The following is a 144,179-nucleotide window of genomic DNA, read 5'->3' on the forward strand; positions in this document are numbered from 1 at the left end:
CTTTAAAATACTTTCCTAAAGATGAAAGTAATAAATCATCAATGAAATTAAGAAAAATGGAACCTTGCCCCACAAAAGGCACTTATCTGCTCAAGAAAGGAAAGTACTTGCCAACCAGCAATCCTCAAAGGCCTAAGAGGATCATACTCTTTGGCAGCAATAAAGCTCTGGAGAGCTTTGTGCCCAAATTTGTCTTCTAGTCAGCTCAGCTCAAGCTGCCTGAAAGTTTGAGAGGGTGCCCTGAATCTGTGGAAGCTGACCAGCTGTCATATCCTTGGTGAGATATAACCCATATAGCTAAGGCTAATGTAGCAGTGATCAGTTTGATGAACGTCACATCGTTGATACAGTGGCTCAGTGAGTAGTATTGCCATCTCAGAGTTTGTCTCCTGGTTTGCTTTATTGGATGTGGCTCCATCTGTGTGAAGTCTGCATGTCCTCCACATCTCTGTATGGCTTTTATTCATGTGCTCTGGTTTAATCTAACATCCTAAAGACATGCTGTAAGCAAATTGATGTTTCCCCAGTTTACCTATAGAAAGCATGCTCTGGGTGTGTATATGAAAAAAATAATATACTGGTGGGCTTGTACATAAATCTCATTGGTAGTAAAAAAAAAAAAAAAATAAGGCATGAATGCATCTTAGAAAAGTACAACTCTCAGAACTTCTGGGGGGGCTTTCATTCTTGGTTGTATAAGTGGGTTAGTAAGGCCCTTCTCCTAGGACCCCACTTAGTATAAAACTAAACCCAATCAGCAGTGGGTACAGAGATTGTTATACTTTGTATGGGGACGTAGGGTACTATTGTCATGATTTATTTTATTATCCTCAGTGAAGCTTAAAAGGTGTACACAAAAGGCACTATATCCTGTGTCTTGGCTGGGAACAGTGTGCTCATTATTTCTTTAACTTGATCTGAAATGATGTGTGCACAGAAGATCACTATAGCTTGTCTAGGGCCAGTGTACTATGCAGGCACTATAAGCTGAAATGAATTATTGAGAGTGTTATTTTTTTCACTTTCTTTGCAATTGAATTCAGTTGTATGTATAAGTCGCTATCTTTTGGGGATAGATGAAAGGATGCATGCTGCATATGTGCAGCTCACCATAGCAATATGTTAAAATATGTTAGTGCTCTATTTGATCTTTCACTTTCATTCAAAAGGGAACACATAAGGTATCTATCTTTTGGAATTAGGGCTAAGGAGGCATGCTGTGTAGATGTACTGTAGCAGCAACTTGAAATATACGATTATGGCCATTTGACTTTTCATTTTCATCCCTATTTAACACAAGACAGGTGCACAAAGTGACATTTTCTTTGTGGAGTAGGAGGAAGGCTGTCATCCCACATACGATTTATGTGCCCTAACAAGCATTTACTTCTCAGTTAAAGGGTAACCACTACTCAGTCTGCTAATGAATGTGCCTATCTATTTCTTCCTTGAAATAAAAAAAATTGTTTCTTTCCTTAGCCATGTTTTTTTGATCAGGCATTGACTGGACCAAAGGTTGTCGAAAAAAACTCCTCAGAGCCTTTAGAATCTCATAGCCCAGTGGCTCTCGCATCCCCAGCTTTATTTATTTCCTACACAGTTAATACAGTACAGTCTTGAACAGTTAGGATGTGTTAAAATGATGTAGGAAAAAAACTGACAAAGGAAATGTGCTCTAGATAATATGAGGAGGCAAGGATGGGAGGAAAACAGAAGGGCCCTGTGGTGTGTGCTAGGGTGACAGCAGACAGTCAGGTGGGAAGTGCCATGGAGAACATTTCCTAGGACTTGATATCATGTAAGGCTGTATATACACTCCCTCCATTATGGTATTTAGGTGTTTCTGGGTGTGGCTTGATGAAAGGGGTGTGCCCACTGTCAGACAATGGGTCTGTTTTCATTATGCAGGAGATGTGGCTTATTTGTCAAGAACTGGAAGAATGCAAAGATGGCAACCCTAAAATCAAGGTCTAAATCAAAAGTGGGTAGTACTATGGCTAATTGGTAAGAGTTCTTCCTCATGGCAGCAGGGTCCAGAATTATTTCTGAACTCCAGTCCTTGTCTGTGTGATATTTTGCTTATTCTTTAGTTACTCCAGTTTCCTCCCACTCCAGAAAGATCTGATGTATTGGCTACACTAAATTGTATACATTATGTTGTCTTCACCTTTGTCCTGATAACCACAGTCATTGCAAAAATTATCTGAAAAAGCAAAATTTTCTTGCCCCCATTAGCAAATAAGTAACAATAAAACTGTAATATGAGGGTCTTGGATCATGCCTTTTACCTTATTCTGTTTTACTCAGCAAGCCTGCTGTGTCCAGTTCTAGAATTGTACCCTTGTACCTTTCTCCACAGCCAGGAGCTTGCTATTCTCAGCCAGACACTGTATTTGATCTCTTTCTGCTGTGGGGTTCTTATGCAATTTGTCTGTGTGAATACCAGATTGAGAACTGAATAGGTCACGAGAGCAGTATCACAAAGATGACACATTGATTTGTTTTATTTGTTAACCAGGCTAGGTAAAAGTGCCCCTTTACACAGGTACCCCAAGAACACTGTCTAAGGTCATTAGCAGCTCAGAGCATTAACATTCTGTGTTGTTACCAGCAAACTGGATGCTGTTAAGAGTTTTCTTTTTTAATTAATATAGGGCAAATTTAAAGATTATCCTATGATATAAGAATTGGGAGAGAACTAAAATTCATAACTTAGAGTCACTAACAAACTGTAATAAAATCTGTGTGTGTCTATCTAAAATGGCATTTTAGATATAAATGTTTATGATATAAATATTGTAAAAATGATATACCTGTAAGTATTTTGGCTTTACAACACTGGTCCCTTGATTAATGTAAATATTATGAAAATAATGCTATTTCCTTAACAGCAGTAAGGTAAAGCCACACATTACTTAGAGAAGCCATTCCATGTTTGGTTAATTAGTTATTATAAGACCATTTATGTGATTTTTTTTCTAACATATGGCAGATTAGCTTGAGTCTCAAGGAAGGCTCATAGTCTTGTGTAATAGAGGATTAGAGTTTGACTGGAAACTATATATTATACCTTATTCTTCGATGGGCCTTCGTGCCTGTAGAAGGATTCTCAGGAAGTAAGGATGTCTCCAATTGCCTACACTGCTAGAAAAACTGTAAAATCTTTGGCCTGGAATGGGATGCTCTTTGGGAAACAGACTTATTCATAGCTTGCAATGCATTTATTTTAGCTGGACCAAAGATTTCCTCTATATATGGACTTTTTGCACAGGTTCTGTTGGCTAAGTTGTGCTAAAGTTATTGTGCTCTGGAGTAGTTATCAAAATAGTTGCTTAACTGTAATATTTCTAAACTCATGCATATCATCCAGATACTCTCTTATCTTTTTAGCACACATTATTTACTCCTCCTCTTGTTCTGTGAGATTCCTCTTGTTCTGCAGTGCTTTATCCTTTGTCAGCCCTTCTAACTGATTTCTACTACTTCTTAACCATATATCTTTCACTTTTATTTCATCCCTATTTTTAAACTTCATTTTCATTTTATCCCAGTCACTCACCATAACGTATGAAGATATTTCTATCTGCCCTAATAACTCTTGAATAATTTCTACTACCCATTCCTTAAATTCCGCCCTTTTAACAGGGAGGTGGGAAAGCTCAAGTGTCTTATTTCTACTTCATTACCCTACATTTTTATCTTAGTTTTTATTGCTGCATGATCAAAAACAGTTATTGGATGTGTGTCAAAGATTTCGATTTAAATACACATGTTCCTGTGAAATATAATTTCTTTCTAGTCTAGCCCAGTTACTGTACCTTGGTAAATAACATGTAAATTCTGTCAGAGTTCCTACTACTACATTCACAATTTACATACAAACTATTTTACATTTTTCTTTGGTTTTAATGAAAATCCACAAACTAAAACTAAATACAAAACACCCCTGCCATTAACTTGGAACAAACACACAAAACTATGTATGCTTTCAAAACAGAAGGGAACAATTGTGTTTGTCTCAAATTGATGGTTGGGCCTTGAGGCATTATCTAACCTAAAATTAAGGTTACCCATGGTAAAGTGCATGCTGCAACCTGTGCTCCAATTTATAGTGATTGCTGTATGTTGTTTTCTTATCTCTCTTCTCCATTCAGATATCAAAAATAGCTTGTATGCTTTCAGAAAACATTAACTTTTAGCCCTAAGCAAAAGCGTGCTCATTATCTTTAAATAAAACTAAATTGTTAAATTAACTGTATTAAAGTATTAAGGCTGCTAGGCAGGTTGTTACCCCTATTCACTTTCCATAATTTCAAATTTATTTTTTTTCACTGAACTTCTTGCCATTGTGTACCCTCTGTGGAGGGGTGGACATCAAGCTAGCACCCCAATCCCGTAAAACCTGTACCTGCTATGGAAACAACGAGTGTTGAAGGGTGCTCGTTGCCCAATGTGCTGAATGCACTTGAGCAAATCCAGGATCCAGGCTTGCCATTGTACCTTTAAATTTTGAATTTCCCTCCGCAAAGTATACCCAGAATTGCACCTGCAGACAGCTTGTCTCCATGGAAATGTACCTAACAATGAGTCTTTGAAAATTTCACTCAAAAAAATGCATCACTCAGAAATGAATGCACAGCTGCCTTCAGCTGAAGACATCTCAAACTCCATTGAACATTTGCCAGTGGAAAACTAACAAGGTAATATATTTGCAGTTGTACGAAGCTTACAATTCGTTATGGCTTTCATCATTTTGTCTTATTTTTAAAGCCTACATGCTTACAAAAACACCTGTTTATAGCTTAAGCCATAAGTAGTAATCTAGACATTCACCTCTGTAAAATAAAAAAAAGAAAATATCATTTCTGCTACCCATCTATGTCAAGCAAAGTTCTTCATTAGCACTCTTCAAGAAAAATCTTGATGAGTGGATGGGAAATAGGAAATACACCCCAGGGATCACTTCTTTGTCTCTGCTTGACAGTGGCACAGGAAAATAGCTTTCTTGGGTGGTGTAAGCCAGGGAACCTTGCTGGCTAGGCTTACGTAGGCCCTTGGGCCGATAGCCTAGTACCTATCTATGAACCTATAAAATAATCAGCGTACTTTTAAACCCCACCCCAGCAGCTCAAGATTAAGCATATGAATATTAAACTTCAGCCTTTTTTCTCTTATACTGTAAAACCTATATTTCGTACAACTAAAAAAGTGCTTGTTTACATTAATATAGTCACTGAAATGACTCTCCCATTTAAAATACCCCTGAAAACACAAGACTATTTTACTGTATCTAACATGTAGTTTATATCATGAAATATTTTATGCAAATATTAACAAGAACAAACTTGTTTTACTAACAGTTAGTTTCCCCTTGTTAATGTCCCTCTAAACATTAATGATATAAAGCAGGTTATATACTTTACAATCTACCCGCAAGTTTAACAAAGTCAACAAAACTCCAGTGTTTTACAGCCACATTTTCTTGCAAAACCATATTTCACAAATGTGATTAAGATGCTTTATAGTCTTCCATTTATTCACTAATTTCAGAGTTGCTGGTCTTCTTCCTATTCATCTTCCATCTCCCAAATCAGACCCTGGTTCATGTCTGAGGTACTACCAATTCTTCTATTCAATTCCTGTGCTTTGTTCTGTCTCTTCCTTTGAAACACTGGAAAAGGTTTCACTAGCAGAGTCTCTCTATGAACCTTACCATCAGAAGAACAAGAAGCAGATCCCTTTCTGCTTGCTGACTCACTTTTTGTTAAACTTTTTCATTTCCTCCTTAGCCTGTTTTATGTCAAATTACTGATCCTCCAGAAAAACACTCGGAAGACAGCTGGATGCAGCCGCTTGAATTTCACACCTGCCTCTTGACACTCCCTGACTGCTACGATAAATCTCCTTCTCTTATGCCTGGTGTAGAGTGAATAATCATTTTCTACAAATAGTCTTCTGTCTCCAATGTGCAATACTTTTCCTTTCTTCCACAATTTTGTCAGGATCAAATCCTTCTTGTGTGATTGCATCTTTACTAATATAGGTCTTGTCTGCTTTCTTGTGACCAGGTTTGGAGCATACAATCAATGTACCCTTTCAATTAACTAATTCTGCTGTGGAACACCAGTCCAGTTGCATATTTGTGCTTTCATTAAATTAATAGTCTGTTCGTTCCAGTTTCTCTGGTACAGAAGAAAATCTCATATTTTCTCTGTGTGCACTGTCTTCTAACTCTGCTGTTTTTTTTAAACAGTTCTTCTTGAGAAACCTCATATCTGGACAGCTTTTCCTTCATGGCAACCTCTGACTTTTTGTAGTTTTATCAGTCAATCTGAATGGCTAGTTAAAGCTTCTTCTTTTTTCCAGCCATTTGTTGTTTGAACTGATATATTCCTTCAATGTTACATTTATTTTAATCATCTCTAAGTACATTTGATTTATTTTTCCTCTAAATTACTAGAAAACATTTCTTGAACCAAAGCTGAAGCTTGAACTGCTTTTTGCTGAACGTCTGCAGAATCCCTCAGACAGTGTTTTCTCTTCAGCTTTTCTGGGTGATTTTCCTTGAAGTTTTCTAAACGTCATCTTTGCTGGCATCCAGACAGCATATTTACTAGCCAGTAATTGAATTTTTCAAAAAATGTTTTCAATGGCATTCCTTTTTCTCACTTTCTGTTTCCACACTGAGAGTTGAAGTTATGCTGCTGATCAGTGTGCAGCCATCTTAGGAAAAAGCAGACACCCTGTAAAGGCTTGTGGAAGTTAAGGGAAGAAGGAAAGAAGAATTTAAATAATCTGCATCAGAAAGATAGTTTTAACACTGAATAAACTAACCAATCAACTGTAGTATTACCTGAAAATGAAAACTGAAGGCTGGGACTGAACCATGTTTTTTATCATACACTTTGAATTATCAGATCAAGAACAAAGGAAAAGAAGTTAGCTTAGAAACCATTAAGGGAACTGCGGTATGGGTGTGGCTAATGATAAAAATAACATAAGCTATACAAATACTTAAATAATAACATAGCAGAATATTTCATGTATTAAGCCAAGTCAAATATGTCAGTTTTAGTACTGTAAAGAACATGGTGAAGGTACAGAGATAAGCACAAATTAGAGATCACCACATAAATATAGAAACAATGCTAGTACAGATCTGAAAGAGGAAACATCAGATAGTGAAGCAGAGTTAAGCAGAAAAGCAGAATTGCAGGAGGACAAGGTAACTGAGTTATGGCAGAGCAGGCTGCTTGAACAGTGCAAGTAGTAGTAAGAGTGTTGCGCAGAAAAATACTGTAGCCTGAAAGTGTTGTAAAATGGGGAACACAATGGCCTAAACAGACAAGAGAAGGAATCTCTTCCTAAAAAGTGGAATCCAAAGAAATGAAATTAGGTTTTTAAAAATGTACAGCCTGAGCAAAATTCTAAACTTTCTGACAAAATGAAACAAACAGCCCTGTAAGTGGGGAATTCTAAGCAGCCAGTATGTACAGAAAAGGGGAACACTGGCAATAATAATATACTAGTGCACTAAATGGTGAAGTGCAATCTTGTCAAAGTATTAAACCCATTTCTGACAGCTTCAAACAGAAAACTCAAGGAAAAAGGGACGGGTATGTGTGAGTTAAGAAAAAAGTAAAACTGAAGACAACTGTGTTTGGTGCTACAATTCACCAATGAAAACTTAGACCGGGAAGAACCTATACCGATGTATGTTGGAAAGGAAGGTGAACCTTCCATTTTGATAAAAGTAAGTGAAAAGATTTATCCAAATTTGGCAGACTTAGAAGTGAGGCATGTTGTTGTGTCTTTCGGCTTTTCCGGTTAGGGGTTGCCACAGCAGAATTCCGGTCTGCTAAGGATTGGCAGTAGATTTTTGCATGCCGAGTTGCTGGCCCTGATGCACAACCTTCAACGAAGGCACACCCATTCACGCATGTCTCCACACAGAAGACGTTCTAGCTGAGAATAACAAAGTTCAGTGAAGCTCAGTGGAAGGAAGATACCTTAGTGAGATCAAGGGGGACTATAAAAGTGGTAGTGGGAGATCAAGAACAAATTTAACTAACTTTTACCATTAATTTGAACTAAACAATGACCTCTAGAACATGTTCAACTGAAGTAATGAGTTTACTGAAACTTTTGGAATCACTTTGATATGCCCAATTTCTTATATTAGTAGGCAGTGCTTTTTTTACATCTGTCAGCAATAAGTCATTCTATACGTTCTACTATTACCACATTTTAACAATATATTTAAGATCATGCATTTGCGTGCTCTTACTGTCTTACTGGTATTAAAAGTTCACTTGTGAAATATAGTAGTGTGCATTTCAAAAGTACCACCTACTGTATTCAAAACTTCTTTTTTTTTCAGTTTATCATGGTCCAAATAATTTGGAACTTCCATTTTTATGTATATCTTTAAACTGTTGCAGTTAATTGTCAAAGAATATGTTTGTAATATTCACGTTCTTTGCTCTATTATACCATACTAAATACTGCTAAATTGTATTCTGCTTGTTGCTCTGCATTCTTATGTACTCGATACTGCTACATTGCATTCTATTTACTCCCAGGCTGAGCCTGAGAATTGTTCCTGTGGATTACTGCTCTACCCCAGATAGCAAATAGCAAATAAAAATAAATAAATCTCTTATGTATGGTATGTAAGAATAAAGAAGAAACTGAACACCGGTTTCTAGTACCAAATCCTCACAAAACATTAGTTAAGAAACTTGCACATAGACATGTACTTTGGGATCACTAGGGAATGGATAAAGCTAAGGCTCAAGTATTAGCCAGATTTTGTTAGCAAATAATTATAAAAGAAATAGAAACATTCTACTTATCCTAATACTTCATAAAACAACACAACCTGGATTCATGAATCATTTTATTCCAGTGCCTAATATAAATGTGCCATCTGAATGTGCTGCTATGGACAGTGATGGGCCACTGGTAAAACCTAGCAGTGGGTATCAATATATTTTGGCTGTATGTCACAAAATTTCCTGAAACTGCATCATTATACAGGGCTAACACTAAGACTATTGCCAGGGAATTTTCCCTATGAAAGTCTAAAGTGCATTCACTAAGAGATACCAACTAGGGTATACCAATTATGTCAAGAGTAATGCTTTCACATTAAACAAATAACAATATAATTTTACCATAAAGTAGAGGGGTTCAATAAAACACTGACATTCAAGTTAATAAAAGTAATTGAAACAGACAGTAAAAACTGGGATCTGCTGTTACTCAACCTGATGTCTGCAAAAAGAGAGGGGTTACGAGCGTCAAGATGGTTTACTCCCTTTAAATTCTTCTAAGGTAGGCATCCAAGCAGTCTACTTGATGCTGCTAACGATACCAGGCAGAAAAGAAAATGACATTCAAAAGTGTTACACAGCACTACACTAACTTACAAGAAATACCCAAACAGGGTGATGTCCATAGTGAAACAGAGCATGTCAAAAGCTCAGGAAATGCAGGAAGAATTATGCAATAGTAATGCTAAAAGGGGAGAATTCCAGCTAAGAAGACAAACTCTTGGTACTTGTGTCATCAGCCGAAAATACATCTTTAGGTACATTGCAAAGTCCAGTTGAAATCAGGGAAAGTTAAATGCGGTAGACTGTGAGGTCAGAGAGACTGATAAAAACAAGCCAGAACAAGTATATCCAATGAATGCAATGAAGGAAGGAACAGAAAAAAGCTAAATATTCTGTAGTGAGTTGTAATACTGTGGTAGGAAAAATGCAGTTGTGAAAGGAACCCATGCTAATGTTCATTTAGGTGGGCTTGTTTCTAAGACGCAAAAAAACAAGAGGTGCTAGAATTTATAGGCAGAAATAAGAAAGTCTTTCCAGCACTAACTGGGAGGACAAATCTGACATAGTATAGAAACCCCCTCTAGGAAAAAAGATGTACTCAAATCTTTATACAGTGCCTGAAGAAAAGCAATGCAACAAGATACTGAAAGCAGGCATATAGAGAAGGAAGTATCAGGGTGCAAGGATTCTAACAGGGCAGTTTTTGTACATACTTTACATTGTATCTCTTCTAAAGAACAAATTATTGTTCTCTGCCTTGGTCTTAGTGCTGGTTATGCTTGAAAAAAATATATATCTTCCCTTTTTCTCCTTTTCGTGCTTGAAATGTTTGTAATAAATGAATCATACTATGCTTGTTATAATTGAAACATTTGCTACAGTTTGCTAAAATGACAGTTTGCTGCAACTGAAACATTGTTATTACTACTTTTAATGCAACCCAGACAGACTGCAAATGGTCAACCTTTGACCAGTTTTCTACCTGGATAACTAAAATAAAAATAAATAAAGCTAATGATACCTTTAAAAGCACAGTAAAGAATTGTTACCTGATCAGAATAACCATTTACATTACCTGGACTTTCAGAAGCAGGAACACTCCAAAAAAGGCAAACAGAAGCTACTAAAATATTTGGTTCTACATAAGGCATTGTGAAAGGAAATGAGAAAGACAATGCCATATGGAGCAGTAAAAGCAAGGATATATTTACAGAACACAGTATTATGGTAGACGGGGGTCAGTCAAACTAGGTATATAGTTTCAGAAGGAACTACTATTTGCAGTACTCCTATAATCTCTGTCCCAACTAACAGTACTTTGGGCTACCAAGAAGAGGCTTCACTGCCAGAATGTGGGAAAGCAGACACAGTGACTACCTCTAGAATAGTAAATAAGAAAAATGATTAGTTTTCAGGACATAGTGATGCTCTGCTCTCAAAATTTCCTGAAACTGCAACATTATACAGGGCTAACACTAAGACTACTGCCAGGAAATTTTCCCTATTATAGTCCAAAGTGTGTTCTCTAAAAGAGATACCAACTAGGGTATACCAATTATGTTAAGAGTTATGTTTTCACATTAAACAAATAACACAATTTCACCATAAAGTAGAGGGGTTCAGTAAAACACTAAAATTCAAGTTAAGAAAAGTAACTGAAACACAGAGTAAAAACTAAAGTACACCTTCTCTGCGTAAAATATACATATCAGGAAGAAGATATGACATTTAAAGGTCATGCTGCTAAACGCTAGGAGTCTTAGCACAAAGTGGAAGACCTATTCTAGCCCAAACATGAATGCCCAGAGATTCCTCGACTTTGTCAATGCCAGTGTGTTGGATCAGCTGGTCAACACCCCTACAAGAGGTGAAAATATCCTGGACCTGGTCGTAACCATCATGACTAGCCACTATAACACCCCTACAGTGTCATCCTCTTTGGTAAGATCCGACCATAAAGCTATCATTTTTGAAGTCACCATTTCCCCTGACCCCCCCCCCCCTTGTCAGGGTCAAACTAAAAAAAACTTTTCCAAAGCTAACTACAATCTCCTTCAGTTGGAACTAGCACTAATGTCCAAGCCTATACCAAAAAAGTATATGAGCATCTACACAGCTGTATGGACTTAGCAATACCTAACAGGACCAAATCATCTTCCTTAAGGAACAATAAACTTGTCTGGTGGACAGCAGCAATAAAGAAATTCTACAATAAAAGGAAAAAAATAATGGTGCCCCCAGGACCAAGAAGGAGCAGGTGCCAAGTTGGAAGCAATCTCTCCTTTGTCTGAACAAGCAAATAAGGTCACTGATGAAAACCTTGTAAGGCTAACTTCAAGTCCAAATTGGCCACATCCACTAAGGACAATCACAAGGCCTTCTTCACATATGTTTGCAATCTCAGAGGTAACACCCAAATCTGCTCTGAACTGGTGGTCAATAACACCACATACACAAATGCCATCGATATAGCCAATCTGCTGGCAGACAGGTTCAGTGAAAACTTCACCCCCGTCGCCCCCATCAGTAAACCAGGACATCCCCAGTACCTGCCCCCTCCCCTCATCACCAGGGAGCAGGTCCTTAATGCCCTCTCAGAGCAAAAATTACAGTCTCCATGGGACCCGATAACATCCCTGTCTGTATCCTACATGAACTCAGGCATGAGCTGTCAGCTCCATTAGACACCCTATTCAACCAAAGCCTGAGCACTGGCTTCGTCCCAGCTGAATGGAAGACAGTCACTGTCATCTCTCTACAGAAAGGTGGAGCATCCACTGACCAGACAGTTATAGGCCCATCAGCCTAACTAGCTTGATCTGCAAAGCCATGGAATGCATTATTATGGACCTTATAAACAAGGTCATTGGCAACCTCCAAATGCTTGATCCCACACAGTTTGGTTTTGTCAAAGGGAGATCATGCCTATAAACTTGGACGACTTCTTTGAAACAGTCACCAAAGCCATGGACGAGGGAAAGACAGTGCACACCAATTACCTTGACCTAGCCAAAGCCTTTGACATTATTCCCCATGCAGACATAATAGATAAACTCTCCCAGCTAGGCATCAACCCGTATGTTACCAGATGGGTAGATAACCGGCTCACTGTTAGAACCCACTCAGTCAAAGTAGGGGAAGCCACCTCTAGTAGTAGTACACCCATAATGAGCGGTGTACCCCAAGGATCGGTCTTGGGGTCTCTACTGTTTGGGATATACTTTTCTGAGGTGCAAGCCAAAACCAGTGGTCTGTGGCTGACCCAGTTTGCAGATGACTGCAAGCTGGGTGCTGCCTTAAATTCCTCTAGTGATGTGAACATCCTCCAAGAGGGCCTTACCCAAACTAATGACTGGTGCCAGAAGCATGGCCTCAAATTGAATGCCAAAAAATGCATTATTATTCCCTTTGGGGAAAATGGCATCCTCACTGATTGCGCACTATTTCATCCAGGAACAAGGAGGTCATAACATCTCTGTACTCCTCCCTTATCAGACCCATTATCGTGTACAATGCTCCCTTCAGCATGTTCCTTGCCAAGTACATGCAGCAACTGGAGAGACCACAGAGGTTCCTGACCAGGAAAATCCAGAGTCTCAAACACCTATCCTATACAGGTAGGCTAAGAACCCTGTCCCTCTAGTCAGTCTCATACAGACTGCTCAGAGGTGACCTGTGTCTGGCATGCAAGGCCATCGACACAGCCTTGATGGAATTGCTGCATATCCTGTCTTTTTTTCTCTGCTTATATTCCCCTAACGCGGTAGTGTGTACAAGCTGACCAGGTCCCTGGTACCATAACTAAGGTTTTAAATAACCTACACCACATAAGAGGAATACCCACTCCCCCTGACTACTGACGTCCGCGGAATCCTCTCCAGCAACTGTGCTATTAAAACAGAAGCAAAGTCCCTGGTACCATAATTAAGGTTTTAAATAACCTACACCACATAAGAGGAATACCCACTCCCCTTGACTACTGACGTCCGAGGAATCCTCTCCAGCCACTGTGCTATTAAAACAGAAGCAAAGTCCCTGGTACCATAATTAAGGTTTTAAATAACCTACACCACATAAAAGAGGAATACCCACTCCCCTTGTCTACTGATGTCCATGGAATCCTCTCCAGCAACTGTGCTATTGAAACAGAAGCAAAGTATGTGTTAAGTATATAAACTTTAACCAGTCCTCCTAGCCTATTAGTGTGAATTAATATTGTAAGGTACCTGGTCAGCTATAACACATCTCTGCACACCCCACCTTTCATCCCCCCCCCCTCACTACCTGCCCAGCCTCGTTCTTTGTTACCTCATAATCTACCCACTCAGCTATTACTTGCTTAGCACTGACCACTGTCAGCTCCTTAGCTCCCCTCTAAAGCTACTACTAGTTTAATCCTTACATCTTACCACTTTCTGTTCTCTCTCCTTACTCTGTCTTCTGCCACATAGCCTCTCTCTACCTTATACCTCTCTGTTCACTCCCTCATTCTGTTTTCTAGCCACACAGACTCTCACATACCTAACCCTAACCCTGTAAACCCCTTCTCCATTCCAAATCCCCCACTCAGCTCTCCACCCTAACTCATAGCTCCGTGACCATACCCCCCAAGTCTTGTGTTTAGCTTTGTTCTTGCTAAAGTTTCCTTCAGAGCTTTGTGCATAAAATGAGAAATCAAAACCACTATTCCTAGACACTAAATAGCTCTGCCCTGCTGAAAAGCCTTTCTCTGATTGTTTTATTCTCTCACCGTGCCTCTTCCACGGTGGTGCTAGAAACCTGGTTTATTAAAATACAACTTCTCAATCCCAAGAAAACTAAACTAATCCTATTCACCCTTGGCAGATCATCCAATTCAAACTATAGCCTCATCATAAACTCCAAAAACAATATTAAAATCACACCCATCAACCACACAACTACTAGGAGTACAGATTGATAATCACCTAAAATTTGATATCCATATAGCACAAGCCATCAAAAAGGGAAACAGAAAACTAGGTCTCCTCTATAGAAACAAAAAGTTCATGCCTAAACAGACCAAAGCCACTATTGCAAGAAGCCACCTCCTCTCTATCCTTCTTTATGCTTCCTCTATCTTAACTAACTTTCACCAGACTGAACTTCACAAAATGGAATCCTGCTACAACAAAATTGCCAAATTCGCAACAGACTCCACAAATAGGTCCCATCACTGTCTTTCCCTAATGCAACTCAAGTGGCTGGAACTTCCTCAGCTGCTAAGACTTAATCAAGCCACAGTTGCACATAAACTCTACTACTACCCTGAGAAAACACCTGCTCTCCAACAGCTAATTCAGCCCTACACCACCACTAGAGCCCTAAGATCTATTAACCAAAATCTCATTCAAGTAATAAGACATAAAAATGAAGCAGGTAAATCTCTCTTTGCCTGCATAACAGCCCAAACCTGGAACTCACTCTCAAACATTATAACTAGCACTACTTCTAGTACCAAATTCAAACACCTCCTGAAATCCCATTATTCTAATAATTGGCTCTGCTCTTGCTACACCCCAGGGTAACAATAACTATGCTCAGTTGCAAGGATTCTGCTACACTATAACTTTTCCCTTACTTATTCCTGTTGATATCCTTGCATATTCATTCAAACATATCATCAGTCCATTAGCAGAAAACATACTAACACTTGTACTGTTCTGTACTACAACCCATACCTGATAATGGCTATAATCTGTATCTGAAAATAGTATAAAACCTAACATAACTCCTCTTACTCTCATCTTACCTATACCTATACTTTAATTTTGCCAGTATGGGCATTTATCTACTTCTCAGTTATACAAATGCATAAATGTATTGTGAATGTAAAATTATTAATGTTTTTGTGAATGTGAAAGAAAAAAAAAAAAACCTGTTTCGTAATTGTTCATTCTACTAGATGTATCACTTGTCATGTAAATGTTCCCTGTACTACTTTAAATTTCTTTAATTGCTTAGAAATTGTATTAACCTAATATTGTAACATGGAGCTTTTCTCCCCGGGCCTCCGGTGAAAATGGACCTGTGTCTAGTTGGACCCTCCCGGTTAACAAAAACAAAATAAATAAATAAAATATCCGTAAGAAACTCCACTTGAGCAACCCGCATTCAAGGCCTTAACCTGGTCTGTGACATTAATAGAACTTGGTGGGATAGATTTGTGTCCAAAAGACTCCACCATTTGTGGAATAGACTCCCTCTCAATGTCAAGCAGAGTATCTCTCTAGCCCTCTTTAAGAGGAACCTGGGTGACTGGATGGGAAACGGAAAATACACCCCTGGGATTCCACCCTATCCCTGCTGGACAGGGGAAACAGGGGCTGACTTTGAGAGAACATGGGCAAAATTCTTGGCTAGGCTTATAAGGGCCTCTGGGCCAATAGCCTAGTATCATCCTATGAACCTACAATTTTGCTCAGTTTAAGTTTCAGAGCCACAAATTTACAGATACCTGCATCAACATTGTGTGAATGTTCACAGTATTTCCAAATCATTAGAGCCAGAGGCTGGTGGAACCATGGATGGAGCATGGGACATTTGGGTCACATTACACATCAGAGATACAGCAGTACACCATTTACCTGGGATATCCTTTATAGCTAGACAATGGAGAATACTGTGATACGCTGGAAAGCCCTGCTATTGCTTTTTCTGCCGTGATTTCTGTCATTTAGTAACAGATTGTCCAGCTAATCAATGTACCCGATGAAGGTCCTCTAGCCATTTCACCAGGTCTTTCCCACCCAGATGTCAACATTTCTCAGGTCCTCACTTGTGGTCAAGACTGTCCAACTGTTTTTCCAGACATCATTCTTGATCTGTCTGAAGATTCACCTTTGTTCAGTCATGATACCGTGGAAACGTAAGCTCTTCCATCAATTCCATCACCTGTGGGACCTTCTGAAGCTGTTCAAAGAACACAGTTGCCTGTTGTCGTCCATTCTCCAGTGTTCATTATGGCTACATCAGTTGTGACCATGGAGCCTCCAGTTTCAACTGTCTTCCACAGACATCTCTGCTCCAGTGGATTCTCATCTTTCCACTCCTAATGAGTATATTCTACCTTCAATTTTCTTGCACCTGAGGACTCAATCCCCAATATTTTAGAACTTCACTCTATGGATCTTACCACACTTTCTCCTGGGGAAGGCCCCAGTTCAATGATAGCACCAACAGATGGATTATCCCCCCAAACTGATGACTCTATGGACATGAACCACTCCATTCCATTCATAAATCTAAACAGAAAAAAGGTGGACAAAAACGAACAACAAACAAAAAAAGTTCAATTATCTCCAGCTACTCTAGATGATTTGAAGTTTTTTGTTTTTTTTCTCCCATATTAGTCTTCCTATAATGTTTTCTAACCCATTAACCTTTTAATGTAATATTCTTTAGGGTTTAGACTTTTCTTTAACATAGTTAAATCAGTATCTTACAAGTTTAGCATCAACATCCCATTATAGTTGATAGTTTTCTGATTTTTCCCTTCATTTTAGGTGTTCAAAATGATTATTACCAGTTATTGTGTTCTTAGGGTTTAGGTTCTCTTTTCGTATATATGAGTTAAATAAGTACTTTACAGATTTTGCTTTAACTTTGCATTATAGTTAAAAGTTTTTACCGACTTTTCTTTGTGTGTTTAAATTGAAGTACTACATTAGCTCTCAACCAATCAGGGACAAATCTCAACAGAATCAGGGACAAATCCAGAAAAAATCAGGGACACTTTTAAAATATTAGTTCTATTAACTTGAAGCATTAACATTATTGGAGAATATGAATTCATATACATTTCCTGAAGTAAAATAAGTGTTTAGTTCTTAATTATTGTCATTATTTATTAAGTATAACTCACCACCTTTTGTCCAAAGAGTACCAGTGTTAAGAGGGATTAAGTGGGACTGAGCTAAAATTTAACTCAAAATCAGGGACAGTTGAAATATTTTCCTTATGTCAATTTGAAAAAATCAGGGACACTTAGATATTAGTTCTATTAATTTGAGGCATTAACATTATTAGAGATTATGAATTAATATACATTTCCTGAAATAAAATAAATGTTTAGTTCTTAATTATTGTCATTATTTATTAAGTATAACTCACCACCTTTTGTCCAAAGGGTACCAGTGTTAAGAGGGATTAAGAGGGACAGAGCTAAAATTTAACTCAAAATCAGGGACAGTTGATATATTTTCCTTATGTCAGCTTGTTTAATATTTGCGTTTTCTTAATTATTTAGATTACTCCACCGTTTTATCATATAAATGAATTAATTCGTTCTTCGATCTTCACTGTATCTTATATGAAGACTTGATTAATAAACGTTACCTCCTGAGTCTCTGCTCTCTTATACTTACAAAAAGAGTACCGTAATTTTCACACGTCCCTCACTGTTGCGAGGCAACATAAATGATAGAGCTTGGGGAGGAGGGTTTCATGCACCGATGTGTTATGGGATTACTGTGCTTAAGGATCCCATTCCCTTTCCAACAAAGTCGTATCCCTGAAGCGTTGTTGTGAATATTAAGTAGTTGATTTGAATGGGTGCGGGACAGATTTCAGTGTTGGACAGGAAACAGATGCTATTGTTTGAGAGCGGCTTAGTGGGTGGGCTGGTGAAGGAGGAGGAGGTACTTGCTTTTGGTGAATAACGGTCGTTCTTTTTCTAGTTTATTCCTTCGAAGAACCGCAGCTGACTGTCGTATTAAATGTAATAACTGTGATTTGTACAGAAGTGGCGTTGCATTTTTGAATGTGAAGATTGTAAAGTTGTAGGTAAGGATAACTGAACCATGTTTGAATAAAAAAGCGCACAAACTCTGCAAGCTTGTTCTTGAAGCTTTTATGATCATCACTATTTATAACCACTAATTATTCAAAGCAAAGATAGAAACACAATCTTAGAAATTATAGATAAGCTCTTTGTATATATTTCAGCAATTATGCATATTCTTTACATTGTCGCTTATTTAAACTGATAAATTATTAGGATTGTAGTGATAAACAAAAGCTTCTTTGTAAGTGTACTTTTGAATAACAAGATTGTAGCTAAACATATTCTTTGTACTCAAATGAGTGTATTCTTGTAAGCATTTCCCAGAAAATGATGCAAAGAGCACAGTATGTTTAGAATAGTCTAGTCTAAACCGGTGACTGCTGTATACAGCTACATAAGACAGGCTTAAATGCTAGGAATGCAACAGTTGGTGTCCCAGTGTATTGGGGCTGCAGTTTGTTTTTAATGGTTTGTGGGGGGAATAAGCAACGACATGATTGAGTGCATAATATAGATTTCTGGTTACAGCTCTGCTTTAAAAACAACTTTTAAGTGTACCTAAGCAGGAGTTAAGGTAAACCTTAAGTGCTGTTGGCAGTGGGGGTGCTGGTGCTCCCTTCTAAAGGTAGCAGTAGGTTTAGGTGGGTAGTAATATCTCATATAAGATTAATTGCAAATGTGTTTATAGTGACTGTTAACATGAATGCTTAACTCCTTTCCTTTTGCATCAGGACCAGCCACCCCTATTATGTCAACATTGGTTCTAGGTAGTTTGGTCATTGATGTAATGGCGATTTGGAGAACAAGGGACTACACCAGTGTTTTGTTTAGCTCCCAGAACGTTACAGCAGTTCTGTAACATCTAAGAGCTGCTGCATATCATTTGGTCCACAGCTCTCAACTTTTTTGCTTAAACGGGGATAAAGCTAAAAGTAAGTGGTAGAAAACCCATTATTGTTGCTCATACCTCTCGAGTGAAATCCCTATGAGGAATGTTCATTTTCAGTTTTAAAAAGTCCTGCTCCACATTCGAAGGGCATGTTATGCATTCAGTGTTAAGAATTTTTCTAATTTAATGTCATGGACAGTCAAGAGATCTGCTTAGCAATAATAACTTTACTTTTATATTTAGTAGCCGTAACAGTTTCAGGTGATAAGGGAGAACACTGGACTTTACGTAACCATACCAGGTCACTTCTGGATTTGCAGTTTTGCGTGTTCCATTGTTTTTCATTACTACCAGTGTGACGGTCTATGGCAAAAAGAGGGTGATGCCATTGTCTGCTTCAGGGCCAAGTGTAGTAAAATTGACTTCTGCATGACAGAAGCTTTTACTTTGTAAAACGCTGAGTTTCAGAGAGCTAATGTGTAACTTCATTACGATTTGCTTGCTTTCCGTGTAATTTTGCGAAGTCATTCAAACGGCCACATTTGTTGCTCACCCGTTAATGCGGGAAGGTTTTGGAGAAGTCTCGAATGTAAGCTTGTAGTCTGGGTGCACGTGAATAGCTTTTATTTATATATAGCTGTGTATTGGGTAACTCAGTCACATGAACAGGTCTGATTTTGGACAATCTTTTTTTGATACATCTACAGTCAACTTTATCTGCAAGCTCAGTTTTCTGTTACTGCATTTAGTAAGGGGAGGACTGGCTCTGTACTTAACCTCTGTTTAGTTAGTTGGTTCTAAAGGCGAGTTGTGTTGGTGCCAGCTGTTACAAAACTATTAAAAGGAAGTACTGTTTGCAGATATTGTTGGGGGGAACTATATGGACTATGTTGTTTTGGACTGTTTTATTTGCCTTTTATATTTTTTTAAGCAATAATTAGACTTTGCTAGGCTGTCCGGGGCTGTGCAAGTTTAAAAGTACTGTAGTTTCCAAACAAACTGAACTAACTTTGAACTAATGATGAAAGAGATGGTAGAAATGAAGACAGTGGTGGAGGAGGCTCTTGAGATATGACAACTTTCCTCTGTGCCAACAGTGGAATGATCTGGTTAGAAAAAGCAGGAAACTGAGGGAGAGATTACTGAAGGAGCATCTTTTTCTCAATTGTAAACTGAAACACTCTAAATGCAACTATATATCGCAGTGGTGCACAACCTTTTTGTGGGGAGGGCCACTACATGAATTCTGAATGCATCTGCGAGCCACCTCACAACATAGTAAGTGGGTATGAGTTAACAATAGGTACAGGTGACTCTGGCATTTTTAAGACAGCAGTCATGACATTGCCTGTTTTCTACATCAACTTTGAGTTTAATTTTTCTTCTGGCTTACAGCCATGCTTTATTACAATCTCTTGCAAATAGTTACCGTTTACAGACTAAAAGTTATCAACAACAAAGAATAGTTAGTTACACAGCGCAACTGCAGTCAGTTGGGTAAGTAAGCACGTGCTGGAAAGTTTGCATGACTGGAGTAAGGCATAGCATTTTTTTTTTCACTTACTCTGTGGGCCAGATAGTGTTGTTGAGAGCTGGACATTGTATACCACTGATATACAGGAGGTGTACTTCAGACAGCAAATTCTGAAGTTTATTTGGAAATCTGCAGCTGTACACAGCTTCTGAAAAAAAGAATCAAAACAGGGTTACAGATTTGGAAGTGTAAACCTTGCGGATGAGAGAACACTTAGATCTTTGAAGTTTATCTGGTTTGTTAGCTGAACCTTTAAATATTCTTGGGATTTGTGAGCTGCTCTGCAAACCAGCATCTGTGCTTTGAGCCTTCTGTGGTGGATGGTAAATGTAAAATAATGCTGTTGCTCCCTGTTCAGTTTCTTTCTGTAGTTTGAGTTCCTTTAACTGCCTTTTCTATGAGGTGCCTCTGCCATTGTGAGCTTTACATTCCAAGCTGTAGTAGCTGATCTTTGTACATTAGTCACTTGTTGCTCTTTGGTTATGTGTTTCTTGGCAGTTTAGTGTCTTGGGGTAGCATGTCCATGATTTTGGCTCGCATACTACCTCAGCTTGGTTGAAACTTTCTGTGGCTACCATCTGTCTTTTACACATTTTTTGTTTTAGTAATCAAACATTGCAGCTGTAGTAACTGGGTGCAGCTAAATCTGGTTCACAACAAATGCTGCAAAGATGTACTGTAGAGCAGGTGCTGAACTTTGCAAAGGTATGGCTGTGTGGAGCATGGTTGTACATTTTATTTGCATAGAAAAGTAGCAAATAAATGGGAGCATTTTATGTGCATTTGTTAACTGGCAAGGTCAGTTGGCTTGAAGGCCCTTCACGGTCATGAGATGGGTAGAAAGACCAAAGACAAAACAAAATTCAAAACAGAATGTAAAAGAAATGCCCTTGCATGAGTTGTGTGTATGAAAGAATGGAAGGTGGAAACCAGTGTGCTGTCCAAAGAGTATCGAGCAATTAGGGGAGAAAATGGTGGTGGCTGTGGTAGTATTCAAGAAGCAGAGTAGAAGTTCTGAGAACATTAAGGAGGAAGAAGTTAGAATAGCAAACTGCTAATCAGATGAAAAGATTGCAGACTCGTGTAAGAAAGGATGAGCGACATGTTGCCCTATTTGGGTCTGGTGAAAAGGGGCGAGAGAGAAAATTAAAAGTACCCACCTACATTTGGTGTAAATCTGCGAATACTGGTTCTTAAGTGATTAATGTGGTCGATAATGCAAATATGTTTTCAGAAGTTAGATTTTAAATTTGGATATGTGCATGGGAAAGGAACACTTTCTTATGATTTGGTAATGTGGGTGGGAAATACCAGAATATAGGGGGTTACTGGAAGCTGCTTATTGCAAGACGAGAAGTACCTTGTTAAGTGGTGGCCCTGTTATTTCGCTAAGAAGTCTTGATAGATAACCGTACTGGTGAGTGGAATATGAGGACTGATAGAGGCCTTATGAAAGCAGAAATGGCAAACGGTAAATGCTTTGAATAGGAGTAGACTGTGTTTAGAAGGAATTAGTGTTCTGTTGACAAGGTGCTAAATAGTGGAGCATAAGTATGATAAAAGGCAGTGTGACAATATTTCTACCTTTTCTTGTTCTAACATGCTATTATTTTGGTGATTTTAATCTGAAGAAAATAATAAAAGGGTTATTGTTGCCACTTAATACTGATTTTGTTGCCACTTAATACTGATTTTCTTCCATGGGGAGGAGATGTAGAAAAATGGCTTCCATGCTAAAGGAGGGGAGCGAAGAGTTTGGATTTCTTCAGTGCGTGAAATCTAATGGCCAGATAAACAATGGTAGTAATAATGCCTCTTTGTTTTTTAATGTTTTGGTTAATGCAAACCGGGTTTATGTAGCCTCAGTTTGCAAACATCCTTATTGAGAAGCCTCTAAGTTGACTGTTAGTTGGTCAGATGAAGTCTAAGGCATCCTTTAATTCTGTAAATTGCTCCTGTGTGTGAAGGACTTCAAGTAATTTGATGGCCAACCTGTCTTCTCTTTCTAGTGCGTAGTTTATAGTCAGTTTCACATGCTTCTACATGTTTAGACTTGATCCTTCTGCAATTCTCATCTGTCTCACTTTACCATCCCTTTGCTGTTGTCTGTATTTCACCTGCTTACTACCCCCCCCCCTTCTTTAGCCTTTTTTGTTCTTTCTTTTCCCTCTCCTCCTCCAAATTATTTTAAAATGTAAAGGTATACGACTAATAGTTATTCTTGGGGTAACACACCTGAACTAGTTATTTTATGTAATGTGAGATCAGAGAGTAGGAGAAACATCCCCCTATGTAAAGGAGTATGAAGTGGGGCAGGATCAGAAACTAGTGGATGAGCTCTGTCCTTTTAAGTTAGAGGAAAGTGGGTGCTAGTGCATCAGTACTATGTCAAGCTCCAGATATGGTAGAAGAGGATGAAAGACTGGGAGGGAGAACAAAGTAGCTTGGTAGGTGAAACTAATTCATATTTGTAGCAGGAGCAGAACCTGTCAAAAGCAGACTGAGAAATTGAGTTCCATGATAGAGAAGTTATCTGATCTATAATAGAACAGAGTTCCAGATTTAGTATTAACCAAGGTATAACGAGTTGTGGCTGTCCAGGTGAAGGTGTCATTAGCAAGCATTGATCATGCAGGCCACTTGTGGCTTTAAAATGGGATAGAAGGCAGTGATACAAGGACAGTGATTACAGTTTAAGGTGGGTTACAGATTTTATTTGTAGCCCTCCGATTCAACTAAAAGGGAACTGGCTATAAGTTAAATGAGTAGAAGTAGTATATTAATGTGTCGGGAATGTGTACTCATTTGAGAATAAGGAATTTTATTAAGGGGCCCAAAAAATAAAAGCAAAACAGTATGGTTACATGGGAATGTGAAGGTATCCGAACAAAAGATGGGGCATCCAGGAGGTGGAGTTGCAGAATAAGAAGGCAGCAGCAGGACGACACAATTTGGTGAGGACAACAGCAGAGTGGTCTGAAAGTGAGTTGGTGGTAGGGGTCGGGAGGGGGATGGTCCAAAAACGAGGAACAGCTGACCAAAGATGGAATGGAGATTACAGGTTTGGGGTGGGGGGGAAGTACAGATGTTTTGTTATGGTGTTTACAGAGGAATGCTAGAGGAAGAGTATGCCTTTCCAGGGGTGAGGAAGTAGGTCACATCACCATGGTAGAGGAAATGGAGGGAGGGAATTGGCTGCCCTTGGGGGTGATAAAACAAAAGATCGGCAAGACCTTGTGCCTTCTGAGGTCCTCTGTAATCTAATCAAGGTGTAGGCCTGTGCACTTAGTATTTCAGCCGATCACTGGCCAGTGCAGAAAAGTCTGAAGAGTGGAAAATAAGAATTATAGTATGTTTTGCATGGGGTGAGCAGGAAAAAGCTGAGGGCTGTATGCCTATTAGTATGATAGCAGTGGGAAGCAAAGCCATGGAGTTCTTTAGAAAAATTAAGTCTTCTGACCAAGAACATAAATCTGTAGGACAATGGCCAGTGGATGCTTGTTGCCAGTAGGAGTTGGCAATCAAACATGATAAAGTTTTATGACAAGGTTACATAAGTTTAACACAGTGGTCCCCAAACTTTTTCGATTCTCTGCTCTTGCTGAATCCAGGTTTTCCCAAGGTGCCCCCCCCCCCCCTCCGCCATGGCACACAGTGCACATTTCATTCCATTTATTTGATATTTGTTTAACGAGGCTGCCCAACTGGACTAGAAGACTAGGGGAGAAAAGCCCAAAAGTACAATAAAGACAATTGCCAAAAAAAGTGTACGTTCTGCTTAACAGCATAACACTGATCTACTATGGTTGAGAGGTAAGCAAACTTAATGGCAACCTTAACTTTTAAGTTTATAAGAGCAATATTTCAAATATGTCCCTATTATACCTCAACTGTATAGACTTTTAGACTTTTGCAGACTGTCCAGATTTTTACCTCCTATTTTTGGTCTTTTTCTCATAAAATTGTTTTCTGGCAGATCATTGAGGCTGAAGTCAGAAAATGATGAGAGAGTTCAGTTTCATACTTCATACCTTTCAGAAAATCCATGCTAATGCAAAACCTGCATTTCTATCAACTTTCTAAGTTTTGTGAGAGCAGTACTTAAGTGTCCATAATTTGTGCCTTTTACCCCCACTATTTTTGGCTTTGTCCAGATTTCTTGATCTAAGAGGGTGACTGGTATGTGTCCAGTGGTATGGTCCAGATTTGCACAGACCTCATTGCTGCCTCTGCCAGGGATCACTGACTCTTCACTCTGCCCCCCCCCCATCACAAATACACACACACACACACACACACACACACACACACACACACACACACACACACACACACACACACACACACACACACACACAGTCTCTCTTGGATTCATGCATGCATTCACTCACAAACACTGCTCTCACTCTCTTCGATCTCTCACACAGTCCCTCATTCGTATCTCCATTCACTCACGCATCACTCTTACTCTCCCAATCTCACACAGTCACTTCCTTATTCATACTTGCATTCACTCGCACATCACTGTCTGTCACACCCACACGCCACACACCCACTTACGCATTCATTCATACATCCCTCACTCTTCGATCTCACACGGCCACTTCCTCATTCATACCTGCGTTCACTCGCACATCGTTCTCTCCCGAACACACACACTTCATTCACACACCGTTCTCCCTGTCCTGATCTCACACCCAGACTCTCTTGCTTTCATACACACACACACACACACACACACACTCATATACAGGCATTAACATACCTGATGGCTTGGTTCCAAGTGCTCCACAGCCCAGTACTGGTCCGTGGCCTGGTGGTTGGGGACCGCTGCTATACTTGATGCTTTTTCTGCTAAAAAGCTGCAGTGTTCTAGACTTGCTTTGCTGCAAAATAAACCGCAAACTGTTTGCGGTTTATTTTGCAGCTAAGCATATTATTTTGTGGCACCTCTGTGAGGAAGATGCGGCGGACACTTTGGGAACCCCTGATTTTAACAAGTTTGAGTTAACATGGTCTGCCTTGGACTTCTGTTAGTCTTTTTATGCAGTCCTGCCATACCTCTCGAGACTCTAGATTTTTGCCTTGTTTTTGGTCTGTTCCTCAAAGTTTGTGATTTTTCTGTCCCATTTTGTCACATCCTTGAATGAAGTCACTGTATAAAGCTGCAGGTCTTGAGTTTCAGCTTTATTTTGTGTTGGAATGCATTATTTTAGACTTTGTCCAGATTTCCCCTGCTAATAGGTTGAGAGCTATGAGCCCTGAAGAAATGGAGTACTGTAGTTAAATGTGTAATTTAAGAGCAGTTGTAGTGGGAGGAATAAAATCAATTTTGGGGATATGCATTTGGGGAGGGGTGAGGAAACTTTCACACTCGCAGCAAACTTGCCTAATGAGTGTTTCAAAAAGCACGGTTTATCCAAATGATCTACTTTTGCACATTTTTCTGCTGTGTACCACTGTGCTTTTGCATGCTTTTTTGTTTTCTTTTATGAAGCAAACCTATGGTGTCTGTTCTCTTCCTCCAACTTTCAAAGCTTTAATAAAGAAAAAATTTCAGAGTATGCATACTATAATTTTTAAACCATTAAAAATGAGTGTCATGGTAGGATCCATATTTGATACAGTTCAAGAAACAAACTTGCTCTCTAAGAACAGCAAAATGTTTATGTACTAAAGCTTTTAATCTTGCCAAATATCAAAGTATTTCATGCACTACACATATGATTTGTGTAGTTTTCATGCTCTATACCGTTCTAATCATAAGGGTATTCTCTTGCGCCCTCCCCAAACTAAATTTAGTAGCATATTTGTTTTATTTTGTTAATCCTGATTAGAACACTAGTCTCATTGGACAATTTATATCGTAGTGTATAACATCAGGTACACAGTTTGACCAGACCGTTTAGCAAAGCATACTGTAAATTAAAATAAAATTCTGAAAGTGCAATCTTTTTGAGGAAATGGATATAGTGAGGTGGTAGACAAATGGAGAAAGTCATTGAACAGCTTATGTATTTTGCAATATCCAAAAGAGGTAGGTGAGATTGTAGTATGCAAGGTTTATTAACATCTTCATGCATGCATGTAACTTGATAATATAATAGATGGTTGCTTTGTACCAGTGTCACACTTTGTGTCTTTTCTCAATATAGGTTCATAGGTTGGTACTAGGCTATCAGCCCTAGGGCCTATACAAGCCAAGCCATAAAAATTCCCTGGCTATTTCTTCCCACACTATTTCCCTGGACCCCTGTCTAGCAGGGCGACTGACGTGATCCCCGGGGTGAATTTCCTTTCTCCCATCCAATCGTCAAGGTTCCTTTTGAAGAGGGCCAAAGAGGCCCTCTGACATGTATGGGCAATCTATTCCGGAGTCTGGAAAGTCTCTGGGTCAGGAACCTATCCCTCCAGCATGTTGTGTGTTTTTTTTTTTTTTTTTTTTGTGATGACAAGGTTTAGATCCCTGTAGTGTGTGGCTGAGGGACTGGGATTTCTTTGTGTAGCATGTCCAACAGCTCTGGGTTTGACATGGCCTTGTATGTTAAGCAGAGAGCCTCTGAGCAGACTATATGCGACAAGAGTATAGCTGGAGTTTTTTTAAGGTGGTCAGCGTAGGGCATCTGCTTTAGGCCTGTGATTCTTTTAGTGAGGTATATGTATGAAGAATTTACTCTTGTAATTTTAACTTTTCATGTATCCAGTTGTCATACATAACCAATTATAAATTTGGACAATTTTGCACCTCCATTACATATATTTTCTAGGTTCCAGCTACATTAAAAATTTGTTCTACATTTGCAGTCTTGTATAGTACATTACCATGCCGCAACTAATGTTCAGTTCTCCAACCGCAACTAATGTTTAGTTCTCAAAGTGTACTGCATTGCTTTTTCTGCCCATCTTCTGCTTCCACTTAATTCTTATTGCCCCCCCCCCCCCCCCCCCGTTAGGTGGACATTAATCCATTGCAGCTTCCATGTAAGCAATTTAGACCTCACTTTTCTGCATTTGTAAATATTAACACTGCATCAGTGCACCTCCTTACACTCCTTTCAGTATTGCAGAAGTCGGTCAATTTTTTTTTTTTTTTTTTTTACATCTAATTTCATTTCCAAGTGACCTCCACACATTGTATTCATTAGGTTAGTTAGATTCATAGGTAGTGGCTAGTTTTGTGGTACTGGAGGCCAAAGAGGAGCCTAGCCTAATTTCCCCAGTGTCCCTAAGCACTGGCTAGTTAAATGGCTTGCTCGGTACTCCACTTTAGGCAAGTGGAGACTCTGGTGTCAAACCCTGAACTACAGGAAGCTGTATAGCCTTAATCCTGTGCTCCAGCTGGCATTGTAAAAATGAATCCTCTGCTCCAGCCGCCACTACTGAAATATTGCCTCTATAATCATGCTGGAAGGAAACTGCAAATTGCCTTTCCTGCAGCTGTAGTTGCTACACACAATGCTCCTTTTAATGTGACACCTAATGAACCAAAATATACTTGGACTTCCCATGTTTCATCCATTGGTATTTGTGCACCTTATTTATCCCTGTTGAGGTTATTTGCAAAGCCCGGCCCCTGCTCTCTCTCTCCCATGTAGTCATTTTAAATCTGTACCTTTTTCTCATTATCTTTCGTTGCACCTAACATATTCTACCTACCATAACATTGTTGGTGTCATAGGTTCATAGGTTTATACTAGGCTATCTGCCCTAAGGCATTTATAAGCCTAGCCCAAAGTTTTGTGGCTTACGCCACCCCTTATGTTAAATATTGTGCCCATTAGTTTGTTTTGCCTCTGTCCAGCAGTGACACCGAGATGATTCCCGGGGTAAACCTACGATCTCCCATCCACCGGTCAAGATTTCTCTTGAACAGAGCCAGCAAGGTGCTCTGCCTCACATGGACCAGGATTTTATTCCACAGCATAGGGAGTCTGAGTGACAAATCTATCCCTCCAGCGTGTCTTATTTATATCCGTGCTAAGGTTTAAGTCGCTTGCTCTAGTGGATCTGGTAGATTTGGATTTTTTGAGGTGGAGCATGTCCATTAATTCCGGGTTGGACATGGCCTTGTATGTCAGGCACAGGTCACCTCTGAGCAGACTGTATGTGACTGAATAGAGCTGGAGTTTCTTCAGTCTGGCAGCATATGACAGATTTTGGAATCCCTTTATCCTTTTGGTGAGGAACTTTTGGGGTCTCTCCAATTGCTGCAGGTGTCGGGTGAGATACATCCCGAATGGGGCATTGTACTCTTATCATTGGTCTGATTGAAGAGTACAGGGGAACAATGACCTCACTTGATCTGGATGTGAATCCCTTCATGATCAGGTGGGCAATGTAGAAGGTCTTTCTAACCACTTTAGCAATGTGAGTGTCAAAAGAAAGGCCACTGTCAACCTGGGTCCCCAGGTCCCTGATAACCTCTTCTGTGCTTAGTGGATTGCCATCTATATGGTAGCTTGGGGTTACCTTGTTTTTCCCGAAGGGTATGACTATACATTTTTTGGCATTTAACTTCAGGCCATGGCTCTGGCACCAGCTATCAGTTTCTGTGAGAACCCTCTGAAGGATATCTGTGTCCAATGTACTTTCCACTATGGCGCCCAGTTTGCAGTCATCTGCAAACTTTGTCAGCCATAGTCCTCCTATGTTTGCCTGTACTTCTGAGAAGTAGATGCTGAACAACAGGGAGCCAAGGACTGAGCCCTGTGGGACACCACTTGTGACCGGCTTGGAGTCTGACATGGTGCCAGCAACTCTGACCCTGTGGGTTCTGTCCTTTAGCCAGTTTGCAACCCATCTTGTGACATATGGGTTTACATTTAAGCTGGTAAGTTTCTCTATAATACCTGAGTGGGGTATTGTGTCGAAAGCTTTTGCAAGGTCAAGGTAGGCTGTATGGACTGCCTTTCCCTCATCAATGGCCTTGGTGACACTTTTGAAGAAGTCGACCAAGTTCAAAAGGCATGATCTGCCCTTGACAAAGCCAAACTGGGTCGGGTCCAATGTCTGCAAGTCCCCTATGTCTTTGTTTATGAGTTCCATTATGATCCTCTCCATAGCTTTGTAGACCAGGCTTGTTAAGCTTATGGGGTGGTAATTACCAGGGTCCGTAGAGGCACCGCCTTTGTGGAGTGGGACCACAGTTGCCGTACGCCACTCCTTGGGCACGTATCCTGTGGTAAGGCTAAGATTAAACAGCTGCCTTATGTGCGGGTTTAGTTCCTCATTGAGTTCGTGTAGCACACAGCCGGGGACACCATCCGGTCCCATTGATGCTGTGTTTTTAGCTTGAGAGAGAGCAGCTTTTACCTGCGCATTTGAGATGTCTGGGAGGCTACACTCTGCTGGGATAGTTATCTCTCCTTTTGGGGGGGAGGGGGGTGAAGTTTGCACTGAACCTGTCCGCCAGTATGTTGGCAATGTCTGTGGGTTCAGTGATTTTTTTTTTTGTATCATTTTGGACTAATTCTGAGCATATCTGGGAGATTCCACCCAGGTTTCTAACATAGCTGAAGAAGGCCTTATGATTGTCTTTTGAATCTATGGCAATTTCTCTCAAAGTTGGCCTTGGATGATTTTGAGTGCTCGTATTTTTTTACTAATAATGATCAAGGGTGTCTTCTCTTTTATGGATTTTGCTCTATCATGTAACAGCTTTCTCCTCTTATTGTAAAGTTTGTTTATGGCTGGGGTCCACCAGACTGGAGGTTTGCCCTTGGTGGAAAGAGTCTTGGTTTTATTAGGGATTGCCTGATCCATGCAGTCCTAGAGGTGTTCATAGAAGGCATTTGTAAGGGCTTCCACAGCTTGGGTTGTGGTTTCCACAGGCTCGGGGGCCTTGAAGGATACCACACCAGTCTTGTAGTGTGAAGTTTGCTTTAGAGAAGTTCTTCACTGTGGTCTTTTTTCTTTGGGGTGGGGGCGGGATGTGAATTTCCAGTGAGATTAGTTTATGATCTGATCTCACCAATGAGGGATATACTTCCGGTGTGGAGCATTTTGTCCCCATGTTTGTGATGATGAGATCTAGTATATTTTCTCCTCTTGTGGGAACGGTGACTAGTTGTTCCATGGCATTTGAATTTATGAACTCCAGGAACCTTTGGGCTAAAAAGTTGGGGCTTGAGTAATGTTCCCAGTCTATATTCGGGTAGTTGAAGTCACCCAATATAATGGTATTTGGAGATACATTTATACCCTCCATTGTCTTCAGGAAGGCTGTGTGGGGTTCCTGAGTTTGAGAGGGTGGCCTGTAGCATGCTACAAATTGTAGAGCAGTTTTGCCTATGGTTAATTGCACCTGGATGGTTTCCCATGCTTCGTGCGTTGCCACCAACCTGGAGGTGTGAGTATCCTTGATGAATATGGATACACCCCCTCCTTTTGTGGTGTGGTCCGGGTTTTTGGGCCGGAACGCATGATATGAGGTAAAACCTGATAGTGCCGGGGTGCTTTCAGGAGCCTTGAACCAGGTTTCAGTTATCTATGTTCTCCATACTGAGAAGGGCCTCGAGTGCGTGCATTTTGAGATTTAGACTTCTGGTATTGAGCAGCATTACCCTTAGTTTCTTCCCATTTTTGTTTTCTAGGGTGGTAGGTTTAGAATTTGAGCCGTGTCCTAGAGTCCTAGAGTCCTTTGTAAATGTAATACCTGTTTTGTGCATTAGTTATAATGCCACCTTTTATGTTACGTGTCAATACTTTGTCTGTTTGCACTTTTGGAGGAGACTTGTATTTTGCAATGAATACTTTGAAAATGGACAGATTTGGGTCCTTGCCTCAACTTTGCTAAAATGTTTTTGTGTTGCTTTCTTAGCTTAGCATTTTCCCCAAAATGTACTGTATAGCCGTTTCTTCAGACCTGCTCCTGAACTTGTGCTGTGCTAACTTTTTCTGCTGGCTAAAGAAAGCACTTTCTCACGAAGTGAGACTGCCTTCCTCTCTAATCCTAAAGTAATTCAGTTTTGACCAAGCTGTAAGACCGTATTAGAGAGTAAAATCAGTGTTTTTCGGGTGTGGTAATTTTTTTAATGCATTCATTCAAGAAAAAGGTAAGGGGGGGGAGGTTTGAGCACACTGTTTGTGGTGCTTGCAAACAAATCACGCATAAGCATTTTTTCACAGAGGGGAAACTGTATTTATGCTGGACCCTGGGCATACACGTGTGTTGGATAGCAGTGTAAATACTGCTGCTGAGAAACACATGGTGTGAAACTGCATTCAGTCACAGCTGTTAGACTGGCCCCTTCCACAGAGTACTGCACTCTGAGGTTACTGCAGCTTGGGGGTGGGGGAGTAGATTTCCCCAGAGCAGTGTGACATTTGTTTAGAACAGGTGGAATGTTTTCACAGTTGTCTGATTTTATGATCCATCAAAGCACTACCATGCTGTCCGCTTGTAAGCATGCATTTATTTTTAGTGGTGTAATTCCACCACTGAAAACAAATCTACACTGTAGTTGTGGTTTCCTAGCACCAAAGGATTGCATCTTGATTTTGTGTACGTGATAGCAAATGAGCTGGATTCCCAAAGGCTGGCACTGCAGTACACTTTTAGAAATGCCTTCTTTGTGTTCTGCAGCCTAATAATTGACAGCCTCCAGTATAAATATTTAGCAGCACTTGGAATACAGTGGAATAATTTTTCTTCCACTTTTTCTGTGCCTCATTGTTGACCATACACCTTTTAACCACTGCTGCTGTAGGAGCCCTAACAGATGTAAATTGAGACTGCGCATTGGTACAGTACTGTAATGGCAACAACTTTTGTCATTCCTGTGGCATTGGTACAGTGCTGTGGTGTGACGCTCTCATTCCTGGACCATTGGTGCTGTGGTGTGGCAGAGATGCTATCATGCAAGTGATATAACCCTCAAGGTTACTTCCTTCCCCTCCGATCCAGTAATTCTGGTGAGCTCTAAGTGAGGATTCTGCTCAGAAATGAACACCTAATCTCCCATCACCACCAGAAGAGAGAGTTGTCAATAAAGTAACATCTGTCTTCCCAACAGGAGCCCGAGACAATGTTTGTTTGAACTTGGGGCATTTAAGTCCTAGTTGGGGCTTTATCCCTCTGCCCCATCAGTAGTGACACAAGAGAATAAGCTAAATTCATTGTGAATCCTTTTAATTAAAATTCAAAACAAAAGGATGAGTGTGTTGAGGCAGTCTGTGATTGTGTTTTTTTTTTTAATAAAATCTTGCATTTGGCAAATTTACCTTGTTAGTCAGATAATCTGGTCGTCTAACCCTTTTTGACCACAACCTGTACAACAGTCGAATGCAATTAACAAAGATAAGGAATATTGGCCTAGTGTAATAGTACTTCCCACTGCAGTTCTCTGATGGCATTTCCAGAGAGAGAGAGAGAACTGCAGTGGGAAGCATTTGTATATTGTACTGTAATGACAGGTGCAAGTAATTGTGCTAGTTACAGCAGATATAGTTCATGCATTTACAGTATGTACGTAGGTGGGAAATTAAGGCATTTACAAGCAAGTAATACAGATATTTCTCTAACGTATAGAGGACATCTTCATTTTGTACGTTTAGCATATTGCATCCATGGACTATGTTTTGTCATCTGTTTGCAATTCATTGAGTAAGAGTTGTCCCTCATCCTACCAACATTTAATGTAGTCTGTTGTGAATTTTGTGTAGTTTTGGTTTTGCTGTAGAAGAGACTGGCTTCTTTAAAGTGAGATGCTGAGTTCCTATGGCAGAGTTGGGTGCAGATGACCTCAGGTAAAAGGCAGAGTTTAGATTTGGTACTTTTTGTTTTTTTTTTCTTTTACATATGCATGTCTCTGGAAAGGAGGGAAAATCTAATTTCTGCAGAGCTGAACTTGTGCATTTTTAAATGGTTCGGGTCTTCAGAAACATGGGAGGGCAGGAGAGGTGTGCCTTGAAATGCGCTGCTTTTTTTTTTTTTTTTTTTTTTTTTTTTTTTAAACCAGGGCTTGCACAGTGAAATCAGTATTGTACCCAGTTGTTTTGGGGTCCAGAGTTCCTCCAGGAGGAGGCCCATCTTAGGAGAGCCTAGTGTTGGAGTTTGTTATGCATGCAGTTCAGATTTTGACATTGTTAGCATCTAATGCTTTGAAATGTTTTTCAATATCCTGCCACAACTTTCACTGCCCATTGGCAGTGAAATAAACTGTTTTCCACAGAACTGAGGCTGGACATACAGTTTTCTAGCATGAACGTCAAAATTCCAGCCAATATATCCTTTGTTGGTCAGTGTTAATACTGGAGAATACGTACTAGTCAGAGATTTGTATCGTATTTAAAAACATTTTGTTCCTTTTCAGTTCTTTGTGTAGTTTAGGCACTCTTGGCAGTTTAAATATAGCATGTGCACATTTTAAAGGTAGTGTTTTTATTGTATTTAATCTTGTAACAGCTTCATCTGTTGCACTGTGTGCAGTATTTTTCAGTTCTGCAGTATGACTTTGTAGTACCTATAAACTTAATGTTATTGCATGTGTTCTTAACTGTTATTTTGAACTCTCCTCTGTTAGCCTTTTGTTAAAATATGCAGACGAATGTGAAAGTCTGCAAGTACCTTGGTGATGGTAATGGAAGCTTTATTAAGCTAAGTTATGAGGTTCTGACAGTCTGGAAATGCAGTGCCAAAGGAGAGAGAGTAAGGGAAGAGTATGTAGATAAGAATGTAATAGAAAGTCTGTAATAAAGTTTCAGGTTTGCTGTGCTGTAGGTGAATTTGGGGAACCCAAGAAGCTGGAATGCTGAAGTTCTAGTTATTTGCTTGGCAGACCTGTTAAAAATTGTTGAGACCCTGTCACAAACTGGTATGAGCAAGGTGAAAGGTTTTGGAAGGATGTGTGAAAATGAAGTGACTGTGTGCAAGTTGGTTCATAGAACAAATGCGGCTTAACTGAAAGTGTCTTTCGGCTTTTCCCGGTTAGGGGTCGCCAGAGCGGAACTCCGGTCCGCTAATGATTGACAGTAGATTTTCACAAACACCAAGGTGCTAGCTTGACGTTCAACCTTCAGTGAAGGCACGCCCATTTACGCATGCCTTTCGAACACCCACCCAGCCCCGGGGAGGACATGCAGACTTTCCACGCAGACTCCACACACAAGGCACTCTCCACACTCCAGCCGAGAATCAAATGGGAGAACCTCTTGCTGTGAGGCAACAACACTACCGCTGCACCACCGCAGAAGTGTTGACTATTCAAAAAAAATACTTAAGATTATTAGTTTTTGCTCTTTAATTTTAGCCACACACTGAGCCATGAATTATAAATAAATTTAATTGTTTACCTTGGTTTTACCCATTTTTAAGGACAGATGGGCTTCATCTCAGTTTGATGCAGCGGACAGGACTGCTAATTACTATGCTATACCATTGTGCATTTCTGTATCTGTTCTATGAGACTGTAAACAGTTTGTTTTCTAATTACATCTGCTCCACACACAAGGACCTGTGAGCATTCCTTTTGGTAGGGGTGCATAAATATCCGCAAATTTTTAGATGCCTGCCTTGGTAAAAAAGGTGGTCTTCCCATCTCTCTCTCTCTCTCTTTTTTTTTTTTTCCAATTTTAAACTGAATTCTTTAAACGTATTAAGTTTACCATAACACTGTCTAGCATCTGAGTTAATGAAGTCTGTTCTCTTCAGCAGTCTCTACTTCTACTCTGATCCTGATCAAATCAGCCCAGGATAACACACTGCACAGGCTGCATAATGGTTCATTGTCCAGCAGTTGACACCCAAGCCTCAAGTCAATCCTTGAAAGGACCAAGAGTGTGCAGTCAAAGCAGAAAACATATATCCAGTAAAGGGAACATATGTTAAGATCTACAGCTTGTAGAATCAAAGTATAGGGGCAGCCAGGTGTCCATGTATACTCTGTATTGGTGCATGCTCTGTACTAGAGGACATGGTTCCATAGAACACCCAACAAGCACCTGTACCAGTGGTATATACTGCAGCCCCTAATGAACAGTCTGGTAACAGGTTTTTGTGTCCAGAAAAACATCTAATGTATAGCTTGTTACTCTCCCACCGAGACATGACAAATGTGCCTTATTTAATTTTTCATTTTCTGACTACACCCTCATCCATTTCTTCCTTTTTATTAGAGTATCTTGCAGCTAATGCACTAAGTACTTGACCACACCTCTAAATCTCTGCTTGTACTTCTGGGCTTGTGTACAGTTCCCTGGACCCCCCCCCCCCAAGGTTCTCTTTAATCTCATACAGACTGACTACCTCTGGAAACCTTGCTGATCTTTTTCTTCTCAACACTTAGTGGTTGGGCTGTGCACGGGTTCACTATGCTCCCTTACTCCCAATTCCCCCCCCCACACACACACACACACACACACACACTGTGCATTTAAACTATCCCAACCTCTCTCTGCATCAAAACAATCCGAACATAACCCAGAACCCAGTCGCGATTGCCTTACAATTAGCATCTCTGACTCGTTTACTTAAGTGCTGTTACCCAACTTATCCTTTTAGAAGTTGTACTGCTGTGACTATAACTACTTTTGCCCAGTAACATTTTACAGCACAAACCTAGCATCTTCAGCAAAATCCATTTTACATGTCCTACAAAATGACTGACTCAAACCCTGCTAATGTGCCTTCTCAGCCTGTTAGCACTCTTAATTTGTGAGGTATGGTAGTTGATAAATACTCCTACAAACCCATACTCTAGACCAATGGTTATAAAGTCTGTCCATCACAGCACCCACACTCCGCCAGTAAACCTTGGACTTTTAATCAGAGGCATGTTACCATACAAATTCCTGAAAAAAATAAAGCACAAATGCATTTGGCAGCAATACTTTCCTTCATTTCCACCTCCAAAAAAGTGGAGACCTTCACCCAAGCCCTGGCTCCACACAAGAGCAAAAAAAAAAAACACCACTGCACAGTACCAGTTCCAGCTGCATCCCGATTACCAGTCGTAGATTTTTATGCAATAAAATCTAGCAGTTGTGTTGCTGCATATTTCCTAGATGTAGTCATAAGTACAGAAACATGGTTGAAAAGACATGAAGTGAATGTGCCCCATCTGGTTTCAGTATATTTAGACTTGACAGGACAAATAAGCAAGTAGATGGAAGTTCCATGAGCTAGAATTCCCTAAACATAACCACATAGGCACAGGAGATGCCGCAGTTTAATGCAGAACTACTTGTATCACACCCCAAAATTAGTAATAGGCAAATGCTTTTAGCAGCTATATATATTCCACAAGGTAAAAACGTTACACTGTGGAAAATATCCCACCATGTGTACTGTATGAAACAACAATGCTAATCTTCAATATAGATTGACAGCTTATCAATAGCAACACCCACTCTGACTCCATAAACCTATACAGCTTTGCACAGTTAAGTACATCCGTTACTAAAGTGCACAAAAGCACTGGTAGGCAATCCAACCTTGGACTGAAGTCTTACTAATAGACCCAGCAAAGGTAGGGCAGCCGGTAGCCTTCCAGGCAGCCTAAGTGACCATCGACCAACTAAGTTAACAGTATCCAAGGTAAAAACATAATTTGTTACCAAGTTTGTAACTTGAAAACTTTGGCAAACACTTATCAAATCCTTAACAGAATATAACTGGAAAATACTAAAACCTGTGCCCTTAGACACTGCAGTTTCTCATTTCAGTGAGATTCCTGTAAATTCTTTACTAACACCATAAGCCATAATCGCAACAATAATTATATATCCTCAGCCCTCTTTTTGGATCTTTCCAAGGCATTCGATATGGTTGATCACCAACTTTTAATCCACACCCTGCAAACATCCAGTCTAGATACTGGAGCCCTCCAGTGGTTTCAGTCCTACCTGAATGGTCGACAGCAGGCTGTCCTCTGGCAGAACAAACTCTCTAACCTTCTACCTAACACCCTCTGAGTACCACAAGGCTCTATACTAGGGCCCTTGCTGTTCTCCATCTTCATTAACGACCTTTATACTGTCATCCCAAAAGTCGGCTGTATCCAATATGCTGATGACTCTACTCCGATTTGCTCAGCCACATCTTCAGTAGAGTTATGGTCAGCTACCCAGACCACCTTTAATAAAATAGAAAACTGGCTTTCTGAACATAGTCTGATCCCAAATCCCAAAAAAACTATAAAATGCTGTTATTTTCACCAACACGTAGGTCTACCGCTTTCACCTTTACCATAAAATCAAATGATGGCACAATAATCTCCCCTGACCCATCTACAGAACTATTGGGTGTCATCATAGACAATCTCAAATTTGACCTTCATGTTAACCAAACTATCAAAACCATCAATAAAAAACTAGGGTCACTTTACAGAATAAAAGCCTTCCTAACTCCTCCAGCTAAAATTGCCATAGCTCGCTCTCACCTTCTTTCAACCCTTCTGTATGCATCCCCTCTACTCTCGAATTTGAACAAGACAGTCCTTAAACTTTCAATTTGCTACAACCACATTGCCAGGTTTGCCACTGGGCTGCCTTTTAGGACACATCATTGCATCAATCTAAATAAGCTTGGTTGGCTTGAACTACCTAGCCTAATCCAGTATAACCAACTGATTATGGCCTATAAAATCCTCTATAATCCGGACAATACTCCTGCACTTAAAAATATTATCACCCCCCATAACAATCCTAGACCGCTTCGATCCACTAACAAACTACTAATTCAGACTAGCAAAATTAATAACACAGCCGGTGATTCTCTCTTTGCAAACTAAGTAGATCCTGGAACTCTCTTCCAGCTGATATTACCTTACTTTCCACCTTGGGTCAATTTAAAACTAGACTCAAACAACATTTGTCACGTAACTGGCTATGTCAGTGTATCAAGCCAGGCTAACTCGAGTGTGTAAAAATCTGTTAACCAGTTTACTGTGTAATTTAATCCTGACTTGTGCTCAAGACTAACTGTAACCTGTGGAACTTGTTTAACTTGCTTACTTAGGTAATCTCTGTAAATAGTCTGTAATATGTAATGTTGGTATTATGTAATGCTGTATCTGCTTACCCTTGGAGCTTTTCTTCCCGGGCCTCCGCTGAAAATGGACATGCATCCAGTCGGACTATCCCGGTCAACAAATGTAAAATAAAATAAATAAATTCTCAGTAACCTTTCCACTGGACCCTTTTAGTATGTACTATCCTGTACTATGGCAAACAAAGGAAACTAAAACTAATGCTAGTCTGGAAAGTGGTTCAAAAATGGAACAAAATAAATGTCAACTTTTTTAAGACCACTAAGGAATAGGACAAAATTTGTCCCCCTCAAATATTACTTCCAGTACCCTCTTAGTACCTGCAGCCGGTTAAATATTCTTGGCTATTTGACTTCAGCCCAGTACCTGCCTCCACCATTAAGTAGCTGTTGATCTCCCCTCAGACTTATTTAGAAATGGCTACTGCTGCTTTTCCATTGTCTGTGTCCTTCACCTGGAAAAAAAATTATACCTTTTACACAGTGGCCCATGTGCAGAGTTTAATAACTACAGGCCCATTACAAGCCGCCCCCCCCCCCCCCAATCAAAACGCATTCATATTCCTCTCCCACATAATCTACTCTTGGAAATGCATCATACTATCAGGCACCCAATGCAGCACAACTTCCACCCTCCATTTCATCAACACTATAAACAGACATGCAGACAATGGTAACCTAGTGTCAAACTGTTCTAGACTTATCCAAAGCTTTCAGCACTGTATCGCATCAATATTTACTTAACCTACTTCTATAGATCACTGTCAAGCCTCCCTGAAATGGTTCCTTTAGTTATATATCTGGAAAGCACCAGGCCTTCTAATGGCAACAGGACCTCTCTTCAGTTACCATAGGTGGCCTTTGGGGCTCTAAGAGGACCCATTCCCTTAATTTTCTGAACAAGCTTCACACTGCCATAGACTAAGAAAATGTAGTGTAATATGCAGACTGTTCAACTTTAAATATGTATAACCCCACAATAGACTGGAAGAAATCACTCCATGTCTTTCTCTCTCCAATCAAAACCTGTCTGAAAAAATTCAAACCTACTCCTTAATCCTACTGAAGCAAAAGGGATGCTCTTCACCCCAAAACATTATCTCCATCAAAAACTACCTTTCTTAACATTGGCGCACACACTCAATTATTGGGCATTGTAATGGATGATAGCCATAAGTTTGAACAAACAAAAGGCCCACCAGAAACATGGCACCCCCATTTTTTTTTTTTTTTTATTATACAGGACAAAACTGTACCTTGCAGCAAGGAAAATCTGAGCCTTTCTTGTTTGCTTCCAGTCCTTTTTTTATATATGCTTCACCTCAAACCTACACTAAAATCCAAACTAGCGTTCTGTTACAACAAAGTGGCTAAATTTGCTACTAGTGCTGCACACTGAGCTCACCACTACCAAGCCCCAAGACTGCTAAGCTGGCTAGAACTTTGCTACATAACGTACATCAGCTTGTACATTTTATAAGTAGCTGAATGTATTTTGAACAATGCCCTGATTTAAAAATACTTTTATTACCCTACACCCTCACGAGGGATCTCCTGGTGATTTAAATTTTAATTTGGGGACTCTGTACTCCTGTTAAATCTCCAAAATCTAACACCATCCCTACACAAGATAAAATGATTGACAAACTCCCAATCTAGACAGTTCAAACAATTCCTTACCCAGTACTGTTCATGCTCATTTTCATCACCAGGTTAAGACCTCTAGTAAAGGCGCAGCCTTCTTATTGCTGATCACTTAACTTTTTGCCACCCCATCCCCTGCACTTCTCATTTTTCTGTCTAATTGCCCCATCCAGTGTTCTGTCCCCCTTGGTCATACTCTATAAAGTTGTAAACCTTCTAGATACACCAGTTTGGAACAGGCAGGCCTAAATACAACTCATCCTATACTATGCTCTGTGTTATGCTGTTGCCACTGTCGTACAAGTTTCTCTCCTTTATTTTATAATTTCATTGCATCTCTAACTCTTTACCAAACCTATAAAATACTAAAATCTTTCTACATAATTTTATAACTTCATTGTGTTTTGCACTCCTTCCAAACCTTTCATTACTGAAATGTAGAATACACTACACTTTACAACTGTTTTCCATTCTGCAGTATTCCTTTACTTCTGCTAGATTTTTGAGTTAGAGCTGTGTAGACTTGATTGTTAATGTAAATACTTTACTGCATATACCTGTCTTGTAACTTTTTTTCCTTTGTCTGAAATTTGTTTGTATAAATGTGCCACTGTGAGGCAGAGCACCTCGCTGGCCTTGTTCAAGAGAAATCTTGACCAGTGGATGGGAGATCGCAGATATACCCCAGGGATTACCTCAGTGTCACTGCTAGACAGAGGCACAGCAAAATAATGGGTATAGTTCCCCATACTAAAGGGGTGGCGTAAGCCACAAAACTATGGGCTAGGCTTGTAAATGCCCTCTGGCAGATAACCTAGTATGAACCTATGATGGAGCTCTTCTCCCCATTCCTCTGCTGAAAATAGACTGCTTTGTAAAAGAGAAGCAAAGGTTAAGGAATTGGAGGGAGTTCTGTAGGGAACACAGGATGTGGGAACAGGTGATGAGGGACCAGGTATTTGAAGTTGATTTGTTTCTGGAGTGCACAAGTGTCAGGTTTGATGGAAATGGGAATCAAAAGGGAATAAGAATTGAGTGAGGACTATTTTTACTGGGAATCTGAAAATCCTTTTGAAGAGTGTTGAAGTAGATAGGAGAGGGTGATAGGTGAGCTGTTGGAGCCAGGGATGAGTTGGTTTTATTAGAGAAGGAGCCAGGGATGAGGAGTTTTATTAGAGAACTAATCTGTGGGCGATGGGAGAAGAGTATGACCGTATCAAATTGGTGTGCTTTCTGAGTAAAAAGAGGGAAAAAATTGATTATGCAGAGCAGTGACAAAACTGTAAGATGTTTGTTGGTGGTAGGTGAAATGAATAATTCTGTGAAGTGAGGTTAGGAACAAGGCCATGTATGCCCTCTGTTTATCATCCTGTTTTATGTTGATGATGCAAGCACTTGTCATGAGTATGAGGGTAAAGCTAAAGATTACATTGCACCAGAAATTACAGATGCATTCCATTGGTTTGAGAAGACAGGCTGGCATTTCTTAATTCAATAAAGGTGTTTAAAAAATAATACTACTATGGTAGGGTTGCAAATATTAATTCATATGTGCCTTTATTACTATTTTAAAGCTGGATGCATTGTCAAATGTTGCAAAAATGTTGTAAAATTGTGTTTTGTGGCTTTAAGTTTAAAGCTTTGTGAACATTTAATGATTGAGTAATTGAATTATTGACAATTGTTTAGAGATGTGTTTTAGTATTTATATGGTTTTAAATGTTTTGTGCACTATGACTCTGAAGAAGCCAGTATAACTGGTGAAAGCGCTTAGTCGTAGTGTCGTTTGGTGGAATAAATCTTCTATTTATTCAGAAAACTACAGTGCTTTTGGTATTTTGTTCCAATTTTCATCGCTCTTGGTTTATCTCATTGCCTTTGCTGGGCATTTTGGTCGACATTTCAGTGTTTAAAAAATAATTACTGGTCACATAGGCACATTTACATTACTTAATCAAACTGTATTAAGTTAAAATTAAACATGGTTCACGTATATCGCTATATACAGTATTACATTACTTAATCAAACTGTATTAAGTTAAAATTAAACATGGTTCACGTATATCGCTATATACAGTATCGTATAACCTAAGCAACATTACATTATTCAATTACTGCCCATTTTTTAAACAAAACATCTTTGCTTATGTATGTTTAATAAACCTACCTCTTATATAAATGAAAAACCACAGCAACGCAATCCTAGTTGCAAGCATTTTACATGAACCATACTAAGGCTGTCCCAATTGCAAACATGTATGTTATCTACCCAATCATTTTCAGTCAAACATTATGCAACTCATTCTTTTAAACCTGATTCCTCCCCTGTATGTATTGTTCCCACAATTCCCATTTTTTGCTGTGCAGTTTGCTCCTTTTTTTCTAATTATCTCAATTTGTTTAATATCTTACTATATTCACTATTGCTTTTTTGGCAGCCACCATAATTAGAGAGCCAGGCCTTACCATGTCTGGGCAATTCAAATTCTATATTGTATAGCTCAGAAGAATCCCCTCCCTTGTCACATCTGTTTGCCCATCCAACAGAGAATCCTTAAAGTCCGCCAACTCACTGTACTCCAGAAAGTGTTCCAGTTACCTCTTTCTTCCCTGTCACACCTCTATTTGCTATCTACCTGAGGAAAAATTCTCGAGTCTACTTGGTATAAAAATATGTATGTAAAAGCAAAACTCCTAAATCTTCTACATTTTGTTGCATATTTGGGAGACGCACCTATATCCTCCCATTGTTTGTGGATTGCATGTCAAATCTCTCTTCCCAGTCCTTTATAACCTTCTCTGATTTTTTTTTTTTTATATATAGTTGTGCAATATTTTGTGCTCTAATTGCTCCTTTTTAAATGGCAGCTTCTGTTCTAGACCCCACTAAACACTCTACCTATGCTAGTCTTTTGTTTAGGACACCCCTATTTTTCTCTCTGCCTATACAAGATGGGTTGGCATTTCATGCAGAGTACCTTTTTGTAGAGAAGGGAGGGGACTTTGGCTCACCAAGTTTGCAGAGGACTGTAAATTGGTAGCACTTGGACACCTCCCCGCCAACACACCAGTATCTTGCAAGAGGGTTTAACAGACAATGACTGGTGCCAAAGCTATAGCCTAAAACTCTGCCAAAAAGGCCCTTTGGGGAACTGTCTATCGAAGTCGATTTACTTCATTGATAAAACGGCAGTAAGCAATCTATGGAGATGGCAGACTGCAATCTAGCCTAGCTAAGGTAGTAAGATCATTCTGTTGCCCAACTTGTAGGCAAGGGTATGGCACTCAGGTAAGGGAAATTGCAGTACTACCCTTATCAGACCTATCACTGGATACATTGCCCTTTAGCATGTACCTAACCAGACACTTGCCAACAGTTGGAACAACCACAAAGGAGAGTTCAGGGCATGAACACAGTCTCTGCAGTGGTTGCCTGAAGGTCCTGTAACTGTATTCAGTTTCATACAAGCTGCTGATATGGGCTCTATGCCTGACTTAATGGGCTTCCTCAGACCCAACCCTGATGGATCTGTTGCATGTGCACAAAAACAAACTGCATGAAAAACACTTCGCTTGCGACATACATCTGTGTCTCCAGCATATTCTGTTTATCTCAAAGGATCCCCATCATGTAAAACAGTTAATCCTTTTCCCTATTCCAAGGGATCCTTGACAGTTGGATGGGAAATCGGAAATTTAAGACTGTACTGTATTATATGGTGAACTGTTTGGTCCTGAGTAATGTTTAACTTGGAACAGTGCATTTGTCTTGGTTTCTTCAACTGTTTGTCTTGGTTTCTGTAATTGTCTGTCATGTTTAGAAAAAGTTGACTATTTACACTGCATGTGGTCGGTCCCTTTTTTTTTTTTTTTTTTTATTGCTCATGCCGCACATTTATTTGAAGAGACCACTTAATCTGTATACAACTGTCGTCCGTCAGTTTTCAGTTTCCATTTTCACACAGTAGAATGTACTCCAGCAATGCAAGGCTACATAGCCTTCCACACATTCTGACCAACGGCACAGACTGGGGCTAAAGGTGGAGGTGTCTGTCTACATTAGCAACATACATACCTCCAGGTAGGTTAAACAGGAGGATACCATGGAGTTGATCCATCTGCAATTCACCATAGACAAAGGTCCCTGGTTAGTTATAGGTCACCATTTATGCCTCCAAAGACTGTTACCTAAACCTAATAGAGGCACTCGCCAACCCTATTCATGGGTGACTGACTGACTTCTATTATAGGCTGGGAAACTTGCAGTCTTAAAATTCACAGGCGCAATGCTTCCTAGACTTAAACATTAAAACTAGAAACAGTGACACTAATTGCAACATTGGAGTGTGCAGCAACGTACTGGTACTCTCCAACATGGATGAGCATTGTATCCTGGCCTCCCAACACCCCCACCCACCATATAATGTCCTTGCTAGTGAGGCCAAATCACAGAGCTCTCATTTTGAAGTAAAAAATCAACCCAAAAAATCCAGGGAAACCAGTGACAGGATGTAGTTTGCCTTTGATATCAGTTGAGTTTGCCAAAATTCAAGGCTCCTCCCAACCCAAAGACCACAGCTACCTATGCAGAATTAGTCTGAGTCCCTATAGAAAATATGTGAATGGCTGCTTGGAGGCTGCAGTACTTAACAGAAGTAAACTAAAAACAAACACAGTTGGTGGAATCCTTACCTAAATGGGGTATATATAATAAAAGAAAACTCGCAGCCAAAATCGGGAAGAACAACTTCCTTAAGAACAAATGCTTTGCCCAAGGCCAACAAGTTCACAAAAGACTATAAATTGGGAACCATTATAGATCACCCCAAGACACAAACCTCTTGCAAGAGGGTTTTAACACCAACACAACTGCTGCAAAAGCCACTGCCTAAAACTCTATGCCAAAAAATAATGTCCTTTGGGGAAGCTATCAACCCAAGTTAATTACTCTACTGATAAACCCCCCCAGACACGACCCAGTATATCTAGACAGCAGTCTGGCCTTTGACCAGCACATTGGGAAGAAAATCCATTCTATGTTCGACTTGTAGCCAAGTCTATGGCATCCAGGTCCAGTGAAGTTACAGTACCACTCTACTCCACCTTTATCAGACTTGTAGAATACAGTGACCTCTCTGGCATGTATATAACCAGACGCTTACAGTTTTCAACACCCACAGAGGTTTCTCACAAGAAGAATTCAGGGTATGAATACCCTGCCCTACACGGATCACCTAAAGGCTCTGTCTCTGTATTAATTTCCCTACATGCTGTAGAGGGGATCTTTGCCTAGCTTACAGTGCTTCCTCAGACCCAGCCCTGAAGGATCTTTTGCCCATGCACTAAACAAACAGTACCAGAAACGCTAGTTTCAGGGATTTGAACTTTGGTTGTAACAGCGCTGGAGAGACAGATGTGTCCCAAGGGAGCCCCGTACTATAAAGTAGGCTCCTCATCCATGTAAAATTTGGGAAATCATAAATTTGCCCCCGGTCTGGCCCCAATGTCCCCTAATGCCCTCCCTTCAAACCCAAGTGTAAGATCAGTCTAGAATTGGTCTCGGAGCACGTTCTTTGGCACTAGAAGAATCCTTTAATCAAAAAACTTTCCTCACTTGGGAAAGAAGAACTCACAACCTGGAGTACCATGTAATGAAGGGTAACTTCCAGTGTTTAACTTAAGCTTGGCTCTGGTTTTCTTTTATTAACCTCAATTCTAATTTCGTACCAAAGAAATATTTTGTTCCAGACCATACATAGTGAATTTACTATCTCTGTGGGCGGGTAAGGGATTATTTCCGTCCTTGTAGGTGGATTTTGGTTTAGCTAAAAGTTTTTTTTTGTTTTTCCTTATTACTTGTGTGAATGAAAATGAGTTGTTCAATAGGCCAAAGTCTTATCCTGAAGCAAGCTCATTAGGTGGGTGGAAAAGTCATGATAGGTTGACAGGACAGATGAGGCTTCAGTCAGGAGGGAGTAGTGTCTGCACATTTAGAGGGAGGGTGGTCTCTGATAATGAGGTCCATTATTGGCAGATAGGGATTAGTCAATTACTAGTAAAAAATTGGGTATGCAATGTGACATTATGGGGTAAACGCGACAAGCCTTTGTTCAATCGAGAAGCAAGAATAAATGGCAGGAATCTAATGTGGCCTTTTGATAGGGTGAGGCAAGGAGTGCGCCATCTTCTCTGTCCACTTTCAATTGGATAGAGGTTAACCATGGAGGGTGTGGGGAAGGCCATTGGAGGCTGGTGGGTTGGACAAGCTGTCAGTGTGACACTATGGGATGCAGGGGTGCCCACCAATTACTTTTCTGCAGGAAACCAGGTTATCCATTGATTCCAATCTTACTGGAAGAGGATGGGTCACCACTCCCACAGTGGTGGGACAGCGATTTGGCTGAGGGGAAGGGCCAGTGAAATGAGATGTCACCTTGTGTCTTACGTGGTGTTGACAGGAATTGCACCTTGAGACCTGATAGGGTGACAGTCTATTGGTTATAATCTGGGCCCACCAACTGAAGCATGGACAAGGACTGTTTAGCATAGAGTGGGGTGGTAAACTGCCACTCGAAACAGTGTGCCAAAAATAGGTCAATTAAGAGGCACCACATGTGTCTATTTAGAACCTGCATTGCATGCCAGAAGAGAAGTGGGGTCATTTTTCTTCCTTGGCAGGCAATGCACATTCTAAATTGAACCAGCATCTGTTCAGATTCAGAATCTTGAATCAAAGTTCCATCCTTTCTTTTACCAGAAAGCAATAAATGGAGGATTAAAAGCCTGAATAAAACCCTAAGCCAGACCCAGTAATCTACTCCTGTCTATGGAAGTTTTGAGGAGTTGATACAGAACACTAAATGGGTTTTTATTTGACTGAAAAAAAAATGGGGCCAACTGTGTCAAATGGCAGCAGTAGCTGCCCCAGAGGTGTGCACAACATTCTGACAAAACAGGGAAGCCTTCCCTGTTGCCTCTTCCAGGACCAACAAGAGTGGCTCTCCCTTGCCTGCTGAGGGACCCCCAAAAGCCACAGAGGATGTGGCTAACCCCCTGGTCCATACTGGCTGTAGGTGCTACAGAGGGATTCAGAGTAAAGGCAAATGGTCACAGGAGAGTCTCTCTCTCAGTGGCTGAGGCAAAATGCTAGCTTGCTCTGCTGGAAAAAGCTGTTTTAACTTTTTTGTCTGGAAGGACTGACCTTTGGACAAACAGTTCTGTGGTCAAGCCCACCCACTCCCTTTCTTCCCCCGGGATAGGCCCGTTTCAGTTGGAGGACCTAGTTCTCCCCATTGTTTTCCGCGTGGTCTCCGAGTTGTGCTTCTTTTACTTGTAACTTTAGTGTTTTTGTCGTCTGATAGTGGTATCCCCCCCCCCCCAGGCTAGGCCCGTTTTAAATTAGAGGACCTAGTCCTCCCTGTAGTTTTTGTTACCGCCAGTTACTAGGCCATTTTTAGTTGGGCTCTAGTTTCCCATGCGGGGTTTAGTTAGGTTTTTTTTGTATGTGCGTGTGGTTTTGCAGCTTGTGCGTGTGTGTATACTCCTTATACAGCATGTCTAAGGAACACAGGCCGAATGGCTTTAAGAAGTGTATTGAATGCAACAATAAAATGTCTTTGACTGATGGGCACTCAGTGTAGGTATACTGCTTGGGGTCTATTGACTTCCCAAGAGTCCTGCTTGTTTTTGTCATTCCTCAGTCCCCATGTGCTACAGAAGTGGAAGAACAAGCTCGTCCTGAAAGGACTTCTTAAACACTCCGAGGAAGTCTTCCAGTACCATATCCTGTCCAGCTAAGAAGCGCGCTCCGGCTCCATCTGTTTCTTCAGAGCCGCCAGAGAGAAAGTTGCTAGAACAGCTTCTCCTTTGGCTCCATTGGCTTCGGCGCTGACAGAAGGTGGTGTTGACAGTCTGAATCGGCTGCCAGCCTTTCGGAGCCGGTCACGGATATTTTGGGTTTGGAGCCGGTCTCCAGTTCGACCGGGTTCTCCATGTCAGCCTCCCTCTGTAGGGAGATCCAGATCTCCCACTATCCTCCAGGTCCTTGAGGTCCCTTTCCAATGAGAACATTGGTGGTGAAACTGCTTCAGTCATCGGTGCTGGCAAAATTGTTTTCGGCTCCGACCCAGTTGTCTCTGGAGACCGTGGCCCCTTTATCATTTGTTCCTCCGAGCCTTTCTTGGCCCTCTGAGCCAGAGTGGTCTGTTCTGTCAGGTGCTGTTGGGTCTGTTCCAGTAGCTTCACGTGGCCTCTCACTTTTTTTCACTCTGACCCCGTCGTTTCCGTCCACGGGTTTGAGGGTCCACAGTTCCCCAGTCGGACCTGAGGGGGAGGGCTCAGATCTATCTTCATCGGTTCCGAGCCTTCCTCTTGGTGCTTCGGCTCTTTTGAGCTTGGACCAGACATCTGCTTCAGACCTAATCTCCTTGGTGCCGAGGGCTACTAATGTATCCTCTAAGGTTAGTCTACCTTCGGAGCCAGGGGGATCAGCCTTCGAGGTTGAGGAGCTTGCTGGCCAGGTCGTCAGCTGCATCCTACAGCACACTGTCCCCTCCAGCACCGGTGTCAGTTTCAGATCACCCTCTATCCATGGACAGCGGAGACCTAAGGCCTCAGAATACCTTTTGAGTGGTTCCCAACTTTCTGACATCTCCCCAGAGTTTTTGTCTGAGGAGCCTACCAGAAAAAGTTTGTGTAAGAGGAAACGCGTAGACTCCCCAGATGAGTCTCTCTCGCATCGGACACAGACCTCTAGAGTTAGACGGGTCCCCCCAGGTCATCTTCTGAAGATCTCTTCCTTTCAGATATCCTGGAGATCTTGAAGCATAGGGGCAGCTGGCCCTACAAATCCCCTTCTGATGAGTCTGTGTTCCTGAAGGCTTTAAGTCTCAACCTTCTGCCTCTTGGATGTGTCCCCCTTTTAGATGAGCTACTAGATCTAGTCTGTCGAGGTGTGGGAAACTCCTGACACTGTGGAGCCGGTCCCTAGGAGACGCAATAAGTTTGTCCGCTCCCACAGACAAGGAATATTTGACAAAAGGCGTTCCAGTAGATGCCATGGTGGTGGCAGCAAGCCACCAAGAAGGAACTTTCTGAAACTTAGTCTACCGTCCATCTGCCTAACGAAGTCCCCGGGCCATGGACAGGTATGGGAAGCGTGTGTTTACCTCAGTGGCCTTTACTCTGCGGACGCTGATCTACTTGACGCATTTTACACTGCTCCAGAGAGATCTAAAAGAGAGCTAGAAGATTCACTACAGGGTAATGTTTCTAATGCTGTGGCACAGGTCAATGCACAGATGTCTACCCTAAATTCCCTTACCAATTCTTCCATGAGGCTGATCTCATATGCAGCCGACCGGAGCGAGCAGGGCAGTGGGTTCCAGACTTGCTCTTGGGAGGCGCTCCTGGATGCGCTTGGGTAGCTTCTCTGAGGCCTTCGTCTACGTTCACCAACGCTCCATTTGACGGTTCATCGTTATTCAGAACCAAGATGAAGGACGCTCTCTCACTAGGTACGAGCAGGAAGGAAAAACCCTGTCTGCTGTGAGTCCATTTTTCCATGCCTTCTAGACCTTGCCCCAAGGGCCAGAAGGGTGGGTAAACGTAGTTCAGGAAGTCGCAGAGGTTTTTTCAGGATGCGCAAAGTATCCAGAGGCAGGGGAGGGGGTGGAAATTCAGGTAGACACCGCCCTAGGGGCAGAGGAGGCCCACGTAACCAGGGGGACCGTGATTCCTTCTGCGGTTCTCCCTACCAGCACTCCTGAAAGGAGACCCAAATGTGCGTTTCTGAAGCTGGTTGGGGGTCTCATTTCTTTTATTCCCAGAAGCCTGGCAAGATGTCACCCAAGAAGAGTGGGTTCCAGAGGTTATCATATTCCCTTCTCTGCTCCTCCCCCGCCAGCCAAGAAAATTCCAGATGTTCCACCTGATCAAAGGGATTTTGCTACTTTAGAAATAAAAAAGTTGCTTTCAAAGAGAGCCTTCCAGCCTGTCCCCGCAGACCAAGTAGGATTAGAAACTTACTCCAGATTCTTTTTGGTACCGAAAAGAACAGGGGATCTTGAGACCCATCTTGGATCTCAGACGATTGAACCTACATGTACAAAAGTCCAAGTTCCGCATGGTTATCTTACAGTCAATACTCACTCTGTTAGGGAAAGATGTGAGGATGTGCTCCATCGACCTCAAAGATGCTTACTACCATATTAAGATGGACAGGGCATCGAGAAGTATCTACGCTTCCAGCTGGGAGCTAGTCATTTTCATTTTCACTCCCTGCCCTTTGGTCTCACCACAGCCCCCAGGGTCTTCACCAAATGCATGGCAGTGTTAACCGCTCACTTGAGACGTCTGAGATTCCAAGTATTTCTGTACCTGGACGACTGGCTCCTTTCTGCCCCCACCAGGCATCTACTGTTAACAGACCAGGGACACCACCATTACACTGTGCCACAGGTTAGGAATTACTTTTAAAATGGGAAAAATCTGCCTTGTTGCCCTCGCAGCGTGTCACTCTTATCGGCGCCGAACTAGATACAGTGCTCATGAGGGCCTTCTTACCAGAAGAGCGAATTCAGGCTCTGCAACAGCAGGTCTACACCTTACTACCATTGAAGGTCAAGGCAAAAGTGGTCCTCAAGTTATTGGGGACCATGGCTGCCACAATCATGCTAGTTCCCCTTGCCAGACTACACGAGGGCTCTAGTGGCTGCTTTTTGCCCAATGGTCACTACAGTATCTTCCACTCTCCCATTCTATTCTGATTACGGACACATGCAAGCAGGATCTGTGCTGGTGGCTTCAGGCCAGCAATCTCAACATGGACAAGCCTTTTGTACCATCTTCTCCAGTTGCCACTGACCACGGATGTCTCCCAGATTGGGTGGGGGGCATTCTCAGCAGGACAGTCCAAGGCCACGTGGCAGGATTGAGACCAATTTGCATGTCAATGTCTTGGAGATGAGAGCAGTGCTATTAGCGTTGCAAGCACTTCAGAGCTTTCTCCCTCCAGGGGGAATTGCAATCCACTCAGACATGTCAGTATGGTATCTGAACAGGAAGGGAGGAACCAAATCATACCCCCTTTGCAGAGAGGCACTTTGAGTTTGGCAGTGGGCGGTGTCTTCCCAGCTCTTTTTCTATTTGCAACGCATATACCGGAGAAGTCCAACGTGATTGCCGACAGGCTGAGCAGATCTATCCTAATGCCTCACGAGTGGTCCCTGAACAACTATGTTACGGAGAAGATATTCCATAGATGGGGTCAGCCTTGCTGCGATCTATTTGCCAGCCCTCCTCAATGCCAAATGCAGCAGCTACTTCACCCTTATCCCACCGGAGGGGGAGATGCCCAGGGACGCTGTGGTTCACGATTGGCCCTCTGGTCTTCTCTATGCCTTTCCACCATTTCCTCTGATATCAAAAGGTCATTCAGATAGCAGTGTTTGGGAAGCAAAATTATCCTGATTGCCCCAAACTGGCCTCGTCAGATTTGGTTTCCCTTCCTTCAACCCCATCTAATGGACGATCCCTGGATTCTGGACCCAGATCTGCTGACTCGTATGTCAGGACAGTTCCATCCCTCCATCCAGACCCTCAAGTTGACAGCTTGGCTGCTCCAGTTCTGTTCTTAGTCAGGCTTCATGATTTTTTCCCCAGACGTGTGGTCCACATTCTGTCTTCCCACAAGCCTTCTACCAGGAAGATTTATTCCAGTAAGTGGAAGAGATTCTCCATTTGGGCCCGTGAAAGACGCATTGATCCTTGTACAGCTCCTACTTTGGTAATATTAGAATTTCTTTCTCAACTGTTCAGTCAGGGATCAGCTGCAGCAGCCATTTAAAGTGCAATTGGCAGCGATTTCTACCTTTCACATTGCTAATGAGCCCAGCCTTATGGCTCATAGGCTTTGTGGGCCTTTCTGAAAGGGACAATGTTACTCTGACCTCCACTCTCCCTTTTTGATCCAGTAATGCTATGGGACCTCAATTTTTTGTTTTACAGAAGCTCACCTCTGCTCCCTTTGAGGCTGCAGCTACGTGTGACCTAAAATTCTTGTCATGGAAGGACCGTATTTTTGGTAGCCATAACTTCAGCTAGGCAGGTCTCTGTGCTATTGATTTTTAAGCCATCTTATTTGGTGTTTCACAAAGACAGGGTCTTCTTTAGAACCAATCCTTCTTTTATTCCAAAGGTTGCTTCAGTTATCAATATCAACCAATCCACTGAGATGCCTGTTGTTTTTTTTTGTTTTTTTTTTTTTTTCTAACAAGGCAAAATTTAAGTTTCATCAGCTAGACATTCATAGACCATTGCGTTTTCTATTTGCATAGGACGAAAGATTTCCAACAGTCTCGTTTTCAGACACTAGACTTGGGGTTCCTGTCTCTAAAGTTACCTTGTCTCGCTGGACCTCCAATTGCATCTCATTTATTTATGGTTCCAATGGCAAAGAATTGCCCTTTAAAGTGAAGGCTCATTCTACATGCTACCTCTACTGCATTTCAGGCTAGGATGTCTATGGATTTGTGCTGCAGCAACATGGGCTTCGCCTCATACTGTTATTGGCCACTACAAATTACATCTGGTCTCGAGTCGGATCTTCCTTGGGTGGCTCAGTGAAAAATGCTCTTTAACACTGTGGAACCAAAGTCTAGGTGCTAGGGACGCTGTCCCAGGGGTAAGAATGAAGGTGAGATTGGACCACATAACATCAAGAAGTTAAGTACTCGCCATAACGTTAGATTGTATGTAGTCCATCTCGCATTACATTCTTACTAACCCCCCTCCTTCAGGACCTGGAGTTAGTCTCTAGGTATCAGTGGTCCTTTCGGTTGGGATTGTTCTGTGTGTGTGTGTGCGCTTGCAGCAACAAGATCTGGGAAATGGGCTTGTTGTATGATGGGGATACCCCTTAGCCACGAGCCAGTTAAAGACTGAGCTAGAGTATGGCTGAGTCAGAGCTGAGGTTCGGCTCCAAACCAGGGGTAAGAATGTAAGGCGAGATGGGACTGCATGCATCAAACGTTATGGTGAGTACATAACTTCTTGTTACCTATACTGCCTGTCATACTAATCCTAAAGGAAGATATGGTAGAAGAGTTCCAGATAGTCCATGGAGTCAACGAAGGACAGATGTGCTCCAATTCAGAGGGACCATGCAACTCTTGTTTGTTCCATGTTGCATGAAATGAAGACAGCTGCATGAAATGAAGACAGCTGCAAGTGGGGAATTTAAGGCAGTTTACTTAGAATAGGGGATACAGTTCTTGTACAAAACACTAATCGGTACTCTTGCAGTACTCCTGTCAGGAGTTAAGGTTTGAACATGGGGAATAGTTCATACTATCCTGAACCTAATGGATGAACAGTGAAAAAAGAAAATGAATGTAGCAACTCTTACTAGGATTGTTATGTCTGTCATCAATTAAGCCATTTGTGGGAAGGATGAACATATTACTTTAAATACAGCATCCGTACCCAAGGAGCAACATAGAGAGAAAATTGGCAGAAACAGGAAATAAAATCGGGAAACTACTACTAGATAAAAATGGTAGCACTACCAGATTTACAGGGTGGGGACAATGTAAGAATACAAAAAGCAATGGGAAAGTCTGCAGCCTGAAGCTGCAGTTGTTTCGAAAGCAGCTGAACCAAGATACTGAAGTACCAAGGCACTTGTACAAGAAAAATGTGTTTAATATGAGCAACCTATGACAGAATCTGCCCTACTGTATGAAAAACCAAAATAAGCAGTTTCTGTACTTGCACCCAGAAAAAAATGAAATTATTTTACTAGATCTTCCTACTGCAGGCAGAGGGGAAGAGATTTATATTGGAAGCCCTTCCTTTCCATTATGAGCTGTCCATTGTACTTGATTCTGCAGGTCTGTCAGTGCAGTGACAGTTTTCACACCTCTGCAGTAGAGTTGGGGGGAGGGGACTGTCCATTCTTCTTGGACTACAAAAGAAAACCCTGAGCCAAAGGCCTGCAATTTAGCTACTTTTCTGTCTGTAGCTGGATAACTTCTAGTATAGTGTAAAACAAGCTCCGAGCCAAACCTAAATGCAGGTGATTAGAGGCAGAAGTTCTTTTTACAGAAGGTATAGAAGATGACAGTGACGCGCTCTCAAATTCCAGTCTGTCATGGTGTGGGAATTTGGTTACTTCCTTATGTCTGTCATGAGGCGTACAAGCCATTATGGGAAAGAGGGTTGAACAAGATCACGTTTGGTAGCCATGTTGCGGAAAATAGGCTAAAATTACAAAAAGCAGTTGGGAGTGATTTTTGAGGTGTTAAAAATCAGGCAACAGTGGGATTTTTTTTTTTTTTTAAGTTATAGGGTGGTGTTTTCCTTTAACTCGGGCAAATTGAACATACTGCAGTCTCACTATGGAACTAAGTTATCTGATGGACATCTGGCGTTCTTGCTGTCAGACCCTGGCCAACTCACTTTCATTAAACCTACCTAATACTTTTCCAAATTCTCCATTCTCTGTTACTGGCCACCCTTGTTTCACTCATTCAAATACACCCTACTGTTTCAACAATAATCTCATAACTTATCACAACTTGAACAAAGGTGTGAGAGTAGCAACTTGAACAAAGGTGTGAGAGTAGCAACTTGAACAAAGGTGTGAGAGTAGCAACTTGAACAAAGGTGTGAGAGTAGCAACTTGAACAAAGGTGTGAGAGTAGCAACTTGAACAAAGGTGTGAGAGTAGCAACTTGAACAAAGGTGTGAGAGTAGCAACTTGAACAAAGGTGTGAGAGTAGCAACTTGAACAAAGGTGTGAGAGTAGCAACTTGAACAAAGGTGTGAGAGTAGCAACTTGAACAAAGGTGTGAGAGTAGCAACTTGAACAAAGGTGTGAGAGTAGCAACTTGAACAAAGGTGTGAGAGTAGCAACTTGAACAAAGGTGTGAGAGTAGCAACTTGAACAAAGGTGTGAGAGTAGCAACTTGAACAAAGGTGTGAGAGTAGCAACTTGAACAAAGGTGTGAGAGTAGCAACTTGAACAAAGGTGTGAGAGTAGCAAAACGAGCCTAGAGTCTGAAAATACAGAGACACCTCACTGACCAGAAAGATCCCAAGCAGCTGTGGAGAGGGATCCAAAACATCAGACTATAAGCCACCATCCACATCATGTGGTGATAACCCAGACTTTTTAAACTAGCTGAATATCTACTTCAGTAGATTCGAGGAATCTAGAATCATACTAGAGAGACTACCGACCAATGCAGATGGCACATCACTATGCAGGAACCTAAGTAGGGTTCACCCACTCAAAGCATCTGGTCCACATATGATCCCGGGGAGGCTAATTAAAAACTGTGCTGATCAGCTGGTACCAGTTTTCAGACATTTTCAATACATCTCTCAGCCAGGAAAAAGTGCCCAAATGCTTCAAGACAACCGACATTCTCTGTCCAAGAAACTGTCTCCAGCATCCTTAAACGATTATTGGCCAATTGCACTTACCTCAGTAGTGATGAAGTGTTTTGAAAAAATGGGCATCCTGGCTACCTGCTACATTTGATCCTTTCCAATTTTGAATACAGGCCAAATCGTTCTACTGCGGATGCCATAGCCTTAACACTTCATCACACCTTGGACAATAAGGACTTGTGTGCGCATGCTGTTAAGACATCAGTTCTGCCTTCAATACAGTAATTCCACAGCAGCTGCCATTTAAGCTGAGTAATCTAGGCATAGAAAACAAAATATACAACTGGATCCTTGACCTGACTGAAAGACCACAAATGGTTCGAGCTGGAAAACATCACTCCTCATTACCCTAAACACCGGGGTCCCACAAGGTTGTGTACTTGGCCCACTTATTTTCACAATTCTAACACATGACTGCACAGCTAAGCATCATTCAAACAGAATCATCAAATTTGCAGATGACACCACAGTAATCTGCCTTCTCAAGAAGGAAGATGGAGGCTACAGGGAGGAGGTGACCCAACTCGTTCATTGGTGCACTGACAACAACTTGGCACTAAATGTTGGGAAAATCAAGGAAATCCTAGATTATTTTTTTAGGAAGGTAAATAAGCCACACACCCCTATCGTAGTCAATGGTGCCACAGTGGAGAGAGCTAATGGCACCAAATTCCTAGGGATACATATCTCGCAAGACCTCATTTGGGCCACAAACACTTCCTACCTTCTAAAAGAGAGCCCAACAATGTCTACACTTCCTTGGGAGACTTCGTAGATCTAACCTCCCCCTACAGGTCCTACTTTCCTTCTACAGAGCCACAATTGAGAGCGTGTTGACAAATCTCATTGTCTGGTATGGAAATGGCTCTCAAGCCGATCAGAAGGCAATGTATCATTAAGCCACGAAAAGCATTGGCTCCAACCTTCAGTCCCTACAGGACATGTATTCAAAACAGATGCTATGGCAGAGTCTGAAAACTGAGGGATATACATCATCCGGCCTATGGACTGTTCAAACTCCTGCCAACAAGGAAGCGCTACAGAAGTATTAGATGCAGGACATCCAGATTCCATAACAGCTTCTTGCGTGCTATCGGACTGCTGAACAAAAAACCCATAGCCTAACCTGCTAAATGGGTAAACAAGCAAACATTTATGTGCAATATGTCCGTTATCTGCACGGAGCAAGATGCAGAGGACAGGAAGAAATGGCAACAGTTTATCTGCTGTGGCGACCCCTAACGGGAGCAGCTGAAATATGTCATTGTTTAGCTCACTTTACACTTTATTTTTAGTATCTTATTTTTGATTTTCCATTTCAGTATTTTTAAATGTATTAATCTTTCTGTAATCTAAGCGTATATTGAAAATGTCAACTTTAACTCAAAACTGCCCATATGTTGCCCATTCGTACACTATGCCATCCCATAGTTGCATAAGATAGAATGTATCCAGCATACTTGTTTGCATAGAAGAGAGCCTACAATATTTACTGTATGTATATTTACTGTACATGTTTGTGTATACACAAAAATATCTGCATTATAATTTCAAGTGTTCCTGAAACAGTACACAAATGTACCTTTTTATTTGTGTCTAAAAAAAATTGATTGTAATCTTACCTCTAGAAAATGGAGCTTTTCTTCCCAGGACTCCTGGACTGTCACAGTATTTCAGCTTTTAAGTTTTTCTGGGGTACCCCAGGGCTCTGTCTTTGGCCCTCTAACTGTGATCTCTTTACCTGTTAGTGTTACTTATTCGATGTGTAAATATGCAGATACCATCAGAATTGGTGGCCTGTTAATTCCTCCTCTGATCTTTCTGATTCAATTAATGTTTCTGGTGGTTTTCCATGAGTAAACGTGTATTGTATATTAATTTTGCATGAAGTGGTGTGATGTACTTCAGCATTTTTAGACTCGATCAAGACCTTTGTGCTATTACAGTTCATGAACTTCTTGAATACAATGACGTGTACATTAACTCACTTAAAATTTAAAAATGCTTTTCTGGTAAATTTTTTCACCACTTTATGTTGGACTGATAACTCCTCATTTGCTCTTATTTTAAAAGGTGTCTTGTTAGAAAAGGAACTTTATGAATAGCAAAGCTGACTAAAACTTTATCTGCAATGCATGTCTATAAAAACTCTATCTGTACTTCAGGGGTTCTCACTGGCTGAGATTAATTTATCATGTTTTCCATGATGAATTCCATATCTTAGTGAATATTGAGATGCTATAGACTAGTAAATCATTTTAGAGAATGCAGGTTTACTTTCAAGATCGTAAATATGAAATTACCTTTAGAGTTGGTCGTCTAGGCAACAGGGTAGTCTAAAGGAAGCCTCCCCCATTCTTTGCCATGTACTTGTGCAACAGGTTCTGAAGAGACTCCCTTTTCTTCTAAAGGTTAGGTTTACAATCCTGGAAAAACAGCTTAACGGCAATGACGCATGATCTGCCAAAACTGGAAAAAACTTGGAAATCTCTTATTAGAGCCATATTCTTTGGTAATCAGAATTGTCTGTTCTCAAGTAAAGTTAATTTTGGGGAGACAAAGTATTAATTTCCTTTACCATGTATAGACATCCACCACTCCCATCTAAGTCATGTAAGTATTAAAAGCGATTTGCCCTAGCTGAACTCTCCTGCCCCCCCCCCCCATAAAAATATATTTCAGTCCCCACCCAGTTAGTGAAATCCTCCTGACTAGATATTCATTCTCTTAATATACCTGCTGTTTAGCATATGGGATGTAATGATTCACAAATGTAGTTAATCTGCCCTTCAGTAACCCAATAATGACCCAGTTGTCAGTTTTATGTTGCATGATTTCAAGAGTGCATCTGTTGTATAGTGCCGACCTCTCTTCTTCCTTCCTGGTAGGATGCATATCTCTCCCAAAATTGCATCTGATGGACCAGCTTGCTGCAAAAGTAGAAAATAAGGGTTAAAAGGAGCACAAAATGTCAGTTTTTGGTTGGAAAGTTGTTACCTGTATACCATTTTTTGTGGAATGTTAACTCTGAACGTTTAATCCTTTTTTTTTTTTTTTTTTTTTTTTAATATAAGCACTCACCTACACGAAAAACTCGAGCCTTTATATAGTAATATGTAGATGTGCAACTTTACCAGAACACAAATGGAACTAAGCTACATAAATAGAACGGGATAAAGTTGCACAAACACCAAATGAAAATAATCCGCAAGTATTAACTGCTTACAAGGAGATGTGGGCATGACAGTGGGAGACCCCTCTCTCTAATGCCATCGCACTGAATATACTGCTTGTACAAGTTGGTACGCAGTGCCAAATTTGAAAGGTCCATGTTGTATACTACCCAAAAGTAAAACTGCATTGTAAAACTATACTACGCTAGCTATTCAGATCAGTTTAATCTGTCTTCAGTCCTCAAAACGTGGATCAGCATTTTTGCAGTCTAGAATGAATGGGGAAAATGTTCTTTTTGCATCTATAAATGCTGTTGACCCTTAAACTGATTATCTATTGTCTTGTAAGATCATAACCCCTGCACTGTTCTGAGTGACATCTATTGCTTCCTTATTTACTTATTTGTGGAATGTGGGAGGAAATCCTTATTTACTTATTTGTGGAATGTGGGAGGAAACCCACACAAACGTAGGGAGGATATGCAAACTCTACACAGAAGGCACCTCAGCTGAGTCTAACCAGAGAACCTCTTGCTGTGAGACAACACTAACCGCTGTACCACTGCACTGCCAATAATGGTGTGTACCAATACTAAAACACTACAATTTAATTTCAAAACTTTCCCTGCTCATTGTACCACTCCTAATCTAGATTTTGCTCTAAAAACCCTTTGTTTTAGACATTGAGTACAAATTTAGCAAGACACTGCCTCATTCCTTGAAACCTGTATAAATCCTGTTTTGTTCTAGCATTGGTATTTGCAGAGTTTCTCTGTTCTCTTTTTTTGTTTCTGGACCAAGTGCCAGGCCTTCTAACATCAGAATATGGCTCATTTATTTCTGACGTGTCACTCTGATTTATAACTTTGATCTTAATTTGAATTTTTTTTTGCTTTACTGTTAACTATATTGGTATGTTGTCACAAAGTTTTTGTTTGAGCCCTACACTCATAGTTGTGTACCTTACCTACCAAACCTTCAGTTACCAAACCTTCAGTTACCTTGGGCAGCAGCTCTGTACAACACCTGTAATGCTGTTAAATGGAAATCTAAGCATCTTCTACCTTCCTAATGGTCTGTTTAAACGTACACAGTTTTAGGTCTAACTGATAAGTGCCAGAATCCTGACTTCCCCTTCTCCGGAACAGCCCTCCCATCCATGTGAAGCAGAGTTCCTCCATAACCCAATTCAAGTGTAACTTGGACCATTGGATAGGGAGCAGGAAATTCATCCCTGGTTTGGCATCCATGTCTCTCATGGACACGAGTAGCCTGTAAATGGATACTCTCCCAGGCCCCTGATTGTAAATTGCCTCCCAAGCCCCTGCTTATCTTTATCAAGGGTACCAGAACTTGTCAGATTTGGGGTACATGGTTAGGCTTTAAAGGGCCCTTTTTGTCGTTAGCCTAGTAAATGCCTATGAACCTAATCCCTGGCTTGGATGTAGTACTGAGAATGTTGACATTGGCATTCTTGATCTACGCAGCTGTCTGTGCTCTAAATGTTTTCCCCCATTTTGTTGTGACTGCTTCCTAGTTTTCCCACAAGCTACTCTGACTTCAGGGTGTCAGAGAAGAAATTAAATGTAGTGGTCTGAATAAATGAGCAATGTACATACACTTCTGTTGAGTATTTTCCAACCCCAGAGCTTTTAAAAAAAAAAAAAATTTGCACTGGCCAACTGTATCTAGTTTTCACTATCTTTGGAAAGTGAGAAGATGCCTGAGGAGTAGTAACTATAGAGGATTAAAACTGATCAGCCACAGCATGAAGTTATGGGAAAGAGTCGTGGAAGCTAGGTTAAGAAGGGAGGTGGTTGGTGAACAGCAGTAGGGTTTCATGCCAGGAAAGAGCAATACAGATGTGATGTTTGTTTGTTCTGAGGAGTGTTAGAGTATAAAGAAGGTCAGGAGGAGTTGCATTGTCTTTGTGAACTTGGAGAAAACATATGACAGGGTGCCTAGAGAAGAGTTGTGCTATTGTGTGAAGTTGGGAGTGACTGAGAAGTATGCAAGAGTGGTGAGGTCTGCGGTAGGAATGACTGATGCTTTCAAGGTGGAGGTGGGATTACATCAAGGATCAGCTCTTGAGACCTTATTTGCAACTGAGATGTAGAGGTTGACACAAGATCAGACAGGAGTCCCTGTGGACTGTTTGTGGATGATATTGTGATCTGTAGTGAGAGTAGGGAACAGGTTGTGGAGGCCCTGGAAGTGGAGATGTGCTCTAGAGAGAAGAGAAGGGGAACGAATTGTGGAGCCACTGGAGAGGTGGAGATGTGCTCCTAGAGAGGACTGAAGGTCAGCAGGACTAAGACAATGGTATGTGAATGAGAGGAAGGACAGAGGAATGGTGAGTTTGCAGGGAGAGTTGGTGAAGGTGGATGAATTTAAATATTTGGGATCTGTTCAGAGTAATGGTGATTGTGGAAGAGGTGAAGGAGATTGCAGGTGTAAGGTACAGTGGGTGGTGGAGAGTGATTTGACAGCCGGGTACCAGTAAGCGCGAAGGGGAAGGCCTAGAAGAGGGTAGTGAGACTGGCTGTTATATGGGTTGCAGATGGTGGCACTGATGAGAAGACATGAGGTGGCAGAGTTAAAGATGTTAAGATTTGCATTGGGTGTGACGAGGATGGACAGGATTAGGAACAAGTACATTAGAGGGTCATCTCGGGTTGGACAGTTTGGAGACAGGTGAGATTGCATTGGTTTGAACATATGCTGAGGAGTGATGCTGGGTATGTTGGGAGATGGGATGCTAAGGATGGAGCTGCCAGGTAAGAGGAAAAGAAGGCTTAAAATAAGGTTTGTGGATGTCGTGAGAGGACATGCAAGTGGGTTACTGTGACTGAGAAAGATGTAGAGGGCAGGAAGAAATGGAAACTGATGTTCTGCTGTAGCTATCCCCCACCGCCCCGAACGGGAGCTGCCGAAAGAAAATTTTGTCTACTATTCGTAAGTAGTTCCAGCATAAGTCTTGTATTTTTGTTTCAGTGCTTTGGATGCTTTTTGAGATTTCTCAGCATCAGATTCATCTTTTCAACAATAGGTCAGTTTGTATGTTTGCCAGTATGTTGATTTTGAAAGCACTTTTGCTTTTGCAGACAAATAGAAATGCTTTTCTAGCATCAGCAGTTCTGCTTGCTTATTGATGGGCTGGACAAGGTCTGTCTTGATTATAGCCACACCTATTGCAAGCCTGAACTTCAGTCTTGCATTTGTTTTCTTTGGCATACTTCACTTATAAATCAACATGACATTGTAATGTATGTCTTTGTTTTACAGAACATGTACTGCCTTTATATTCTCATTTTATTTACATTCTTTTCATCTTATTTTTATTTCAGCACTAGTAATTTTATTTGCTTTGCGCACATCCACTGCTCTTGCAAGTATGGTCTGTTTCTTTTAAAGACTTGTGCTTTCTTCAGTCACTTCTTGTACCTTAGATTATGCTGTATATATTGCAGGATTTTGCAGCTGACTAAGCTTGCACTCTTCGGTTCTGTTTTTCAGATCAGTACTGTTTGCATCTATATTCTCCAGTGTTGCAAAAGAACACATGCCAAGTAAATGTCACTTTCCCTCTGGGCTGTCGGTATTACCAAGCTTACCTGTAAGTACTGCTGTGTTTCTTTTTTTTTATTTATTTTATTTTTTCCTTCATGAGAGAGCTAAATGTATTTCAATGGCTTATCCAGCAATATTCAGGAATGCAGCGCACTACTCTCTTCACACTTGTCAGCTCATTTGCTTGCATTGAGGTGCAAATTCTTTTGGGGGTGTCCTTCCATATTTCTTTTTTGCACAAGTATTCCAGGAGCTTGCTCTCTGGACTTCCAAACACAAAATCCTGACAGCAAATGTAGTTTGCATATGTAAATCTCTTTTTACATGGTATCAACACCAAAATTTGCTTCATAGACTGTCTTCCATAGGATTACATGAATCCCTTCTCTTGGTTGTATTGCAGACAGTAAAATAGCAAAACAGCAAAACAGTCTCTTTCCTCTGTTATAGTTGGTGTCCCTTGAGGCTCAGTTTTAGATCACTTACTGATGGTGGCTTTAGTGGCGAAGTTAGGTCATTTATGACTATTGTCCAGTATGCAGGTGACTCCACACATCTGATCTATAAGAAGCCTAGATAGACTGTTACGGGTGGCTTGCTAATGCTAACTGCATTGTGTTCGAGACATGGATGCCAATTAAATTTAACCTGTAGAGACGTGAATGAGCAGAGCTGACAACTTCCACACCTAGTAAGTGGGAGAAGCAGAGTCTGTTACTTAAAGCTTTGTCACAGTGCCAGTATACAGTGTGGCACTTGAAGGTGTGTGTGTGTACCCAATGCAGTGCATTTGAGAGCCGCAGTCCATTGTGGATGCACTGCCTATGTTGACATCACCAAAGGTAAAGTTGGGTGAGCTTTTCAATTTTTCCATTAGTAAACTGAAGGATTCAAATTGTAAACTTGGCTCTGTAGAACAGCTACTGATAGGATGAAAATACCCTGCCACACACAGTTTAATCATTGCATTCCTTTCTGTGCAGACTGTAGCTCGCCCTTTACCACCCTCTTCCCTCTTCACTCAATCTCTCAGACCTGTTAAAACATGCTTAAATACCTCACTTCATCTCAACTCCAAATGCATATCCAACTGACTTGCACTCAGCTTCCTGTCATTACCACTTGTACTACTCACTCACTCTCCTCTTACTTCTGTCTTCCCCTTCCATCCCATTAGCCCTTCTAACTTGTTCCACCTTCATGTGAAGCATCTGTTTTATATCTGAGTTTAGGGCAATATTTGTATGAGATTTAGGTTTGAGTTTCAAACCGTATCCGTTTGAGCTTATTACTATCTGCATCCTACCTTTATTACCAGCCTCTAGCTAGATATTGGTTTGTGTTGATTACTATGTTTCATATTGTATGTGTCTGTTTGCAGTATGTATCATTTACTATTGTATGTGTATTCAGTTGTTCGTGTACTCTGCTGCTCGTTTATTCTGTGGAGCTCTTCTCCCGAGGCCTCTGCTGAAAAATTTCCCAATAAACAAATGTAAATACAGGACTGTGCAGGAGGCACCTCATGCCATGAGTGTACAAGGTAAAATAGAAACCTTCATGGAACATTTTAAACTCTTACCTGCTAACAGTCAGCTAATTGGCTATCTGAACTGACTGCTTGTAGGCCGGACATCGGTTGTTGGCAGTGTTGAGCGAAGACTTAAGTTTGGGGAAGATCTTTTCAACTGAACGCAAATGGCTTTTTTCTTGTTGAGCTAAATTAATTTTCTTGCCTTAAATGCAGTGAATAAACACATTAAATACTGGTTTTAAATTACAGCAAAATGCACTGTGTGGTCTGCCTTTCAGTTGCTGTCAGCTTGAGTGGGGCAAGGCATTTTACACAAGTAGTCCAACATGGTAATTAATACAGTATAGTCGGTGCTGTCCATCTTGAGTATCAGAATGAGTTGCAGGAAAACACCACCCTAAAACTAAAAGTTCTTTCTCAGTCAGTGTTCAACTTCCACAATGGAGTCTGGGTCCCTATACTACAGGGAAGCCTAAATGCAAGATTTACCCCTTCCACTTTAGCCTCTTGACTTTTTCTAAAGCAGAATCGGAGCTAAAAGTGAATGACGCCAACCTTTGCACAGTCTGACCCTATAAAAGAAGTGAAAAATGTGCCACTGTGAAATGTTAAATGACGTGGGTAAAACCACGAGACAACTAAAGAAGGGCGTCCAAACATTTGAGTGACATTAGGTAACAGGATGTAAAAAAAAACCCCTTTAAGCAAATTAGAGTGAAGGACATTATTTTTGTTTCAGTGTGATGGAGTATAGGTAACAACAAGAGAGTTGGATCTGTTAATAGCGTAGTAGAAAAAGCAGAGCTGTGCTGAATAAGGTAGGCTGTTGTCTTAATGCATACTTGCCTATTAAACCGCACTGAAAAGGAGAAGGCTAAGGAGGAGTGTAAAATCTTGATAGAGAGGGTGTCAGAAAAATAAGTCCTGATTGGGTATGTCTTAGTATTTAAATGTTTTTATTTAATTTTTTTTTAACTGACCTGTTTTATATGGCTCTCATGTTGGATCGGGTAATCCGAAAGCGCTTATCCCAATAAAGAATCTTCCATTTTACTGGTGTCATTTTGATACACTGGTTGTGGTGACTGGTAATTTATTTTGTTGATATAAAATTACATTAACCCCCCCCCCCCCCATTCTCTAAATGTAAAAAAAAGTCCTCCACATAACACCCACCCACTGGCTGCACAGTCGAGTCTTGGAACTCCCTGGATGGTGGCGGTTATACTAACACCCTGATGGTCATTATTGCTCACTTAACACACTTGGTTAAGAATGTGCTAAGTTGTGAGGCAGGTAAGTGTTCTTCACTGAAAAGTATATTAAAATTCATTTAATGTAAGTAAATGAGTGGTGTGTTGTATGTAGGAAAATGCGATTGAAATTAGACTGTGTATGCAGCTTTAATGCTTTTGTAGATTTTATAAAGCACCACATGTAAGTTTGTCCTGGCTTCTGATTTTGCTCTTCACAGTTTGGAGTACTTTTTAGCATGAGCTCCCATGGTCTGGCATATCAGCTTGGAAGTCTTCTCCCACCCATGATGTGCTCTAACCACCCCCTTAGCTGTAATAGCAATCACATAATCTAGGTGTGTGTTTGTGTGTGTGTGTTTGTTTGTTTGTGTGTGTGTTTGTGTGTGTGTTTGTGTGTGTGTGTGTTTGTGTGTGTGTGTGTGTGTGTGTGTGTGTTTGTTTGTGTGTGTGTTTGTTTGTGTGTGTGTTTGTTTGTGTGTGTGTGTGTGTTTGTTTGTGTGTGTTTGTTTGTGTGTGTGTTTGTTTGTGTGTGTGTTTGTGTGTGTGTGTGTTTGTGTGTGTGTGTTTGTGTGTGTGTGTGTGTGTGTGTGTGTTTGTGTGTGTGTGTGTGTGTGTGTGTGTGTGTGTGTGTGTGTGTGTGTGTGTGTGTGTGTGTGTGTGTGTGTGTGTGTGTGTGTGTGTGTGTGTGTGTGTGTGTTTGTGTGTGTGTGTGTGTGTGTGTGTGTGTGTGTGTGTGTGTGTTGTGTGTGTGTGTGTGTGTGTGTGTGTTTGTGTGTGTGTGTTTGTGTGTGTGTGTTTGTGTGTGTGTGTGTGTGTGTGTGTGTTTGTGTGTGTGTGTGTTGTGTGTGTGTGTGTGTGTGTGTGTGTGTTTGTGTGTGTGTTTGTGTGTGTGTGTGTGTGTGTTTGTGTGTGTGTTTGTGTGTGTGTGTGTGTGTGTGTGTGTGTGTGTGTGTGTGTGTGTGTTTGTGTGTGTGTGTTTGTGTGTGTGTGTTTGTGTGTGTGTGTTATGCACTTTTAGTTAAAGTAACACCTGTCTTTAAAGGGCTTTAACCAAAAGATTAAGTCCAGTTCATTGCTTTGTTTGTAAAGCGAGTTTAGGAGTGGTCTTTCCTTGTTCATGATGACTTTTCAGCTTATCCTGGTGGAGAAGGAATCTTTATTTTTTTCAGGCATTCTTTATAATATCAAAACTACCCAAGTTATAATAGGATGCACATGAAACTGTGCAGAAGACTGTAGTACAAATGTTTGTCAAATTATTGTGCAATTTTTAACAACCTGTAAACCAGACTGTGTAGTAGTTTCACCCACTAAAATTAAAGCTGATGCATGCTTTACATCAATGCTGCTGCTGTTTGTACATTCGTACAGAACTGGTCTTGTTTATAGAGATGGACATTCTTATATGCATAAGTTTAATGTGACATTATTAAGGCAGCAGTCTTTGCAGTATTAATTTATTTACATTTGTTTACCAGGAAAGTCCAACTGGGCCAGAAGCCTGTTTTCAGCAGAGGTCTGGCTATTAAATAGTCATTCCACAGGAGCAATGTCAGTTTTTATATAGATGTTCGAATAGTAGTTTGAAATTGGTAGATTCAAGTGCGTTTTGGAGGGTGTGGGGTAGAGTTCCATAATTTGGCTATTTGATTTGAATAAGGCTTCACAGTGAGTCTTGGCTTTTACTGTGACCAAGTTTGCCTGCAGATGTTGGACTTCGTGGGCATGAGTAGGGAACAAAGTTCCTTGAGGGATGGGCAGTTGTCAGGATGGAAGATGGTGTGTGAATTTTAAGTTTGTAGAGATGGACAAGGTCAGTTAGCTGGAGCCAGTTTAATTTATGTAGAGCAATACAGTGTTATGTTTGGTGGGGAAGGTTTGCTGCGAAGTGAGCTATTTTGTTGTAACAAGCTTCCAGTTTGGTTGTCTGGTGTGTTTTGTTTAGAGGGGGAAAGCATAAAGGAGCATAGAGAGGAGGGAAGGTTCTAGGTGTGACTAGTCTGGTATCTGTAAAGAATGGTTTCTGTACAGTGAGCCAAGTTTAACTAACTTTAATTGCGATTGCTGTGTGTTGGTCAAATCTGGGTTTGGGGATAGTCACTGAGTTTTGTCTGCTCAACTGGTTGGATGGCTGTTACTTGCTGAGAGAATGGTAGGTGATTGTTTGCTACTGATAAATAGCATAAACTGTCTTTGGGGTTGATTAGTTGTGATTTATTTTAATACGTTTCAGTATCATTAAAAGCTTGGGCTACTATTTGGAGATCTGGTAAGGTATCTGCAGAGCAGTTTAAAGTTGAATCATCTGCATACTAAACTGTTTTAGCATGTGTTGTGGATGAGGCTAGATTAGAAAAGATGGTGAAAAGAAGGGGCCCTTGTATGGATCATTGGGGAGACTCTGAGACAGGCAGAAGTGGTGAGAGTTTGTATTTCCCTCATTCCGTTTGTCGGAAAGAGAGCTTAGGTTTAGTGAGGCAAGACTATCAAAGACTTCCTCTCCTGGTTCCTATCTGAGTTTCTAATGGTAGACTCGCAACGCTTTTGATAGGTCTAGGAGGATAGCTACTTGCTGGCTTGAATTTCTGAGTTGGTTGATGGTCTTTTAGAAATTAATTAGGGCTTCGGTCTGAAACTGTGTTGGGAGGGGGAAGAGAGAAGGTTAAGATAGCAGATGTAGTAATTGAGCTTGTATACATTTTTCCATAATTTTGACATGGGGAAAGGATGGCTGTAGGTCTGTAATTCAATTACGTTGATCCTCCTTTATGTAGAGGGGAGACTCAGGAAACTTTCCATAATTTTGGGACATTGTTTTGCTAATAGAGCTATGGCATCAGCTGAATTTGAGGTACTTGTTGGGGAGTTGGTCAGCTGCTAAGGATTTTTTTTTTTCAGCACCATTCTTATGTTAGTTGGGACAGGTTTGAGGTTGAGGAGTTGGTTTCAACATTAAATGGAAGAGACTGTGGAGTGGAATTGTTCTTTAAGGAGATAATGCTGTTTATAAAGTAGGTGTTTGTGAGGCAATACTCACACTTTGGTTATTGGCTGTTGGTTGTGGGGTGGTTATTGGCTGCTGGTTGTGGGGTGGTTATTGGCTGTTGGTTGTGGGGTGCGTTAATTGTCTGCCAGAATTTTTTGGGATTGATTTTCATATTTGTTTTGCATAGATATATATAATATGTTTGTCTAGTAGGAGTTTTTGTTAGCATACCAGCAGCTCTGCAATCAAACAGTTTTATTTTGTTTTCTGGTATTGAAACAAGGTTTCTTTTAATATCCAGGGCAATCTCTTATTTTTAACACCATGTACAAGTTGGTGCTAAGCTATCCAGAATAGCTGGAAATGTGTTCTTGAAGTATGTTACGGCCTGGTCAAGTTGGAGAGGAGTGGTGTCCAGTTGTTATGAATGCTTAGTTGTAGAAATGTTTGCTGTTTCGTACAAATTCGTAACCTATGGTTCTGGGTGGGCTGAATTGATTGACTTAAGTAGGTAGGTCTACAGTCATTTAAATTATTTGGAAGGTAGCCTGAGAGATAGTTGTGGGTGGTACTGTTAATATGTGACCAGTCTAAGATTCCCTTGTGCTATGTTTATGGAAATGGATAGTTTGGGAGAAACCATGTGGATTTATGAAAGTGGAGGGTTATCACCAGTGCAAGTGTTCCACTCTTGGTTGAAGTCGCCTGTGATGATGCTTTCATGGGTGTAGGTTGAGGCTGTCCAAGCTGAGATCCTCAATGGCAGTGGTGGGAGTATTGCTGGGAAGTGTGTAAGTGGCAATAATGGTAATTTTCTTTGGGTTGATTTCTATTGCAGTAAGAATGAGTGCTGTGCAACGACTGCATGAGTTTGTGATTTTTGTTAACTAGCCTTCTAAGGTTCATGTAAGAATAAGGTCTGAAGCTCTGTGAGGAACCAGAGGAATGGTAGGGATGATGTGTTGTGCGGTATATGGCCCCTGGGATTGGGATGTATATCACCACTACTGAGAATCTGTGATAATGCACATTTGTGTGACAATTTGGAGAGTATGTGAATGTTTGGTCTAGTGGTTAGTGATATTGCTGACTACTACACGTTTGTGGAACTCTGCAGTAGGTGTGTGATTGTAGAGTGTAATGTAGTGTGGGCCTATGGACATATTGTATTTTGTAGGCAAGTGTAGGATGTTGGTTGATATGCAGATAGCAGTAGGTTATAGTGTGTGGGCAGGAGAAAAAGCATGGTGTGTATTCTTTGTTTTGGAATATTAGGTTAGCTAGATGTAGGGACAGAGAAGGGGTGTTGTGTGGTGGGAGTAGAGTGATTTAAGGATACTTACATTGAGTTGTGTGAGGGGAGGTAGGAGTTACAAATAGTGTATTGGTTAATTGAGCTGTGACTGGCAGATGGGTGATTGCAGATTGGGAGAAGTTAGGGGGAGTGGTTAGTGTTTGTATAAGTCTAGGTGGTCCAGGCGTGGGTGGGAATTGGGGGAGTGGAGTGAGCCCGAGCATAGTGGTCTGGTCCCCCTTAAACGAGTGCAAAGAAGCTGTGTCAGTATGAGAAGTGGAAACCTTGGCGATGTAAGTGAAAGCAAGGTAGAAGTAGAGGAAGAAAAGGCAGGAGTGTATCCAGATAGTTGCAGAAACACTACTATTATGGCCTTGGTGTGCAAGTAAATCCAACAAAGGAAAACAACTCTGTTTTGGGACAAAATACAACAAGTAAATAGTGCTAGTCTTAGACAGGAATTCCAGTAGGGGGGGGCAGTTTATTTGGGACAGGATACAGCAGGTATAATGTTAGTTCCACCACCTAGTGGTGAGAGACGAAGCTATAGTTGCCTGGGGTGGGGGAGAACACTTAGGTGTGCATGCCACCTAAAACAATGTTTACAAAATAAGTAAAAGTACCAAATTTGTTAAATTAAGTCGGTGTGTTAAAAATACTATAAGGACCAAATTTGCTAGTAATAAGAATCTGGTGGGTATCCTTATGTTTTTTTTTTTTTAAATGGTGTTCTGGCCTTCAAATAACTGTAGGAAGAAACAGATCATAGCAGTGGTTTTATTTGGCAATGTTGCAGTTGCTAGGTGGGGGAACCCGAGCTGCGATAAAGGCAGACCAAGTGTGTTGTGGACGTGCACACTGAAAAGGGGCTGGGGAGAGCTTTCTCACCACAAGCGGGCCAAAATAAAGACAAATATAGTATGCGTATTGACATTGCGGTGTTGTATAAAAATACATGAAAAAATAAAAATCAATTAATATAGCAGATCAAGGCTATAACCAGCATCACTTGTGATCATTGTTATTTTTGTGGCCATAATGTCTACAGTTGCACGCAGTGTACCTGTTTGTGGCAGTATAATTTTAATAGAGGAACCAGCTGAAAATAAAGGTGGGAGAGGGCAACATACCAAACAGATTTGTTAATCTTTCTAAATGCCCTACAGGCTGGGAGCAGAAAAAAAATAAGCAAGTACAAAATAGAATGTTTCTAGCTACATTCCTGCAGTATGTGGCTCGTGAAGTTGTAACACCTTTTGTTCCCTTTTGTCAGCAGGACCTTGTGGTTTTGTACAGATCCTGTTATTTAATTATCCCTTTTTCCTTTTAAGCTGAGAGAATAAAATAGGTATAACTGTGTAGTAAATAAAAGATTGTAATGCAAAAGTAAGTAGGGTTCTAGATTTCTGTAAATTAAAATGTGAGATTCTGATTTGGTCATAATCCAGTTTGTGGCTTGTTTAGGTAATTAGATATGTCCATATCCGACCTTTCTACTTACATTCTTACAGCAGTTGAAAAACATTAAACGAGCAGTTCAGGTGTCGCGCTTACAATACACAATACCTCAATGTGCATATTACAATATTTAGATTTTTAAACCATTTAAGGATGTTATCGTTTCACATTCCATCTGCTGAACTGGAATTTGAAAAAATACAAGCATTAACTTTTTGTGATCACTGTGACTGCCAGCCCAACTGTCTGGGATTTTAAGTGGATATGTCATTTGTGAATGCCAGCATGCTTCATCTGAGATGTTTGTGCTACAACTGATAGACCTGTATGTTCTGTACTGAGCTAAAATGTAACCACAGCATGCCCTGCTGGTTTAGAACCGAAATATGCATAAACTGTTGTAATTGTGTAAATGTATGTGTTAACAGTGGAAACTAGAACATAGAGTGTTAACTTGCAAAACTTCAGGAAAATAGTTGAATTGTTTTATGATTGTGCTATGAAAATTCTTCCTGTTTCAGTCAACAGGAGACAGGATATCTACACTAGGGGACTCTGTGCTGTTTTTTTTTAATCTGAAGACTATATTTTCAGAGATGAAGTATAAGGTAGTTTCTGACACTGGGGGGTGGGGGTGGTTAGCTTGGGAATTAGTCAGGTGACTCTGTCATCCAAGCTAACCAGCAGTAATATTTGATATTAATTGAACTGTCTGCATTTGCCTTGCTGCAAGCAAGTTTTTAGGGCATAGCAACTCTTAGATTCAGATAGGAATATAGTAAAGTATAGCTTAGACGATTGCTTTGAGACTGTCCTGCAAAGTGTAAAATATTTCCTATGATTTTAAACTGTGATGTAATTTATTACTTATTTAGTGTTGTCTTGTTTATGTATTAAATATATATTCCCTCCCAAACAACTTAAGACTTATGACCTCTCTTAATCATTTCAAAAATTACCTCAAAGAATTCCTTCCTTAAGTCCCACTGGTTATGCCCTTGTCCTAAACCAGACTAACCCCAAAGGTCCAATACCAGCTAAGTCTCTTCCCCATCCCAGAGTTATAATCTTCCCCACGGCTTCACAATGTAACCATGTAAGATTATCTACATAATCTCTGTGCTTGTTATTTAACAGTATGTAAAGCTAGCTGTTTTTTGTATCTCTATGTTAATACTATTTACTACTGCACGTATATGTTTTGTGCCTTCTCTTTATGTTGGAACTTTTCTCCCCGGGCCTCTACTGAAAAAGGACATGTATCCAGCTAGACTAGCCCAGTCAACAAATGTAAAATAAAAATAATAAAATAATTAATTGTGACACCGTACAGGCTATTCCTAATTAACCTTGCTCTTGGTCAGACTACCTTTTTTGGATTAATAATAACATTACACAGTAGGATTGGCTACCCTTTGCCAAGGACCTTAAAGTAGTTGAGAGTGGCTGGTGGCAATTGGAACTACCTTAGTGTGGGCAGAAGGGGGCATAGATAGTAAACCTGTGACAGGCTTTCCCAGGAGAGTGTGTGTGTCAGCTACTCTGGCAGGCACAGCAGTGGTTGGACGGAGAGGGTGCTGGAGGTCTTAGCTTGGCCAGTCAGCTGAGATCTCAACTCTGTAGCTGTGCCAGTGGGGGAGTCTTATTTGGGATCTGGTGAAAAAGGGAGAAACCAGCCCCAGACTGATCTGCCTGCTCTTTAAGGGAAAGTGCACTTCATTATGTGTGTACTTGCCATCCTCTGTGTACTTTCCCACTGTTGCCACTGGTAAGGATTGAGGCTCCTTAATTACTGGGCCATTGCAGGGGTGTCTCACATTAATTGGTTGGTAGTGGTGGGATATCCACATTTGGATTCAGTGGTGTGGATGTTTATTTCCTGTAGTCTGTAAACAGTGGTCACTAAGAAAGGTGTTTTGTACTCTCAACATTCAGAGTTTCATATCACAATTGTTTCATTTATTTTTTGTTAGCTTTGTTAGTCAGGGAGAGCAGGCAAGCATGTCAGCAGAGGCGTATGATCAGAGAAGGAGCCAGTTGGCCAAGCTAGATCAGGCTAAAGGACTGTTGCATGCTGACCTGACTAGAGCAGAAATTATTGCAGCCGTGGGCACAGCTGCATCACACACCAGAGATCAGGATGACCGGCTGGCCTTGGAGATGTGCAACTCTCAGAAACTAGACAGTTCAACCTCTCCATAGAGGACTTAAAATCCATCTGGGGTTAGAGACTTGAACTGGAGGCCAAACGTTTGGAAATAGAATCAGCAGAGACACTGGCAGGAGAAACAAATGGAAATAGAAGCAGCAGAGAGACTGAGACGACTGGAAACTGAGAAGAATGAGAAGGAGGTGCTGACTCTTTGCCAAAGTCATGGAGGTAATGGAGAAGGGAGTAACCGATCCCCAGGAGCAACAAAGGTCAGTAAATTTCTTCACAATATACAGAGGGGGATAATTTTGATAGTTTCATATGTTTGAAAGGGTATGTAAACAGTAATGTTGACCAAGGGCTCTGGGTACAGTTCTTGACCCTCTTACTCCATGGTAAAGTTGTTACTGCCATTTCTAAATTGTGTGGTACTGATTGCTTAAATTATACTGTAAAAAAAAAAAAAATGTCCCATGTTAAGTTGACGCCTAAAGCTTATAGGAAAGTTTTGTAAGCATAGACACAAGGCAGGAGTGTGTGTGAATATATTGCTGAACTAAGCACTTGTTTTCATAGGTGGGCGAGTGGATGTTGGGTCACCACTTTTGAAGGTCTGGTAGACCTTTTGGAGAGGGAACAAGCCCTTAGCACTTTACATGAGGGCATGAGAATCTGGTTAGCGGATAGTGCAGTACTGCAGATGAGTTGGGGAAGAAGGGAGACCTATACCTAGCAAGTAGGGCATCACTGCACAAGAAAGGGATACCAAGTGCTGCTCATGGGTCTAAGGGAACCCAGGGTGGGCAGCCTAGACTACCCCAACATTCTGCCAGTAGCAGGAAATGCCACTAGTCCAGGTACATGTCCAGGACCAAGGGTTAAATGCTTTAAATGCAACCAGTGGGGCCATATAGATGTCCAGGGAGGAAGGTGGGGAACAAAAGGTGGGAGAGCCAGTAAGTGGGAGTGACAAAATGCCAGCAGTAAGTTGTCTCAAGACAAGTGCACCAAACTACCACAAGAGGTTATATCCCATCTTAGTAAATGGGAAAGAGGCCATTGCTAAGAGAGTTTCTCACCTAAACATTGTAAAGCCTGCAGTGGTTAAAAAGGAACACTACTGGCTGGGCAGTCTACTCCAGTAAGAGCTTTAGGAGGGACCCCATTCCAAATACCTCTGGCTAGGTTCACCATGATTGGGAGGGTGGAAAAGGAAGCAAGCAAGTAGGTGTGTTTGAGGATATCCCTGCAGATCTCCTGATGGGGAACAATTTTGATGATGCAGTACCTTATGTGCATGCAGTTACATGGTCAGGCTTTGAGACAAGCATGTAGGTCTGATAGCCTGGGGGAGACCCAGATAGACCCCACACTTAGAGCCAGGACTGGTGAGGTGGTTACTTCAGGGAGGGAGCTACCCTGTAGCAGTGAGATTGAAGGTGAGCCACAGCTGCTTGTGGGTACTGATGTTCCCTTGAACAGAGTGGCTGCAAGGGCTGTGGTGAGTTGTAATATCCAGGCTTACAGTGAGGCACCACTGTCGGAGGATACCAGATTTCCTGTGCAAGTGGAGCTGGGAAGGGTTACCAAGAGTTGAGACCTGTTCAGCTCTCAGACTCTACATTACAAGGCCTGAGAAAGGTAGCTAGTGAGGCACTTGATTCTCAAGGGTAGGGGGGAATCTGTATATTGGGACAAAGGGTTACTGTCACACTAGTGGACCCCTGAGGGGAGGGCTAGAGGATGAGCGAATACAACAGTTGGTAATGCCCAGAGCCTACCATCTGGCACTTCTAGCTATAGCCCATGATATTCCCTTTGCAGGTCATATGGGCATAAAGTGTACAAAGATGTATTATTGCAGAACTTTTATTTGCCTGGGATTTCTGGAGATGTAGCAGGGTACTGCAGGACCTGTGAGCAGTGCCAAAAGGTAGGCAAGGCGGGAAACTAGGTGAAAGCTCCTTTTGATGCCTTTGCCTGTTTTTTGAGGAGCCATTTCATAGGGTAGCTATGGATATTGTGGGGCCGCTGGGTACCCAAAGTTCCACAGGGAAAAAGTATATTCCAGTGGTAGTAGATTATGCTGTCTGATACCCTGAGGCGGTGGCTGTAGCCTCCATTGAGGCAGAAATGGTGGGAAATAGGTTTCCCAAAAGAAATTCTGACTGACAGATGCCAGATGTTCGTGTTTCACTGTTGCAGTCATGACTGTAGGGTTCTCGCCTGCCAGCAGGCAGTCCTCGGTCGGCCAGAATCCCAAAGTCTGGGTCCGGCTTCTGCTGTTCAGCCACGCTCCCTGACGTCAGAGCGCCAGGAGTACAAAGCTGACAGCCAACGCCATGTTCTCCAGTCTTTCTTGCCGTGCAGTGATAGCAGTTCACAAGTGCCGGTTGGCTGACTCCTGACAATTTTTTCTAATCAAACTTCAGTCCGAAGACTGACTTCTCCTACTCAAAGCTAAGTACCCCATTGGGGAAACTTTTTTCTTGCTCCAGTCTGATGTCAGAAAAGGTTAATTGCATTTCATGTGGGAAGCAAATACCTCAAGGATTTTCATTCTTACTGTATTCCTTGCTTAGGCCCTGACCACGACGTAGCTAGTTGTCGGTTTTGTGCTAGATTCAATCAATGTACTATTAAACGAAGGTACGATTTTGCTTTTCATTAGTTCGGTAGGCGTTTTAATTGCAAAATGTTGTCTTGCGGTTCCGGCTACCGGAGTTCACAAACGACGCAAGGACAAAGACAGGCCTTCGCGGTCCAAATCAGACTATATCGCACAAGCGGAGCCAGCTTCAGGTTCGGCCGTCGTCAGTGAGGCGCTTTTGCAGCCCCTGTCTGCCATTTCGGAACCGATAGCCGAAACTGACTCCCACGAGGAGCCAACTAGGCCTTTGAATATTTCAGTTGGACCTTCGGACAATGCTCCTTCGGATGGGTCCGGAGCCGCTGTGCAGGTACCGGCTTCCGAAGGGGTTTTCAGGCCTACTCAGCTTCTTATAAAGACAAAGGCAAAGACTCCTTCCAAAACAAGACTGCAACCCAGGCCTCTTCTAATCCGGCTCCCAAGTCTCAAACAGTTACTTAAAATGGTGGAAGACTTACTATGATTAGGGGTTCACATCCCCCTCCAAGTAAAAGGCCAAGGCAGGAAGTTTTATTATGACTCCCCTGATCAGGCTTCTGTTCGGTTTCTTTTTCTGACCAGGAATATTCTTTTCCTCCTTATGAGGATTCTGATGCTGAGGAATCCATTCCTTCAGCTTCCCCCCCCCCTGAAGATTTCTCTTTTGGGGAAACTTTGCATGAAGTGAGGGAACATTTCCACTGGGAAGGACAGGAGTACTCGAATCTAAGAAAAGACTAAGGGATTTTTTCTTCCCCAACATAGGCCCCTGGCTATTCCTCCTATTTTGGATGTTTTGGATTATGCTTTTTCAGAGGCTAACTTAACTCCCGACATTTCCTCCAGCTCCTGTTAAGCCAGACAGATACTATAGGGTTCCTGATTCTCACCAGTTTTTATTCAAGAACCCTACTGCTGACCCCGAAACCATTTTTCAGGGTCCTAAGGGCGTTAATGCCGCTTCTGCTAAACCCCATTCCCACTGAGAAGAATTCTAGATCTTTAGAAAGATGGGGCAAAAAAGTGTACACTTCTGCTACTTTATTAGGGCTTTAAACTGTCAGTTTCATATGCTGAAATACCAGCAATTTCTCCTGTCTGTTTTAAAGCAAAAGCTATCTTCCATTTCCGCCTGTGCATATGAGGAACTGCATGACTTATTGCATGCCACTGAACAAGTTGGGAAGCATGGTTTACACTGTGGGTTTGATGCCTTGGAGGCTTCTTGCAGGGCTGCTGCCTCTGGCACAGTAATTAGAAGGCATGCATGGCTAAAGGAACAAAATTTGCCAGATCAGGTAAAGGCTAAATTATTGGATGCTCCTGTTCAGCATAATGTTTTATTTGGATCTAAAGCTGAAGACGTGATTAAAAAGATGGAGGACAAGGCAAAGTCCATGCAAACAGTTAAGATTTCTTACAAGTACAGCCACCCAGATTTACAACCACCCAGATTTAGCAGGAATTGGCCTACAAAAAATTGGTCCTTTCCCAATTCAGACAGGCCTCAGAGGGGTAGATATAGACGTCCCCGAGGTAGGCCTCAAACGCAAGCCTCTTACAGACCAAGACAGTGGACTGCTTCCACCCCTAGGGGAGGAAAAGACAGGTCGCAAGCTCATAGAAAACAGACTCAATGACTCCCTCTGCTGGGCTGCAGGAACTTCTTGCCTGAAAGCCCCTCTCGGAGGAAAACTTTCTCTTTTTCATCTAAATTGGACTCGTATAACCCAAGACAAGTGGGTTCTGGATGTGGTTTCAAGAGGTTACAAATTCCATTTTCATACCCCACCAAGGCCAAACGGATGACCAGAACTTCCAAAACATCAATGGTCAGAGGCATTAAACCAGGTGGAAGCTCTCTTGGCTATGAAAGCCATAGAACTAGTTCCACTTGCAGAGATGGAACAAGGTTTTTACTCAAGGCTGTTTCTAGTCCCCAGGAAGCAAAATTCATGGAGACCCATTCTGGATCTGTCAGTCTTGAACACTTTTCTAGGAATACCAAAATTCAAGATGCTTACTCTACAGCAGCTACTGCCAATACTGACCAAAAATGCATGGATGGTAACTTTGGATTTAAAAGAAGCATATTTACACATTCCCATCAGACAGGAATGCAGAAAATACCTCCGGTTCAAGGCAGGATCGAGGCACTACCAGTTCTCTGCCCTGCCCTTTGGATTGTCTACTGTGCCCAGGGTCTTTACCAAGTGCCTGGCTCCAGTAGTAGCTTATTGCAGACTCAAGGGAATTCAAATTTACCCTTATCTGGACGACTGTCTTATTCAGGCAGACAGCAAGGATGTCTTACTCCAGCATCTACAGTTTGTTCAGAATCTTCTCAAGTTCCTGGGATTCACTGTAAACAAAGTCAAATTTGACACCCTCACAGCAGATAATTTTTCTGGGCGCTTCTCTAAACACAACAACCCAGATGGCATTTCTGACCTATGAAAAAGTTACAGCTGGCTTCAACTTTCAAAACCTTGGCAGCTACAATTCTGCTATCTACAAGGAGATTCCTGCAGGCTCTGGGTTACATGGCCTGCTACATCCTTCTCGTACCATATACAAGACTACATATGAGGAAAATACAGTGGTACCTAAAAAGTGTATGGTCTCAACATTGTCACAGTCTAGACATACTGATCTCCGTCCTGCCTGTCTTCAAAAGGAATTCCTTTGGTGGTCCAAGGCATGTACTCTGTTTAAGGAAAACCCTTCTGTCTGCCTCCTGCCACTCAGATTCTAACCACAGACGCCTCAGATTATGCATAGGGAGCCCATTTTCGGGGCAACTGTCTGCAGGGCCTTTGGACAAAGGATCGGAAGCACCTGCATATCAATTTAAAGGAAATGTTAGCCATTCAGAAAGCTGTATTGGCCTTCAGGAATCTTCTACAACCAGGGCAACTACTGATAGACAGACAACACCACAGTTATGTGGTACATAAACAAGTAAGGGGGATCTCATTCCTATCCCCTTTGCAGACTAGCCATGGATCTTTGGAACACAGCTCTAGCTTGCAGTCTGGACCTTCAAGCACAGTTTCTACCAGGGAAGCAAAACTTCCTGGCAGACAGTCTGAGCAGAAACCTTTCAGATCCACACGAGTGGATGTTGGACTCCGAAATATTCAAGATGATTACAGCAGTCTGGGGATGTCCTCACATAGACCTCTTTGCATCCCACCTCAATCAACTACAAATTTTTTGCACCAGGACTTTCCACGATCTAGCTTGGAAAGTGGATGCTCTATCATTCAGTAGGAGAAACCTCTCGGGATATGCCTTTCCGCCTCTTCCTCTTCTTCCACGGGTATTACTAAAGATAAAGCAGGACAAGCCCAAGATGATTATCTTGCTGGCCCCAAATTGGCCTCGACAGTTTTGGTACCCAACACTGAGAAGCCTTTGTCTAGAGCCACCCTGGGTTTTACCACAGATTCCAAACCTGTCCCAGCACCAGGGTCAGATTCTACACTCCCATGTCAAAACTCTCAGCCTGGCTAATCCAGGATCTTTGATTCATTCAAGCAGGTTATGGATGTCATTTTAGAAGCCAGGTGTCCTAGCACTAAAAAATCTTATGCAGGAAAATGGAAAAGATTTTGTTCCTGGATGCAGGCTCAGGATTCTGATCCTCTTATTCCTAACATTCCTCAGATTTTACTTTACCTGTCAGACCTGTTACATAAGGGTCTCTTTCTTTCTCTTCCATAAAGATACACGCCTCTGCTATTTCTGCTCATTTATAATACAGACCCTCCTATCTTTTCCCATCAGCTCATGAGAGAATTTCTCAGAGGAGCTAAGAATTTAAGGCCCCCTAGATCTCCTCCCATTCCTGCTTGGGATCTCAACTATGTTTTGGAAAAGCTCACCTTACCTCCTTTTAAGCCTGCTGCCTCATCTGACATCAAGTTTTTATCTTGGAAGACAGCCATCCTGTTAGCTCTGACCTCTGCTAGGAGGGTTTCAGAGTTTCAAGCTCTTATGGCTGTGGAATCTTATATTATTTTTCATCAAGACAGGGTGTCTTTAAGGACTAATCCTACTTTCATGCCTAAGGTGGTTTCCAAAGTGGCTTTAAATCGAACTATTCACTTGCCAACTTTTTTCCCCACCCCTCAAAATAAAGGGGAAAGGATCTTGCATTCCTTGGATGTACACAGACCACTACATTTTTACCTGGACAGAACCAAAGACATCAGGAAATCAGAGCAATTGTTTGTTTCTTATGCTTCAAGTTCCCAAGGTAAAGCCATTTCAAAATGGACCATTTCTAAATGGATTACTCATGGAATCAGATTTTGCTATTCACACCATGGAAAGCAAATCCCAGGGAGTATAAGGACTCGCTCTACCAGAGCTGCTGCCACTTCAGCTGCCTTCCTCAGGGGAGTTCCTACCAAAGACATCTTGGAAGCTGCAACTTAAAGCACTACAATCTACCTCTCTACTCTACTCTAAGTCTAGGGCAGGCTTTGCTTCTGCAGTCTTGCAGGGCCTTATAGCCGACCCCTCTACTTTATGACCACCTCCCTTTCTGCTTTGGGATTCTACCCTACAGTCATGACTGCAACAGTGAAGCACGATGAACATAGTACAGTTGTGTACACTTACCATAAATGTAGATGTTAGTGTCTTCACTGTTGCAGTCTGGGTTTCCCTCCCTCCTGTCCCCTCTTATTTTTCCTTTTGTGTGGTTCCTTTTTTTCACCCTTCTGAGGTGTATTTGCAAAAGGTATGGGACCTTATTCATTTTGGAATTTCTGACATCTGGGGCAAGAAACTGGAGAACATGGTGTCAGCTTTGTACTCCTGGCGCTGTGATGTCAGGGAGCGTGGCTGAACAGCTGATGCCAGACCCAGACTTTGGGATTCTGGCCGACCGAGGACTGCCTGCCGGCGGGGGAGAACCCTACAGTCATGACTGCAACAGTGAAGACATTAACATCTACGTTTATGGTAAGTGTACACAACTGTACTTTTCATGTCAGAGCTGCTGGCTTATTTGTGGAAGCACTGTGGGGTGAAGCACCTAAAGACCACCCCATACCTACCATGCCCAGACTAATGGTGTTGTCAGGAGGTTGAACTCAAGTCCATGCTCTGGGCATTTGCAGAGTGGTTCGAGGGAGTGGGGCAAATATTTGCCCCAGCTTTCTCTTAGAGGTTCCCCAGGAATCCCACAGGTTTTTCACTGAGTTGCTGTACGGGCATAGGGTGATTCATGATGAGTGGGAGGGTGTGTGAGAATCCCACAAGGCCTAAACCTCAGCAGGTAATGGTTCTCATTCCTGTCTGCAAGCTGCAGGCAGCTTGGGAAGGATCCTTCAAGGTAGTAAGAAACGTCATTGATAACTACTTGGTAGAACTGCTAGGCAAGAGGCAGGGCCATAAATTGTACAATGATGAAAACTATACCATGATAGAGAGGCCCTTGTGCTGAGTATTTGCAGTGGATGGCAGGAGGAGGCTGAGGGAGGATCTGGTGACTGATCTCCTCAGTGAGGCTCAGACTGACACCTCAGTGGAAGGGGGTAGCGCTGTCTCAGCAACTACCACCTACCTAGGTTTGAGAAATCAGAGCAGTGTTAGGCTGTTTGGGGACATGTTCACTGGGGAAACCAGGGTGCACCCGCCTGGAGCAACAACATGTGGATACAGGACTCGAGGCTTATTAAGCAGGCTCTTTATAGGGTGCCTGTGAGAGTCAAATAGACTCTGAGGAAGGCGATGCAGGAAATGCTGGAACTAGGGGTAATTTAAGAATCCAGCAGTCCCTGGGCCTCTCCAGTGGTGCTCGTACCAAAGATGGATGGCAGCACCAGGTTGAGTGTGGATTACAGGAAATTAGCCACACAGTAAAGATGCTTACCTCATGCCTAGGACAGATGAAGCTCTAGAGCAGCTGGGTGGGGCTAAGTATTTTACCACTTTTGATTTTACCAAGGGTTACTGGCAGGTACTCTAGAGTCCCAGTGCTAAAGAGGTCAGCCTTTGTGGCTTCTTTTGGGTTGTACAAGTTCATGAAGATACCATTTGGGATGAAAAATGTACCAGCAACTTTCCAGAGGTTCACCCTTGCTTACCTAGATGATACTGCCATCTACAGCCATTCCTGGCAAGAATACCTTTAGCATGTCAGGGAGGTGAAGGGCAGAGTACAGAGGGCAGGGTTGACCATTTAAGGCCAGTAAATGTCGGGTGGGTATGGCAGAGGTCTCCTACCTGGGACAGAATGAGGAGTAGTTAGATCAGGCCAGAAACCTGCCCAAGTGGAAGCCATTCAGGCATAGCCTGCCCCTGTTAGCAAAAAAGCAGGTGAGGGCATTCTTAAGGACAATAGGTTACTGAATTCTCCGAATTTTTTTTTTTTTTTTTTTTTTTTTTTTTATATATAGTACTACAGCTGCTTCCCTCAGACTGACAAGGAAAAGCAAGCCAGATAAGGTAGCGTGAACCCCAGCATGTGAGCAGGCAGGCATTCCAGAAGCTTAAAGGAGCTTTGGGAGAACACCTGTTAGCCAGTCAAGATTACAGCAAAGAATTTGTTGTGCAGGTGGATGCTTCAAACCATGGGGTGGGGGCTGTACTCAGCCAGGTTTCCTCAGAGGGAGAAGAATACCCAGTGGTATCGCTCAGCCGTAGGCTCCAACCCAGGGAGGAATGCTATGCAGCTGTAGAAAACGAATGTCTAGCCATACTGTGGACACTGCAGAAACTCTAGCCTTGTATGTATGGAAATGTAGTGTATTTACAGACCACAATCCCTTAACATGTCTACATCGAGCCAGCCGGCAAAATGCCAGGTTACAAACGTGGAGCCTAGGGTTGCAGGCATACGACAGTGCAGCACCGCAGTGGCATTAGCAATGCCAATGCTGATGGGCTTTCAAGACTGGGAATGGCGTAAGGTATTCCCAGATAGGCTCAACCCTCTCAAGCAAAGTTTCTCAAGGGTCACTTGAAAAACTAGCTGCTTTTTTTTTTTTTTTTTTTTTTTTTTTTTTTTTGGGGGGGGGGGGGTGACGAGGGTAATACTGCCAGCCCAGCTATCTGGAATTTTGTAAATGGTTCTGCGTCATTTGTGAATATTAATATTTAGTGTGACAGAAGGAAATGCTGCCAACTCAACTGTCTGGAATTTTGTAAGTGGTTGTGTCATTTGTGAATGCCAGCATGCTTCATGTAAGATGCTTGTGGTACAACTGTTAGAACTGTATGATGATCTTCATGTTTCACTGTTGCAGTCCTTACAAAATGGGTTATCCGGCTCCCTGTAGCCCACAGTTGGCCAGAATACCGAAGTCCTTTGGTATATGTCAGCTGCCTTCGGTTTAGGCCTGACATCAGGACATCTGGTACAAAAGAAGGCAGCCGATGGCATTTTCTCAGTCTTTCTTGCCACAGAGCCCAAAGCAGAAGCATTTTTGCAAGAGTGCCGGTCGGCCGAGTACCTTTTTGTATTCGGACTGCTCAGTTGAAGACATCTTCAGACAAGTACCCCGTTGGGGGCCTTCTTTTCTTGCTTTAACGAATGTCGGAGAAAGTTAACTGTCTTGCCTGTGGAAAACGGATTCTGCACCGCGATTTTCACTCCTATTGTATTACTTGTTAGAGACGTTGTGCTCAAGGCCCAAACTGTGTTCTCTGCTTCTTTCAACCTGTGTATCATACGCTATACAGCTAGGATCTTGTTCAAGTATTTCAGAGTTTGGTCTAAGTTTTTCGGTATGGTGTCTTCTGGTCTCCTGACTTCTGATGTTCCTAAGAGGCACAAGGACTGTGACAGGCTTAGGGTCACATAGCTGACGATGTCCCTGTTAAGTTGGTTGTCGGCCCAGTGGTAGTCAGTGAGGTGCTTTGTTGCCCCTGCAGTCCATGGATGTTAAGCAGCAGGTGTCTGCGGAGAACTTTTCAGAGTCCTTCATTCCACAGGTTTTCACTCTGCCTGTCGCCGCCTCTGGATCCGGAGCCGCTAAGTAGCTGCCTGCTTCTGTGACCCCTTTTTTTCCCCTCAGCCCGGAGACCAGATCCAGACCCGACTACGTTTGATTCAGACTTATGCGGTGGCTAGGCCTCGAGTCCCTCCAGTTTTCTAGCAGGCCTTCCAGCCAAAATTCTACTCCTAAGCAGGTGTCTGCCTCTTCTCAAATGCCTCGGGCTCAAATGGCTAATGATCTACTCTTTATCAAGGGCTCTCCGCCACCTCCTTCTAAAAGGATTCAGGAATTGTCCCCAGAAGCTTTCTCTGCCTCAGACTGAGGTTTCCAGCAACTCTGCTGATTGAAGAGGGAAACTCACTTTTTTTTTTTTTTTTTTTTTTTTTTTACTGGTTTTGAGGATTCTGATGCAGAAGACTCCATCCCTTATGCCTCACCTCCAGAACATTTTTCTTTTGGAGATGCTCTGAATACTCTAAGGGACATTTCAAATGGGAATGTCAGGACTAACCTCAGTTTAAGAAATGGATTAGAAAATTCTTGGATTTGCCACAGCGTAAGCCTTTGGCTATCCCTCCAGTTTTAGAAGTTGTTTTCATGGAGAATTCTTTGACTAATTCTGTTCCTCCTGCTCTCAGCCTGACTGGTATTATAGAGATGTTTGTGTTTCAATGTTGCAGTCCAAACCAATGGGTTATCCAGCTCCCGGTAGCCCTCAATCGGCCAGAATACCAAAGGTAAGTAAATAAGACATCGGCTGTCAGTTGTAAAGTACGTCTGGATGTCCAGTACAAAAGGTGGCAGCCGACGTCCCTTCCTCAGTCTTCCTTGCCGCGGAGCCCGAAGCAGAAGCATTTTTGCACGAGTGCCGGTCGGCAGTTTACCTTTTTGGTTTCCGACTGAAAAGTTGACGTCAACTACAGGTAAGTACCCCGTTGGGTATCTTCTTTTCTTGCCTTAACGAATGTCAGAAAAAGTCAGTTGTCTTACCTGTGGAAAGCAGATTCCCCATAGAAATTTTCATTACTATTGTATTTGTTTAGGCCTTGACCACTACATTCCTTATTGTGACCTCTGTGCTTCCTTTAATCTGTGTACTATTCATCGTTGGGCTAAGCTTTTAGCTAAGCATTTTGGAGCGTGGCCTGTTTGTCAGTATGGTGTCTGCTGGTCTTCAGGCTTCTGATATCCCTAAGAAGCGTAAGGACAAGGACCGCGTCAGGCTTCAGAAGGCCAAGTCTTCAAATAAGTTGGTAGTCCTGCGGGAGCCAGTGAGGTGACTTTGCAGCCCCTGCAGTCTGTATTTTCAATCGCAGGCCTCAGTTGAGACCATTTCAGAGTCCCTTGGGCCTCCAGATTCCATTTTTGTCTTCTGCCCTTCCGCCTGTTGCCTTTTCAGCTGGATCCGGAGCCGCTAGGCTGGCTCAAGTGTCAGAGGCCTCTCTTCGTTCAGACAGCAAGCTCATACCAACAACCTCTGCCACTACTTCAGTTGCCAGGCCTCCAAGTCCTTCAGACTTGCAGGCAAATATTCCAGTTGTAAGAAACTAGCTCCAGTTTCCTCTCGTTTCACTCATTCTCAAATGGTTAAAATGGCTGACCTTTTGACTCTTTTATTAGGGGTTCACAGCCTCCTCCTTCAAAAAGGGGTAGGGATGTCTCTCCTGAGGCTTTGTCTTAATCCGGTTCTGATACTTCTAGCATTTCTGCTGATGAAGTGGAAGTTTCTTGGGTTTTTTTCTCCTTTTGAGAAGTCCGATGCAGAGGAATCCAGGATTTCTGTTTTGGTGATGATGCTTTGAATACTCTCGGGAGCATTTTAAATGGGAAAGTCAGGATTATCCCCGAACTAAGAAAAGGATCAAGGAGTTTTTGGATTTGCCTCCGCATAAGCCTCTGGCTATTCCTCCAGTGTTGGAAGTGGTTGATTTTCTGGAAAATTCCTTTACTCCAAATTCATTTCCTCCTGCTCCCAGGAAACCTGACAGGTACTATAGAGTCCCTGATTCTCATTTGTTTCTTTTTAGCAATCCGCTAGCTGACCCAGAGATTATTTCTCTAGCGCCTAAAGGAGTTAAGGCCACTATTGCCAAGAATCCTGTTCCTTCCGACAGGGAACCTAGATAGGTGGGGTGAAAGTTTTATACCTCTGCCACTCTTGCTGTTAAGCATATGAAAAAGGCAATCGGTAGACCTAAAGTATCAGCAGCACACCTTGGAGGCTATTAAGTCGAAGATTGCAAGTGTGCCTCTTGGCAGAGTAAGGATATACAGGATTTGATGAATTCTGCCAGTCTTGTCAATAAACATTCTTTACATTGTGGTTTTGACATTCTAGAAGCCTCCTGCAGTGCTACAGCTATTGGATCTGTTCTCGGAAGACATGCTTGGCTCGGGGAGCAGCCCCTTCCAGAGCCTGTCAAGTCTAGATGTACCTTTACATAAGGACGGTCTTGCATAAGGGCAGTCTTTTTGGCAGCAAAGAAAGTGCTTTAAAAGATGGAGGGTAAGGCCAATTCTATGCAAGTAGTTAGACTTCCTGTAAATTCAACCTTGTTTCAGCAGGAATTACCCTTCTAAGATTTGGATGTTTCTTGCTACTAGCAGACAGAACCACTGTAGGACTAGAGGTTATAAATCTTCTTGGGGGCTACCCCTCAAAGGTCTACATGTTGGCATGCTTCCATTTCCAAGGCGGGCAGTTCTAAGCCTACATCTCAATCCAAACATTCTCAATGACTGTCCAACTTCTGCCTGTTCCTGCTTGCCCGTTGAATCCTTTAGGGGGAAGGTTGGCCTTTTTTGCAAATGTTTGGGCCACCATCACTGATGACAAATGAGTACTCAGAACGGTGTCCCTAGGTCACAGGTTTTCTTTCCACACCTTTCTAGTACCCACAGTATTCCTGGACACTCCTCCAAACCAAAGGGAAGAAGTAGAAAAGCAAATTTTTCCTCTGTTACATCTGGGGGCAATAGAAATCGGTTCCTGCTTAGCAGGTAGGCCAGGGCTTCTATTCCAGACTTTTTTAGTTCCAGAAAAAGGCACGTGGCATCCTATCCTAGATCTATCCATTATGAACTTTCTTGGTAATTCAAAGTTCAAAATGCTCACTCTGCATCAGTTGCTGCCAATGTTAAGCAAGGACTCCTGGCTAGTAACTTTGGATCTCAAAGAAGCTTATCTGCAAATCCCAGTCAGGGAAAGCTGCAGGCAAATACCTTTGTTTCAGAGTGGGCAAGCAACGTTATCAATTCTCTGCGCTGCCCTTTGGCTTATCTACTGCTCCCAGATTTCACAAAGTGTCTAGCTCCACTCATTGCTTTTTGCAGGCAGAAGAAAATTCAGATTTACCCTTACTCGGACGACTGTCTAAAGCAAATTTTCAAGAACAGCTGTTTTAAAGGATCTGGAATTTGTAAATACTCTTCTCTGGGTTACACTCTCTCAATGTGGAAAAATCAAAAATGGTGCTATCCAAGGAGTTAACATTCCAGGGAGTGAGTCTGAACACAGCTGCCCAGATATCTCGCCTGGGAGAAGCAGGCAACTCGTTTACTTAAAGGATTTGGCAAGCCTGTCCCAGCTCTCTGCAAGGAAATACCTGCAAGCTCTGGGATACATGGCCTGTTGCATTCTCATGATTCCATATGCAAGACTGCATATGAGGAAATCGCAATGGTGCCTCGAACCTTTGGTGTCAACACACACAGGACCTAGATATGATGATTCCTCTGCGTCCATGTCTACAGACATGTGGTGGGCGACAGCCTGCCTACAAAACGAGGGTATGCCTTATTGCCCATCTCCTGCCATTCAAGTTCTTACCATTGATGCCGCGGACTACGCCTAGGGAGCTCACCTGGATGGCAGATGCATACAGGGACGTTGGAACGCCAAGCAGATGCACCTGCACATAAACCTAAAGGAGTTGATGGCAGTTCAGCAAGCCTTACTAGCTTTCAAGCATCTTCTTTCTCCAGGAACTCTGCTTGTTAGGACAGACAACACCACAGTCATGTGGTACATCAACAAACAGGGAGGGACTCCTTCTTACCCTCTGCAAACCGAGCATGATTCTCTGGTCCATAGCAACATCCTTGGGCCTGCATCTCCTAGCTCAGTTTCTTCCAGGGAGACTAGTGTTTTGGCAGACCAGTTGAGCAGACAGACCCTGGATCCTCACGAGTGGCAACTGAGCAGAGCAGTCTTTGTTTATAGCACCATTCAACGTTGGGGCACTCCCCAGATGGATCTTTTCTCCTCCCCAGGCAGCCACCTTCTACCACTTTTTTTTTTTGCACCAGACAGCATCACAGCAAGGCCAGGAGAGTGGATGCTCTGTCCTTCCCTTGGACGCTTCTGTCAGTTTATGCCTTCCCTCCTCTTCCCAGAGTATTATTGAAGATTAAGGGACGAAAGACCAAGGACTATTCTAATAGCTCCAGACTGGCCCAGACAGCATTGGTATCCACTGCTTCGCAGTCTCTCCCAATTTCCTCATTGGCTTCTTCCTCTGAAACCAGGTCTTTTGGTTCAGGAAAGGGGAAACATTGTACATCCTCATCTTCAGTCTCTCCATTTGGCAGCATGGCTCATTGTATGAATCGATCCATTTCTTCTTCCCTTCCCTTTCCCAGCAGGTGGTTAATGTACTTCAGGAGGCCTAGCACTAGGAAGTCCTACGCTGGCAAATGGGAAAGATTCTCTCATTGGATGCAGGCTAGAGGGGAATCTTCTTCTCTGCCTACTCTTCTTCTGATCCTGGAATACTTGGCTGATTTGCTTCAGGGTGGTCTTTCATTTTCCTTTATCAAGATCCATGCTTCAGCCATTTCTGCTCATTGTTCTTTTGAGCAACCCATTTTCTCTCATCCCCTGATCTGGATGTTTCTTGGAGGTGCTTGCAACTTACAACCTCCCAGAAGGGCACCTACTCCAGCCTGGGATCTTAATTTTGTTCTAGAGAAACTCTCTTCCCTTTGAGCCAGCTGCCACTGTAGATTCCAAGTTTCTCTCTTGGAAGACTGCCTTCCTTTTGGCTATAACTTCAGCAAGGAGGGTTTTGGAGCTGCAAGCTTTGGCTGTGGAGCCTTTTCTTTTCCATGCAGATCGTATATCTCTGAAAAACAATCCCCCTTTTATGCCTAAGGTGGTTTCTAGCCTGACTTTTAATCGGTCCATACACCTTCCTACTTTCCTAATCCTTGAAATAGAGGTAAGAGGATCCTACATTCTCTTGATGTGCGCAGACAGCTCAGGTTTTACCTGGATAGGACTAAAGAACTTCAGAAATCAGCACAGTTCTTGGTCAGTTTTGCCCCTGGAGCTCAGGGCAAAGCTGTCTCTAAGCAAACCATTTCTAAGTGAATTGCACATTGTATTACTTTATTCCTTTCATGGCAAGGTTCCTCCTCAAGGGGTTACGACTCTGCTCCACAAGAGCAGCTTCCACTTCTGCAGCCCTTTTTAAGGGGTGTCCCCACTAAAGACATTTTAGAGGCTGCCACGTGGTCTTCTGTTCACACTTTAACAAAGCATTATAATTTGCCTTTGTATTCTAGAGCCAGGGCAGGGTTTGCCACTGCCGTTCTGCAGGGCATTTTCTCCAATCCTTGATTCTGTTGCCTCCTCCCTTTTATCTGGGCTTTGGTAATCAACCCATTGGTTAGGACTGCAACAGTGAAACACTATGAACATAGTACAGTTGTGTACACTTTGCATAAATGTAGATGTTTGAGTGTATTCACTGTTGCAGTCCTGGTTTCCCTCCCTCCTTTTATTTTGGTTCTTTCCTGTTTTCCTTTCTTAAGGTACAGGCTGAATCTGGTTTTATTTGCCAAAGTTTCTTTTGGCTTGAGCCTTGTTTTCTGGGGACTCCTGACTGTTATGGCAAGAAAGACTGAGTAAGTGACAGCTGCCTCCTTTTGTAATAGACGTCAGCCAATGCCCTATTTACTTCTGGTATTCTGGCCGATCAAGGGCTACCGGGAATCTGATAACCCATTGGTTAGGACTGCAGCAGTGAATACACTCAAACAGCTACATTTATGGTAAGTGTACACAACTGTACTTCCCTGATTCTCATCCGTTCCTTTTCAAAAATCCTACTGCCGATCCAGAGATTTTCTCAGGGCCCTAAGGGTGTTAAAGCCATGGTTGCTAAAAATCCTGTTCCTTCTGACAGGGAATCTAGGGCCTTGGATAGATGGGGTAAAAAGATGTATACTACTTCCACCCTGGCTATTAGCATATGAAAAAGACAATTAACAGGCCTAAGTGTCAGCAGCATACTTTGGAAGCTTTTAAGGCAAAAATTGCTGGTGTTCCTTCCCTGATGGAGAGTAAGGACACGCAAGATTTATTGAATTCTGCCACTCTCGTCACTAAACATTCTCTACATTGTGGTTTCGACACTTTGGAGGCTTCTTGCAGGGCAGCAGCCACTGGTTCTCTTAGAAGATATGCTTGGCTCAGGGAACAGCCCCTTTCTGAACCTGTCTAATCTAAATGACTGGATGTGCCTTTGTACAAGGACTATCTTTTTGGTAGCAAAGCAGAAGAGGTGTTGAAAAAGTTGGATAAGGCCAAATCTACGCAAACTTAAGGACTTTCTGCAAGTTCAGCTTCCTCATTTTAATGGACAATACCCTTCTAGGAATTGGACTTTTCCTGACCCTAGTAAACAGTTGCACTGCGTCTAGGGGTTACAGGTCTTCTAGGGGACAGACTTCCACCCCTCAAAAGGCTAAGCACTGGCAGGCTTCCTCTTCAAAATCGGGGAGTTCTAAGCAAACTTCCCAAAGCAAGCATACCCAGCGACTCTGGCCTTCCCATGCCTGCTTCTGTGGGCCCAGGGTTTCTTTTGGGGGGAAGGTTAGACATGTTTGCAAAAGTGTGGTTCACCATCACAGACGGCAAATAGTATCCCAAGGCTACAAGTTCTCCTTTTGTACCTTCCCTGTCCACCAAGGATACCCAGGTATCCCCCCAAATCAAAGCTTATATGCATATCCCAATAAGGGAAAGCTGCCGGCAGTTCCTTTGCTTCAGGGTGGGGAGCAGGCACTTCCAGTTCTCTGCACTACCCTTTGGCTTATCTACTGCTCCCAGAGTTTACCAAATGCCTGGCTCCAATCATTGCTTTTTGCAGGCAAAGAAACATTCAATTTTACCCTTACTTGGACAATTGTCTCTATTCAGGCAAACTCTGCAGAGCAACTTCTAAAGGATTTGGACTTTGTAAAGAACCTTCTCACCTCTTTGGGATACATAAATGAAAAGAAGTCAAAATTGGTACCCACCAGGTAGATTGTATTCCTGGGAGTGAGCCTGAAACACTGCCACCCAGATGGTATTCCTCCCTCAAGAGAAACGTGGATCTTTCAAAATTACTTCAAAAATTTGGCAAGCATAACCCAGCTCTCTGCAAGGCAATTCCTGCAAGCCCTGGGATTCATGGCTTCATGTATTCTGATAATTCCATATGCCAGACTGCATATGAGAAATACAATTGTACCACAAAAACCTTTGGTGTCAACCCAGTCTGGATTTAGACTTGATACTTCCTCTGATTCCCTGCTTGCAGACTGAGTTTCTTTAGTGGGTGACTGCCTGTGTTCAGAACAAAGGCCTGCCTCTGTCCACCTTTACAATTAGACTCTCACCGCAGATGCCTCTGACTACGCTTTGAGAGCACATCTAGAGGGCATATTTATTCCGGGGACTTGGAACTCTCAACAGGTTCATTTGCACATAAATCTGAAGGAACTGATAGCAGTCCAGCAGGCCTTCATGGCTTTCAAACATCATCTCTCTCTCTCCTGGTACTCTTCTGGTCAGGACGGATATCACCACAATCATGTGGTACATCGACAAGCAGGGAGGGGACGCACTCTTACCCCTTGTGCAGACAAAGCATGATACTATGGTTCATAGCTTCCATGGGCATTCATCTGATAGCTCAGTTTCTGCCAGGAAGGCTCAACACCTTGGCAGACCGGTTGAGCAGGCAGGTCCTGGATCCTCATGAGTGGCAACTAAACAAGACCATCTTCTATTGCATCATTCAGTGTTGTGGCACTCCCCAGGTGGATCTCTTCTCATCTCTAACCAACCACCTTCTTCCAACCTTTTGCACCGGGGATCATCACAACAAAGGTGGAAAGTGGATGCTCTGTCCTTTCCCTGGACACTGCTCTCTATCTATGCATTCCCTCCTCTGCCTCCTCTTCCCAGAGTGCTGTTAAAGATGGATGAAAAACCAAGAGCAGTCATCATAGCTCCAGACTGGCTCAGACAACATTGGTATCCACTACTTCGCAGTCTCTCTCTCGGCCTTGGAATCTTCGCCTGATACCAGATCTCTTGGTTCAGGAGGGGGGAAGAATTCTGCATCATCCTCCTTCAAACTCTGCGTTTGGCAGCTTGGCTTATAATTTAAAACTTTCCCAACAAAAGGTTGAGGTCCTTCGTGAGGCCGGGAGGCCTAGCACTAGGAAATCTTATGCAGATAAGTGGAAAAGATTCTCCATTTGGATGCAGACTAGAGGGGAAGACCCTTCTCAACCTTCTCTTCCTCTCATTCTTGACTATCTGGCATGTTTGCTTAATGGTGGACTTTCCTTTTCTATCAGAATTCAAGCTTCAGCTATTTCTGCTCATTGTTCCTTTGAGCATCCCATTTTCTCTCATCCCTAACAGTTCCTCAGGGGAGCTAGCAATTTAAAGCCTCCCAGGGCACCTACTCCTGCCTGGGATCTCAATTTTGTACTTAAACTTAATTTTCCTCCTTTTGAACCAGCTGCCTCAGCAGACTTGAAATTTCTCTCGTGGAAAACTGCCTTTCTTTTGGCTATTACTTCAGCTAGAAGAGTTTGAGTTGCAGGCCTTAATGGCAATAGAGCCTTTTATCATTTTCCATGTGGATCGGGTTTATTCCCTCCTTTATGCCTAAGGTGGTTTCGAGCCAGTCTCTTAACCAGTCTATCCACCTGCCTACCTTCTTTCCTAATCCTCAGAATAAAAGGGAAAGGTTACCACATTCCCTGGATGTGCATAGACAGCTTAGATTTTACCTGGACAGGACTAAATCTTTTTGAAAGTCTGATCAGTTGTTGCAGTTTTGCTCCTGGAGCTCAGTGCAAAACTACTTCAAAACAGACCATTTCTAAGTGGATTGCTCATTGTTTTCACTTTTGTTACTTACAGCATGGCAAGGTTCCTCCTCAGAGTATTTAGACCCATTCTATTAGAGCAGCCTCTACCTCAGCAGCTTTCTTAAGAGGTGTACCTACTAGGGACATACTGGAAGCAGCTACATGGATTTCTGTCCACACTTGCACTAAGCATTCCAATTTACCTTTGTTTTCTAAGTCCAGGGCTGGTTTTGCCACTGCAGTGTTGCAGGGCATCCTTACCAACCCTTAAACAGTGGGTGTTCCTCACTTTTGTTTTTTTTTTTTTTTCCTGGGCTTTGGGAATCGACCCATTTAAGGACTGCAACAGTGGAACACTAACATAGTACAGTTGTGTACACTTACCATAAATGTAGATGTTGTGTACACTTACCATAAATGTAGATGTTCGAGTGTATTCACTGTTGCAGTCCTGGTTTCCCCCCCTTCCATCCCCCTTTTTTTCCTAGGGCACAGACTGGATTTTCTTTTCTTGGTCTAACCTTTTTTGGGGGGCTCCTGACAGTTAAGGCAAGAAAAACTGAGGAAATGGCATCTGCTGCCTTCTTTGGTACTGACGTCTGGCCTAAACCGAAGGCAGCCAATGTCCTATACCAAGGACTTTGGTATTCTGTGTGACTGTGGGCTACCGGGAGCCCGATAACCCATTTTGTAAGGACTGCAACAGTGAATACACTAACATCTACATTTATGGTAAGTGTACACAACAGTACTTACTGTACTGGGCTAAAATGTAGTCACAGCATGCCCTGCTGGCTTATACAGAAATGTACATAACATTTTGTAAATGTGTAAATGTATATGTTTTATCAGTGGAAACTAGAAAATAGAGGGTGAACTTGCAGAACTTCCAAATAGTTGAAATTAACATTAATAGCACAATCTTAAAACAATTTTATCTGTTTGTCGACAGGATGTCTACACTAGAGGACGGTGTTTGTTTTTTGCTTTTCTTCTATAATTTGCAAGCACCTGAAGGCTATGTATTTTCATAGAGAGATGTTTAAATATGGGTAGTTTCTGACACTGGTTTAGCTTGGGAACTAAAGTCAGGTGACTAAGTGATGTCATAGGTTCATAGGTTCATACTAGGCTATCTGCCCAAGGGCATTTATAAGCCTAGCCCATAGTTATGTGGCTTTCGCCACCCCTTTAGTTTGAATAAAAACTATGCCTATCATTTTTCTGTGCCTCTGTCAAGCAATGACACTGAAGTAATCCCTGGGGTATATCTGCGATCTCCCATCCATTGGTCAAGATTCCTCTTGAACAAGGCCAGCGAGGTGCTCTGCCTCACATGTACCGGGATTTTGTTCCACAGCATAGGGAGTCTCTGGGTGATGAATCTGTCCCTCCAGCACGTTCTATTTATAACCGTGTCAAGGTTTAAGTCTCCTGCCCTTGTGGTTCTGAGGGATCTAGATTTTTTGAGGTGAAGCATATTCATCAAATCTGGGTTTGACATGGCCTTATATGTCAGGCACAGGTCACCTCTGAGCAAGCGGTATGAGACTGAATAAAGCTGGAGTTCTTTCAGTCGGGCAGCATAAGACATATTTTTGAGACCCTTTATCCTTTTGGTGAGGAACTTTTGGGGCCTTTCAAGCTGCATCAGGTGTCTGGTCAGATACATTCCGAACTGGGTATTGTACTCAATCATAGGTCTAATGAGTAATGAGTACAGGGGGACGATGACCTCCCTTGATCTAGATGTGAATCCCTTCATGATCAGGTGGGCGATATAGAAGGTTTTCCTAACTACTTTAGCAACATGAGTGTCAAACGAAAGACTACTGTCAACTTGGGTCCCCAGATCCCTGATGACTTTTTCTGTGCTCAGTGGATTGTCACCTATATGGTAGCTAGGGGTAACCTTGTTTTTCCCGAAGGGTATGACTATGCATTTTTTGGCGTTTAACTTCAGGCCATGGCTCTGGCACCAGTTATCCGTTTCTGTGAGGCCCTTCTGGAGGATATCTGTGTCAGATGTGTTTTCGACTATGGCGCCCAGTTTGCAGTCATCTGCAAACTTTGTCAGCCATAACCCTCCTGTGTTTGCTTGTACTTCAGAAAAGTAGATGCCGAACAAGAGTGGACCCAGGACTGAGCCCTGTGGGACACCACTTGTGACAGGCTTTGAGTCTGACATGGCTCCAGCAACTCTGACCCTGTGGGTTCTGTCGCTTAGCCAGTTTGCAACCCATCTTGTGATGTATGGGTTTACATTCAAGCTGATGAGTTTTTCGATGATACCTGAGTGGGGTATTGTGTGAAGGCCTTTGCCAGGTCGAGGTAGGCTGTATGGACTGCCTTTCCTCATCAATGGCCTTGGTGACTGTCTCGAAAAAGTCAACCAAGTTTAAGAGGCAGGATCTGCCTTTGACAAAGCCAAACTGGGTTGGATCCAAAGTCTGCAAGTTCCCTATGTCTTTATTTATGAGTTCCATTATGATCCTCTCCATGGCTTTGCAGATAAGGCTTGTCAAGCTAATGGGGCGGTAATTTCCAGGGTCTGTGGAGGCACCGCCCTTATGAAGTGGGACCACAGTCGCCGTGCGCCACTCCTTGGGTACGTATCCTGAGGTGAGGCTAAGATTAAACAGCTGTCCTAACTGTGGGTTTAATTCCTCGTTGAGTTCATGAAGCACACAGCCGGGGACACCATCCGGTCCCATGGATGCTGTGTTTTTTGCCTTAGTGAGGGCAGTTCTCACCTGGGCGTTGGAGATGTTTGGGGGCTACAATCCTCTGGAATAGATATCTCTCCTTTTGGGGAGGGGAGAAGTTTGCACTGAACCTGTCAGCCAGTATGTTAGCAATGTATGTAGGTTCAGTAATTTTCACATCATTTTGAACTAATTCTGAGCATATCGGGAGTTTCCTCCTAGGTTTCTAACATAGCTAAAGAAGGCCTTATGATTGTCTTTAGAGTCCTTGGCGATTTTTCTCAAAATTTGCCTTGGATGATTTTATGAGAGCTCTTAGTTTTTACTTATAATGATCAAAGGTGTCTTACCTTTCAAGGATTTTGCTCTATCTTGTAGTAGCTTCCTCCTTTTGTTGTAGAGCTTGTTTATGGCTGGGGTCCACCAGACTGGACGCTTGCCTTTGGTACAGAGAGTCTTAGTTTTGTTTGGGATTGCCTGATCCATGCAGTCCTGTAGGTGCTGGTAGAAGGCATTTGTAAGTGATTCAGCGGTTTGAGTAATGTTTACCACTGGCTCAGGGGCCTTAAAGGAGACCACACTAGTTTTTAGAAGTGTGAAATCGGCTTTTGAGAAGTTTTTCACTGTGGTCTTTTTGTTTCAGGTGGGGCGGGATGAGGACCTCCAGCGAGATTAGTTTATGATCTGATCTCACCAGTGAGGGGTATACTTCCGGTGTTGAACATTTTGATCCCATGTTCGTGATGATGAGATCAAGTATGTTTTCACCTCTTGTGGGGATGGTGACTAGTTGTTCCATGGCATTTGAGTTTATGAACTCCAGGAATCTTTGGGTTAGAGTGTTCGGGCTTGAGTAGTGTTCCCAGTCTATATTAGGGTAGTTGAAGTCACCTAGTATGATGGTGTTTGGAGATACATTTATCCTCCAATGTTTTCAGGAAGGCCATGTGAGGTTCCTGAGTTTGAGAGGGTGGCCTGTAACATGCTACAAATTGCAGAGCAGTCTTGCCTATGGTTAATTGCACCTGGATGGTCTCAGATGCATCGTGCGTTGCCACCAACCTTGAGGTGTGGGTGTCCTTTATGAATATGGACACCCCCCCCCCTCCTTTCTTGGTGTTGTCCGGATTTTGGGGCCGGAACGTATGATATGAGGTGAAACCTGTTAGTGCTGGGGTGCTCTCAGGAGCCTTGAACCAGGTTTCTGTCACAGCACAGACATCGATGTTCTCCATATTGAGAAGGGCCTCGAGTGCGTGCATCTTGAGATTGAGACTTCTGGCATTGAGCAACATTACCCTTAGTTTTTTTCCTTTTTGGTGTTCTAGGGTGGTAGGTTTAGAATTTGAGCCTTGCCTAAAAAGGCACTATGGGGGTGGCAAGAGCCTTTGCCAATATCCGGAAGCCCAGGGGTGACAGGTGCAAGCCGTCCCTTGCGAAGCAGCAAGCCGTCCCTTGCGAAGCAGCGTGGCTTGTCCAGCATGTCATCCCAGGCAGACAGACATTGGATCCCCTTTGAATGACACCAGAATTTAAGCCAATTATTAAAGCTGATCATCTTATCACTGTATTGTGGCATCATTCTAGGTGAAGGTAGGATACTGCTCAAGGTCAGGGTCATACCTGCCTGGGCTACATAATCAGAGAGCTCCTCGACGTCCCTTTTCATGTAGTCCAAGGAGGTACGTCTCAGGTCGTTGACACCAGCGTGGACAATGAGTCGTACTTGTACCTGCTGTTGAGAGACCTGAGTGCTTGCGTTATGTGGCGGATTCTAGCGCCCGACAGGCAGCTTACTGTGACCTTCTCCTTACTCAGTCTGGTGAGCGGGACGTCAGTGTGTCTGACTATGGAATCACCAATGACAAGTGTGTCTGGCATTTTGTTTGGCCTTAAGGGCTGTGACTGTTTGACACTCTGACTGTGTGGTCTATGTGTTGCATGTGTTGGGTCGTGAGGTGGTATTTGTTTGGGTGTCTGCTTTGGTGGCCTCTGCTGTTTTGGTAAATTTTTGACCAGAGCCTCCGAGTATGTCTTTGTGTGAGTATGTGTATGATTTGAAGTTGTGATGGTACCATGTGTGACTGGGTATGTATTGTGTGTGGTTGCCTTCTCCTCCTGTCTGGTCTTGCCAGTCCTATGTTGAGAGAGCTCAGCCTCCAGTTTGGCCGTATAGTTGCATCTCTCGCATGTATTTGTGTTTTGTGGGAGAAGGAGAGGATTGTCTGTGTACATGAGGCAATTGTAACATTGCCTCAATATTCCCAGGTTCACCAGTTGAGCTGGAGAGGACACTAGCAACTGATCCTCGACATACTAGAAGTAGTAGATAAAGAACTTTCAAAGGACTCGGGAAGTGGGTTTTGGGCTGGTGGGGTACTATCTATAATAAGAGTGCTTTATCAAGGTGCAAGTACTGTAGGAGTAAGTGCTAGGCTTTACAGATAGAGAATAGTCTACTTGGGAATCAAGTAGAGATGAACTTTTCAGTTATAGGATATGCTGGTTAGATCAGCAGTACAGTTTAGCGTGTTTTATAGCAGGGGCTGAAGGGAGCTAGGAATTGGCCCAAAACGACCAATGGACTACTAGTTTCTGGCTGAAACTTCACCAAATCGGACAAAAAGGCCGCTCAGTGCTTCCCACTCCCACTGGTAAGCAAAGAAACTTCCCTCCTTCCTAATAAGGCAATGGATCAGTAACAGGAACTAAAAACAAAGCCCAGGGATCAGCAACTCTGAAACTGGACTACTCTAGTTCAGTAAAGTGGGAAAACAAGAGATTTTTTTGTTTTATTACAGAGATAAGGAAAAAAACAGACAGTAAATGCTATAAATGCTGTTAATCGGCTAGCGCACTTTAGTGTGTAGCCTACAGAAACAATTTGCAACAATTAGTAACTTAAAGTGCAATAAACAGTGTAAAATGCAGAAATCACTTAAAGTAGCAGTAAAACAGGCGAAATGCAGTCGCTAGCTTAATAACAGTGGGAAAGCCACAAAAATACTTATATCTGGTAGAAAGTCACTCTTTTAGCTCTCTGCTGCTTGGATCACTCTGCAGGCCACCACGAGGATCTGTGCAGAGTTGGTACAAGCTGGAAAACACGTGTTTAGCGTGTTTTATAGCAGGGGCTGAAAGGAGCTAGGAATTGGCCCAAAGCGACCAATGGACTACTAGTTTCGGGCTGAAACTTCACCAATTCGGACAAAAAGGCTGCTCAGTGCTTCCCACTCCCACTGGTAAGCAAAGAAACTTCCCTCCTTCCTAATAAGGCAATGGATCAGTAACGGGAACTAAAAACAAAGCCCAGGGATCAGCAACTCTGAAACTGGACTACTCTAGTTCAGTAAGGTGGGAAAACAAAAGATTTTTTTTTTTTTTTTTTTTTTTTTTGTTTTTTTACAGAGACAAGGAAAAAAACAGACAGTAAATGCTATAAATGCTTTTAAGTGGGTAGCACACTTGAGTGTGTTAGCCTACAGGTAAAATTAAGCAACAAATAACTTTTTAAGAGTGCAAAACAGTTAATCAACACAAAAACAGTTTAAATAGAATGCAGAGCTGTATAAACAGGCTAAGATGCAGTCGCTAAGCAGTAAATATTCAAAAGCCAGAAAAAAATACTTAAATCGGTTATAGCAAATACAGTTTTAACAAATGCTCTGAAATATACTGTATATTTCCAATATGTTTGAGAAGGACAGTCAGAACACAAGAAGGTTCAGGCGAAGAAGAAAAAAGGGTTTGTTTTACTTTTTGAAAAGGTAAAAGGAGGAACAGAAGGCCTTATCAAATGTTCTCTCTGTATTAAGAAGAATGAGCTAATGACACTAGACTGGGAGGTGTGTCACAGTAGGGGTGGGCAACTGCAAAGCCACCAAGTATAAGAGCAAGACACCAACAGGGAGGGAGGGTGGGACAAAATAGCCTAAGACAACAAGCTATGACAGTTTTTAAACAGAAAAAGATTTCTGAAGATTCTGAATAGACAAAGTGCTTTATATATATTAAATTATAAAAACAGTAATCTGTTAAAATAATCAAAAAATACTTATATTTTGTAGCTCAGTTGCGGTCAAACAACTTCTCCAGCCTGCACCAAAGACCAGAACAACAACTTTTTTTTACAAGAACCAGCCCCCACTAGCCAAGAGATAATTACACAGAGTAAATGTTTCAGTTTATACAATAGCCTAAGACAACAAGCTATGACAGTTTTTAAACAGAAAAAGATTTCTGAAGATTCTGAATAGACAAAGTGCTTTATATATATTAAATTATAAAAACAGTAATCTGTTAAAATAATCAAAAAATACTTATATTTTGTAGCTCAGTTGCGGTCAAACAACTTCTCCAGCCTGCACCAAAGACCAGAACATCCAAGCTAACCCAGCAGTTGTTTGATATATTAATTTAAGAACGGTCAGAGAGAGGGCATTTTGTATTTGTCTTTGACTTGACAGCATCCAGTCATCACCACATTTGCACTTGCTGTAAGTTGTGTGTTTTTTTTTTGGGAGCATAGTAACGCTCTTAGATTCAGATAAGAATATAGTTAAGTATAGCTTAGATGTTTTCTTTGAGACTGCCCTGGAATGTTTAAATATTTCCTGTGATTTTGAACTCTGATATAACTTACTTGTTTGGTATTGTCTTATTTTATTATTAAATATTTCTAAACCTTTTAATTGTAGCATGTCTGTTTAGAAATATTTAAGCTCTTAGAGTACTTCTGTTTGGTGACACTGCACAGACTGCTCCTAGATAGCCTTGCTCTTGGTCACACTACCATTTGGATCAATAGTAACATTATTCAGAAGGCCCTTGGCAAAGGATGGCCAATCCTAAAGTAGCTGATAAAGTGGCTGGTGGCAGTTGGAGCTACCTTATAGTCTGGGCAGAAGGGGTCATAGCTAGTAAACCTGTACCAGCCTTTCCCAGGAGTTTCTGTATATAAATCATATGAGTGTGTGCGCCAGCTACATGGGCAGGGACAGAAGCACTGGTTGGCCAGATCTCAGCTGAGATCTCAACTCTGCAGCTATGCCAGTGGGGAGTCTTATTGGGGATCTGGAGAAAGAGGGAGAAACCAGCCCCAGACTGACCTGTGTGTGCTCTTAAGGGAAATTGCATTTTACTGTGTGTACTTGGCATCCTCCCAGTGTGTATTGCCAGTGGTGAGGATTGAGGCTCCTTGATTTCTGGGTCAGTGCAGGGGTGTCTCAATCGCTGTGGAGGAAGGGATGAGCATAATAAATATCAAAAGTGCAAGACTGTGCAGTGGTTAGCATTGTCGCCACACAGCAAGTGATTATCCAGTTCGATAATTGGCTATGGTGCCTTCTTTGCGGAGTCTGGATGTCTTCCATTTATTCACATGGGTTTCATCGCACATTCCAAAGACCTGCATCTGGAGTGTTCCTCCCCAGGCCTCTGCTGAAAATAGGCTCTGCCCCAGTCGGGAGTTTTCTGGTAAACAAATTTAAAAAAATGATTCTCCAAGCTTATCACTGTTCTGATCACATAAGAGAGAACATGTCTTTTTGCATACATGTATTTATCTCCTTATGTCATAGGCTTTAACTGCACCTAATGGAACATTGCTTGGATTTTGCTTCGGCAAGTACCTAATTTCCAGTGCTTTAAACTGTAACCTGTTCCATTCGGTTACTCTCTAGATTTGGTGATCATAAATTCTCAGTTCCCTTTGTGCATCAGGCTTAATTCCGGAGGTAAACAAAAATGTTCTTTTCTCTTCCTACAGTAAGAACAGTGATGTTCACCGTGCATACAGCTGCAGTCATAACAGATGGGTTATCCTGCCGTCAGGCGGGTCCTCGGTCGGCCGAATTCCAAAGTCTAGGTCCGGCGTCGGTTGTCATTTCTTCCCTGACGTCAGTGCGGCAGGGGTATAAAAGAGGCAGCCGACGCCATATTCTTCAGTCTTTCTTGCCACGCAGTGCCCGAAGCAGAAGCAGTTGGCAAGTGCCGGTCGGCCAGCTCCTGAGATTTACGAAAGTATTTCAGCCGAAGTCTTCTTGAAAGCCAAGTACCCCATTGGGGAAACTTTTCTTGCCTCCGACAGATGTCGGACAAAGTTAATAATTGCATTTCTTGTGGGAAGCAAATACCGCATAAGGATTTCCACTCTTTCTGTATACCTTGCTTAGGCCCAGACCACGACGTCTCGGCCTGCCGTTTCTGTGCTAGATTCAAAAAAACGCACTAAGCGTCAGAGTTCGCCCTCCACTTTTTTGGCAAAAAATTTAATTATATTATGTCATCGGATACTCTGACTCCAGTTTTGAGCAAAAAACGCAAAGAATAAAGACTGACATACGAGGTCCGCACCACCTACTGAAACCACGCGAAGGCCGACTACTGATGACAATGCATTACCGGTGTCTTCAGTACCCGAGGTCGCAGGCTCCTCGGCCCCCATTCCTACTACAGATCCCGACGCCACTCCTGGTGGGGAAACTCAGATTTTAGACAGGCCTGCCATTTCTCAAGGGGTCTTCAGGCCTTCCTCCTTCTCTATTAAAGCCTTCACTAAATCTAAAGCAGCCATAAAAACCAAAAAAACAGGTTCCTCAGACCCCATCTCAAGGCACCGTGCCTAAAAAAAGAACAGATGCTTAAAATGGCTGAGGATTTGATTACTCTTATCAGGGGTTCTCAACCCCCCCCCCCTCTGACAAAAGGCCCAGATTAGAGGAAGACTACCCTTCCTCAGATCAAGCTTCTATTACCTCAGAACTATCTGAGGACCAGGATTATGCCTAGTCTCCATTCGAAGACTCTGATGCAGAGGAGTCTGTCCCCCCGAGGACTTCTCTTTTTGGGGAAACCCTGCATACATTGAGGGAACACTTTCATTGGGAAGGCCAAGATTTTTCAGACTCCAAGAAAAGGCTCAGGGAATTTCTTCTGCTCCCCCAGCATAGGCTTCTGGCTATCCCTCCTGTTTTAGATATGTTGGATGATGTGTACACAGAAGCTAGCCTTAATCCAGATTCTTTGTCTCCAGCTCCTGTTAAACCAGACGGGTATTACCGGGTTCCTGATTCCCACCAGTTCCTATATAAAAGCCATACTGCTGACCCTGAAACCATTTCACAGGGTCCCAAGGGAATTAAGGCCTCTACTGCTAAAAACCCATTACCTTCAGAGAGATTCCAGAGCTTTAGAAAGGTGGGGCAAAAAGGTGTACACCTCGGCCACTTTAACCATGAGAGAATTTAAACTGTCAGTTCCATATGTTAAAGTATCAACAGTTTTTGATATCTCAGCTGAAAAGCAAGATGACACAACCAGAACAACCAGATTTAAGAGTTGCAGGATTTGTTGCATGGTGCAGAGCAAGTGGGTAAACCTACCTTGCAGTGTGGTTTTGATGCTTTAGAGGCCTCATGTAGAGCTGCTGTTACGGGGTCTGTTATACGTAGGCATGCTTGGCTCAGAGCAAACCTTACCAGATCATGTCAAAGCTAAATTATTAGATGCACCTCTTCAAAAAGATGTATTGTTTGGTGTTAAAGCTGAGGAGGTGCTAAAGAAAATGGAGGAAAAAGCGAAATCAATGCAAACAGTGAAAGATTTCCTGCAGGTACAGCCTCCACGTTTCAGCAGAAACTGGCCTTCAAAAAATTGGTCCTTTCCAGCCACGGACAGACCTCAAAGGGGCAGATTCAGGCGCCCAAGGGGTAGAGGGCAACCTCCAGGATCTTTCAGAGCCAGACAGTGGCAAGCACCAACCCCAAGAGGTGCAGAAGATAGATCCGTCTTTTAGAAAACTGACACTGACTTCCCCCTACACCTGCCAAGCAAAGCTTTTATGGCAGCACCTTTGGGTGGAAAATTGGCATATTGATACAAAAGACAAATGGATTCTGGACATCACAGACTGAGGCTACAGGTTCCACTTTCACACCCTTCCAAAAATGAGAGGCATGCCAAACCTGCTACAAAATCAAAGGGCAGAGGCACAAAAACAAGTTTCAGCTCTCATGGACATGAAAGCAATTCAAGAGGTACCTGCAAAAGGACAAGGTCAAGGGTTTTATTCCAGACTATTCCTGGTACCAAGGAAAGACAAAGTTTGGAGACCTATCTTAGACCTATCCATCCTAAACACATACCTACAGGTACCAAAATTCAAGATGCTCACATTACAGCAGCTTCTTCCCATGCTGGGCAAGGAGTCTTGGCTGGTAACATTGGACCTCAAGGAGGAATACCTGCATGTCCCTATCAGACAAGATTGCAGAAGATACCTCAGATTTCTTGCAGGTTCAACCAATTACCAATTTTCTGCATTGCCCTTTGGCTTATCTACTGCGCCCAGAGTGTTTACGAAATGCCTGGCATCAGTAATCGCCTTCTGCAGACTACAAGGGTTACAAATCTACCCATATCTGGATGACTGCCTGATCCAAGCGGACAGCAAGGACATACTACTGCAGCACCTGGCATTTGTAATAAAACTGTTGAACTTCCTGGGATACACAGTCAACAAAAAGAAATCAAAACCAATACCCTCAACAAATTTTCCTGGGTGCCAGCTTGGATACAACCAGATGGCCTACCTCATGCCAGACAAGCAAGGGCAACAGTCTCAATACTTTAGAAAAATGGCAACTTACACCAGGCTTAACTGCAAGGGAAGTCCTGCAGGCTCTGGGATTCATGGCATCTTGCATCCTACTAATTCCATGTGCAAAGCTGCATATGAGGAAACTTCAATGGTACCTGAAAAAACTTATGGTCTAGCCACAGCTTGGAAGCAATTATACCACTCATTCCATGCCTTCAAAAGGAATTTTTGTGGTGGACTCCAGCTTGCCAAAGAAACACAGGTCTTCCTTTCTGTGTACCTCAAGCAACTCAAATCATCACAACAGACTCTTCAGATTATGCCTGGGGAGCACACATGACAGATCAGTGCATTCAGGGAAAATGGACCCGAAAAGAGAAGCACCTTCACATCAACCAAAAGGAAATGCTAGCCGTGCAGAAGGCTATTATGACCTTCAAAGACCTACTGCATCCAGGCCAGCTATTGATAAGGACAGACAACACCACAGTGATGTGGTACATAAACAAACGGGGGAACTCATTCATACCCCCTGTGCAGGCAAGCCACGACCCTATGGAACACAGCACTGGAATTGCAAATTCAACTACAGGCACAATTCCTGCCAGGGAAGGAAAACACACCTGGCAGACAACCTAAGCAGAAATATGACGGATCCGCACGAATGGAAGTTGCATCCTCAAGTTTTCACAAAGATAACTCTGGCATGGGGACAGCCAGACATAGATCTCTTTGCTACCCACAGAAATTGCCAGTTGAAATTTTGTTCAAGGACCTATCATCCACAGGCCTGGAAAGTGGACGCACTTTCCTTCAATTGGGCAACATTGATAGTCTATGCCTTCCTCTGCTGCCAAAGTTCTTTTAAAAGCCAGAGCAGAGAGACCGAAAATGATTCTCTTTGCTCCAGACTGGCCAAGACAACACTGGTATCCGCTCCTGAAGAGCCTGACACATTCCCCACCATGGATCCTACCTCTAGTCCCTCTTCTGTTGTCCCAGCACAACTACAAAACCCTTCACAGCAATCTCAAAACTCTAAATCTAGCTGCATGGAGAATTCCTTGATTTCCCAACAGTTTCTCCTCTCCAAGGAGGTGCAGGATGTCATCTTGGAGGCCAGAAGACCCTCTACAAGAAAGGCCTACTCCGCCAAATGGAAGCGATTTTGTGCCTGGAATCAAAAGGGACAGAATCCTTGGATAATAAATATACCTCAAATTTTACAGTACCTAGCTGAGATGTTAAACAATGGACTTTCCTTCTCCTCCATAAAGAGCCACGCTTCAGCCATTTCTGCACAATACAACACAGATCCTCCTTTATTCTCTCACCCTCTCTTAAGGCAGTTCCTCAGAGGGGCAAAGAATATAAAACCCCCAAGGAAACCACCAGTCCCTGCTTGGGACCTCAACTTCGTATTGGAAAAGCTGACCCTTCCTCCCTTCGAGCCAGCTTCTTCAACAGAGTTACAGTACTTGTCATGGAAAACGGCCTTTCTTCTGGCTATCACCTCAGCACGCAGGGTTTCGGAGCTACAGGCCCTTATGGCTGTGCAACCATTCATCATTTTCCATCAGGTCAGAGTTTCCTTGAGAACCAACCCTACCTTTATGCCAAAGGTAGTATCCAGTGTAGCTTTGAATCAGACTATCCACTTACCTACCTTTTATCCTAATCCACAAAACAAATGGGAAAGACTACTACATTCCTTGGACATTAACAGACAAATTCGTTACTATTTGGACAGAACAAAGCCATTCAGGAAATCTGAGCAACTTTGTGTCCTATGCAGCAGGTGCTCAGGGAAAGGCCATTTCCAAACAGACAATTTCAAAGTGGATAGCCCACTGCATACGCTTTTGTTACTCTTTTTTTTTCATGGAAAAACTGTGCCTGCATGCATCAGATCCCACTCCACCAGAGCCACAGCTACCTCAGCAGCCTTCCTCAGGGGGGTCCCTACCAAGGACATTTTGGAAGCAGCCACCTGGAGTTCAGTGCACACTTTCTGCAAGCACCATCACCTCCCACTATACTCAAAATCTAGAGCGGGCTTTGCCACAGCAGTCCTGCAGGGCATCTTAGCCCCTCTTAGTTCCACTTAGTGCCTACCACCCTTACTTATCTTTGGGATTCTACCCATCTGTTATGACTGCAGCTGTATGCACGATGAACATAGTACAGTTTTGTACCTACCATAAATGTAGATGTTGGAGTGCTCATACAGCTGCAGTCCAGGTTTCCCTCCATCCCCTCTTAGGACAGGCTTTGACAAACACTTTTCATATAACCCTTTTTGGGGGTATTCTTTTATGGTGTATTTGCTTGCAACTACTGTTTTTTGATTTATCAACATTGCATCTTTGCATAACATTGTTTGCCTACCTTCTGGGGGCACCTGACATCTGGGGCAAGAAAAACTGAAGAATATGGCGTCGGCTGCCTCTTTTATACCCCTGCCGCACTGACGTCAGGGAAGAAGCGACAACAACCGACGCCGGACCTAGAGTTTGGAATTCGGCCGACCGAGGACCCGCCTGACGGCAGGATAACCCATCTGTTATGACTACAGCTGTATGAGCACTCTAACATCTACATTTATGGTAGGTACAAAACTGTACTTTTCCTTAGCCTACCCCCTTTTCTCTTTTTAATCGGGAGTGGGTGGTTCTGCTAGGCAGCTTTGCTTTCTGTGGTCCATCTTTACTTTCCCAGCCACTGTTGGGAGAATTTGGGATTTATTTCAAGATCACTTGCAGATGTTCTTCGTGTTTCACTGTTGCAGTCATCACATTTGGGTTATCTGCTTGCAGTAGCCGTCAGTCGGCCTGAAAAGTCTTGGGTCCTGCAGTTGCTGTCTCATTTTCCGTGACATCAGGTAGTCGGGGATATAAAGCATGCAGCTGATGCCATTGCATCAGTCTTTCGGCAGACTCCTGAAATTTTCGTTGGGGAAACTTTTTTTTTTTTTTCTTGCTCTAAACCAATGTCAGTAAAAGTAAATAACTGTATTTCTTGTGGAAAACAAATACCTCAAAGATTTTCATTCATATTGTATTCCTTGCCTAGGCCCTGACCATGACGTACCTCGCTGTTGGTTTTGTGCCTTATTCAAACCACAAACTATTCATCGTCTGTATATTTTTGCTTCTAAATATTTTGGTACTTGGTTCAATTATCCAGATATGTCTTCGGTAAGCCTCCAGACTACTGACATTCCGAAAAAATGCAAAGATAGACAGACCACCTAGGTCCAAAGCTGCCGACGACACTTCTAAGCTAGTTGCCAGTTTGCCGGCACTTGGTGAGGTGCTTTTGCAGCCCCTGATACCCACCACTTCAGATTCGCAGGCCTCTACTGAGACCCGCTATGAGTCCAGTATGCCGCAAGATGCTTCAACTGTGGAGCCTGAGGATGTCTCTACCTTGGATGGGTCCGGAGCTGCTGTGCAGGCAACCGCTTCTGAGGGTGTATTCAGGCTTATTGATTTGTATATTGAACCTTCTTCAAGGCCTAAAACTCGAACCATGCCTGGGAAACCAACGCCCAGACCACATGGTCAGGCCTCTATGCCTAAAAAACAAATGATAATAATGGCTGAAGATCTTATTACTTTAATCCGGGGAAGCCAGCCTTCCCCCTCTGAGACCTAGGACTGAATTTGCTTATGATACTTCTGACCAGGATTCTGAGATTTGTCGTCTCTGATGACCAGGATTTACCCTTATCCACCTATGAGGATTCTGATGCAGAGGAGACTATACCCTCTGCTTCTCCCCCAGAGGATTTTTCTTTTGGTGAAACCTTGCATACTCTTAGGGAGCGTTTTCACTGGGAAAGCCAGGGTTACTCTGATTCTAAAAAGAGGCTTAGAGATTTCTTACTCCTGCCCCAACACAAGCCTTTAGCCATCCCTCCTGTGCTGGGCATTGTTGACTATGCCTTTTTGGAATCTAGCTTGGCCCCTGACCCTACCTCGTACTCCCAGAAAGCCTGATAAGATACTACAGGGTTCTTGATTCTCAAGCTCCTTTTTAAAAATCCTACTGCAGCTCCTGAGACCATTTCACAGGGACCAAAGGGCATTAAGGCTACTACTGCCAAAAATCCTACCCCCTCTTGATAGAGATTCCAGGACCCTGGATAGATGGGGTAAGAAGGTATACACCTCTGCAACCTTGGCCATCAGGGCCTTAAATTGCCAGTTTCATATGTTAAAGTATCAGCAGTATATTATTGGATTGCTTAAACAGAAAATGATTCCTGATTGTGCTGAAAATAAGGATTTACAGGATTTAATGTATTCTGCTTAACAGGTTGGAAAACATACTTTGCAATGTGGTTTTGATTCACTAGAGGCATCTTGCAGGGCTGCTGCCACTGGGTCTGTACTTAGAAGACATGCTTGGCTTAAGGAGCAATCTTTGCCAGATCATGTTAAAATTAAATTGCTGGATGCTCCCTTAAATCGGGACCACCTGTTTGGCAACGAAGCAGAAGAAGTTCTTAAGTTGGAGGAAAACACTAACTCTACACAAACTGTTAAAGATTTACAAGTGCAGCCTCCAAGATTTAGTAGGCATTGGCCCTCAAATTGTTCCTTTCCTGCCTCTTCCAGGCCTTCTCAGTTCGAACCCAGAACCAGCAGAACAACCAGGCTTCAGTCCCAGGGTACTCACAGGACTAAGCAGTGGGGGGGCTCCCACTTCCAAATCAGGGAGTAGTAAGACTCCCTCCTATGGTAAGCTGTCTCAATGACTTAACTTTAAAATTTCCAAGCACTTCTCAACTGATTGCTCCTGTAGAGGGAAAGATTGCTCTGCAAGCAAAAAACTGGGAACTCATTACCAAGGACAAATGGGTTTTAAACCTAGTTTCCCAAGGATGCAGATTTCACTTCCACACGTTGCCAACCCCAAACGGTTGGCCAGATCTACCCCCAAACCAGTGGGCAGAGGCTCGAAAGCAAGTGGTCTCCGGTCTATTCAGACTGGACCATAAGAGGAAAAGGGACGAGGTGTCTCTATTTTAAAGGCTATGCCTGGTACACAGACAACTCATGGCGTCCTATCCTGGACCTTTCTATCCTAAACACCTTTTTGGTGATTTCAAAATTCAAGATGCTAACTCTTCACCAGTTGCTTCCCATGATAGGCAAAGATGCCTGGTTGGCAACACTGGATTTAAAGGACGCCTACCTGCACATCCCAATCGGGGAATCTTGCAGAAGATACCTATGCTTCAAAGCAGGCACCATCAGTTCTCTGCACTTTCCTTTGGCTTATCTACTGCGCCCGGGGTATTCACTAAGTGTCTAGCTCCAGTCATTGCGTTTTGCAGGCAAAGAAATATTCAAATATATCCATACCTGGACGATTGTCTAATTCAGGCAGAAAGCCATGGCATACTTTTCAGTCATCTAGCATTTGTACAAAAGGTGCTAACTTTTCTGGGGTACACCATAAACTAAAAGAAATCACAACTGGTACCCTGTCAACAAATTTATATTCCTGGGAACAAGCTTCAACGCAGCTTCCCAGATGGCTTTCCTCATGCCAGAGAAACAAATTCATTTGACAACTAACTTCAAACTAGTGGCCACAAAACCCTTCTATCTGCAAGGCAAATACTGCAAGCCTTGTGGTTCATGGCCTCGTGCATTCTACTGATTACGTATGCAAGACTGCATATGAGGAAACTGCAATGGTATCTAAAAAGCCTATGGTGTCAGCATTCTCAGGATCTAGAAGCAATGATTCCTATAATACCTTGCCTACAGTTAGAATTCCTTTGGTGGGCAGAGGCCTGCCACCAAAACAAGGGACTACCATTCATTCTACCCCCTTCCGCCCAAACCCTAACAGATGCATCAGACTATGCATGGGGGGGCTCACCTGGCAGGGAAATGCATTCAGGGCAAATGGAACCCAAGTCAAATGCACCTGCATATCAAACAAAAAAAATGTTAGCCTTACAGAATGCTCCAGCCTTGAAGGACCACGTTCTTCCAGGACAATTAATGGTAAAGATGGACAACTTATGTGGTACATAAACAAGCAGGGGGGTACCCATTCCTACCCCCTCTGCAGACTAGCCATGGCTCTGTGGAACACAGCCTTGAGCTACCAAGTGCATCTACAGGCTCGATTCTTGCCAGGAAAACTAAATACACTGGCAGACTATAAGTAGAAATCTCATGGACCCACATGAGTGGAAACTGGAACCAAAGACTTTCAACATGTTGATAAACAAATGGGGGGACCCAGATATAGACCAGTTTGCCTCCCCCCAGAACTACCAATTGGACAAATTCTGCACAAGGAGACTCCACAAAAAAGCTTGGAAAGTGGATGCTCTGTCCTTCAGCCGGAAAAATCTAGCAGTTTATGCCTTTCCTCCTCTGGCTGTCCTCTCCAATGTACTACTAAAGATCAAACGGGACAAACCAAGGATGATACTGATTGCACCAGACTGGCCACGCCAGCACTGGTACCCCCTCTTGCACAGTGTCAACTAGCCCCATGGCACCTGCCTCAGACCCCTACCCTGCTGTCACAGCAGGAGAGCCAGATTCTGCACCCCCAGCTTCAAACCCTGAACCTGCCAGCCTGGCTAATTACCTAATGTCTCCATTCTCATCCCTCAGTAAACAAGTGTTGGATGTCATTTTGGAGGCAAGGAGGACTAGTACTAGAAAATCTTATGCTGAAAAATGGAAAAGATTCTGTGCCTGGAACCAAACTCAAGTGATGGCCACAGCAGCGCCCAATTTTCCTCAGATTCTTCAATGCTTCACAAGGGCCTTTGCTTTTCCTCCATCAAAATTCACGCCTCAGCCATTTTAGCTCATTACAACACAACCACCCCTCTTTTCTCACCCACTGCTCAAGCAGTTTCTCAAGAGGGGCCAAAAACTTGACCACCCAGACAAGCTCTCACTCCAGCCTGGGACCATAACTTTGTAGTGGAAAAACTTATTCTGCCTCCTTTTGAGTCAGCTGCAAGTGCAGAATTTAAATTCTATTCTTGGAAAACAGCTTTCCTTTTAGCAATCACTTCAGCAAGAAGGGTATCTGAATTACAGGCCCTTATGACAGTGGAGCTTTTCATCATCTTTCATGCAGACAGGGTGTCCTCAGGACCAATCCCGCCTTCATGGCCAAGATGGTATCCAGTGTGGCTCTTAATCAATCCATTCATTTGCCAACCTTCTCTTCTAATCCACAGAGCAAAGGGGAATGGATACTGCACTCCTTTAGATGTGCACAGACAACCAAGATTTTTACTTGACAGGACTAAACCTCAAAGGAAATCTGAACTGCTGGTGGCATTTGCTGCAGGGGCAGAGGGGAAGGCTATTTCAAAGCAAACCATTTCTAAATGGATAGGCCATTGCATTCATTTCTGCTGTAAGCACCATGAAAAACCTATCCCACAGGGGATTAGACCCCATTCAATCAGGGCTGCATCTACCTCTGCAGCCTCTCTCAGGGGTGTCCTTACCAGAGACATCCTAGAAACTGCTACCAGGAGTTCTGTACATACCTTTACCAAGCATTACCATTTGTCAGTTTTCTCTATATCCAGAGTTGGCTTTGCCAGTGCAGTCTTGCAGGGCCTTATAGCTGGTCCTAATGCTATCTAAATTCCTCCTCCTATCCTTAGCTTTGAGAATCTACCCAAATGTGATGACTGCAACAGTGAAACACTAAACATAATACAGTTGCGTACACTTACCATAAATGTAGATGTTGAGTGTATTCACTGTTGCAGTCCTTGTTACCCTCCCTCCAGTCCCCTAACTTATTTTGGCTATACCGCTACACTCCTTTACTATGTATGTGTGTGTATATAATTGCTTCCCATTGCGGGGGGGGGGGGGGCAGCTGACATCTGGGGGCAAGAAAAACTGATGTAATGGCGTCTGCCGCATGCTTTATACCCCTGACTACCTGACGTCACTGAAGATGAGAGCAACCATCACAGGACCCAAGACTTTGATAATTGGGGCTACTGCAAGCAGATAACCCAAATGTGATGACTGCAACAGTGAATACACTCTACATTTATAAGTGTACACAACTGTACTTTTGTTCTGTTGACTATTGTTACTTAATGCCCTCTCCCCCACGTAGTTTTTATTCTAACCTGACCGTCTGTGACTGGGCGGTAGGATGCTATTAGGCTCATATGTTCTGCTTCCTTTGCTGTTGTGTGGCTTTTTTCCTCTCTAGTCCACACTTTTCAGATACAGGGTTCTTGGCAGCAGCCTACTGCTGTATTAGCACAGAGCCTAGAAACAGATGAGGCAAGTAACTTGTAAAACCTTAGTGCTTACAGCCAACAGTTACTGTCCCTTCCTCCCCAGACGTACAAGCTGATGCAGAATATTTGGGAAAGCGCAATTCTCCCTTCGTGGAATCGATTCCCACAGAGCTAATACCAGACATGGATAAGTAGAAAGAATGTAGGTTTGTCCATCTTCAACCACCTGATGTCTTACTTTGGGAAACTGTTAGACATCTGCTTATGGAGTCGATGGCTTGTTTAACAAGCCTACCTGTCGGCAACGCTTTCAAGACCTGCAGGGCATTTTTGACGTGCCCCCCCCCCCCCCGCAACACTGTCGAGGTATTATCAAGGCAGTATAGGCATATCCAAAGTGGCACCCATCAGCTTAGCAGACTGGGATTTTCCTGGTGAGAATTGTGGGCTCGGGGCTTCTTTGATATATATATGCCAATATTCTTGGCCGTTTCTGTGAGGAATTGAACTGTTTTGACATACATGGGTGCTTTTAGAAAGAAATGTTAAGACACTCAAACCGGGTGACGGGGGAAACAAGACCTAAGTAACCACAACTTCCTCAGTGGACTTTTGTGTGTTGTCATGTGCTAACTCCTCTAATGCAGTGAGCAGAGCTGCAAGCACTAGTATTTGTTAGTTGAGATACTTGACTGCACCCAACCCTTTTTGCTGAAAGATGCCCTTGATAAACTTTCTTTTCTTGAAGTGCCGAAGGACCATTATTCCAGTCCTCCAAGCAGCGCTTTTTTAGAGGAAGAATCAGTGAAGGCTGTGTTCCTGTTAGCCCCACCAAGCAGATTAGTTTTGCCAATGGCATGTTGGAGAGGTCATCGGCTTAGTTGGGTGTGCAGCTTTCTTGATTCTTGGCATGGTCAGTAAGGCAGAGTCCCTTCTTTTCTCGAAAGATCAGTAGTCTTGACTTGCAGGCCAACACCTTCCCCACATGCGAGACAAGGGAACTGCCTGGTTCACGCTCACCGGGGAGTGTGGTCTGAGATTGTAAAATTCAAGCATGCCTTGTATTTCTCTTCCCAACCCCTTTGCCAGTCCTTTCAAGATGTGTACAGTCTGGGACACCACCTGGGCACACTGGAGGCCCAGCCATCTTGCAGGATAGAAATCCAATCTATGTAGTAGCCATGGTCCCATAACCATTTTCTGGGGTGGAGTACTGTTTCCTTAGACCTTTTCATACTCTGCCTGGGAGCATTGTTGTCGAGTGACTTGCTCAGAGTTGCGCAGGCAGTGGAGGCTGAGGGAGTCTAACCTTCCACCACTGAACCACAAGAAACTGTTCTAACCCCCTAGTTAATCCTCTAAGCCAACTGCCAGACCACACAGAAGTGTGACAATAGATTGGGTTGTTTCATTCACTGCATGAATGTTGAGTTCATCTTTCTCAACATTGTGATCTAGAATTTCTTCAAATGTGCAGCCTCCCTCTTCAGTCTATCCTTACTTTTTCACTTTCATGTTGTGTATAGTCCCCTTGTTTAAATTTACATAATGAAATTGAGTTTCTTTATCATTTGTGAATATTAAAATCAGTTTGGACCTAGTCATTTCTCTAGTACCACTGTAGGATTTCAGCATTTTGCAGGAAGAACCTGGCTTTCTTCTTTTAAATTGGCCAGTATAACTAAACTTGAATGTTTTGCTGAAAGTATTACTTTTGGCAGTTGCGTTGCATAATTTTGAACTTGAAGTCGTGTCTGTTCAGCCATGGTATTTAATACTTTTTGCTTACCGAACCAGTGTTTATTTCCTTTCAGATCACAAATCAGTCAGTTTTAGCTTTATTTTCTTCCAGGTTCAGTATAAACGAGCTAGTCCGATCCTGCTTTTTTACTGTTCACACCACCTTCACCTTGTAGTTTATTAAAGAGCAGAACTGTGCGTTTTGTAAGGATCAGTAGCTCTTTCCCTTTGCCAATGTCAGAAGGCAAAGTATCTAATTGCACAGCCAGTTTTTGACAGCCCAGCAAACCTCTTTGAGTGGGAAAGGATTCTGCCATACTGATCTACAGAATATAGCAGCATATGCCAAGTGTTCCTGCGGTCACCGTCCTCTGTCAGATCAAAAGGTTATGGTGAGTACCTCACAAGTCACTTTCATGCTAAATATAATGGTCTAAAGTATTTTGGGATGTGTATCTCATGGCATTCGGATAGTCATTTTTTCTAACCTTCTCACTTTTGTTTGTTTTTTTGTGTTGGTGTTAAATTACTTGGTATATTTGTTGCTTTCCTGCTTTTTTCTGTCCTTCTTGCCATTTTTATTTGTCCATTTGCCTCTTGCTTTTTTTATTTTTTGAGGTATATCCCGAGCACGAGAGAAGTTGAAGGCTGATTATCTACATGCATGAAGCCATTTGGACATTCTTGCAAACAAGCAACTGTGCTGTCAGAGGTGGAAACTGGACCTTGCACAACAGATTTGTTCATAAGCTGTAGCCTGAAGAGACTGGAATCTGCATGAAGCAGAGCTGAAACGTTTTTTGACTTGTAATAGTGATATTGCTGCTACCAGGAGTAGTGGACTGCTGCTGGTAAATATAAGAGAAAATATTGATCAACTAATACAGAATATTAATATCAGGAGTATGTCAGCCAAGACCAAGGTTTGACTATACAGGAAATTATCTCTGCTGTCTTACCTTAACAGTAGTCACTTTAGTGATCATGCTTTACATACAGGTTTGCATTTTATTTATAATTTTACTGGTGTAACCATTTCAATGTCTTTTTCTTATATTTAGTTTTCATTAAATATGGAATCTTTGAAACATGCTGCATATCACTTAAACCAGTTAAGTCTAAATAAAAAAATGGGAGGACAGCAGAGTTCTTGAGTAATGAATGTTAATAAATCAAAACAACTTCATAACACTGAACACAGAGTTGTATTAACTTCGTCCTCTGTAGGGAAAATGGGAGATGGTCATGTAAGGGGCCAGATTAAAAACGTAGTGCGGCAAGGCCTGGTAGCAAATAAAGCTGCTACTTCACCTGTTACACTAAAGGAGAAATTTACCAGTGAGAACAAGCAATCTGCCCTGATGAACACTTCAGAGTTAAAAACCAATGGGCCTGTCCCCAAAACTGTTGACCTAGGAAGGCTTCAGGGGCCTCAGCACCTAAGGCCAGAGGATAGAACTGTTAGAACTGAGGCGAATTTCTTGGAAGATTTTGACATGTTTATAAACCCTTATATCAAAAGTCTCAAACTGGACCCAACTTCAGATCGAGATCCAGCACTGCATTGGAGGGATGCTGTGGGAAACAAAGAAGATGGCAGAGGCCTTCCAAATGAACGTTTAAGGGACTGTAACTTAAAGGACATATGGGGGGAAATAGTGGCATTAAAAAAAGCTATGTCTCAGAACAATTTCCTACTGAGGGAAATCTTGTTGTTTTTAAAGGGTCAAAAGGTGCATGGGATTGATAGAAAGTCGGAACAGTGTGTAGGACAAGACAGCTTTACAGAACAGTTTTCTGATGTAGACACTCCAACTAATGGAAGTCCTCAAAAAGATGCAGTAAAATTGATAACGGAAGCAGTGGTCAGAGAACAGGGGGAGTTTTATAATGTAGACCAAGAGACAAAAAAATCAAAGACAAAAAAGGATAGAGACCTGGAGAAGTCTAGATTAGAGCAAAAACAAAATGGATCAGTCCAAGTAGACTGGGGAGATGATGCAGAAAAACTAAAAACAGAGTATGACATTATAATGGACAAAAATCAGTTAAGTGATAGGTTTAGTAGTGATGGGAGCCAGGAAGAGGGTGATTTTTGTCCAGATGAAGGAAGTAACAGGCTTCCTACCCTGTATATCGCAGGTATTCCCAAGCCCAGAGTTGAAAGTGCCTACCTTCTCAAAGTCACAGTATACAATGTCTTAAAGTCACTCTTGCATGAAAAAATAAAATGGTCTGATATTATGTCGTCATATAGATATCGGGTTACTCCAGCAAGAGGAAAAATTTGTGTTGTAGTGAAAAACAGCAGTCTTAGGAACATCATCCTTGAAAAGGGGGGTCTTCTAGTAGACTGTGGTGTAAGGATAAGTGATTCACTTGCTTCATTTCAACAGGGGGAACAAAATGAAGAGGAACAAGAACCCAAAAGCTGTTCCAAGCAGAAGCCCATAAATCAGCAAAGAATAACTAAATGTTTAGTCCAAAATGGGGAAATTACTCATGTGGAAGAATATAGACCTTCATCAGGGAGTGGAAGAGGGAAGAGAAACCGGAATAAGCGAGTTAATAACACCTTTGAAAAAAAATCTGAAACTAGTTATCGCAGTGACCTTGTTATGTCAACAAGAGTTGAGCTAAGTTCTACTTACACCACATAGCACAGAGAAAATGCCCACAATTAAATGTGCCTAAAATGTAGTATACTGGAGTACAGCATGCTTTAGTAACAAAACTGAAATGTGCAGTTTTCTTTCATATAGAATATTTTTAACACAAGTTTGTTGCCAGAGAACTGGTTAAAATATGATGAGGCATGTACTGTAAACTAGTATGACACTGGGGAGTAAAAGGCAAAAAGTGAGGTAACTGTGATGGACAACAATGAGAAAGTAAGACTGCTGGTACAGTCCAAACGAATTGCAGCAGATTATGGTGTGACAAAAGGAAGACAGAAAAGGGCAGGGAATAATGCAGAGGAAGAAAGGATGAAAAATATGGTCAGTTGAATGTGTAGGAGGGAGCACAGAAGATTTGGACACTGAATTATAGCAGCAGTGGTCAGCGAGCGAAGAGGAAGGAATGTTGTAGTTTTGTATGAGGAACTGAAGCAAATGTTTAATACTGAGCTGTATTAAAACTATTAAGTTTGTTCTGCATGTTATCCTCTCCATGCCAGATAGTTTTAATGAGCAGGAAATGAACATTTTCTATTGGTGTTTTGACTAAACAAAGGCAGTATTATTATTGTTAATATATTTGGTATAACATGTTGCCAAATGTCAAAACTGGGCTGCACTTTTGCAGACTTCTTTTTACTCAAGATAATTGTGTCCCAATTAAAATAAATATATTGCATGTTTAAGAGAACTGGACATTAATGTTTTTTGCTATTATGTTGTTCCTTTTGAGTTCTAGATCATTTTTATTCTCTTTTTCAATTGTTTTTTTACATGTGCTGTTTATAAAATCAAACACCAAAGCTGTCTTATGTATTCCTTATTTTGATGTCAGACTGCTTAAACGCAGTGTAAATTACTGTTGGAGGTTCTCTGTTTATCAGATTTCAAATTGAGATATGCTGTAAGAGAAGAACAGAGCAAATTAGTTTGCCATGTAGCTACTCTACACCAGGTAATCATTTTCAGTTGCAATTTTGGCAGTAGCAGGACCTTTGAAAAGAACACTAGTTGTATTGCATAGTACTGTTTGTAAAGAAGTGTAGAAGAGCTAGCATGAAGCAATACTGGCAGGGGCTGTGTACATCAAGTTTTGAGGGACCCATACCACCACTTCTGATCCCTGATGTAGATTTTTCCCCAAACTGCCCTTCTTCCCTCTGGCTGTAATGTTAAAGGATTTTTTAATCCTTAATTGCAGGGGGTGGGGTAGGATTAAGTTGGAGTGGTGATCATGCAGTGATGAGTGCATTGCACCATATTCATTTGTATTTCTTCTGACTGTCCTCTACCCAGTCCTGTGCCAGCCATGGAAACCTTGTCCATTTGCCACTAGTGAGTGCGTCAGCTGTAGTACAGTCCTACATACACTTGCACCCAAACACAAGTTGCTTAGTCCCTGTTTCCTCAGATGGTCGTCTTCTGTTTAACGTCTGTGCAGGACATGAACAAACTTATTTTCACTAAAAGTGCAGATATTCCACTCTCATCTTAATCTGTGTGAATTGATATGAGAGGTTACATGTAGAGGAAATGTGCCGCATAAGAACTAATGATAAAACGTCCATTTGTGCAGTATAACCTGTATCCCCTTGTGGAGTGCCCCCCCCCCCCCCCCCAGGTTATGGATATTTTTCCATGGTTACACAGAAGTGGGGTAAAGTAAAAATTTCACTGGCACTGAAATCTGCTTTCAGTAAAGGTAGTCCGTAATCAGAGTGCTCTGTCTTTTAACATGTTCGTATAAAACACCCAGCTGTCTAAATAGGTTCATAAGTGTTTACTAGGCTAATGACCACAAGGGCCTTTTTAAGCCTAGCCATGCATCCCAAATCTGTTTTGGTACTCTTGACAAGTGTAAGCAGCAGCTTAGGAGATTGACATTAACAAGCAGGGGCCTGGGAGATTGAACCATTTACAGGGTTGCCTGTATCCATTACAAACATATGTGCCAAACCAGGGATGAATGTCCTGTTTCCCATCCAATTGTCCAAGTTAACACTTGAATTGGGTTAGGGAGGAACTCTGCTTCGCATGGATGTGGAGCCTGTTCAGAGACTGGATAGCCTGTTGGCTACATACTTGTCTCTCCAGCAGGTCCTATGTATCTCAGGCAAGGTTCGGTCTTCAGATTGGGTAATTCTGATGCTGTTTTGTGGATATGCAGGAGGTCCATCAGAGTGGGGTCTGACAATGCCCTCTGTGCCAGACATAGATCTCCCTTCAGCAGCTTGTAAGAGACAGAATACAGGGATGTGGCCTTCTCTGTCTGCGTAGAACACTTTACTTACACCCTATAATTTTTAATAAGGAACCTCTGTGGATGTTTCATTTGCTGGATATGCCTGGTTAGGTACATACCTAAGGGGGCATTGTACTTTATGGGTCTGAATGCCAAATGCATTGGAACAGTGACTTCTTGGACCTAGGTGCCTTACCTTTTGTTTGTAAGTTGCGCACCACAGAATGATTTCCTTACTACTGTAGATGTGCTGGCCAAAGGTACATTACTGTCTTGTGTCCCCGAGTCCCTGACTACTAGGTCAACTCTAAGGGATGTTGTCAGTGTAATAGTTACTAGGGGCAGATGACTTCCCAAAGGATACCAATATGCATTTCTTGGAGTTTAGTTTGTCCATGGCTCTGATGCCATTTGTGTGTCATCCCTTTCTGGAGAACGTGTCTGTGTGGAATTCGAGGAGTGCTCCTAATTTGTAGTGATCTGCAGATTTAGTCATCAGGAGACCATTGACATTGGCCTTTATTTCAGAGAAGTAAATGCCAAAAGGGAGCAGTCCAAGGAACAATCCCTGAAGGACTCCACTTGTGACTGGCTTCTTTGTAGAGGTGGAAACACCAGGTCTAACTTCTTGGGCCCTGTCTGTGAGCCAGATGGCTCTCCACCCATGTGACATATGGGTTTGTACCTAACAAGAGTTTGTCAACCATGCCTAAGTGGATCATTGTGACTGCCTTGACCAGGTTAAGGTAGGCAGTAAGAACCATTTTGCCTCATCCATTGCTTTGGTGACTTTCTCAAAGAAGTTCACGAGGTTGAGTAGGCATGACCTGCCCTTAACAAAATCAACCTGTGTTGGGTCCAGTGTCTGGAGGTTTACTGCATCATTATTGATCATTTCTGTAATTCTTTCCATGGCTTTGCATAAAAGACTAGTGAGACTTGTGGGCCTGTAGTTTCCAGGGTATGTAGATGGCCCTCCTTTGTGTAGAGGTTTAACTATTGCTCTTCTCCATGAGGCACAAAGCCTGTTTGGAGGCTACAGTTAAACAGCAATTCCTGAAGGCCTGATAGGTCATGTTTCATTCTGTTCTGGGATATTATTTTGGCTCATTGATTGTGTTCTTGGCCTTAGAAAAAGCAGAATGTATAGTATTTTAACACCTCAGGCAGTCGTATGCTGATAATCAGCCACTCATCCAGATTTCACATTTTGTTAGATGTGTAGTCACAACTAAGGTAAGTACAGTCTGGGCAAAGAAACGAAAGTTTTTATCTTAAATGTGACATTATGACAAGATGTTTGGGCTTTCTGTATATTTTCACTGTGATATGTAGTTTAACAGTGCCTCACTATCAAACGATGGCATACAAACCCAGACCAAAGGGTTGACTGTCTTACAGTTCTTGGGCATGTGGAAATGTATCTTGCATACCTACTAGCCATATGATGGCTGTAATATAGGAATCTGTGTTTTCATATACATTAATTTTACATAACTGCATAATGTATTCACTATTGGTTTGATTTCTGTTGCTCTTCTGCCAATGGTTGCACATGTATTTTAGGTTTTATTTAAAATATGTCCACTACCACATTCCTGATGTTTAAAAACGCAATTATTTGGTAGGTTTTGCATCAAAGTACCTGTAGCAGATGAACGTGTGAGCCACATATTCATGGAAAAAAAATGCCGTGAGCATAGTTTGAGTTTTTTTCTAATGTTCATACTCCTGTTATGTTGCTACTTGGTTGGTGATGCAGTGCATTCCATCACAATGTCTTTGTGAATGCTTCATGTACATTTTGCTGCTGAGGTGCAAATCCTTTATAAAACTTTGCAATGAAAGTATAGCCGTTAGGTGGGGCAACAAAGGTAGGTGGGGCAACAAAGGTAGCTTGTTGAAGTATAGTCCCTACATTTTTAAAATTTAATAAGGGTACAGGGTCTGAAATTTCTGACAAGTCTAGAAGTATAACCCAGTAAATTCAAGCTGTAAGCTGATAAAGCTCTGAAAGCCATGGTTTGATGCCCACAGTTATTGGTTGTGTACGTGTATCTCCGGATGTCACTGCAAAAGATTATGCTGCCATGTTGCTGCTTAAAAATGTGCACTTTGCCTTGTGGGTATTGTTTGGATATAAATGAATGAATGTTAGCTTATGGACTGGACCCACTATATCTGCTTGAAACTAAAGAGCTCTAAATTGCATTACCCTGCTGCAGCTGCATAAAAGCATCCTCTGTTACATGAACAAAAATATTTGTCTGTAGCTGAGCTGCTTTTGGACAGCCACGGAAAGTAAAACTCCACACACATGATCTTTTCTGTGGGGTGTGGGGGCAAGGCTCCCCATGCACCACTCGTACATTTATATTCTCAACCTAATGTTACTGTAACTTGGATAGTTTTTTAAATTGCCTTACTATTTCCATGATATGCTGCTCTCTTGGGACCCAGTTAAATCCCTACATATCGAGCCCAGACCTTCTGTATGGAGTAAAAGCAAATAAGGGCAACTAGACTCTCCATCAGTAATGCTTGAGCAGCTGTAATATGATTACTACAAGCCTCATAGTTATGATTAGTATAAGCCTCATGGTTTTGGCATTTGGTTTGTTTTTCATTAAGCTTTCAGAAAACTCAGCTGTGAGATGTAGAGTAATTTCTTCTAAAGATGAAATGTTTGTCAGCAAGACTAAACATTGAAAGCAATGTTATCTTTGAGTATACCATAAGTTTCATCTTCCTTACAAGAACTACTCCTTGGTTTATAGTTTTGGACATACTTCCAATAAGTTGCCTTTTCTAGACATAAAAAAATAATCAAATGAAATGCGTGACAAGTGACTTGTGCTCAAATCTTTTATATAAACGTCTGAAATGCATCATTCCAGTTTGCTTACTGAAGCTAATCTGTCCATGGATGTACGGGCAGAATTGATTGGTGGATGAGTATATCAGAAAAAGAAACGTTTTTAAGCCATGAGTTTGTCAAAAGTATCTGGAAATATTTTTTGAATTCCCATTTGCTTATTGAAACCATGGCAATAGCCTAAATTATCTGTATAAGGTATTCATTCTTGTTGTATTCATAAGATGAAACTGGGAAGCTTGGAAATTTTGACAGGTCAGGAAGAAGACTGACAATCGCTTCAATTGGAGCACATAATCTGCTACTTGATTCGAGGGGGCTTAAAGTAGGAAGTAAGAACTATTACCTTTTGATAGGTGGAAAGAATGCTGGTTTTCGCATCTAGGATTGGATGGAGGGAAAGTGGATAAGGGACATTGTTTTTATTGGATTTTTCAATTTCAAGTGAAATGCATCCTTTGGATTGGATTTCTTCTGATTTTGATAATTTTTTTTCCTTTTTTTTTTTTTAAAAAGGACCTCGGGACCAGTATTCTTAGGATCTGAAGAAGGCTTTAAGCTGAAAGCGCTTGTCCGGTACTTGAGAATTTGAGTCTCTCTGGTGGTTTGCCCGTATTTTATTCGAGAATTAAATTATAACTGTTAACATTTTTAGTTGTAAGGATTGTGACTGGCTTTTCTTGGAGAGTAAAGATGGGAGCCACATGTTGAGATGGAGATGTTCTGAATGTGCCAGTTGATTCTTTTGTGATGCACTCATTTGGGTGGAATTTTTTTGACTGTGCATAAATGATTTGCTAGTTTTTCCTTACCCATTTGTAAGTACATTTTGGGCAACTTTTGGGCTAATTCTGTAAGAAATCTTTAACTACAGGAGTCTGCTCTGATTTATGTGTCCACTTCAGTTTGAATCGTTAATACATTGCAAGAAAAAGTATTGGGTCAGAAGTGGATTCTTTGGTATCTGAATATATTTCTTTTCTCTCTATCAGTGACCTAGATGGATAGACAGTTCTACATGCCAGGTAACGCCAAGTTGCATTTTTGATGTCCTTGACGGTGCAGGCTGAGAGCTTGGGCATATCATGGGGGTAGAATGGTGGTGCATATGCTGGTGGCACACTTGTGCAGGTTGATTTTCTTGGAGCCCGGGAAACTGCACAGTGCTACTTGTAGATGGCCTTGGTAATGTCAGACCCATGGAGAAGCTAGGGAGACATCCTTTGGACATGTAACCCACATGATGGTATTGGGTTTATGCTGGAATTGGGAAAGGGGGGGGGATAGTCCCTCAGTGGCAGTATACAGCTGCCATGGGATTCCTCCATCTCCCCACCAGCCCTGAGCAATGGCGTAAGTTAGTCCAGGGGAGGCTTTGAGGGTTTGGTAGACCCTCTGGATCAGGAGAGTTATTGAGGTCAGCAGTGAGGGAGCCAAAAATTGGACCGGGAAGGTGGTCTTAATTTTTTTTAGTGCCCTCTTAGCCTGCAGACCTGGAAGCCCTCTAAGGACAGTGGTGTCAAATTAAATGTACTGTATAGAAGATGCACCCCTCCAGTCAGACACCGTTGAAAGGGATCTGTGTGCTGGTGATGTATATCATTTGACAATCATGTTTCTATATTAGTTGGGAAGTCCTTTTATCTGGTCTGTATGAAATCTTAATTATCTTATCAGACCCATTATTGAATATAATTCTCCTTTTGGCATGTATTTAAACATCGCACAATGTGAGACAACAGAGATTCATAACTAAAGATCAGTGGCCTCAAAATCTTTATCAGGAGAGACTGACATCCCTTTCTCTGTAGCCTTACAGATTTGTCCATAGAGCTCTAATTCTAGCTGTTAATGCCATGAAAGATCCCACCCAATTTGATTTCCTATTTCTTTGCAGAACTAATGGTACATAAAGTACTCTAAAGGAATTAAACCATCAGCAGAAATAAGACCTGTTGGGTTGATAGATTTATATCCCAATGTATCCCTCACCTTTGTAACAAATTTTCACTAAGATTTAAGGATAGTAGCACCTTTGCCACCTTCAAGGTAATCCTAGATAATTGGATGGCAGCCTTAAATTCTCTGTCTAGCTTGTCTTGCCCTTCTTGATGGGGCTTTTTTGCTAGTCCTAATGATCTGCAGACTGGCTACCTACTACTTGGCTATGAACCATCAGCCCGCCTGTGACCAGTTGGTCCATTCATTTCCTCTAATGTGAGATTACTGGCCATTCATTTCCTCTAAAGTGAGATTACTGGTCACTCATTCCTCTAGCAAGTGGAGAGCTGGCTGTCATAGGCCATCACCTAGGCAGCCATGTGTATTTTTGTTGGGCTCCAATCCCCATTGTGGCTAATGGGTGCAGCTTTTGCCCTTTACTGATTATGCTAATGAGGTTGTAAATACTTTTTAATTTTGAGTCCCTCTAACATGTTATGGTACATAAGCAGCTTAATACTACTTTGCAGCCAACTAACAATAAGATACATTTTTGGTGAGGTTAAGAAATTGCCAAGAGTTTTTTTGAGCAAACCTTGGTCACACAACTCTGCTTGCTGTAGCATATTTTTACTTGCAGATTTGCCCACAAATAAAGTGAGCCACCCTGGCTTCACTCCTACTCCTATAAGGATCCCTGAGGCTGTAGCCATACATGGTAATGTATTAGTAGATTCTGTAGTTAGGCACACTGATGCTCTACTCACCAGGCTGTGCAGGGATAAGGTCACAGTTCTTTCCTTGATAAGGGTTCTGTCACATTCCAAATCCTGGTTGATTACCTTCACCTCAAGGATGAGTTACAGGTTCATGGTTTTGTCAGGCTGAATCATTTTGGATATACTAGCCTAGATGAACTATTAACTGCATGCATCTGAAGCAAGAAAGGTACTTCTCTTGAACAATGTCTTCCTTTCTTCACCTCCCCTTCTCTATCTAAGGTTTCCTGTAATGCCTTTATTAGGTTCATTTGTTAGCTGTTCCAACCTATCAAATTTTAATCTGGTCTACATTAAGGTGGTTCTGCTCAGTGCCAAACAAGTGATAAATTGCCTGGTTTTGGGGGCCTCCACACGTTGTGCCATATTCATAAGTTTTTAAAGAAATTGTGTTCTGATGACACTCCTATAAAAGGGTACAGCACCTTTCCCTCATGACTATATAGGAGCAGTGGGGAATCTCTCTATCCCCTCAAATACTACCTCACATCAGATACTTTGATTCTGAATTCAAGCTGCTTGGAGTCTTTTTGGTTGTTTTGATAAGTCAGTTGCCACATTATTGCCAATTATAGACCCCCTGAGGACCACAGTAGGTAGCTTGACAAGTTTGATTCCTGGTATATTAATGCCCGTATCCTAACTCTAGGTTTCCCACCAAGCCAGCCAGTAGTGAACAGAGTCCAGTACCAGACTAAATGGCACACTAAACCTGCCAGACATGTGGGGGGTTGAAGTATCCTGTCCCTCCCTGGGAGTGGCTGTGACTTGCAGCACCTCGCACTCCAAACCCTTGCCCCCTTCCTAGGAGGAAGTCTTCCGTGGGTTATGTAAGAAGGAAGGACTATTACCGAAGACAAAATAACATCCTTCACATCTTTAAAGGTATGCCTTGCAGTTTTGGAGGACATCCCTTCTCGGGTATCCTTCCCCAACACCAAATCGACAAGACAAACTAATGCATCCTCTCTTAAAAGACCTGTTACTTCAAAGGTCCATTCAGGTAGTACCCATGGAAGACCTAGGAAGAGGCTTCTACTGGGATTCAGGCACCTAGGCATTAAGACCTTTCCCTATGTATGGTACATTTGGTTGGGGACGTATGGCTGAAGTGACAGCTGCAAAGAAGTATGGCTGTTGTGAATTCCCTGTGGGCGAAGGCAAGAATGCAGTGCCATGCCCACCACTTCAGTAACCAAATGCACAGGGGGAAATAATGTCCATGGATTCCAAGGGCAGATATGAGATGACAGGCAGTATGACCAGCATCAGCAGAAGGCTGGCCAGTGACACAAATGCAGTATACAATGGACAGTGCTTCTTTAATTGGTCTGTGGAGCACTTCCTCCTCCAGTCTCCAGGGACCATTACCTAAAATGCATACTAAAGTACAAATGTGACTACAGTAGCATGCAAGGTTTCCTTGTTGCTTGTAGCACACTTCTACATGTTGTAGTTGTGCAAGGATGTACTGTACACTGTGCATAATGCTCATTACTTCTGCCCCCATGAACTTTGCTATTAAAGCTGTGAGCATGGCATTCTGTGCTGCTTTGCCCACAGGGAATTCACAACAGCCACATTTCTCTGCCACTGAATGTCAATTCATCCATGTGTCCCCAACCAAATGTACCACGGGGAAGGCACTTGGAGACCTGCACTAGATTTGTTAAAGCTAAATAAGTTTCTAGTAGTACCAACGTTTGAAATGTTGACACTTCAAAAGCTGTTACCACTCCTCCTCCTGGGGGCATGGATAATGACTGGTTCTGAAGGAGATCTGCCGTCCTGTTACTATTTTACAGGAACCACATGAGGTTCCTGCATTTCTTGGCAGGGGAATCCCATTACTATTTCTCTCCCGTACCCTTTAGCTTGTCTACACTGCTCCCACAGTTCTCACTAAACCTCTGGTATCAGTTATTGTCATTTGCAGGACTCTAGTACACCTGTCCTTACCTAAATGATTATCCAGGCCCAGTCCCCAGCAGAACTCCTGCTAGCTGTGCAAATTTACAATGGATTTCTTGCAAATGATGGGCCTAGACCTCATCTGTAAGTCTTACCTGTCCCTCAGTACAAGGACTGCCTTCTGGGTCTTGGATTCTGTCCAGCAAAGGACCACTTTTTCCAAGGACAAGATTACATTCCTTTCCCAGCACTTGAGGAACCTACAATGCAAAAAGGCCATTCACGCAAGATAGTATGAGGACCCTAGGTTACACTGCTGCTTGAATTTTAATGATTCCCTTAACAAAACTGCACATGGGGAAGCAGTTGTGGTTTCAAGGAACTGCTGGCTTCAACATCAGTACTCCGTGGGTACTCCTATTCCATTGCTTCCCTGCTTTAAAAGTAACTGATTATGTAGAATAGCATCAGGGGAAAACCCAGTGGCTCCATTCTTATTACCGCAGGCAATCCAGACCGCTCACACTTGCCCTAGGAAGCTCACCTGAGTGAATTTAATGTTCAAGAAATCTGGGACAGGCAGCAGGTTAGTTGACCTATCAACCTTAAAAGATATGGCAGTAATCTGGGCAGTAACAGCCTCAAGAAAAGCTAAGCTCCCAAACCCTGTCTGTGTGGCATAAGGTGTGCATGAAGTGAGCTTAGCGAGGCCATATAATGAAGAGGTTCAAGTCCAGTTTATAGATGTATTTGGTGTTGGCCTAATTACATTTGCCTTGTGGACAAATACAAGGTTGGATTCACACTTTAACTAGCTTGGCTTAAAATGGTTCACAAGGGCAGCTAGCCTAGTACTTACCTGTGAATGGACAACACCATAGTGATGATACATAAGTGGTGGTGGTGCAGTACCCACTCTTGCCCTTTGTGCAGGCTAGCTGTCGAACTATGGCATGTGGACAGACCTGATAGAAACCACCCTCATAACCTCTCGTATAACAGATTAGGACAGCCAGAATAAAACAGGAACAAGTCAGACACTGGCAACTACACTCTCTTTAATAAATTGAAGCGCTTTTCGTCTGCTACAAAGCAGACTTCTTCAGAATACATTAAAAATGAACACCAGCTCCTTTTAAATGGCTCAAACACCATAAAAAAGGCGGGAAGGTTAATCCATCAATAAAGTTACCATAACTGCTTAAAGGGAAACAATACAGATCACAAAAAATAATGTATGTGGCCAAGCATCCGTCCTTAAACAGCCAAATCATACACAAGACATTTTAAAACTGTGGACAACTTGTACATCAAAGAGTAAAAAATGAATAAGTACATAAAATAATAACATTGCTCATTTTTTTCGAAGATAAACCTACGTTAACTAAACGTACTACTATTACTTTCCTACATAGATTCTCTCTAAGCTCTTAAGCTTTAACAAACTACTTATAGAAATTGCCTCATTCAAACCAGGTACATTGCAAGCATCTAGTCTAATTTGCCATTATAATTCTAACTCCTCCAGTTTAAATGTGACTGGACCACCTCGGAACCTCTGAAAAATGCTATCAATAACCATAAATTTAAAATGGTGATTATTAAACATAGTAGTAGAATAACAATGGAGCAAAACAGGTAGTCGCAATTAAAGTCTCCAGATATCCAACAGCCAAATGTCCAGAACAATCACAAAAATAAGGCAAAAACCTTATTTAAAAACGTTTTAATTCAATGAGCACTTTCGCTGAATAGCTTCATCAGATCAGATCTGATGAAGCTATTCAGCGAAAGCGCTTATTGAATTAAAACGTTTTTAAATAAGGTTTTTGCCTTATTTTTGTGATTGCTCTGGACATTTGGCTGTTGGATATCTGGAGACTTTACTTTAATTGCGACTACCTGTTTTGCTCCATTGTTGTTCTACTACTTTGACTTTTTATTTGTTTTTGCAACGGAGCATTCATTCATTTGGTTGGTAGCACATCTCATTTTTATTCTGATTACTAAACATAGAAATGTGCTTGGCTAAAGCATTGTCTGCTTTCTTGGGGCTTGTAGCATAAATGTGCTCATAGGATTCTATCACGAAGCCTACGCTCCGTTTTACCGACTTAGAACGCAGGACAACACACATTTAGCCAAATACACTTTCTTTTGAATTACAATTAAACTTCCCCTGTAGTCTGTATTTACAATTGTTAACAGTAAAAAGACTAGTTACATCTATATGTTTGCACATATTACAAGACTCGCATTTTATCATGCCTGGTATTTTAACCATTCAAACTATTATTCTCTAACATTTCCTTCAAATTCCTACCACGTTTGAAAACAATTTTTGGGAACTCACCAAATTTATTCATTAAATTTTGATTAGATCTAAACAGTCCCGAATTTTTCTTAATAGTAATACAGGAACTGCTCTGCATACAAAATGTAATAACTACTACCCACGTTATCAAAGCCTGAATCAACAGACTGCGCTACTATTGAAGGACTGTCCGACCTTCCAAGAATTGGGTTATCTTCTAATAAAACACTTCTTCCAGCCAATATTGGTACATATACATGGTTAACTCTTTTCATTCTGACATCCTCTACTAAGTCAGAGTAGGACAACCAGCTAGCACAGTGAGTAGGACCCTCTTAGACCCCAACAAATTGATGGTAAAAAAGGAGTTTTTGTGGTCCTGGCACATGCACACTGCGACAGACGAAAATAGCAACTAAGGAAGTTGTGATAAAGAACCTAGCAAACTGGGACGTGGAGAACGTGTATGCCTTTCCACCTATACCCCTAATACTTGGTATATTGCAAAAGGTGGTGTCAGGCCAATAATGGTTCTCATAACTACTTACTGGTCCAGACCGTACTAGTTCTCCTGGTACAGAACAAGGGTGAAACAGACTCCCTCTCCACACACATTTATTAAAGCAGAAAAGGTCTGACCCCCACCCCTTCTGAGAACAGTTAAGCTGGCTGCTCAGAGGATTGTATTTTAATTCCAGCCAGTCCTTTTCACAAGATGTGCTGTTTATACTGAAAGAGGCTAGAAAAAAGTAAGTCATACTTGGCTAAGTGGAAAATATTTTCAGTCTAGTCCAAGGAAAATAGTATTCTATTCACATGAGTTAACCTTGGCACAGGTATTAGAATACCTATTTTTGTTATGCAAGTAAAGGTTATCCTACTAGTGTTGGCATATGTGCAGTCTCTGCATGCCTGCAAAGTCCCTCCATTTTGTCTGTAAGTAAAGCAATTTTTAAAGAGTATTCCTTAACACCTCACAGAGAGGATTTTGATCTCCCCTGGGTTCTAAACTACTCTAAAACCGACTCCTTCAACCAGCTGTTTCTAACCCCTGTCCAACTTATAACTTGGAAAACAGGTATTTTTTGGCTCTCACTTCAGATTTCTGAGCTACAAGCCTTTGTCAAAAGAACCTGTATTACTACTTCATAGAGACAGTCACCCTCAGAACTAACCTTGACGTAGTGTGGGATGTTCATGAATTAAACTGTTCTGCCAGTCTTCCACCTCACGTACACTAAGGCAGAGTGTGTATCCTATACTGCATTGATATGCACAGACCATAAAACCAACTTCCTTAACATCGTGGGCCAGATCTTGGTGGCATTTGCTGAAGTAGGCTAGGGAGACCAGTAGACAAATGGACAATCTCTAAGTGGATTGCAGCCTGTATAAATATGTTCTATTCTTATGGAAAACTGGTCCCTGTTAGTCAGAGGGCGCTCTACTAGATCTATAGCTACTACCACAGTCTTTAGAAGGAATCCCTACTTTGGGTATGTTAGAGGCTGCCAACTGCTCATCTACCCAGACCTTCAACAAGCACTACTGTCCATTATTAGAGCCTGGTTCGCCTAGCCTACTTCATTTTCCCAAAGTATACTAAGCCGTGGTGGTGCAGCAGTAGCATTGTCGCCTCATAGCAAGAGGTTCTCACATTAGATTCTCTGCTGGAGCGCCTTCTGTGTGGAGTCTACATGTCCTCCCTGCAGTCGAGTGGCGTTCGAAAGACATGCCTGAATGGGCGTGCCTTCGTTGAAGGTTGGGCATAACGCTGGCACTGTAAAATCTACTGCCAATTATTAGCTGACCGAAGTTCCACTGTGGCAACCCCTAACCGAGAAAAGCCTTAAGAAAACTAACATCTATGCCACGCGGAGAAAGCTGAATACAATACATTTTATGTTCAGCTGTAACTACCCAGTGAGTGATTGTCTGTGGTCTTTTGCTCACCTTGTTAACATCCCACCTTTTGCCCAATGTGTATGCTATAAATTTGATCTGTGGATCTGCACATGCAGTGGGACATGTGCTGATCTAAGCTGTGCGAGCCACCATTAGTATGTCATACAGAACACTCCTCTCTTGGCTCCTCGGAGCCATTAAATTGGTTGCTGATTATGTGGGTTATAGCAGAGTCTTTAGTATGTTCTTATTTCAGGTATTCAAAACAGAGGAAGGAAATGTTTTGAAGTTATCTGAACTTGATTCTTTGTATAGAGAATTCAAGTTAATTGGTATGAGAAACTAGCAATATTTTGAAGTTAATGGATGACGTATGACTTGTAACAAAACAGGACTGAAAGACTGCAAGTTTTTCAGTTTTTCTTCAGTAGGTAACCTGGAAAGATCATAAATGCTTCAGATGACCAATTAGAGTTGGAGTAAGTTTTCTAACCTAGGATCTGCAATATGTCACGGTGGTAACTACAGCAGTCTGTGTGTTGCAGGCAGATGACAGTGAAGCACATTCAAGGTTTAAAGCTTAGAGCAGTACTTTGCTGAGAGTCTTGTATGCATATTTCAAGATCAGGGTTGCCCACTTCTACAACGGACCTAATGCCTTGGGTAGTCCCACCATCCTATTCTGAGCAAACAACTCTTACTAGGTCCATAGATTCTGTCAGATATTCATTAGTGGGAGATGTGCCCCAAAACCAGGGGGGGTGCTGTCGAGCCTCTACACACCTCTCCTTCCCCAGATGGCTTCTTCAGCCACTTAAGCTGCTATCCAAACCTGTGTTGACTGGTCACATAGTCAGGGGTGTATCCCTTTCTGCCACAAAATCAGCCATGATGTATTTTCTGAAATGGTCTGCAATAAAATGCTACAAACTAGTCGTATCCTTATTAATGCAATTAAATTCTATGCACACCTTTTTATGGCTTCTCAGTATCTAACTTAATATTGCAATAAGTAAACCCAGAGTTGGGGGATGGGTTGAGGGCAAGTCTTTGTAAAAAGAGAAAGTGACTGTAGGGTGTAGCTCGCTTGTCAGGTTGCTGTCTGGGCCATTTATGCATAAAGAACAAGTGATGGAGTATCACATCTGACAAAGTAAAACCTAAAAAAGCTAGAAAGTCAGCATTTTAAAGTTCTCTTAAGGGAATGCAAATAATTGCCGACTTTACGCCCCTCTGAATACTCAACTTGTCACGTGCCATTGCAGATCTTGGGTGAAGAATACTATCCGTGGGTAGGGAGCAACTGAGTGTTAAGACCAAAATCTGGCACTAGGAACCCTCGCCGGTAATCCTGACTTGCACTTTAGAGCAGTTGCATACAGATAAAGAAACTTCAGGCCTACCACTCAGCTAGATGGACTGCAGTGCTTGAAAGTGACTTTTCATGGGGATTGGTGGGATTGTATGTGCTGGATCAGGCCTCTTATTTATAGCACTATCAAAGGTTGGAGGAAAGCTGAGCATGTCTTGAACACTTCCACCCAGAGGGAAGTCTGTCACAAAGGGCCCTTTGGTCCAGTTTGAAAGCTTATTTATGATTCATAATTGCTTGAACTTGTACCTATCCTGTGCCTCATCATTTGAGGGTTTGCATTTGTTTAAGCTCTGCACTGCAGCACTGAGCTGAGGCAAACTTACTGGTGCCAAAAAGTCTGCTCTTCAGTTTTCCCTTGGATCTTGCTAGTTCTTTCTCTCTTGCACCTCAAATAGCGTAATCACTTATCACTTCAACAGGTTTTTGTAGCACACCTAAGTGCCATCAGCAGTAGTCATTCTTCATGGAAATAGCCCCAGTACTTGGTTATGACCACCCCTCCTGGCATGATTAAAGGGCAGTTCCTCATGTTTCACTGTTGCAGTCCTCACATTTAGGTTATCCTGCCAGGGGTAGCCCTCAGTCGGCCCAAATACCAGAGGCTTAGTATTTCTGTGTCTGTTGCTGTCGCTCCAGGACTGACATCAGGTCGTCAGTGGTATAAAATCAGGCAGCAGACACCATTACACCAGTCTTTTTTTGCCGAGGAGCCTGAAGCAGAAGCAGTTCGTACGGGTGCCGGTCGGTCGCTATCTGAGTTTTTCATTTCTGAATTTAAGTTGGAAGTCTTCTAAAGCCAAGTATCCCTTGGGGATCCTTTTCTCTAGCTTTAACTGATAACAATTGTCTCGCCTGTGGAAAGCAAATACCACACAGAGACATCCATTACTGCGTCACCTGTTTAGGCCCAGACCACTACATCCCTCGCTGTCACTTTTGTGCTTTGTTCAACACCAGAACTGTATGTCGTTGGGCCCTTATTGTAGCTACATATTTTCTCAGTCCTCTTTCTGATATGGCTTTGGTATGCCATCCGACTACCAATCTTCTGAAAAAACATAAGGATAAAGACAGACCGCACAGGTCCAAAACTGCTGACTATGCTTCCGTTAAGCTAGCCGTCAGTTCTCCAGTCCTCAGTGAGGCACTTTCGCAGCCCGTAATGCCCACTTCTGTGGATTCGCAGGCTGCTACAGAGACCCTTTCGGAGTCTGATGTGCCGTGAGACTCTTATTCAACTAAGGATCCTGTGGATGTCTGTAGTTTGGATGGGACCGGAGCCGCTGACCAGGCACTGGCTTCTGAGGAAGTACTTTGTACTACTGATACTTGACAGACTTCTTTTGCATCTTCAGTTCTTTCTAAAACTACTGCGTTTCTAAGGCCTAGGGTACAAACTATACCCCAGAACCCAACGACCCAAGCTCAGGCACTTGCTTTCTTGCCTCAATCTCAGCTGCTTAAAATGGCAGACCTTATTCTTATTGGGGGAAGCCAGGTTATCCCTTCCAAAAGAAAGACCTGTCCCCAGTAGTTTATCTGAGCAGGAGTCCCATGACTCTGATGCTTCTGAATATGACTACATACAACCCCTCCCTGCTTATGAGGATTCTGATGCAGAGGAATCCATTCCTTCTGTTTCTCCACCTGAGGATTTTTCATTTGGTGTAACCCTTCATTCCTTAAGGGAGCATTTCCAAGGGGAATGTTAGGACTATCCTCAGTCAAAAAAGAGACTCTGGGAATTCTTAGATTTACCACAGCACAGACCTTTATCCATTCCTCCTGTCCTGGATGTTGTAGATGATTTTATGGAATCCAGTTTGACTCTACCCTTCCTCCTGCTCCCAGGAGATTTGATTGGTACCACAGAGTCCCTGACTCTCTCAAATTCCATTTCAAAAATCCTACTGCTGACCCAGAGGTCATCTCTCAAGGACCTAAGGAAATTAAAGCCACCTCAGCTAAGAATCCCACTCCCTCAGACAGTGATGCCAGAGCTTTAGACAGGTGGGGTAAAAAAGTATACACCTCTGCTACTCTTGCTATTAGAGCACTAAAAAGTTTCACATGCTGAAATATCAGCAGCATACCATGGAACTTCTCAAACAAAAGATGTATTCCTTTCCTGCTTCTACAGAAAATAAAGAATTACAAGAGCTTATGCCTTCTGCAAGCCAAGTTACTAAGCACACCTTGCAATATGGCTTTGATGCCCTAGAAGCATCTTGCAGAGCAGCAGTCACTGGTTCTGTCCTTAGAAGGCATGCTTGGCTTAAGGAACAGACCATGTCAAATCAAAATTGTTGGACGCACCATTGAACAAAGACAATTTGTTTGGCACCAAGGCAGAAGAGATCTTAAAGATGAAGAAAATGCTAAATCTATGCAAGCAGACTTTTTATAGGGCCAGCCTCCAAGGTTCAGTAGACATTGCCCCTCCAAGCACTGGTCCTTTTCTGTCTCCTCCAGCTCAGCCCAGCCCAGACCCAGGGGAAGCAGACCCCCCCCCCCCAGACAGCAGCCCCAGGGAATGCAGAGATCTAAGCAATGGAGTTCCTTCTCTTCAAATACAGGGAGTGCTAAGCCACCCCTTATGGTAAGAACTCACAATGACTGTACATCTCCACCCCTTAGCTCTGCCCACTTGCTTGTGCTCCTAGGAGGAGAAAACTCCTTCCATGCAAACAACTGGGCCTCTATTACCAACAACCAATGGGTCCTCACTGTCCCAGGGATACAAATTTTATTTCCAGACTCTGCCAACCCCAAAAGGGTTCCTAGATCTTCCTCCAAACCAGTGGGCAGAAGGTAAAAAGCAAGTCCTTTCCCTGCTCTTCATGAGGGCAATACAGCATGTTCCTGCAGGCCAGATAAGCCAAGGTTTCTATTCCAGACTCTTCCTGGTACCCAGAAAAGAGGGCACCTGTCTCTCCCAATCCTCAGTTTATCCATTTTAAACACCTTCCTGGTGATACCAAAATTCAAAATGCTCACCCTCCAGCAGCTTCTTCCTATGCTTTCCAAGAATGCCTAGTTAGCCATCCCAGACCTAAACGAGACCTACCTACACATCCCAGTCAGAGAATCTTGCAGGTAATATCTTGTTTCAGGGCAGGATCTATGCACTTCCCTTTGGCTTAGACACTGCTCCCAGAGTTTTCACAAAATACCTGGCTCCAGCCATTGCTTTTTGCAGACAAAGAAAAATTCAAATTTACCCCTACTTAGACGATTGCCTGATTGAGGCAGACAGTCGGGGAAAAGCTGTTACCGCATCTGACCTTTGTAAAGGACCTACTGACCTCCCTGGGGTATACCATCAACGAAAATAAATCAAAACTAGTCCCCTCACAAAAAATTGTATTCCTGGGAGCAAGCCTGGACACAGCATCCCAGATGGCATTCCTTACTCCAGGAAAAACAAGCCTGCCTGACAGTCTACTTCTCTCAACTCACCACCAGAACCCAGTTATCTGCAAAGAAAATCCTGCAAGCTCTAGGGTTCATGGCCTCTTGCATTCTACTCATTCCATATGCCAGACTGCATATGAGGAAACTACAATGGTACCTAAAAAGCCTTTGGTGTCAACACTTGGAAACTATCATACCAATGATACCTTGTCTAAGGAAAGATTTTCTTTGGTGGGCAGCACCATGCAGCCACAAGAAGGGACTTCCCTTTTTTCAACCCCACGCTGTCCAGACCCTCACCACAGGCACATCAGACTATGCCTGGGGTGCACATCTGTATGGCAGGTGCATTCAGGGCCATTGGAGCCCAACAAATCAAATGCATCTGCACATCAAAAAGAGATGCTAGCTGTTCAGCACACCCTGACAGCTTTCAGATCCCCTACTCTCCAGGGCCCCTACTTATCAAAACAGACAACTATGTGGTACATCAACAAGCAGGGGGGAACCCACTCTGCAGGCTAGCCATGACCCTCTGGAATACAGCCTCAGCCATGCATATTCACCTGCAAGCTCAATTCCTGTCAGGCAAACAAATCTCTCTGGCAGACAATTAAGCAGAAATCTCTTGGACCCACACGAGTGGCAATTAAACCACAACACCTTCAGCCTTTTGACCCAGGAATGGGGTACCCCGAAGGTGGACCTATTTGCCTCCCCCTACAACCACCAGCTCAGCAGATTCTGCACCAGGAAACCTCGCAGCAAGGCCTGGAAAGTGGATGCCCTATCCTTCCAACCTCTGTGCTTTTCCCCCCTCTACCTCTTCTTGGAAGAGTATTACTCAATAAGGAAGGAAAGACTAAGGGCAATCATGATTGCTCCAGACTGGCGCTACCAACACTGGTACCCACTACTGCGCAGTCTTGTCACTATTGCCTCATGGCACCTCCCACAGATCCCAACTCTCCTGACTCAGCAGGAGGGACAGTTCTTGCATCTGCAGTTGCAAACCCTGAACCTTGCAGCCTGGCTTATTCTTTGACTTCTCCAGTGGCCTATTCTTTGACTTCTCCAGTGGCCAGCCTAAGCAAGCAGGTACTGGATGTCGTGCATGAAGCCAAATGACCCAGTACTAGAAAATCCTATGCTGATAAGTGGAAAAGGTATTGTTCCTGGATCCAGACTTAGAGCGGACCCAGCACAGCCCTCCTTACCTCTCATCCTTTATTACCTAGCAGACACACTCCACAGGGGCCTATCCTTATCTTCCATTAAGATCCATGCCTCTGCCATCTCTGCTCACTACAGCACTGAGTCACCTCTCTTCTCACATCCTCTCATCAAGCAGTTCCTGAGAGGAGCGAACAACTTAAGGCCAGCAAGAAGAGCCCCTACCCCTGCTTGGGACCTTAACTTTGTGTTGGAAAAGCTCACGCTACCCCCCTTTGAGCCTGCAGCATCAGCAGAGTTAAAATTCCTTTATTGGAAAACAGCCTTGCTTCTGGCCATCACTTCAGCCAGAAGAGTGTCTGAGCTACAAGCACTTATGGCTGTGGAACCCTTCATTATTTTTCATGCTGACATGGTCTCCCTCAAGACTAACCCAACTTTCATGCCTAAAGTGGTGTCCAGTATGGCTCTCAACCAATCTATCCATTTGCCCAACCTTTTCCCTAATCCTCAAAATAAGGGAGAAGTATCCTGCACTCTTTAGATGTGCACAGACTGCTCAGATTCTACCTTGATAGGACTAAGCCCTTCAGGACGTCTGACCAGTTACTAGTCAGCTTTGCACTAGGGGCAGAGGGCAAGGCTAAATCAAAGCAAACCATCTCCAAATGGATAGCACACTGTATCCATTTCTGTTACAAACACCATGGGAAACTACCTCCTCAGGGGGTCAGAACACATTCTACTAGGGCAACTTCAACTTTTACAGCCTTTCTCAGAGGAGTCCCTACTAGAGACATTTAGTTCTGTTCATTTATTACCACCTGCCTACCTTTTCCAAATCCAGGGCGGGCTTTTGCAACTGCTGTCCTGCAGGGCATACTAGCTAGCCCCAACTCTCTTTGACTGCCTCCACCCATTTTTCATCTTTGGGAATCAATCCAAGTGTGATGACTGCAACAGTGAAACGCACAGAACATAGTACAGGTGTGTACACTTACCATAAATGTAGATGTTCGAGTGTATTCACTGTTGTAGTCCTGGATGTTCATCGTGCATACAGCTGCAGTAATCACATATGGGTTCTCTGCCGTCAGGCGGTCCCTCGGTTGGCCGAATTCCAAAGTCTTGGTCCGGCATCGGTTGTTGTCGCTTCTTTCCTGACGTCAGTGCAACAGGGGTATATAGGACACAGCCGACGCCATATTCTTCAGTCTTTTGCTGCGCGGTGCCCGAAGCAGTTCTCAAGTGCCAGTCGGCCAGCTCCTGAATTTATGAAAAATTGGAAACCGAAGTCGTCTTTAAAGCTAAGTACCCCGTTGGGGAAACTTTTCTTGCCTCTGACCGATGTCAGACAAAGTTAACAATTGTATTTCTTGTGGGAAGCAAATACCGCATAAGGATTTCCATTCCCTCTGCATACCTTGTTTAGGCCCAGACCACGATGTCTCGGGCTGTCACTTTTGTGCTTCTTTCAATAAACGTACTATTAAGCGTCGGGTGGAGTTTGCCCAACATTATTTTGGTAAAGCCTTTGATTATAAACTGTCGTCGGAGACGCCGACTACCATTTTGTCCAAAAACGCAAGGACTGACACGCGAGGTCCGTGGTCTCCACCGACACCACGCCAAAACTGACTGCACGTGGTCCGGTTCTCAGCGAGACGCCTTTGCAGTCCCTGACTACTGATTACACTTCTTTGGCAGTGTCTTCTGTACCCAAGACCGCAGGTGCCTCTGCCCTTACTCAGACTACAACCACCGAAGCCACTAAGTGTTGAGTCTCCTAATGTGGACAGGTCTTCTTCCTCCCAGGGTGTCTTTAGGCCCTCATCTTCCTTTACCATTAAGGCCTTTAAGTCCAAATCAGCCATGCATCCCAAGAGGCCTGTTGCTCAGGGCCCATCCCCAGGCCCCATGCCTAAAAAGCAGATGCTTAAAATGGCTGAGGATTTGATTACCCTGATCAGGGGTTCCCAACCCCCTCCAGACAAGAGACCCAGAGTGGAGGAAGGTTCTCCCTCTTCTGAACAGGGCTCCATTTTCTCGGAACATTCTGATGTAGAGGAGCACTCGTACTCCCCTTATGAAGATTCGGATGCAGAACAGTCCATTCCTTCTGCATCTCCTCCAGAGGATTTCTCTTTTGGGGAAACCTTGCACACCTTGAGGGAGCACTTCCATTGGGAAGGCCAAGACTTTTCTGATTCCAAGAAAAGGCTTAGGGAATTTCTTTTGTTACCTCAATGCAGACCGCTGGCTATACCTCCTGTCTTGGACATACTTGATGTTTACTCTGAGGCTTATCTTAGTCCGGATTCCCTGCCCTCCTGCTCCAGTCAAACCTGATAGGTACTACAGAGTTCCTGTCTCTCGCCAATTTCTTTTCAAAAGCCATAATGCTGACCCTGAAACCATTTCTCAAGGCCCCAAGGGAATGAAGGCCTCTACTGCCAAGAATCCACTACCTTCCGAAAGAGTCTAGATCCTTAGAAAGGTGGGGGGAAAAGGTATACACCTCGACCACCCTAGCCATGAGGGCCTTAAATTGTCAGTTCCATATGCTTAAATACCAGCAGTTTCTGTTATCTCAATTAAGAAATAAAATGTCTCAACCTGAACAACCAGATTTGAAGGAATTGCAGGATATGATGCATAGTGCAGAACAAGGGGGTAAACACACCTTACAATGTGGCTATGATGCCTTAGAGGCCTCAAGTAGGGCTGCTGTTACAGGATCAGTCATTCGTAGACATGCTTGGCTTGGGGAACAAAGCTTGCCTGATCATGTTAAAGCTAAACTACTAGATGCTCCTTTACAAAAGGATGTACTATTTGGTACTAATGCTGAGGAGATACTATGTAAAATGGAAGAAAAAGCTAAATCTATGCAAACTGTCAAGGCTTTTCTACAGGTACAACCACCTCGTTTTAGCAGAAATTGGCCTTCTAAAAACTGGTCCTTTCCAGCCACGGACAAGCCCCAAAGAGGTAGATACAGGCGCACAAGGGGCAGAGGACAATCTCAAGGATCATATAGAGGCAGACAATGGCAAACTCCAGCACCAAGAGGTGGCGAAGACAGTGCACAATACAGAAAACAAACCCAATGACTTCCTCCTTTTCATGCCAAGCAAGTCTCAGCTGGCAGCTCCCTTGGGAGGAAAGCTGGCATTTACAAGAAATTGGCATATCACAACAGACAAATTTATCCTGGACATTATAAACAGAGGCTACAGATTTCATTTTCACACTCTTCCAAAAATGAGAGGCATGCCAAACCTGCCACACAATCAAAGGGCAGAGGCACAAATACAAATTTCAAAACTCATGGACATGAAAGCTATTCAAGAGGTACCTACTCACGAACAAGGTCAAGGTTTTTATTCCAGACTATTTCTGGTACCAAGGAAAGGAACAGACTGGAGACCCATTTTGGACTTATCCATCCTAAATACATTTCTACTCGTACCAAAATTCAAGATGCTCACACTACAGCAGCTTCTTCCCATGCTGGGCAAGGGGTTTTGGCTGGTAACATTGGACCTCAAGGAGGCATACCTGCATGTCCCTATCAGACAAAGCTGCAGAAGATACCTCAGATTTCTTGCAGGTTCAATCCACTATCAATTCTCTGCATTGCCCTTTGGCTTATCTACTGCGCCCGGAGTATTCACGAAATGCCTGGCATCAGTAATTGCCTACTGCAGACTCCAAGGGATACAAATTTACCCTTATTTGGACGACTGCCTGATCCAAGCGGACAGCAAGCACAAACTTCTGGAACATCTGGCTTATGCAATACGGTTACTGAATTCTCTGGGATACACAATCAACAAAGAGAAATCCAGGCTAACCCATCTCAGAAAGTAACTTTCCTGGGTGCCAACTTGGACACAAACACGCAGATGGCCTATCTTACGCCAGAAAAACGGGGGCAACTAACTCAGTACTTCAAAATACTAGCAAATTGTACCAGGCTTACTGCAAGGAAAATTCTGCAGGCTCTGGGCTTCATGGCATCTTGCATTCTTTTAATCCCATGTGCGAAGTTGCATATGAGGACTTCAATGGTACCTAAAAAAACCTATGGTCTCAGCACAGCCACAATTTGGAAACAATACCAATAATTCCATGTTTGCAAAAGGAATTTCTATGGTGGGCCCAAGCATGTCAAACACACACAGGTCTCCCATTCTGCAAGCCTCAAGCAAATCAAGTAATCACAAAAGACGCCTCAGATTACGCCTGGGGGGCGCACATGACAGACGGGTGCATTCAGGGCAAATGGTCCCAAAAGGAAAAGCACCTTCACATCAACCAAAAAGAAATGCTAGCAGTGATTAATGCAATTGCAGCATTCAAGGACCTCCTGCATCCAGGACAATTATTGATAAGAACAAACACCACAGTAATGTGGTACATAAACAAGGAGGAACACATTCATACCCCCTGTGCAGACTAGCCATGACACTTCCAAACTTGGCTCTGGAATGGCAAATCGAAGCACAGTACTTGCCAGGTTTGGAAAACGCACTGGCAGACAGTCTAAGCAGAAATATGACAGATCCGCACGAATGGAAGTTGCATCCTCGGGTATTTACACAGATGATCCAAGCGTGGGGAAGGCCAGACCTAGATCTCTTTGCCTCCCACAGGAATCAATTGGAAAAGCTTTGTTCAAGGACCTTCCATCCAAAGGCCTGGAGAGTGGATGCCCTTTCATTCAGTTGGACAGCATGGACAGTGTACGCTTTCCCACCTCTGCCTCTTCTGCCCAAGGTGCTCTTGAAAGCAAGAGCAGACAGACCAAAGATGATACTGATTGCTCCAGACTGGCCAAGACAGCACTGGTACCCACTCCTGAGGAGCCTAACACATACTCCTCCCTGGTTTCTACCTCTAATGCCTCTTCTGCTGACTCTGCACAGTTACAAAACTCTTCAGTCAGCTGAAAACAAGCTGCATGGAAAATTCCTCAACACCACAACAGATCCTACTCCCCAAAGAGGTGCAGGACATCATTCTGGAGGCCAGAAGGCCATCAACTAGAAAGGCCTACTCCGCAAAATGGAAACTGTTTTGCTCCTGGAATGAGAAAAAAGGCCAGGATCCTAGAAAACTACATTTGCCTCTGGTATTACAGTATCTAGCTGAGCTGCTGAACAGTGGGCTTTCATTTTCCTCCATAAAAATCCATGCCTCAGCCATTTCTGCAGAATTCAACACTGATCCACTGTTATTCTCTCACCCACTTTTAAGACAGTTCCTCAGAGGGGCTAAGACTATAAGACCACCAAGGAAACAACCAGTGCCAGCCTGGGATCTTAATTACATTCTAGAAAAATTAACATTGCCTCCCTTTGAACCAGCTGCCTCAACAGATTTGCAGTATTTGTCCTGGAAAACAGCCTTCCTTCTGTCCATTACCTCAGCTCGTAGGGTTTCGGAGCTACAAGCCCTTATGGCTGTGCAGCCCTTTCTCATCTTCCATCAGGACAGGGTTTCCCTTCGAACCAATCCGTCATTTATGCCTAAAGTGGTATCCAGGGTAGCTTTGAATCAAGCCATACACTTACCTACCTTTTACCCCAATCCTCAAAACAAAGGGGAAAGGCTGCTACATTCCTTAGACATCCATAGGCAGCTACGTTATTATTTGGACAGAACAAAGCCTTTCAGGAAATCAGAACAGCTTTGTGTCCTATGCTGCAGGAGCTCAAGGGAAGCCTGTTACCAAACAGACAATTTCAAAATGGATAGGCCACTGCATACGATTTTGTTACTCCTATCATGGGAAATCTGTCCCTACAGGCATCAGATCCTACTCCACCAGGACCACAGCTACCTCTACAGCCTTCCTCAGAGTTCCTACCAAAGATATTTTGGAGGCAGCCACTTGGAGTTCTGTGCATACCTTCACAAAACACTACCACCTGCCTTTATATTCCAAAACTAGAGCAGGCTTTGCCACTGCTGTATTGCAGGGCATTCTGGCTCATCCCAGTTCCACCTAGTGCCTACCACCCTGTGCGTAGCTTTGGGATTCTACCCATATGTGATTACTGCAGCTGTATGCACGATGAACACAGTACAGTTTTGTACCTACCATAAATGTAGATGTTAGAGTGCTATTACAGCTGCAGTACAGGTTACCCTCCCTCCTTCCCCTCTTGGTAAATGACTAGTGGCTAACACCTCCTCTTACAACCTAATTGGGTTATCCTCCTATGGTGTATTTGCTTGCAACTACTGTTTTTGATTACATTGCATTGCTTGAATATATTTTTATATATGATTTATGTATTGCCTTCCTTCTGGGGGCACCTGACATCTGGGGCAAGAAAAGACTGAAGAATATGGCGTCTGCTGTGTCTTGTATACCCGTCGCACTGACGTCAGGAAAGAAGCGACAACAACCAACGCCGGACCAAGACTTTGGAATTCGGCTGACCGAGGGACCGCCTGACGGCAGAGAACCCATATGTGATTACTGCAGCTGTATTAACACTCTAACATCTACATTTATGGTAGGTACAAAACTGTACTTTTCCCACCCTCCAGCCTCCTTGTCCCACCCCCTTCCTCACTCCTTACAATGCTATTGGTATTTATATTTTACTGGTGGTGGTTTTTCACCATAACTTAGCTCCCTATTTGGGGAATCCTGACATTTGGGGCAAGGAAAACTGATGTAATGGTGTCTGCATGTTTTTATACCACTGATGACCTGGCATCAGTCCTGAAGCGACAGCAACCGACGCAGAAATACTAAGCCTCTGGTGTTCAGGCTGACTGAGGGCTATCCCTGGCAGGATAACCCAAGCACGATGACTGCAACAGTGAATACACTTGAACCTCTACATTTGTGGTAAGTGTACGCAACTGTACTTTCCTTGTGCTTTTTCTATTAACCTAGTGCACTTGGGCATTCTGAGGCAGTGCAACAAATTCCTCGTATACCCAAACCTCTCCTCTTATCTCCCAACACTCAGACTTATGGGAGATGCACTTGTATCAGCAAATTGGAAGCTATGCACTCTCCAGCCAAGACCTGACTAGCTGGTCAAGAGGAGGTCAACACCTGCACCACACCACATGGAGTACATAGCAATCCAAACACCCTGTATTACAGCTTTCACATAAAAATACAAACCACACACCCACCTTCACGGAGGCTGTCAGTATAAATTTACCCAAACATCAGAGACCTCCAAGACAGAAATGCACTCTACCACCACAACATAGCACAAACCACAGCTCACCAGAGTGAACTGAAAATAAGCGACTGCTTTCCTGATTAAGTATACTGCTGTTTTATATATTTGTTTGCTCTTCTACTGCTTACCTAGAGCAAGCTTTAACTGTTTTCATAGTTATTTACTGCATTTTTTATTATCTGCACTTAAAAGTACATTTTAGTCGAAATTAGTCTAATTCAAGTCG

At 42.5% G+C, this 144,179-nt stretch overlaps 1 protein-coding gene across 2 annotated transcripts; it reads left to right on the forward strand.

Annotated features, from left to right (window-relative positions):
* Nucleotides 1-17,803: 17,803 nt before the first annotated feature.
* Nucleotides 17,804-117,500, forward strand: LOC122809601. 2 transcript variants are annotated; one of them, XM_044081222.1, is made up of 3 exons: nucleotides 17,804-18,140; nucleotides 62,337-62,436; nucleotides 114,745-117,500. In XM_044081222.1, the coding sequence occupies exon 3, from the start codon at nucleotides 115,284-115,286 to the stop codon at nucleotides 116,784-116,786; it is 1,503 nt and encodes a 500-aa protein (XP_043937157.1). In that variant the 5' UTR covers nucleotides 17,804-18,140; nucleotides 62,337-62,436; nucleotides 114,745-115,283; the 3' UTR covers nucleotides 116,787-117,500. The 2 variants fall into 2 exon arrangements, with proteins under 2 accessions (XP_043937157.1, XP_043937166.1); XM_044081231.1 differs by lacking the exon at nucleotides 62,337-62,436.
* Nucleotides 117,501-144,179: the final 26,679 nt, after the last annotated feature.

The sequence above is a fragment of the Protopterus annectens genome, chromosome 1.part1, assembly GCF_019279795.1.
Source record: "Protopterus annectens isolate FY-2018-M chromosome 1.part1, PAN1.0, whole genome shotgun sequence".
NCBI classification, from domain to species: domain Eukaryota; kingdom Metazoa; phylum Chordata; order Ceratodontiformes; family Protopteridae; genus Protopterus; species Protopterus annectens.

Coding starts and splice junctions, on each gene's coding strand:
- LOC122809601 (XM_044081222.1), top strand. CDS start 115,284: ATGAATGTTAATAAATCAAAACAACTTCATAACACTGAACACAGAGTT.